The sequence below is a fragment of the Melanaphis sacchari genome, unplaced genomic scaffold (assembly GCF_002803265.2).
Source record: "Melanaphis sacchari strain LSU unplaced genomic scaffold, SCAv2.0 Contig74_pilon_pilon, whole genome shotgun sequence".
NCBI classification, from domain to species: Eukaryota; Metazoa; Arthropoda; class Insecta; order Hemiptera; family Aphididae; genus Melanaphis; species Melanaphis sacchari.
The window spans coordinates 395,287-539,465 of NW_020271531.1; the positions used below are offsets into that span (position 1 = coordinate 395,287).

Consider the following 144,179-nt stretch of genomic DNA (forward strand, 5'->3'; position numbering starts at 1 on the left):
ATCTTTGGTGGGAGCAAAATTGCACCAGACATTTTAATTCACAACAACTGATTAGTATATGATCTGATAGCTAATCGTTCAAAAACCGTTTAACATTTGTTAAATAATTACAACATGCAATTTTGTCTCCACGTCCATTATTGTAGAATGTAAAAAAAATAATTTATCAGCTAAATACAACTATACGATTTTAATCAAACATATTTTTTAAATTAATTATGTATATTTTCTTTATTATCTAATAGTTATGTTTTCATTATATTTTTATTTTATAAATAACCATACGACTCCATAAATTATAAAAAATAAAACTCATAATTTATTTTATAAGCTAAATGTACACTAACATAAAGTTTAAATATTTAATGATGTACTTACATTATCATCGAATTTACATATCTTCAATCCAATTTCGACAACCGATGTCAATTATTCATATACACTATAGATATTTAAAATATCAAATGTTAATTTATATGAATAGCCAATTTATATTTAAGTTGTAAATTTATATACTTCTTTCTTATTCAGATATTCAAGTAAATTAAATAACATTTTTAGTGTTATTTTTTCTCATCTCCAAGATCTTATCTAAAAAAATAGTCGACGGCCCGAAGTTGATTTATTGTTGCAACAAAATCCATCCATGGAGGTGAAATAATAATGACATATTTTATCTTATTTACTCATTTCGAATAAAATTTATGATAATAAAAATTTAAATCTGTCATATAGATCATAAACTGAAGCATTGTTTTTTACTAATTCAATTTTTTTTTCGGGTCAATATTAACAACAATAACTAGTAACACAAAGTTATAAAATATAATATCATCATTATATATTATACATTGTACAAAATTGAAAATTGTTCTCTATAATAATATAATGTTATATTTTAATGAAAATGATTTTTTTTTAAAGTAATTAATACTACCTTTATCAAATATTTTATATAGGTAGTTGAATTATACTTCTCGCATCACATAACGGATCAATATTTTCACATCTTTAAAATGGGTTGTTATAAATGTACTGAACATTTTAGGGCACACAGAATAAAAACTCTCTCTCTATCATTTTTGGATATAAATTACTATCCAAACATTTCAACCTTTGTATCTCTACGCACACGGTTGATTTTCTTTTTATCATTATTAAAAAATAAATATGTACTCAACGAAAATTGACATTTCTGTAAAGGTAGGTACACATTAAAATTAATTTTACATTTTAATTTCATGGAAGTAGCATGAGTGTTCTTTTTAGTGGTTTTTTTTGAACTCGCTATCCACCTAATTATTAAGCCTATAATTTTATATATTTCGGCAGCTATATTTTATTAAATTTGGTTGATGTACTGATACTGGCAAAATATATCGACATGCAATTACTGCTCTGACACAAACATTTATTTCAAAAATCTACTTATAAAGTCTTTTGTAATTATTTATAACCATTATAAAACAAATGTAACTGCGACAATAACATAATATGTGTTATGATGTCGTAGCAGTAAGTATAATGTAACAACAATAATATTCAGTCTATCAGATTTACACAATATATTATAAGCTTAGATTTAAACAATACATAAGTTCAAATTTAAAAATTGAGAATAAAACAGTTATGAACAAATATGTATTGTAATGTTTACAGTAATATTATGCTCAATACAAAGTTAAGCAATGCAATATAATAATTTTATAAAAACCAGAAATAGTTATTTTTAGAATATTCCAGAGAAAATAAATTAATCACGATAAAGTAATATCACAAATGTTTTGTGCGGCAAAAGTTTTGACTGTGCTCCATAGCATATTAAACTGAAAGGAAACAATCACTTCGTTCACAAGCTACTTTTCTCTTATATTTTAAATCAATACAATACTCATTTAATATGAAATATGACTTAATGTCACTATAGTCAAAAATATCGCGTAATTTTTGATTTTTCTAGAGAGGTTGAACTAAATAAATAATTTCAATACAAAATACAGCTGCTAAAATTTAATTAAAAAGTTGAAAAATATTAAATATTAAATCAGAAATTATGGATAAATTTAAGTGGCTGCTTTGTTTTAAAACGTTTACTGCATTAGTTAGTATTATTATATACAAACATCTAGCGTTAAAATAAAAAAAACGTAATTTTAAAAATAAAGTTGCATGGGATTATAACATTATTATTGTAGTACATGCCTGGATTCTACATATAAGGCTTTAGAAATGTATACTTATATAATCCACATCTTATTTCCTTCGACAAAAGAAAAATAAACAATATATACTTAGGTCACACTCAAAAATACACAATTTAGGTAGGTAAAATAATATGTTCCTTTATACAAAAAATACATACCACTTACACCTGCGACTTGCGAGTCAACTATTGTTATATTTTTATCTCACGGGCCATATTCATAATAAAAGCGTGTATTTATTATAATGATGAAAAATTTGTTGAAAATACATGTTATGCTTAAAATATATTTATGAGTTTCAAAAAATCCAAGGATCGAAAATTGATTAATTCCCTATGATTTATTTAATTCTATATACACATCTAGGTCTAAATATTCGAACTTAAACACTAAAATATAATAGAATTATTCCTTGAAACCTATCTACACAGCATTATATTTCTTCAAAAACATAAAAATATTTATATTTTTCTGTCAAAACAACTGATCCATTGAGTTACTTTTGATGTCAAACAGAGATAGAGCCCCTCTTGCCCCATACCTATACGTTATAAAAAAAACGTCATTACTACAGCCAAGTTATTATTACATTACGTGCAAATTGCATTCTGCTCACGGTTCAATGACACTTGTCACGTATTTAATCGGCAGCCGCTCATCTCACTTCGACCAAGGATACCGATCAATTGGCGATTCTATACATGGAATTTAGAAGATAAATCATCTCATTTTTTGTAACTATAATTAATTGGTAGATTAAAGTAACACTTAACTGGCTTATAGCTAAAATGTCTAATTTTTATGTAAATCTATACATAAAACTGTATGCATCAGGATTGTCTAGCTATTTATTACATTGCTATAAATAGGTACTTTTTTTATCCTCTATAAATGCGCACCTGAAAATGTATACAGCTTATGTGTTTTTATCGTTTGGTTTACTGTTTTTATCAGTGAAACAAACACTTACGATGATGAATTTTTGTCGAAAGGTTTCGGTCTCAAAGGTCTAACGTATGACCCCAAATGAAAAAATATATATTTTTTTGTGTTCACTATTAATTATTTTTACAAAATGGTGCAAACCCACAGGACGCAACTCAACCAGTGTGTTTAATCAAGAATTCTAAGATAAATATTTAACACAATTTCTCGATTACCCACTCGAAAATAAAGAAAAATATAAAAATCTATCATTATATAGAGCATGAGGCTTATTAGTAATAAAAAGTTTCTTTGTAATAGCTCTCATGTTTTATATTTAAATTATTAATGATGAAAGCATAATGTTAGTGTCTGTTAATTTTATTTCAAAACTTAAATTATTTATTTTGTTTAGTTTTCATTATTACTTATAATTTATTTACTTTAGGAGGATTCGATGTATTTTTTCAAAATATTTTAAATATATTTTATACATTTAAAACAATGTTATCATATATTATAATATACCTACTTAAAAATAATTGTTAAATTAATTAGTGTGAGTTATTAGTTGTTAATACTAATATAGTGTGTCATAGAATTACAGTTAAGACGATTCTTTTAATGAATATATTTGAGAAATCAAAAACTTCACTCTCAAATTCTTACAAATTTATAATTAACTCTAGATCTAAAAGAAGCCAAAGTTTTTATACGTGATATTTGATCACAGCTATATGTTATTTACATAGTTAAAAAGAGTTCAACATTTTAAGAACGTACTGCAATGAATATTCTTCAACAAATAGCTTTAATAATATAATTATATAATACAAGTATTACGTTAAAATCATCACTCCAATTTTTATAGCTATATATTATTATAATTATAAATTTAAAAGTATTAAGCAATGTGAAATTATTACAACCAAAAACCTACTTAACAAATTGAGTTCGAATTATTAAAAATTGATAAATAAATTGTTTTTAACTTTATGAACCAATAATACCAAATTATTAATTATGATTTCCGAATTTTTAAATTTTAAGGCTTTCAAATTAAAATTATATAGAAAAAAAAATCGGATAAAAATTCTGGGTCAGCTGTATAGTCTGTATTGTGCTAGAGTCAATATTTAACAAAAATAGCTTTAAATTATTAAAACTGTGTTTTCAGTGTTTTCTGACATTAATTAAGAATTTTGAAAATTTTGAATTTTATACATGTAAGCATTAAATTTCCAATCTAATATCTAAACACTATAAAGATAAAATGAGCTGTATAAAACTTATGATTCTTTAAAGAACTCCACATCTTACTACTAAGTGTTAAAGGACCAACAATAAACACATTATTGTAAAACTAATAAAATTGCATTAAATGTCTTAGAGCTAGTCGCAAGGGATGTTTTGTTGTTTTTACTATTCCAAGAAAATAATAAAAATAACAAAAACAATTTTCAAAGTGTATTAAATTTACTAACTTAAATAAATACATGTGTAGACATTAAGTGTGTTTTTTTTTTAATATAGGTACGAACTAAAAGTGTGGTTAATTTGTTTATAATTTCTAAAACTGTAATCAATAGCTTTTTTTTTTTCAAATAATAATATAAAATAGTAGTATCAACGAATTACGAAATTTTATTCATATTTTCAAAATAATATTTGTTTATCTAATTATTAGGGCTATTTTTAACGCATTATTCAGAATTTTTAGAGCATTTTTAAATTTTTTTCTAAAATATTAAAATTCCAGCTCTACTAATTATCTAGCTATTCACTCTAATAGTGAGATTCATAAATAATTATTTGGGTCTGAAAATGTATTTATAATTCATTGACTTTACGAGTATAATAAGACTTAAATACATTTATTAACTGGCTATTACGTTATGTTTACTTAGGTCTTAAATAATATCAAATATTGATATTATATGATATTATATGGACATCATAAATACAGCTTTTATACGATTTATCTATTTAATAATAATAATAATAATTCCTTTATGTGTACATATAAAACCGTATATTACTCAGAGTTTACTATTTGAAAATCGCAATAATTTCAACAACCAAATACGTAATATTTAATATTAAAATAACAAAAATAAACCATTTTTTATTTTATTTCTATTATATATGTCTAATATGTGTATAATTATTATATATATATTATGTATTATACTATAGTCTATAATACATAATATAAGTATAGTATACACTATTGACTTTTTTTAAATATTTCAATAGTTAACTTTATTATTCTAACCATTACAATTAGTTAAAATTTATCTTCGTATCTAATAACATCTGTAACAATTTTTAGATATTAAAAATCTAAAAAATAATTTTACCTATTATTTTTTCAACTTGCTTGAAAATATTACTTTTTAGTAGAAAAGAAAATTTTTTTATTTTTTAGGAAATAATTATTTCTTATATAATAATAAAATATATACCTAACTATTAAATTATCTATTAAAATTAAAATCAACGATACTCTTACTTAGGTATATGTATCCAGTATAATCACTGCAGTAATTAGTATACATATGTATGCAGTAGGTATAGCATTGAAATCAGAGTCGATTTCGATCTTGTTCACATGTCATTTGCAAAATATGAACGTGAACCCGATGAACGCCATTCTTTCCAGTCACTACAGTTTTTTTCATTATAACAAAATATTTTGTACACCGATAATAAGAGTATTATTTTTCCGGTGCTACGATATTTTCTAAATTCGAATTACCTAAAATTTTCTAACACAGATCTGTAACACATAACATTTACTACATTTTATAATTGCGATTTTCACAATTTTACCTACATATATCGTTATTAACTCTATAATTATTCATTAATTACACATGACTATAGCCCACTGGCTATATGATAGTGGATCACGTACATAACATACATAATATTTAGCTATCAGCTCTTTGGCTTTATAAACATGGACATAAGGGTGGTCTTTATTTCTAAATGTTTACATTTTTGTAACTCATCTCCTTAGTTATATGCTCTATAATGGAGCATTATGTTTGCCATTATAGCAATTTAATCTCACTATCACAATAAATGGCAATACTAATTACTATAATTAGTAATTTATTATCACTCTCTATGCTATAAGAAAATTGTAAGTAACTACTATATAATAATATGTAGATTTCACTTTAAACTGATTCTGTGAATTACCCCCTATTGTTTATTGTAACCCATCTACTTTGCATATGGTCGCAAGTTATTTATAGTTAATTATCTCATCTACATATTTCAAAACATGTATATTTTATTATATGCATACATTAAAACTGTATTTTGTCTTTGAGAGTTAATTAAAAACGTAGAACTAAATCTGTTCAAAAATGTCAATAACTTAGGAGGCTAAACATATTTTATGAATATACAACGAATATCATTAAAATTACACGTTAACGAATGATATATTGTTTCTATAATAATATTATTAGCATGAAACATTTTATATCTTATTATTTGTTTTCAATAATTTCAACAAGATATTTTTAATCTCTATTAAATATCACAAGCATATTCGAAATATATTTTTTAATTAAAAAAAAAAAAAACACTAGTAAAAGCGTATACCAACTTTTGTAGTAGAATAGACTCATTTTTTAAGCATTCATTGGAGTTAAAATTAAAAATGTTGGTATAAGAAAGTATAATATAATGTCATAATACAAACACATAAATTCAGAATTTCAAAATGTTGATATTTTACTTTAAAATTAAAATATTAAAAATCCCACAAGGTTCACTAGATAATATTTTTGCATTTAAATTTTATGACAGATAAATTCTTTTAAATATTAAACATTAAGAAATTTAATGGTTTTTCAGAACGTACAATTAGCTATTCTATGCGTATATAAGATGGAGACAACCTATACGGGTTAAGCGCCCTCTTATACATTCATATTGTTTATGAAAATGAGTCTTAATTAATATTGCACCTACGCTATTCGTTATTCGATAAATATTTATAAAAGTCTACTAAACATTCAACGCTCGTTTTGCTAAGCGATAACCAATAAATGTATTGGTTAGTGTTTTAAGAATGTTATCTCAAAAGCACAATTTGTTGTAATACAAAATATATAACATTAACAAAAAACACTGTAAAAAGCTCAATTATGTTTAGTATACCTACTACCTCTATAGAAGCCAACGATAACATAAATTGTTTTTAAAACTAAATAAAATTGTGTTAAAACTCATTTAAATTTAATATTTTCATAGCAAATTATTTAGGCCATACAATTGTTAAAAACAACTCAATTAACCTACCTGGCCAGTAGGCATACTGTGTATAGTACTATAGTACTACATGTGCTTGTCTATAATCAGATCTATTAATGTCGTTTTATTACTTATTATTATTTGATTAGACTGTTTTCAAATATTTATAGAAAAAACGTTACCTATTATATCTCCTTTAGTTATTTATTTTCTATAATACGATAGGACTATTTTTTGTTTTAAAACATTATTTAAACTTAATTAAGTTAATATCTTCTAATTTTGTATATAAAATGAATGTACTTTTGTGTGCAGATTATAGACTTGGAAACTAAAGAACAAATTGGCATCAAATTTTACAAATATTTTCTTCGAGACTCAAGGAGTACTTATAGTTTCATTTTTCAATCTCTATAGATACGATAGCTTACATATAAATTCTGTTTTGACCAACAAAAATCAATTATCGTTTTATTGGGGTTTGTTAGGGTTGCGAGTTTATGACTGTAATTAGCTATAGAAATAAAAGAATACTTTATATAAATAAATGTATGTTAGCTTATATACTAAAATACTACTCAAATCATTCTTAGAAAAGTTTAGAGATTAGTTTGGACCATGAAGAAAATATATTTAATGCTATATCTAATCTACAACAGGAGGATTGCCCATCTCAGATGAATTAGCTCACAAGACGAAATGCACCGATGCCGATTTTCTCGTGAACTAAATTACACGAAAACTTAAATACATCTATAATATAGTATTATTATATTATACGAGTATATTTTTTTATTTTTTAAATAAAGTTTACAGCAGCTATTTATGTTATAAAAAAAATTCGTAATATTAATTTATAAAATGATTTAATTATATAATTTGTAATGCTAGGGTAAATTGAGGATAATATTATTTTCGACAATAAAATAAATATAACTTTAAAGAATGAAATAAACTTAAAATCTAATGAAAATGAATAATATATCTGACCTCGGATCATGGTAAGAGATTCGTTGAGACTTACAAGAACTTACAAATGCAATATTGTCAGAGTTAAGAACAAATGAAATACAAGTGTAGGATAAGTAAAGGCAAGGTTATAATAATGGTTCAAGTATGAAATACTGATATAGAAAAATAAATTAGATATAAGTTATGCATTTTTATTTTTTTGTATCAAGTCATATTCATACACTCAATTTAATTTTAAATCGTGATGCTAAATCATCAAATAAAGCAATCAATTTTTTTTATTTAAGTAGAATACTGAAACAATACTGGTATTGAAATTATTGATTTTTTAATAAAAATATAGAGTAACAAGAGTTTTAATGCATTTTTAAAAGATGCTTAAACCATGACTACTAAATTATATATTAAAATTTCTTTCACGTAACGAGGTTCTATTTGCTCTAAAAAAAATAAAACTGTAGTTTTTTCTTATAAACAATCTGATAAACCCATAATTTATTTAAAAACTTAATTTAAAATGTAATTTTACTTTTATGTATAAGACGTAGATCAATTCTCTTGAAAAAAATCAACAAATGTATAACCACTTCGATAATTTTAAGTTTTTGTATGATATGAGTAATTTAAAAAATATGATAAAAGATAATATTATGAAAAATTGTATAGATCTTTAATTGTCAATTTAAGAGAATGAAAATGTTAGTATTGTAAATATTTATGCAATAGAAATGGCAGATGAGTTAGTAACAGTATCTGAATTATTAAAATTCAATTATACTCCATTGAAAATATTACAGCTTATTATAAATAATTACAATTTTGTACTTAATGTATCTATAGCACTTAATATTATTTTAAAAACGCCTATATCGATCACATCAGGCTAACGTAGCTTTTCCAAATTAAAAACAATTAAAAACTATTCAAGGTCTTCTATGAATCAAGAAAGGTTAAGTAATGTTGCCATAATTTCAATTGAAAAATAAGTGATGAAAAATCTTGTTCAAAAATGTATTAAATGACTTTGCACATAAAAAAAAGCTTTCAAAGTATTTTTCATTTAAAATATTTTTAGTTTTACAGTTATATTTTTTAATCAACAATTTAATAATTATTATTAATGTACGTTATTATATATAAGTACTATATAATATCAGTTACTATTTAATAACTTGTTTTATTTTCATAACATTTATTTTTATTTCTATACTTTTCATATTTAGTAAAAAAAATCCGAGGTCATATAAAACGTTTTTATTTAAACATAAAAACAAGGATTGGTGGTTAAAAACGAATATATTTATTTTATATACCCCCTATTTCCCAAAAAATTAACTATTGAATAAAGCAGCGAAAATTAGATTTACCTAGACCGGAAAAACCAAAAGCCGGTTTTGTAAAAAGCTAAATTAATCTATTTTTTCAATATTAAACAAAATATCTTGACTAAATGAACTTGAAAAAATGTTTATTTAATTATTTTTTAATATATATTTTTTTTTTTTTACTAACATTGCATACTAATGTTTTGAAATATATCTGCAAAATTTAAAACATCAATCAATATAATTTACAGTTTAAATTAAAAAATAATTATATGTATTTAAATTTAAATTTGAATAAAATGTTACTAATTGTTTACAATAATAGTGTTAAATAAAGAACAAATATTAAAACAGTGCATTGTTAATAAAAAAATAATTACAAAATTATTTGTTAGTTACTTATTTTGCATCCTTGTTATTTTAAAACAGTAAAGTAAATAACTGAAAAAAATTGAATTCATGAGAATGGTAAACTTATAATCAGTAAATGAATTATTGAGTTATAATAAAATTATTCATCGTTTGCATAGTGACTTCGAAGAGCTTGTTATTGAATTGAATGTTCAAAGAAATATAAAATAAAACTAATAGTATGGTGGAAAGTAATGTAATATATAGAGTAATCAATGATAACCTGACGTTTATTAGGATTTAACTGCATTCAGAAAGATGGACACCACCAACCCAACATAATCTTTCAGAATTCGCAAATGTCTCAAATGATGTATCTGTAATTATAAACAACTTTATGTATTTTAATTTTCAATAAAAAAATAATTGAGTACTGTTAATTTCAAAAACGTCAAATTCTCGCCGATCTCTCTATATATCTAAATATTAAATAATAAATAATAATTAATAACAAATCAGTACTATGAAAGAATGCTCTAAAGTAGGTTATAAAAATGTAATTAATATTCAATTTCTATTTGTTAATAACATTTGGTTCTCTTTTTTTTATTTTTACTATCATATGATACATATATTGTACATTTAATGTCTGTATAATTTATTTTTATCATTATCATCATTTAGTATTTGTATACTCAAAAAATCCAAGTATAGACATCAAAATATAGTAAAATATTTTAAAAAATAAATTAAACATTTTAAATTGTAAATAGATATGTATATTTACTTTCAAAAAAATTGAGACTCATTAAGCAAGACGATTCCGGTTATTTTGAAAAAAATATTAACTAAAGGGTTTTTTAATGATATTTTTGTTACTATAGCTTCTAATGATCGTCCATCTCTGAGGTGCCATTTGGAGGATACCAGTATATATTTTGGTAACTCTATTTTTTTTCTCGTCTAATTATTAATTATTAATATGTCATACAATTTACAAACGCACGATAATCAATGCATAAAAGCCAAAATATATTATGAAAACTATATTATATACAATATTATTTATATAGAGATGAAACTGTTTATTTATTATTTATAATTACGGCTATGTTGATTAAGGTATTATTGATAAGCTGTATGTACTTTAAAAGCTATTTCCGTCATTGATTATATAAATACTAATATATATATAAATGTATAATCAATGTTAGTATAGATCATAAAATATGATATATATGATAGTATATATTATATTATTTGATTTTAAACTATAACGTGTAAAAAATACATTATTTAATACCAATATCAATTTAAATAATTATATAATATATATATATATATATTATATTAGTTTTTAAAATACCATATCACAACATTATTTTAAATTTTATACTAAGTTAGTCATAACTCATCATTAAAGCTATAATAACTTCTCTATTAATGCAATAGCACATATTATATTATATATAATAAATAGTTATTAAAAAACAAGTAGCAATAAATTGGTCAAGTGTCTGTTATCACGATGTCACTAAATTACTAAAAATTAGAAATATACATAATAATACCTAACCTAAAACTGAGTTATAGTTACAATATTTTTTCTGTAATATCAGTTTATAAGAATAGGTACACTTGAAACGTAAAAAACTACATTCACAAAAAAGTAAACGAACCTAATATTTAAAGCTTATCAAAGTCATTATCCATACAATAATTTCTTTCAGTTAATTTAAATTTTTTTTTTTTTTACAAGTAATCTATATAATATATCTATAATCACTCCACGTTACACAAATTAATTACAATAGGTTCCTAGTAAATTAAACTTGCCCAATACCAGAGATTTTACTCTAGACTTGTAGAACTGAACACTATGACATTTAAAAAAATATATAAAATAAAAACCGTCGAGTTCAATTAAATTAAAACACGAGTTTAAATAAAACAATATGTATTCATTATGTTTAGTTTTATAATCATAAATTTTATTTATTACATTTAAAAATATACATTTAATATAGTATTAGATAATTCACATTTTCATTATACTTTTCAGAAAATATGAAAATACATTTATGTAGATTAAAACTCCATAATCACTTACAGAACACACACTACGGCATACAAATATGCAATTAACTGCAATAATATTGTCCTGAAAAATTAAATATTTAAAGATTATTTTACTTTTAGTTTTCGCCAACTGGTTTTAATTGGACTCTTGACTTACCCATTAGAATCACTTTAATCCAATTCATGTTGTTGACTGTCGCCAGTCTGGTGTGCATAGACGGCATCGATTCATCACAGATGAACCTGTTACTAACTACACCAATAACGTTCAATCTTCCAGTAGATGGATCAGTCCATAGAAGAGGGCTGCCCGAATCAACTTGACAAGAATTGACTTTAGTAAAATGTGTACACAACGAATTACGGTCGGTTTCGTTTTTATAAATTTCGGCACATTGTGACGTCGGTACAACCTTAAGGTACGATTTATGGAGAGTGCCAGATACAACATGTTTATTAAAGCTTACAGTTCCCCAGCCTGCAGCGATAGAAGATAATATTCATTATGAAAGTTGGTTAATAAAATAAACAAAAATCGAAAATAAATAGACAACAACAACGTAGATATAGATTCAAAAAAAATTGACGATAACTTACCGAAAACTTTGACGATATCGCCAACGAAATCAGTGTGGATGTGCTTGAATGGAAAACATGCCGGTCCTACTTTAGATGAAAATGGAATTTCTTCTTCGGTTTCAACAATGGCCAAATCATGAGCGACGGATGACGGATCAAACAACGGGTGTATATAAATTTCACTGACCACCACCAATAAATTCGAATCGATACCCCTAGCTGACAATCGATATGCGCACATTACATATGTTATTCTGTATGAATTTTTATAATAAAATTATAGTATTATGTTCTGAGTTAATCAAATATTAAACAATTTGAAAAATTTATTCCAAAATATATGTTGATTAAAAAAAGGAACGCATAGTAAATTTACTTTTTATTTTTAAATTAATCAAATGTAGAAAAATATACCAGCAATACTATAATGAATAATGATGTTAAATTTAAAAGAAATAATACTATTTTATCGTGATATTGTTTTAGTACAGTACAATATTATCGAAAAAATATTAATAATCCATAACACAATTTCATATTATATTACGGCCTAGTGATATATTATCTAATATTTTGTTCGTATTATATTACTGTGTCATACAAATATTATATAATCTCAATTCTTAAGTAATAAATAAAAAATTTAATACTAATAATTTTTATAGTTTAAAAAAAGAGCATTTACTAAACATTAAAAATTTAATTTAATTTATCTACTCATTATAACCTAATCCTAAATAACTATTGCTATAATACTATAAACCGTTAACTCTAAAATTATATTATAACTTAAACAGGATTATCTTAATACATACCATATTAACGTTGAAAAAATAAAATAATATGTTGGATATTATTAAATAATTTTAGATTCTGAACGAAGCGATGAATGTATTGATTTTATAATGAGAAATTTTCAATTTTTTATTGAGTTTTTCTTTTTAAATGTCAATTAAAAATTGTTCGCTAAGTAAAACTTTTTAAAAATGTAATACAAAGCTTCCTATTAGATTTTATTTTTCAAATAAGAAATTTACATAAAAATGTATAGTCACAATTTTTTATAGGCATTTAAAATTAGAATCTTGACAAATTGCATAAGAATTCTGAAAATTAGCAAATTATTTTGTAGTTAAAAATGTATAAGAAATTATGTTTTTATACAAAAGCATTAAAAATTTAACACAATATTTTTTTATAAGTTTATCAAGCAATGTATAAAAAAATAATGTACTAAAAAGCCAAATCAATATTTATGAACTTTTTTTTATAAGTAATATAGAATCTATACAGTTATGCACATTAAGAAGGAAAAGTGAGAAAGGAAATAAAAATAACATTATTGATATTACGTGAATAAGAAGCCACCCATTTTTAGCACTTTACTTGGAATTTAAGTTATTATAGGATTAAATTTCCTATTGTTGGATTCCATACATCCATACGAGTTTCAGAAGAGATTTTTCTATTAGTAATTTAGTTTTTAAAGTTGAGAATTTATTTTTTCAGAACAAAATGTTTAAAATCGGTAACGGGTATTGAGTTGTAGGTTTTTTTTTTTAATATGATTTTGCAATATTAGTATTTTAAAAAGGTTAAGACCTAGATATTTAACAGTGTTATGAAGGGACAAGTAGATTATTTACAGTAATGGATAAAGTCCATGTCTTAAGGTGAATGTTGTATAAATGGATTTGTTATTATTTAATAGAATTCAACATTTAGTTTATGAGCATTTTAATTTAAAATTTTTACGACATTCAATATTTAACTATAAAATAATTGTTTCTTCTCAAACAATTGTTGATACTTTGTTATATTTCAAAATGTTTACCAAATTTTTATACTATCACTTTCATTATAAGATTACATTTTCAAATATTTTAATTATTTTTTGATCTATTTATAGATATGACAAGTTTTTAAAAATGTAAAATATTTAAAATTCTTGAAAATTTAATGCAAAATCTTATATGAATAAATTATTCTCACATCTGTATAAAAATATTAAAATATTTGTACAGTATAATATTGTATGTAATACAATTTTTTATATGCATTCAAAGTTAGAATTTTGACGAAATTCGTCAAAATCGCAAAAATTGCAAACTTTAATGTAGTTGCAAATTCATTAAAACTTTTTATTTTCTATATCTAAGTTTTGAAAATTTTGAATACAAGATTCCTCATGATTAATTCATACTACAATTAAAAAATCTAATAAATAAATAAAGACAATTACTTTATATAGGTAGATATTTTAAATTCAAATTAGGACTTAATTTTTTATTTAAAGACAATTCTTACATGACCGAACCATTCGTTGAACACATGATCACAGACTATCTAAAATCTATCAATACAAAATTAATCACAGGATATCCCACACTTAAACTCAATCATGAACAAAACCTTGACTTAATCGATTTTCTCAGTTAATCTAATTTGTTTAACTTTATTTAAAATCTAATTGTAATATAATATTTGTATACATAAGCAGTATGTATGAAGTACCGAGTAACTGTCATAACCGCGAATCCAAAAAAGCCAATGTCAAAGTAGCGACAGAAAAATAGCTTAGCATAAAATAGCTAAAAGATAAAATAGCGAATGTTCAAAATAGCTTAAGTATATTATTTTAAAATTATTATTCTTATTATTAATCTGTATTAATAGTATTACTTATAACTTATAAGTTATAAAGATATAGATAATCATAATCAGATTTATAACTGGGAGTTGTGGAATTATTAGAACATGATGTATTTGCCAAAGACTAATAATTCTGTCGAAGGTAATTAATTTTTATAAATAAATATATCTAAAATATATAAGGTATGTTCAACAGATTTTTACATATTATACAGGTTGAAATTGTGGTTTTAATAATTTACTTGGATCGGATCAATACTTTGGAAACTTATAGAAAGATTTAAATAAAATCAGACTAACGCGGAAATTAAAGTAGAGCAATACATAAGCAGACAAAATCCAATAAAAAATAAATAAAAAAATATCAAGATATTACATTAAGAATTTTAGAAATTCAAAAACAATATATGGAAAGAAATATTGTAAATTATTTGAAAGGCATTACCTAAAGTTTTTAAATTTTATTTAATGTATGACTAAACACTGATGTATCACTAAAAATTATTATAAATTATAATAATAATTTTAAACATTCACTATTATGTCTTTTAGCTATTTTGACATTTGCTTTTTTGGAATCACGGTATTGACGTGATACCAAAAGTACCATGTAACTAATAGAGTTAAAAAAAAATCAATAATGAAATGAAAAACGTAAATAAAAAAAAGCATTGTAAAAATAAAAATGCAATTGTATAAAAAGCAAAAGTAAATTTATCATGGAAACTAAAAAGTATAACGGTGTAAAATTTGACCGTTCATATCGCGATTTTATATTTATATAGGTACTAATAATACTCAATTCTGAAATAAGATATCAAAATCAGTTTGATATTCAAATAAATAAAACAGACCGTCTATAACGTCTAAAAGTTACATAATGACGTCTTAGTTTGTGTGCATGTTCCAAGCAATATAGTATAATATACAATTACGGCGTGTTTTATTAATTGAAATATCTCAACAATACCTACAGAATTAATTAAATTTAAGAAAAATAGCGATAAATTGTATTATCACATGTGCATCATAACATTTTATGATATATTGAAATTCGTTGTTTGAAGATGCTTCAAAGCGTCTAATATTAAGTTTCCAAGAAAATTCTTATCAAACGCTTTTTCTTGATAAAGTACATACACAACCGTCAAACAGGGATGAAGTTAAAGTCAATAAATGTTTAGTCCGTATGATGTATAAGGCTGCAACTTTCAATAAATCCTGTTGAAATTTATTGGGAAGAACTTGAAAATTTAGATAGCCAAACTCAAGCTCAAATACCATCAATTGAAATCAAATTCAACACACCCATAATAGTGATCTACACAACACCTAATGTACAAAAAATATTTTGTAGTTTAAGCATGTTTTATAATGAAACTATTATTGGATTGAAAAGTATACACCAATTCAACTATTTTTTATATAAATTAATTAACTGAGACACAATTTACATGGGCTATCTAAAAAAAATCTAACTTAGTTTTGTACACAAGACACACTTATAAAATAAATACTTTTTTAAGGAAAACGCTTAAGAATATTCAGATATTTAATAGAATATATTATTTTAAAGTACATTTGAGAATTTTATTTTTTATGTTAATATACCACAATAGTTATTTTTCTTATCTAATTTAAATTAAAAATTATACACTTTTTTCTTTATTGATCCATTAAAAAATTAATTTGAACTATCAATTTTCTTATGACTTTCAATGTTCTAACTTATCGTTATTAACAATTTTATAATTATTAAAATGTATAAATTTAAAATTTAAATGTTAGTTAAATTACTTTTAAACATAAATGGTTTAAATCGTAAAAAAAATAAATGAAAAAATGGTAGTTAGAGGACGAAAACCCTTTTATAACGTGACATAATTTTGTTTAGTCGTAGATCTTTTTTCACATTTACTGCTAAAAGTTCTTACAATTCTTAAATAATTTATATAATATAACACTTTTTATAAAAAGGTTCCACGTTACTTATATTTTTTTAAAAGACACAAGAGGGATTAACATTTAAAATATATATTTTACAGAAAATAATAAACGACCTCATTTATTCATTAATTTGTTCACAAAAATAAAACAAATCATATTAAGATATTTTCTTAAATAATAAATTGTGTTTAATAAAAACTAAATATTTTAAGAATAATAGAAAACTTATTATCGAATAAAAAAAACCCCTGTGTGTAATGTATAATCTAAACTTTATTAAATCTCAGAAAACAACATCTTATAACTTTTACTTTACGATGTAGATTAGGTACATATTACTTTGTAAATTTCAGATTTTAAACAAGGTTAAAAATATTTAATAAAAAGGTATAACCATTTTATAACCAGCGATAATTTTAAGTTTGCTTAAATATAATATATTTAAGTTTTGCTAAAATATATTAGTTTTTTTTTACTTCAACATCATCGCTTATAAAAGCAACAAAATATCTTCAGTTTACAACTATGAGGATAGTTTTTGGATCTAGTTGGTATTTAAAAGTTAAATTTTCCCAGTACTTTTCAAGATAATAAAATTATAAAAAACTAAAATTAAATTACGCGTGGAAATTTGGAATATTTGTGTGAACCAATTATAAACTGAATCGGTATTGCTTTTTTCTTTTGTTATAATTCAAAAACGAATAACTATAAAAGATATTTTTAAAATTATAGCAAAGGTTAGGTTTAGCAACTTAAAATTTTTTACATGGTTCCTATTTAATGTAATGTAGGCAATTATTAAGAAGGGATTTTTGGAAATTGGTTTTAATGTAAATATAGAAAAAATTATTCCACATATTATATTATAATACTATCATAGGTATTTTTCACGAGTTTATTAAGATCGTTCTAAAAATAACTGAAACTACCTGAAAATAATATTAGTTTTATAATTAATAATTATATAGTTTTAAATTTTTTATGAATTGAGTATCAAATAATGTATTCGAATAAGGTTTGTGTTTTATATTTTATCGTATTGTAGTAATAAAAATACGAATATAATATGCTTTACATACTTTTATCTTTTTAGCGATAGTATAGTATTCTATGAACTACACTGGTTATACAACTAGTAACTGTTCATAGTGAAAAAATCTCATAGTATTATATTCAGTGAAAAAAGCAAACGTATAAATATGTCATTGGTGGTTTTAAATTTTCATTTCATAAATGCCTAAAAAATTATATCGAATTATGGCAATGTATAAAAAGAACATGTAAATAAAAATTTAAAATGAAATAATTATTGAAAAACATCTCACACAACCATGAATTCAAAGAAAGAAATATTTTAACCAGGCGAATAGAGACTAATTCTTTAAAATGAAAAGTACAAGAAAGTTCTCGTGAAAAGCCATTTAAGTTATTGCATAATGAATTACAGAGTGATATAGAAACACTAACATATAATGATTATATTTGATTAAAAAATATATGCACGATAGTAGAAAAAGTATTCAACCGAGTATTTCTTAAAGTTTAAACAATATTTATAAAACACTAAATGATTTTAAATAAAAACAAATGGTGAAGAAGACTTTTTATTAATTAATGATAGTGTAAATAACATAATTATTTTTTCAACTGAAAATTTAAAATTTAAATGTAAATCTAGTATAATTTATATGAGTGGCACGTTTAAAAGTTGTTAAAATATTTACACAAATGTTCATTATTCATACTATTTATAATAACCACTATATTCCTATTATATTTTATTTGCTAAATCGTAGAAGTACAGAATGTTATTCACAAACTTTTACACATACTTTCAATGAATGCAATAAACAAAATTTTAAATTGTATACCTTTAATTGTTTATGCTGATATTAAAGTAACAGTTTACATAGATCTATTCATTATTTATTCAAAAACAAATATTAAAAGTTTTAAATTTCATCTAGGCTGAAATTTATAGTGAAAGATCCAGAATCTAGGATTAAGAGGTGATTATAAAAAAAAAAAAATGTAGAGTAGGTATTTACCTAAAACGTTTTTTTGGACATTCGTTCTTACCACCAAACAAAGTTGAAAACTGTTTTACAAACTATTTGAAGTTCTAAATCAACCAAATGACTAACAATAGCAAAATTTCACGAAATATTTATTAAAAAATTGTATTAATCTAAACGTAAAATTCCCTCCAATATTATTGTCTGAATTTAAACCTAGTACAATAGAGACTACAAACCCATGAGAATTCTTTGATTTACACTTCATTTCTATGTTTTATTTTGTTAACCCAAATACATTTAAATTTATATATGTTTTAAAAAAAATAATTAAAATCAACGTTATTAATAAAATGAGAAATCCAGAGGAAAGAAAAAAAATTGTATAATATCTAAGGAAATTTCGTAAATTAAAAAATTACAGAAAAAATATTGGGAAAAATTAATTACTACGAATTTGTTGAATCTATATCTTGTAAAAAATGTAAACCCAATAATTAACTTATTAACTATTGAACAACCAGACGACAAATGTTTGTAAATCACGAAAATTATAGTAAAGATTATAAAATATAATATTTTAATCATACCTATAATAACTAGATGTTTAGATACAAGTAGTCCTATATCAGTAAAAATAAGAAAGACATTTTTTTTTTTTTTTGGGGGGGGGGGGGAAGGGACTCAACTGGTACAGTATGGTTTTTAAATTTTAACACAGGACCCAATTAGTACAGCATTGATCACAACATGGTCAACATGGAACGTGGACTAGTACAATATAATTTTTTACACGGGACCCAATTGGTATACAATATAACTCTGAGACCCAACTAGAGTGTGCCGAATTTTCTCGGGAAGAGAGGGTACAAATATATCTAAACCGATTTGCTCATGAAACTATTACAATCAAATATCGAAATATACAGAACGTCGTATTTATTAAATTAGTTCGTTTTTTACCGGGCGAAATCGTATAATATATTGTAATACGTAGCTGGCATATATAATATATATGCAATATAAATATTGATACAAATATTTTGCACATGGTGTTTATATTTACCTACGAGATATTTTATTGTTTGAACCGTACACAAAATATATGTATAACGCGTGATACAGTACATTATCGCCTTACGGGTCTATGAAGTACTTCTTGTCCCCCCCCCCCCCGGACGCGAATTCCCAAAACCAATACATGACAATCGTTTATTAGTATTTTAATGTACACCAACCTAGAGAGGTCATGTCGTGGTCGCCGACGAGAAGGGTAATTCGAAAAAGATTAATGTTTATCAGACAGTGGGCTGCAGTCAGTGCGTGATGTCTGTCGATGACCGTCGCGCTGCAAAACATTTTTGCTGTCTCCCCGTCGATCAGCGAAGCTAATAACGGATACTCGCTCACGCCGGCTGTTCCCCTATTCGTGAATTTTCCCTGTGAATATCGAGATCTATTAGTCTATGAATTTGTTATAAACCGATATAAAAAGACCATAAAATAACACAATTGAACATCAAACAAATTAATTAAGATAAAATAATTGTTCCAAGTATATAATATTATAGGTACACGATTAATGTAAAATAATGAAAAATTAAAATAAAACTTTAGAGAAATGTCAAATGTAGGTACCTATTCATAAAATGTTGAAGTGACTCTTTAGTTTTTACTAAAAACACCATCTATATTATAATTCATAAGTTATGATAGTTACAGACTTATGAGTATAAGATATAATATATGCACATAGAAAAATATTTTCATGAATGATTTATTTTCTGATTAAATATAATTATAATGTTTTATGTATATTCTGATTAAATTAACAAATACGACATTAGTTGTATCCTGACATAGTTTTGGAAATTATTGTATTTATTGGGTTTTAATAGACTTCAGTTACAAAACATTTTTAAAATATTTATAGTCAAAAATATGAACTAACTAATGAAAGAAATTGTAATAGAAAAATTATATATTCAAATAGCAGGAGTTATCCTGATTAAAAGTTGAAATACACTGATCAAATATACTATTACTACATATATTGTGTATTTAAAATTGTGTTTAATCTTCAAGGTAATAAAAGTGAGTTTTCTCTCCAAGCTTACATCGAAATTTGCAAAGCAATGCGGTTGTATTCCCCGTGAAAATATAAATTATAAATTTATATCATCTCTCATGTTAAACTTTTCGAAATGTTTCCACGAAAATATGAACTTTGCCTTATGTTGCGTCAAAATAACACAATTCTCCGGTTTACAAAATACCTGTATCTATTCATGATAATTCAAGAAACTGCTGTCCTCTACGAAATTTCAGAAAAGTTTAAAAATACTTTCAATATTTTGTAATTCGTGAATGTATTACGTAATACGAAACTATGTATTAACATTATATGGTTTGTACAAAGGTTACTGAAATGGTCTTAAAACTCTAAAATATTATAAGCTAGTTAAGCTTCGTCTACAAATAACAAATGAACAACCACCCCTCACCCCTTCCCCATCCCAAAGCAAAGTCTTAATTATAATAATTATTACAATTTTCATTATTATCGTTATAGTTTTATACCTGGTGTTGCACTCCACATTCGCAAAAATTCGAGTTCGTCACGATTTCCGAGCTCCGAAATTCTGCGAGACTCACACCCATCAAGCATGAGAACCGTCCGCCGATAGTATGACGTTTCGCTACGAATTTAACGTACATACTGTTGGTGAGGCTGATAATCGTGTACGAATTGGATCCACAGTATCTGATACCATCCGTAAAGTTAGCGTTGCCAGTTCGAGACACGATTAATGCGTCCGATTCACAAAGTTGACTCTATGGAAAAACATACACGCAGTTAACACATCAAAGCATTTATAACGATTATGTAAAATATAAACCGTTTTGTTACAAATACACAAACATCTATAAACAGAATTATGTATTTTATTTTATTTATATGCAGATTTAGTGACACTTAATTTATTATTATTTATATGCTAGTGCCCAAATTGCTAATACGACTGATACTAAATGTAACAATAATAATTTAACTAATATATACAATATAATAAAATATTTAATTTAAATGATAAATAAAATATAAGAATAGCGATCATAAAAGAGAGTTTCATTTTATTGTTAGTTGGAAATGGATAGGAATATTTGTACGTGTATAAGACAAGGGACATCAATCCAGGTTCAAGAATTCACCGTAGGTATATATTAAATTTATAAAGAGAAAGAGAGAGAGAGAGAGAGAACGAGAGAGTAGATTTCGGATGAGATAATTTATTTTCGTCGAAGAACTTTTTGAAAAATGTATTATTTGCTTTATATTTTATACCCACGGACTGCGATCAAATACATGTATATTTTTCACCTTTCGATATGTATTAGTTGTTACTATAAGAATGTATACACTAAAAATGTATCAACTGAAATGAGCTATAGAGAGTTGAGACAAAACAAGGATTTTATAAAAATAAAGCTATAATCAAGTATGGGTCTAAGTCTAACAAGCGATCAAAATGTTATTAACCGTTAAATATTCGCTGGTCAAATAAGTTATATTATAATAAAGACTTGAACTCAAGTGTGTTTGCAGATGGGGCAATCTTATTAAATATTCACCAGTACATGGCACAGAATATAGGTACCTACGCATTAACCAGGTGCGTTGCACAATAGTTTTCGGGTAAGTAAATACTGGCATACCTCGGGCAAATCAAACGCGTAACAACTCAACACCAACCGGTCGGTGGGCGAAGGCGTCTTGGCGAACCACCGGCATTCTCGGTCTTGCTCGCTGGTCGGGTACGGGTCTGGAAAACCTGGCGAGTACAAATAGTACGAACTGTTGCCGGGCTCGATGATCTGGTAAAACTCGCAGGCGCTGCCGTCGAAACGATAATAACCGTAATCGTAGTAGTCTTCCAATTCCGTGGCACAAGTCGTCGTGACGGCGCAGCACCACCACAACATCAACCACGCACCGATCGTCGACAATTGCGTCAACAGAAATGATGACGACGACGACTGACCGCCACCGAACGTCATCCCGCGGTGCATCATCAAATTTTTATTATTATACGGTTTTCGGGTTTACCGCGTTCTTGCACGAGTCTCGCGTGTGTAATGGTTATATTATGGTATATATCGCGAAAAACCACGAAAATTCAGACTTTTCAGTCGTTAGCTCTGTTGGACGGCGCACCACCGTCAGTTATTGTCGAATGAATCGGACGGCTACAATGTGACGTGCGGGGAAGGCCGCCGACGTTGCATTAACGATATAATTATATGGCGTAATACATCATTATCGGTAAATTATAATATATGGACAATGCGCACTGCAGCGCACATATACCTTACAATAACACCGCGGTAGATAATGGTTTACATATGCATATAATAGAAATCGAATAGGAAACGCACCGGCTCGCCGACGGTTTTGAGTCGTAATTCAATTAATTAAACTTGGGGTGTCGGCAGATAATTGCGCACGGTAGGTATCTAGGCATAGGTATAATAACAGTTAAAATATGCAGACGCTGAATATTTTAATTAGAACGCGCTCGGCGGCGATAAATACAATTTCTCCACGTGTCGCCGTCCGACCCGCGGTGTGTGATCGCCTTTTTCGCTCACCTAGACAATGAGTGAAACAATACACTGCATTTTGATGAAAAATAAATAAAATGATACTACAAAGCCGCCGGGCGGTTAGGTTAAATGGATGACCACAACTGAACGTAAAGAGCGGGTGGGGCTTGGGATCGTTAATCGTGAAAACAACAATAAATTACTAAAATTCGACCAAACGGTTTTAAGAGATGTGCTGGTATTAATCAAAAAAAATTATAAGCTATTTGTAAAAAAATGATATAAATATAAATATTATATTGTGTCTTAATCACAATATATATATATATATTTAATATAATCTAAATATATCGATTATACTTTCACAATTTTTTTATATTAAAAAAATAAATGAATACATTAAAACGTTGAATGTTTAACCATCCAGGATTCTGTAAGTCAGTTATACTCAATCTCTTTTTTACCTAGGCCACATATGTATTTTTGCTACGCTACGCAGGCCGCAATATATAATTAAGTCACTTTGTTGAAAAGAAAGAGAAATGAGTGATTCATAACGAATAAAAATTAATCAATTTTGATGGGTCACAGGATAAGTGTTATGAGTTGACTTATGAGTCTACATGGCTATATTATATTATAATATATTAATATAATAATGTAATGCCGAATCGACTCTGAGTAGCCGTAATAAATCTGAGCCCTCTCCGAGATTTTTTATTATTATAATATAGATTAATAAAGAAGAGGCAAAGAGGTAAGAGTATTACATGCCATAATAAATAACCCTTATCAGTCATTATCAAGGAGTATTATTAAACACCGCCCAAATTTTTTTAAATTTAAACATTCCATTTCCATTTGGGAATATAAAAATTCGAATAAAAACATTGAGTGAAAATTGGGAAAAACAGTGAAAATCATTCAATGTCTGGAAGTCTTTTTTGATAAATGATTCGAACATAAAAATATCCAACTTGCGTGCATTACTAACAGCACATTGGATTGCTAATAATAGAATTAGAACTGAACAAAACAAATGTGACTATGCTCTGATAAATAGAATATCAATATATCAGAATGATCTAATTGAGAATGTAGTGAAGAACAAACAATCTGTATTACGTTGAATTATGTTCTACATCTAAATTTTAAGAAGCCATTCAATTTCTTGAAATCGAGGTTGAAGCTGTCGAGTAGTTGAAAATTTATTTCTGCGTTTATAATCTTTATTCATGTGAACATTAAAATATCACAATTTTAATAAAATTATGCCCCGTTAAATTGCGTGTGTTATTAATGTGGTAATTTATTTACTTCGAAAGTGTATGAGTATACGTCTAAAGCTGTAATATATTATATGGAATAATAAGCCACGATAATAGTTTATGTTATAATAAAACATGCTGAGGAGGCATAAACAACATTCATAAACACAGTACTATTACTCAAAAAATTATTATAAAAGTAGCTTAATCCCTTTCGTCAACATACCCATCAACCGGGTTTTTTTTTAACTATACGAATATATTATCTGTTTATAAATTTAAATAATACATTAAACAAATTCTTATAAAATGTATACAAAGACACATACTCTATGATATAGAAATTATATAAAGAAGAACAGGAAAGTTCATAAAATAAAACTATATATTTACTAATTCAAGAAGTTTCCCCGATTACATGGTAAAAAACTATAATCAACAATTTGGATAATAATTTAAAGAGTCTAATAAAAAAATTAAGTGAAATTTAGTCAAATAAAACCAATAATATACTCGTAATTAATAAAATAGTTAATAACTTAAATAAAAATATATATAACAATCATATTATAAAAATCAATATGTGTTAATATTTAAAGAAACTTTGATGTTAATATTAGTAATATAATTTAATCAATACTGATTTATACTTAAAAATTGCACCAAATTTTCAACTATATAAGAAATTATTGTAGATATACATTATTATTATATTAATCTAGGAATTCTGTATACCAGATACGAGCTTAGCTCAATAAGTGTAGGTACGTATTAACTCTTATTATTTATTATTATTATTATTGTATAAAATTAAATTATGCTAAAATAAATAATAATAAAATATATTTTCGTGTATGATGTAAAGAAAATATTTAAATTATTTTTTTTGAAATAAATAAATTTATCAAAAAAGTATGCACTTGTCTACTAAATATACTATTTAATACGCATATTATTATGCATTTTCGTATTCTTATACTTGTATTTAATTAGAAAACAAATTAATGACAATCGTAGTAAATGTATTACCAACGTTCAATTTTAATTGTATTCATTATAATATATAGGGTCGAGGTGCTCACAGTAGTATTTTTTTTATCTTTCCGATAACAATTTATCAAACGTTTTTTTATTTAACAATTATTTATTTTAATTGAATCGCGCAGTTATCGTTTCCAACTAGTAAAAAAAAATTAAACATTTTCAAATAAAAATAATAAAATTTAACAATCTTAAGTCACTAGGGTAACATATTTTTATTGATATAAATATTTGTAATATTTACCCATAATTGATTTTATTACATAAATTATATCAAAAAAACATTAAATGGATATACTCACAACTAATTTAAAATTGAAACGTTAGAAAAATTAAATATTTGATCTTTATATTGTAGCTTCAGGTAAAATAATGAAGATATAGGTACACTTCTATCAAACAATGCTCAGTTATTCGATTAAAATAAACAAAATTATACCACAATAACCTAACTGAGACATTAGAAATTGAAATATTATAGCTGGTAGAGAATGATATTTCAAAATTGTAGACGCAAACGAACAGTTTTATAAATATATAAAAACATAACTTGTAGATTAATTTTAAATATTATGTTTTTCCATAAAATATGAACAGTCTGGCACAACAATTAAAAATAATAATATTTATAGATTTATAATACTATTCACTAAATTTAAAAACAAATATAATGATATTATAATTACTTGTTATTTAATTTATCACCTTAATAACATTCAAAAGTTAGTTTAAACTAGGTTGCATTTATAAAAGCCAAATTCAGGCTGTAAATTGATGGTTGAAGCTTGGTTAATTTGTAGGTATATTGGGCCTTCCTCACACACTAAAAACATACAACTAAATATCAGTCATGTTTTTATCTAATGATTCTAATTTATAATTACATTGTTTAAAACTTTACACCACATAATTAATATATTATTATATCTCAAAATATCGTGTTTAAATAATCATGCACTTATTCAAATGAATTTCCTTAGATTCCTGTTAGTCAAATTAATTATTAAATATTTCAATATTTATTATTTTACTATACAGATGGTACGTGGGCACGTGGCCATTTCATTTATTAAATAAAAATGGCTGAAAAAATAAACGATATACAAACGTATAATATTCTCAATGTCATATATTCGGAATACAGTACTATACAAACTTTAGTATTGTAGTAGGTAAGTATATAAAACGAAAAGTGAAGACTTATTTATTACATTATATTATTATGTGTGATAGTTAAGTTTTTAATTATTGAATTAATTCCAGTATAATGCAAAATGATAAACACTATAATATAGCTCAAATACGATTTAATCTGTAGGCCGTAGGGTGTTAAGTAGCGATCAATAGTTACGAGTTTATAAAATTAAAATATAAAATTCAGTTTCATTGAAAATTATATCTTATACTGCGATTTTTCAACGCACTAAAACAGTTGAAAGTCCTTCAATTGTGTTTTTCACAATATTTCTAACACTACTGAATTTTCCTTACTGTCAAAATAACTCTGCGTTAATTTATCAAATCTGACATTGACAAAGTAATTTAGCGTTTTGTTCGGGTATTTTATCACCATGAGCTATTGAAAATTCATTGTCAGGACCACTTAGGAAACGATAATACTGAGATTAATATTAAAAAAAAACTTAAGCTGAAAATCTCTAGAAAGCAATAGTACCTACTAAATAAATCGTTACAAATCATTAAGAAAACCATAAGAAAATGTTCAGAATAAAATGTATGTAATTATATAAAAATAAAATAATAAAAATAATTTTTCAAACCAAATGCTGCATATTTAATAGACTGAAATTACTATTTCTCAATACATGTTTAACATAGGTATTCACTCTTACTCGACTCTTTAACAAGCTTATTAATTAACATCGAAATCAGTAACAGTCAAGATAGATTTTAATAATATACAGTTAGATATTATAGAATTTTACAAGCATTTTAATACTTCTTAAGATTGTAAATACTTATTAAATTTTATTTTTTATCTTTAATTTAAAATTAAAACTTTTCATTTCTGACTATGAGAATTTTAAGATTCTAGAATTCAGAAAATTATTTATTTTTGTAAATTATCTACTGTTTTGCTACATTTAGTTAGGTATATGAAATATATTTTTATTTTTGTTTTTACAAACGACAATTTGTTATGTTGAGTCTCAAAATGAGAAGTTGTAATGAATGTATATTTATAGTTAAGCGTAGGTGAAAGTGTATAGTGAATACAAGTAAAACCACTTCAATAAGTATGGAATATTAAAATGCAAAATATTTAACATTTTAAATCCTAGTATCGGCAGCGGGTGATGCGACCATTGTATTTGATTTGATGATAATATTTTAGTATTAACTTGGAAAAATTACCTACATTATATTTATAAATCAATTTTTAATGAATTAATGGTGTACCAAAGTTCTTAGACTAGTATTTACTTTGTCAATAAAAAAGCTTTGCTTACAATTTTTTGAACTTAATCAATCTAAAACTTTAATTTTAAATACACCAAATATAAACGCATATCAAAAAATCTATGATTAATAGTTTTATATAAAAATATGTAATTTAATTTTGCGATCAGTAAAACAATACTTTTGTAAATTTAAGCAATTTATTTATATAACATAGGTAACTTTAAGTTGTATTCAACGTTGTTACTTATTACTGAGTTGTTAGCAATAAAAATAAAAATAAATATTATACACGATAAAAAATATGTATTTTTACACTAATAATAATATAAGTAAATTCATTAAAATATTTCATAAATAAATAGATGTGCTTAAATATTTTTTAATTGTCACTATTATGCCTTATTAAAAAACAATTCATTAATTTTTATGCCGAGAAAAAAATATTCAATACATTTTGTTTAAAATACAAAATATAAATACAAATAATTAAATAAACATAAAATTTAAAAAAAATAAACATAAATAAAAAAAAAATAAAATAATAAGCTTAAATAGCTTGTTACTAATTACTAATTATTATTCTGAAGACTATAGCTACAAAATTATAAATCACGTTTTAAAACACTTGTTTTAAATAAAAAAAAAACGGATAATAAGCTTACAAAATTTATAACTCGCCTACGTTGAAATCAAAGTTTAAATTAAATCACATAATTTGGCTACCAGAATATAAAATAAACCTTAAGATTTCTAGCAATACAGAACGCGATCTCAATAAACAGTATTTTAACATTAACATGACTAATGGAGTCTCTGGTTATTAGTTCCAAATGAAAACTTTAAAAAATACATAAATATAAAAGTACGTGTGTGTCGTATACGTGACGTATGTGTATTATAAATATCAATCCTCAAACAACTACTGCTTCTGATACTTACCTATTCATATTTAGGTCAAAATGCAATCCTATCAATAATTTCAAAAAAAAATTAACAATATTTCACTAGTCAATAAATTGATTTTATCATTTATTTTGATAAAGTATACGTATTATCCATGTAAATCGTAAATTATATGACGTATATAAATGTAATAACGAGTAGAGGTACCTTCACAGGCTTCACACAACAACTGCTGCAATGTATTTTTTAACGTAATAATACCTAATCAATTATTTAATTTTCGGTGAAGGTATCTACAATTAATACTATAATATAGATTTTTTAACATTCAATTAAAATACAAATAAATCATTCAACTTTAATACAGGGATTTACTGATATATATATTACGTATAGTTATTTTTTGTTATTATTATACCTTACACAATCGAGTAGGTTGACATATAATCGAATCGACTGAAGAGAATAACCGTAAATTATTAACATTTTCACCAAATAATATTTAAACAAGAATTTTCTAAATATATTATTAATTTCAAAATAGTTTTTCTTGTGCTATTATCTATATAAATTTTAAATATTCTACACTTGTATTTTTTTTTTTTTTAATTTACGAGTATTTTGATTAAATTTTTGTTTCTTAGTAAAAAAATCTTGAAAATATAATAAAAGTTGTTTTTATTAAAACAATTCAATATTATTAAAAATACAGACACCGTTTTTTTTTTTTTAAATTTTTTTCACAGTCGATTTTAGTTGTTTTGTTATATAATTCAAAAAATATTAATCATAGAAACTTAAAACTTGTTACCAGTGTTTATATTATTATTAAATATATACGATAGAATTTTCAAAATAATTGTAGTAATTTTAAGATAGGTATATTTTTTACTGTGGATTATAAACTTTATTCATTTTATATTACGGTATATTTAGGCATCGAATAATAGTTATAGCTTATATTTATTAAGTTATAGGTACTATCCTTAAAAATAAATACCGATCCACTTGTTTTCTTTGCTTGGAATAGTATTTCGTATACATAGCTTCTAAAATACACAGCTGTCAATATGCACTGTATAATATTAATAATAATATATTATTGTCTTATTATTTACGACGAAACAGTATAGAGCGTACTAAAACGTGTTCAATCATTAAAACTCAAAAAGGGCGTAGAATTAATATTGTTGCTGTTTTTTTCCACTGAATTTATTGGGGTACAAAACTAACAAATACCTAATACGAAAATGACCGTTTGTTATAATTAACGTATTAACCTGAAATAAACGACGAGCAAATATTATAATTTACAACTTTCCACCATCGAGATCCCTTTAAATAAAAAAATTTAGGTAGACTTCGCGGAAAACCTCAAAAAAAAAATGTAGACATAACATAGGTAATAAGTAGATTACTACTAATAATGTTATAAATTATATCTCATAATTTACTAACGCAAAGCAATGTTAACAAGACGTTCATTTGTTCTTGTTACCTGTTATGTTCGATAAAACTAAAGACAAGATTGTACTTATTAATAAATGTGGCTACGTCATGATTTAAGACACTTAAAAATTGTATTCATAACAAATACAAGATAATTAATAAAGCAATGTTATCAAACAATAAAATTAGAAAAGTTTAAGAGGAACAAATGAGGGTAGTCATAATTTAATTCAATACTGACTTATAAATAATAGCTTTTTCAGTATTCGCTATAATTACACAGACTTCTATAAAATATGATAATTAATAATTATATATTAGGCACCTATTTAGTATTTTATAGAATTCTGATAACTTTGTGTAGTAAGTAATAACTAATAATACTGCAATATAATAGTATAATGTTATCATAAAACATTATAGTAGGTAATAATATGATATAATTTACATTGCCTTTATTCGAATTTCTACAAAAGTAGCAAAAGTGTTAATATATAAACTAAACATCATAAATCATAATTTAACCTATTTCGTGTATCCGTATTTCAATAGGTTGTTCATTTTATTTATTATATTTTTTCGTAGTTTTTCGTTATGGTACCCAAAAACAAAATATGTTTTGGTGACAAATATTTCGGAAATTGAAGTTCAATAAAAAAAAAAAAAAGTAGAAATTAACGTAAAGCTTATAATACTTTTGAAAAATAATATATTCAAGTCGATCATGGTGGAAAATCAAATAATAAAAAAATAATAAAAACTCTCAATGTAAATACAAATAAAATCTAAAAAAAAATATTTATAGCTCCTGATAAAATTTTTAAAAAAATGATAACTGTTGCAGAGTTAATTGTCGATAAATTTTTATCGAATTTTTCTGACTGCCCTAACTTATTTGATTCTATTAGGGCAACTCTATTTATTATTAATTATAATATATAATTTAGTGATCCGTGACTGACTGCATCACTCTGTCAAAATTACAGTATTGATAACACTGTCATAAATCATCTATGTAAAAAAACATATAATATTAAGCGACGTGAACGATGTATACAATTTCCATCTAGAAAATTAAGAATTTACATTTTATCTTTCGAAGAAGACGTAAGTAAATTGTAATACTCCTTAATTATTTAATGTTTGGTTGGTATAAAACATTTTAATATAAAAGAATTTATTGCATTTTTTTAAGAATAATTAAATAACTGTTACCTATTACTAATGATATTGTTAAATCTTAATAATATAAAATAGCAAAACCCAATTGCGTATGATTCTTATCAAGCATATGAAATTACGTTCATTTTGAGGTACACGGTTTTAAACTAAGATTTTTATATAATGTGCCCAAATTTCCATAACTTTGCATATCTGAATATTTTATTTTAATTAAATTAGATTAAGGATGACAATTTCTCAATCCAATTAGTTATGCTTTCAGAAATTTCAAGATATTGAAATACATAGGAAACATTTATTTTATAAACTCAATTGAAGATCAATTATTAACAATATTAAATAAAATCGAAAACATTTAAAAATTATTTTATTAATTTATGTATTTATTGATAAATCTAATACAAAATATTATGTTAATACTAAATAGATAAAGTAAAACGTAGCAAATTTAAAAGTTTGCAAAAAGTATAACAAAAAAAGTAGTAAGAAAATGACATTCTAATAATATAATAATGATAATTTTGTAGCAACAGATCATATTATTTTCAATTTTTATAGTCAAGACTTTAAAACACAAGGCTATAATTTCATCATAACTTGTTTTTACAGTAATTTAAAAATATCAAAAATATATTTTTATAATTTTTTCTTCTGTAAACATTTTAAGTTTAAATTTTAACAAAATTAAATACTTCAATTTGTCAGTACTTATATGTAATCGTCCCACCACCAACCAATATAAAATTATTATTCTACTACCAGGTGGGTGATCTTAAGTCAGCAATCTTTGATCTAAAATCCAAAATTTTAATATTTAAAATCTATATGTCAGCAAAAATAAACTAGTTAACAAGGGCATCAGAACATTGATATATAGTTTTGTGTTATTTATTTATTCAAAATAAATAAAAATTGATACTTGACATGAGTTGTAAAAATATTTTCGAATACGTCACATAAACGCTAAACGTCTGCAATTATTAAACTAAACAAAATTAAAATGAAATTATATTTTAATGCCCATTATTTTTGTGATCAAAATATCAAAAAAAAATTTCATATATTTTTATGTAAATTTTATGTGTAATGTCAGTAAGATCTAAGGAAGAACTAAGAAAGTCCTTACTTTATTTTTAAAACCAAATTTTAATGACGACCGAGTAATTATTTACATTTAAGCCTCTTCGCAACATGGAATAATCCTACATATTGTGCTTTTGGATTATTTATTTTTCTATATACATGTAATTTATGTAATGTATTTATTATGTATAATGATTTTGCGTTTGTTAGAAATCGGTAATCTCGTAAATCACAAAAGCTTTCGAAACCAAATATATGTACTAGGTTTAATTAGTACTTCTATTTGCTTATGCTTTAATTAAATGTCGCAAAAAAAATCTTTATGCCTAATACAGCGTTTTCCAAACCATATTAATATCATAATAATTATTATTAGGTATACCTATGCAATGTTTTAGGAAAAAATGTTAACCTACTGTGTTAATAATAAGAAATTTAAATTCTTTTACTTATAAACCTAGATAATAAAATTATTACTAAATATTTTTTTTAAATAGATGCTGAGATCCGTCTCAGGCTTAAATCGTTTTAAATTAAGTTTCCAACTTTTAATCCGTACAACATTACTACTTATTGACCTCATTACAAATCTTTTATAAAATATCTGCCTTTTTATCTTAATCGCATCCTCTTATCACCTGGATCCTGGCGCTTCTTTTCACTTTATCCGTGCAAAAATAATCCTATTTCTGATTTTATATCTTCTTTAAAATTTCTATTATTTTATACTATCTATATCTATTTAAATACTTGAACCTATTAATTTCACTATACATGTATATATCCTCCTCTATCTTAGCACACATAATTTTGCCCAATTAACTTCTTGATCACTTCCTCCAAAATCATACACAATTACTTATGTCTTACTTATTAATAATTTATCTTCCTTAATAGTAATACATCTATAACAATATTAAAATTATATGTTATGGATAAATACATTAAGAAACATAAAATATATTTATGTATTAAATTTTTTGATTCAAACAACTATTATTAATAGCGTATTATCAATAAATCATCAGAAATTCCAACTGGCATAATATAACTATATAAAGTAATACCATTGATTATAGAATTCTATAATCAATGGTAATACTAAATCATATTATTTTAATAACTTTGTGTGAATCCTTTTTTTTAACATATCTAATAACAAATTAAACATAGTATATGAAACTTTTATGATATAAAAATAAGTAATCTCTTCTTGCCCTGACACTCTCATATGTATAAATAATATCCCTCTTTAAGGAAATTATCCCCACTCACCTTGATATTTTACTCAACGTTTTTTCACTAGTACTTTTCCGTTTTTCGTGATAAACTTGTAGAATAGTAAATCATGATTGACTTGGTTCAGTAAAATTTTAAAAAAAATGTTATGCAACATATTTTACTATATGAAACATCGAGTTTACTGTTTTATAACTGATAAAATTTAAAATAAATATTATACTTATTTTAAAAAATATTTAAAATAAAATAGACAAATTCGTTCAATTCTACAGTACTAATTAATAATTCCGAACAATTTATCCATTTTTGTACGTAAATCGAGTATAATTTTATAGTTATAGCTTACGTGACGAGAACGTGTTGAAGTGTATTTTGTTTCGTTCTAAGTTAACAGTTCCATTGTATTAATTAGAAGCGTATTTAAAGGAGACCGTTCCTCTCAACCCCACCATTGACCATATTTATGTATTTTATCAAGAGAAACGCACAAGTGTTGCCACTGTTTATTATTTAGGATAAATAAATTTATAGCATGATAAATTTGCGTAGATCAAAATATTCAAAACTAACTTTTGTTGTTAGCTTTAACATTATAGTAAATTGACTTCAAATTAAATCCAAAAGTAAGAAAATTATCCATGTTTACTATTTATACATATGTACATTTCTTACAATATTTTTACCAAACAACTCTTAAGTATTTTTAAATTTTAATACTTCACAAATTCATAACTGACTTGGCTAAAAATAAAAATATCATTAAACATTAAAGTAGAAATAGAGATAATGTTCTTACTTTTAAGTTTTATAATAAATCAAATTGACTCTGCTTTGCAAACGATTCATGTAGGTGTGGCATCCTCTTAAATTAAAAAAAAAAAAACTAAAAATGTCCATATTTTTTAGATTTAAACACATTTATTGAATAAAAAACATAAAATTATGAAAAAGACGTCTTTTGGAAGGCGTTCGTCAGCAGCTAGCGGGTCCACGCGTGGAAAACAAAAATTATCGTTTGATAGTCATAATATGAGGTATTCTTCGATCATTAACACAATTATTTTATGATACATTTTTGTGGAATAGTGTAATTACTACAATGATAAATATGTTTAAAAATTAGATTAAATAGTCAAGAAAATCACAATAAGGTAAAAAAATCAATTCTTTTGAAACCTGGATTTTTAGCGAAAAAAAAGTCTTTAAATCCTGGGTTATTTGAAAGAAAAAAATCTATTTCATCAGAAAATTTGTCCAAACATCATTCAAAACAGTGGCTATCAAAATCGAAGAACCCAGAAACTACACCCGTGATTATTAACACCAGTGTTAATAAAAATGCGTCTACGCCTAATCTTAATCCAAATTTTCCAGGAATGAATTCTAGTGACAAGTAACCATATTATTTACTTAGTTTTATATTTCAATTTATAAACATAAAATTAATTATAGGAGTCGAAATTCAAACTCAGAACCACATTATAGTAACTACGGCGTAGTTAAAAATAGAAAAGAAGTGCGACCTTTAGCTGAAAAAGACTTTCAACAAACAGCTATTCATAAAGTATTATATAATATAAATATAATTAAATATTTCTCAGTATTCTGTTTCATAAGATTATAATTCTGATAACTACACTTATTGTTATCGGTTACTTACACATTATGGAGAATAAGTATTTGTCAGGGACATTTTGAGTAAAAACAAAGCTTAAGAAGACTTCTCAATCATCCCACCCACATTTATTGCTTCTACCGATAAATATGACGTAACATAGCAAATGTATGCTTAAGCAAGACATTTTTCGACTGAAATTGTACCCTCCCCTTTTCAGCTAATTCACTTGTCAACTAATTGGCCGCACTAAGAAGTTTAATATTTAATATATGTTTTAATTACGAAAGTATTAAATTATCTATATGTATAACATATAGTAAATATTGAACTTTTTAATTTGATCGAAAAGGGAGAGTACGATTTTGGTCAAAAAAGGAAAGGTATAATTTTTGGTTGAAAACAGCCATGCCCGTATCCTCTATAAATCTATAGACTGCAGTTATTCACGTTTAACCTTTTTTTAATATTAAAGTAAATTAATTTATAAAATTGACCTCTCAAATACTATTTAATTGTTTAATTTTATAAAGTACTATATGTAATAGAATTAAAACAAGGTTAATTTAACTAATTTTTCTATTCAAGTATTAATTTTATAGATTCAAAATTATTTTTTAACTGCTCCAAATGCAAGTAAAATTCTGAATAATGGTAGTATAAGGCCAATGACAACTACTAGGTTTACTGATATGTGCAAGTATTTATTACAAAAGCTAGAAAGAAATCAAATATTAAATGAAAATAAATACGTGGAAGATTTACCCAAAATAATGAAAAAGTATTATTATAAAGGAAAAGTGGATAAATCATGGCTTATTACTGGTAACGTTCACTACGATTATAAACTTAATTTTTTTTTTCGTCTAATTTTAAATTTGATTAAGCGAAACGCATTACTGAATACAGCCATTAATAAAATAATCAGTCATAATCTTTAAAATACACCATTTATTCAGATCCATGGCGTACATTATGTTACTGTTGGTCTGATAAATAAAAAGTGGGGTTCTAAATAATATTTAAGTTTATTATTTATATACATCATTGTCATCATATGATTTTCGAAAAAAAAATATTTATATAGATACATATATACGCATATTTTTATTTAAGTAACATTATCATTTTATTGTATTCAGTATATGTTAAATTTACGATACTGAGATATGTAAGTAGAATAAAATAAATAGTAAAAATAAATACTTAGCTTATGGTTATGATTTTTCAATATTAAGTTTAAACCATAGTTTAATCAAAATTGATAGACCACTAATTTATGTTTTTTAAACTTTTAAATTTTATACCTGCTAATGATTTGTTCTTGTATAGTAAATGCCAGTCATTCGTTTCCACAAGTGGTTGGTTTATTTCTTTGGTTAGTAGAATTATGTGAATCTCAAAAAGGATTTAACGTTTTGGACGAAATGTATCCATTAATCCTTGATTCGGACAAATCTGAAGATTATGAACAAAAAGTGCAATTTAAGGTACCTAACCTACAATTTTATTTTAAGTTAAATTTTAAAATTATATTTTTATAAAATTACATAAAAATGGAATAAATATAAATTAAATGTATTATTCTAAATAATTTATTTTCATCAATACCTATAGACAGATAATACTAGTTTTGTGATAAACTTTTATTATTTATTTACTGTAACTATTGTAAACATCTTTTATTTTTTTTTTTTTTTTATAAATAAGCGTAAATAATTATGTTTATAGTTGTACTTGCCATTTTTATTAAATGTATATCAAATTGAGAGTAAAGGAACTGTTAAACTTGAAATTCAAGAATCACTGCATAAACAAGAAGAGTTGTTGCTGGAAAATTATAGTTTGTTTAAGTTATTTTATCTTTTATTTTACTATTATTATTATTATAATTCTGAAATATTTCTTATTTTATTTAGTCAAAACACTTGGCATTGATAAAAAATTATTGATTAAATTAGAGACAGAAGTTAATAACCATAAGAAGGATCTTAATACTCTAAGTGACATTACTGAAGAAAAAAAATTGGAGGTATAATTAGAATAAAAACTAGGAAAGTCTTACTGCTACATTGTTGGTGTCGAGTATACCTGGTCACTAAATAGATAGTAGATTACTGTAATAAGTGTGTTAAATTTAAATTCAATAATAAATCATTGCATACAAAAAAACAGATGACTGACTATAGTCAATCAATATTAATTCTAAATATATTTATATTGCTATTAATAATTTATTTTTTTTGTTATGAAATAATAATAATATGGTAGGGTGAATTAATTTTTACCTGAAATAAATTAAATATTATATTATAATTTAACTAGGTAACTGATATGACTTATGAGTAAATACTGATGTTTCATAAACATATAGGTTCGCGATATAAACAGTTAAAAACTATTGTTAATTGCTAATATATTAAAAATATCATTATGTCAAGTATATAATAATCTACCTTTATGCTAACCAAAAATTTCTACGAATAATATTTTTGGAATTATTACGTAGGCTCTTCAACATATTAATTGAAATCATCATTTTTATTTAAAATATTAAACTAGTAAAATTTAAAAAAAAAAAAATTTTTTATAATCACAAAAGAGTTATTTATATATTTCAGTATTTTTATGAATTTTGTAAAAACTTAAACTTTCAACAGTCACTATGAAAAATTAATACTTTACATTTTCAACATTTTTAATCGAAAACAAATTACGAGAAATCTTGTACTAAACATTCAAGCTCTTTTGTTCAGAAATAATAATTTCACAATACATGCATTGCTAAAATAAATCGATAATAATAATAATTGTTATAAATAATAACACAACAAAGATCAAGAACTTTTGAAATTTAAAGTTTTACTATAGTAAAATGCTAATTAAAGTATTTGTTGAATAATTTAAATTCTTTATCATTTAGTTATTCTCAACTAAATGTACGTAAATCTTCACTTTTTCCTTAATTAATTTTGTTTTTCCTAATAAATTAGATACCAATTTCAAAAATAATTTTTAAAAAAAATTTTTTAATAAAAACTTATAAAATTACCAACTAGATCTGATTTACTAACTATCTAGGTTAAAGATTCAATTTTTTTTTTCCACTATAAAGTGTGTCTAAACATAAAATACTTAGATCATTATCCGTTGTAAAACCAATATATTTATCTTTCCACTCAGAATTTAAAATTCTAAAACAACATTAACACTATTAAAATAGTTATTTTTTAATTTACATTGTTATTGTGCATACATAATATAAATATTTATTATTTTATGTAGTTTCGAGATGTTTAATAAATTGCCTTCTATATTATGGTATGTTAGTCTTCATAATATTCATAACTTATAAATACATTATATATATATTTAAGCTTATAGTTATGAAGAGCTTGTCTATGTAATTATTTTAATTTTATAAACTGTTTAATATACATATTATGAATACAAAACAATATTAAAATTATGTAAAAGATAGGTTAAAATCATAAATAAATTTTAGAGTTTGACAAATATTTGGTAAGTAAGAAAATAGAATTTGAAAATTAAAATTAGAAAAAATAGTATGCTTTTTTGGTATTAAAATTATGAAGATTTCGCCTTAACATATTTATTAATTAATTAATAAGCATTAGATATAAATTATATAATAATTTAAGGTAGATATAGATAGTTAAACATGAATTAATAAAATATAAAATTATAAACTATAGGTAATTTGTAAAATTTTTATTATTTATTTTAAATAGCTATGAAATATACAATCATTTATATAACTACATATGTTTTTTAGGAAATGAAAGCTATGAAAATAGCATTACATAAAGATATTGTTAATTCAAAAAACTATATTAAAGATTTACAAACTTGTTACAATGAAATACAGGAGTATATATTAAAAAAAAAGGATGAATGTGTTTTTCAAGGTAGGTATTTAATTTAACCTATTTATTTTTGATACTCAAAATTAATATATTTAATTTTTATTTGTAATTTTATAAATATGTAAATATTGTAAAAATTACTTTTGTAAAATATAATTATGTTGCATTTATATTTATTTGTATTTAAATTTTATGTTTAGTTTGATTTTTACTACTAAAATTGACCATATTAATCTGTACAATAAAACAAGAATGCATTATTTACACTTAAGTAAATGTATAGCGTTCTTTTTTTATGTTTACCGATGACAAATATGTATTAAATATTTATTGTGTTACGTATATCATAATACCTGACAGTTGTAGTCGAATAAATTTAAAAAATTTAATTGAGTTTTATGTTTTCTATTTTTTTTTTTTTTTTATACATATATATTAATATTATTATTTTAAATATTATTCAGAAAACAATATTGAAAACTTACAAAAAGAATTAAATATGGTAAATAGTTGTATTAATAGTCAAGAAATTACTCAAGCTGATAAGAAAATTATTGAAGAAGATATTTTTTGTCTAAAACAAGACTTAAAATTTGAGGAAAATTGCTTAGAAGAATACAAAAACATAGTGTGCTCTGAAAATTTAAAAGTTATTGATGTTAAATTAAAAGTTAGTATTGATTATTACGATTTACAAATGAAATATTTTCGGAAAAATTAAATAAACTTACAGTTGATTATAATAGTAATATACATAGTGAAATAAATTATAATTTTTAGAAATATCAAAATAAAATAGACAGTCTTCAATATTCAAATTCTAACCAAATGAATAAAGTATAATTTGTGTTCAATTTCCAATAAGTAGATGGTAGATCCTATTTCCTTCTATCTTTCTTAAAAAATATTACCTACCTTCTTGATAGCTGTATTAATTTTTAATTTTATTAAAGAAGCTATGGATTAGTATAATACCTATTGTACATAAATAAATAATAATAACATTAGTTATGATAAACAATAAAGAGTTGTTAATTCATTAAATAGTGATACTTAGAATCTAAATTAAATACAAGATATTTTATTTAAATTTTAAATAATACATATACTATTTAATATTGACTTTTCGTGACTTTACATTTTTATATATTTTATTTATTTTTTAAATCATATTTATGTTTGTTTTTTTTTATAGTTTATGTTTCTAAGTACAGTCTGATAAGTGATACTTAACCTCTATGAGTAGCCTTCTTTATAAGCTTATAATATATTATTGTTTAGCTGGACACATTATTTGTACAATACCATAAACTGTGTGCAGAAAATATTGTTGTATTACCTGAACTTGAAAACGCTATAACAGATAAGAATATTCTTGCTATATACACAAGAGAATCTCTGAAAAAAGTTGATGAATTATTAAAATCTTTAAAAAATAAAAATGTTCAAAGACTTAAAGAAGTTGAACAAAAAAATGCTTCTATACAAATTAATGTTGATTTAGTAAGTACCTAATAAATTGAAAGAATAAATATATATGTATGCTGTATACTAGGTACGAACAAATTATTATGACTTAGGCACAGCTAGAATACAACAAACTGAAGTTAATAGTTGAAAAATCAGATTTTGAACGCAACGCTGATAAAAAACATTGGTTAGAAATCGCTGATCGTCAATTTAAGGTAAATTTTATTTTAATATTTTTGTGCTATTCTCAATGATAGATAGTTTCTACTTAATTTTTTTTTTTAAAAGACTATAGATTTTTAGTATTTACTTTACATTTAGTATCCAACTATTTTTTTTAATCTTACTAAATTCATTAACAATAATAGCATTTTTTAAGTACCATTATAAAATGTATTTATATTTTTATATGTATATTATATTTAATACATTTTTTTTCATTTTTTTGTATTTTTTTTGTATTTTTTACTCTATTATAATCGGATAAAAAAAATATTTTTAATTGGCAATTGTATTCATTTGACAAGTTTTTTTTAATCTATAAATGGTAATTGTGTATTTATTATTACCTCGTTATAATATAAACAATACTATTTATCAGATGTATTTTATAATAACTAAATAATTATATCAATAGTGTCCCATCACTAGTACCCATCATATAAGTTTTAAAGGTACTGCACTAAAAAAAAAAATTTTATTTTTATAGTTTAATTTTTATTTAAGTATTATTTTTAATGGTTATTTTAGGAAAAAGAAGAGCTTGAAAATAAGTTGAATAAGATTAAAGCAGAAATAGAAAATAATAATTTTAATGACACGGAAAATTTAAAACTGGTTGAAATCAAAACAGAAGAAAAAAATAATTTACATAAACAGTAAAATTTTTTACTTTTTTAAACCTATTTAAAATATTAAACTCATTTTATACTTATAATATTATCTTTTAAAATATAATACATATTTTTAGAATAAATGAGATGGAAAATGAAAAGGAGTACATCTCAAGAAGGATATATAATTCTTTGAAAAAGCACGCGGAACTTATTAAGGAAACAAAAAAGTTTATTAAGGTATATTATAATATATTTATTATTTAAATTGTTTACTAAACTAATTATAAATGAACTCACAATTTGAAAGCTGTTTGCAAGACCAATACTTTCTTTTTTAAAGTTTGTCAATATTTAGGTAGGTACCTACTTTAACTTGTGTTTTTTCATATTTTTTCAAACAATATCTAAGAATAATTATTAACCTCTTTAAACTATTATAAAAATATGTGTTCGATATTTAATCTGAAGAAAGTCCACATTAAACTTTTAATTTTTTACTGTCAAAATAGGTACTTGTATTTTATAAAATATATATATATATATATATATATAAAAAATCTATAACGTGCTCAAAATCTTGTGGAAAACACAATTTTTAGATTTTAATTATTTCAATATTATTTCTATAAAATTAATTTATCATTTAAAATACTTATTTCTTTACATAGGTACATTAATTAAAGAGTTTTTTTAAAATTGAAAAAATAACCAATCGATATAATAGCATTTAAATTTAAAGATTTAAAAATTTAATTTAAAATCAAGTTGAAAATAAATTTTAAAAATCTATTAACTTGTAATAATAACTTACTAACGATCAAATTTTAACAAATTAATCAAACTTTCAGATAGGTAACCATAATATACCATACACATTCTTTTAATAACTGGAGCCACCTTTTATAAATAGTTATAATAAATATATTAACATTGTGCTATTTTGTTTCCATAAATTTACAGAAGCTTAATGACGAAGAATTACAGAAACTGCAATCAATTAAAAGTAAATACATCCAACTATAGAATACCTAAATGATTTATATGTATGCTATAAAATACTTATATAAATGTATAGTATACCATGTATGTTAATAGTACCTATATACTTTTATGAATTACCTACCTAGTTTTAGAGTTTATTTTTATATTATTATCATGCCATTAAATTAAAAAAATATTTTATTTATGTTATAATAATAATAATAATAATAATAATAAATTAATTCATTTTTATCTAATTTAAAACACATAATTTTTATTTGTTATGAAACAAGTTTGATATTATTTATAATTTTGAGTACTTGTCTCATTTTTTTCATTTTTTGTACCTAGTATAATAATGGACACTGGACGAAAGTATATGGTTTTATTTACTATATATTTTATGCTTTCAAAGCAAAATATATATCACATTTGACATTACAGAAAAAAACATTTGTTCATTAAAGACTTTGAACTCAAATGGATTTTTCTTTGAGTGTATAACTCTTAAATGGGCAGTGGTCAGTTAAACATGTTACAATTGAAATGCATATAAATTAACACCTTACTACTTAAAATGAGTAGGGTTGAATGCATTTGCATATTTTTGGTGGTTTTAATACTTTCATTATATGTTACACACAAATAAACAATTAGGTACCACTAATTTTTAATATTTATTTGTACAGCTTCAAAGTTCCTCCTCTCTGCTGATACACACATTATCTACTTAGATATAGATATATATGTATATAGTTAAGAATAGATTTTGAGATATTAAAAGATATATTTTTTATCATAATATGAAAATTATACATTTTGTAATCATTTTTCAATTAAAAATAATAAAATAATGATAGGTATATAAATACATTATATTGAATCCAAATTGTTGTGTTTAATGATTAACTGTATAAGTACACCAACTAGTTACTGTCTGTAGTAATTACAGATAAATCTGTACATTGTATCTATACATTAGACAGGGGCACTTAATGGTGTTGTCACTTACTTATAAATTTAGAATAGGTAGCTAACTATCATTTTCTCAGTTAAAATATTGTTCTATGTACTTTTATGTACAAGTTAAAATTAAAAATCATTATATGATATCATAAAATATTAATTTAGAACCAGGTATAATTTTAAATAATTTAGCATATACATTATTATAATGAGTTTAATATATTATATTGTTTTTATTGACAACAGTTTCTTGTCATTCACCTCTATAACTGATACTTACAATTTAATATGCTTCACACAGTGACAGCGTAATGGTGCAATGAGTATATTATGCCACACAGATTTGCTAAAAATATATTTACAAATCCCAAAAACTAAAATTGGAATAAATGATTAATTTAGGTATGAAAATGTACTGAGTATGCTTAAAAATTATTATTTAATTTATATTGAGCTAAAGCTCAATTTAGATAAATAGAAACTAAAGCTATGTACAAAAAGAATAATAAAATGACAAATTAAAAGTACTGTCTTTACTCCTTAGAGAATTGAACATGTTTTTCCTATTTAATAACTCATGGATTGTACTTATTTAGTATTTACCAATACAAATAATTTTTAATTTTCATTGTAAAAATTAACATTCACAGCAAACTAAAAATCTCTGGGTCCTGATTCCTAAGAGCAATGACTATACTTTTTTTTTATTATTATTATATTATAAATTTTATGTGTATAAAAAAAAATTTGTACTGAGAAAAAAATAATTATTGCCTGATAGTAACTTGGAGTCCATATTAAAGAAGAGTAGACCTAAAAAAATTTAAAACAACAAAATTGTTTTCAAGGCATTAATAGTATTTTAAATTGTTTTACTTAAAAACAATCTATTACACAGAAAAAATAAACAACTAAACTGCAAAACAGAATTTCATAAAATTACAAATTAGTAAATTTATCCAATTCATAATCTTTAATGAGAATGATTCATTAATTACTAATCATTAATGACCAGTAATGGATATTTTAAAACAATGTTATTAATGTAAATTTAAATTCTATAAATTAACACAATATTTATAATCTAGATGTTATATTATAAAAATAATCTGTATTAACAAAACATGTCATATTTATAATATATACAAAATTAAACTATTTAGAACATTTGATATCCGTTTCACATTCCACTTCTGTAGCACTTAAGACAACTTTTTGTCTGAAAAAATACAAAATTATATTATACAAATGTCAATATAATACAACATTCTTTTGCACGTTATGTTATAAAAATGAGAGCCTCGGATTTATATCGCAATACATATTTTTTAAGGTTAAAATAACCTAGCTTTAACAAAAGTTAAATTAATTTCTTGTTTGTTCTTTGAATCAAAAGATTCTTAATAAAATTAATTTACTTTAATTTTACACGTATTTAATTATTTTGTCATAAATACATGTTTTTATACATAATTCATTATTTTCAGCAATAATTATAAAATAAGTTAATTCATTTTCATGAAGATTTATCTTAAAAACTTAAACACTATATTTTGTTAAAATATGCAATGGCTATTAATTTTTTCTCGTATAGATACACTTTATCACATTGGTGAAACTGTAAGAAGTAAAGAACTACATTTTCTAAAATGAACAAATTGACCACTTTAGTACAATTTTTGAAACCTTTCAGTTGCAAAAAGTTAATTGTATTCAAATTTAAGTCTTCTGTCAGAACCAATTATTAAAAAATTGGAATCATGATCAAGGAGAGTGAAATTCTATAGAAAAACCTTATAAAATGTTAAAGATCATATAAATACAGTGACAAATCCTAATTAAAAATCAAATAAAATATATCATAAATATGATTTAATATATACATTTACCAATTATGGATTTCTAGATGATCTAATACTTTAGATAGTTCTAAGTCTCAATGTCTCACAGAAGAAGTTATACAAATACAAAACATAGCAACAAAGATGAAGAATAAAATAGCTTATTGTAATTAAGAAGAAGATCCAAGTATAATTAAACTATACAACATGTATTTATTTATCTACATATTTTGATTTTTTTTAAACATGAACCCAAGTCCTAATAATAATAAATAATTTAAAGGATAAATATTTAAATTTTTACTTTGAATTTCCTTTAGTTCCTGGTCCCCAATATGGTGCAGGATTCTGTTGATAACGTACTAATCCCTGCAATGATTTTGGTACTGTATTATATTTTTTATCAAAAATGATCTCAGTCGTAGATTGTTTAGACAAAATTGTTCTTGCTGCAACTGAATCTAGTAATCGTTTTTCAGATACTGGATGTGTTTGAACCCAAGTTCTGATGACATCCCAAACAACTGATTGAGGTGCATCAGTTTTAACACTATTTTGTGCACAGTGTGATGAAGATACACGGTATCCAGCACCCACTAATGCAGAACTAAAAATATTTAAAAATGCTTCAATTGTATTATTATAAATTTTAATTTTTTTTGTCACTCATAAAATGTTTCTTGATTTTTTTTACATAGTACTTTATTTAGAATACAATAAAACAAACATGACTTATACTAAACAGAATGAAATTTAATGTATGGATTATATATTAGTTTTGATTACAATGTAAACTTAAATGTGAGATTTATATTTTACATTAAACTTAAAGAATGTTTGAGAAAACACAGACATAGAATCAAAGATTAATTTATCTCCTTTTAATTTTGTAATAAATTATATCATTTTCAACATTAAAACCATAAAAAAAATAAGAAACAGGGTGTTTTTCTATTTTTCTACAGACAAAAAAATAGATTTTAACAAAGCATCAATATAAGAGGATTTAAAAATATTTTGTTTTATTATTTATAAATAAGTAAATATCAGAAAAAAAAGAAACTGATTTATACTTACAAAAAGTATCTCAATGGCATTGCTTCACAATGAACAGTATTGGTAAGTGAAGGTACTGTATAATACAATGGAATATCCTGTAATTCTTCTTGCATCATACCCAACATTCCCCTCATTCGCTTAATAGTATTAAATTTTTTTTCGGCTTCTTCAGTTTTTATGTAATTGCATAATTTAGTGAGAAATTCAGTGTTATACAAAGGACCATTCCATATAGGTCCTCCCACCTAAAAAAAAAAAAAATAATTGAATAAAATATATTTTTTGTAAATTTTAAATTATAACCACTTACTAAATGAGGAAATCCACAATGTTCACATTTTTTGTCAACTGGTGGACCAGACAAAAGAGTAAATTTCATATTTTTTGAATCTGATTTAGCAGAGCCTAATGGTAACAAAGTTGTCATATTACATCCTCTACACTTATATACTGTTGAAATTTTGCTATAAATTAAAAAATATTATTTAAATTGATTTATTAATATATCAATACTTCTATATTTTTTCTAGAAATTAAAGTAAAAAATTGTTGATTAAGTTATACTTATATAATATACTAGTATTTAATTTATTTAATACAAATAAATGAACTATATTTACCTGGACATTGTTTTACACATAAAAGGACTAGTACGTATAACTACAAATACCCTTATATAAAAATCAGCACTTATTGATAATAATGGCTCCATATAACGACCATATCGAGTACACACATTAGTAATTGTATGCAAAACAATTCTTAATGCCTAAAATTAATATAAATAAAACTTGATAAATAAATTTAAATAGCTATAGATATGAAATATACCATTTCATGACAAGCTGGAGATCTCAACGATATTGAACCATATTTTGCATAACACGATTCTGGTGTATTACCAGCTAAGACAGCCATGTCAGTGCAGGTGACTAACAATAACCCATTGTCAGCAAGACTACACACAGCTGGATCTAATAAATTTGTTGGACATCCATAGGGATCTAAATCGACAACATCAAATTTAGTTTCAGATTCAAATTGTCTTTTTCTCATAACATGCCTGTACAAAATATATTTAAATATAAATTACAGATGATACATATTTTATACACTAAACTTATGATACTATGTAAAATATTTAATTTTGATTTAGGTTTGACAAATATTTTAGGATCTTTAACATATTTTCAGATAAGTGACAATTAAATTTACTAATAGACACATAAAAAAGTAGTATTTTTTTAAAATATTAATATAAAACATGATCTTGCAATATCTAACCTCTTAAAAAACATAATTTAAAAATAAAAAGTTAAATAGCTTATTAATTCCAAAAGTTTTTTTTTAATTAATAATATTTTTATATTCACATAAAATGTTAAGTATATAATGTTATTCCCTAATTTCCTGTAAAGTAACTTATTTGTTTATCTTAATATAAATATAATTTATTATTAATATTTGATAAATAAAACTTACGCAGCATCATAAAGAGTAGATGTAACTAAATTTTTAACATTGTTTTCTTCAATATTTTGATTCATTATTTGTACAGCCGTTTTTGATATGTCATTAGCATATATTTGTTTAACTCCTGGAACTTCAAGAGCATATCTAATAGCTCGTAAACCAGTTGCTGCTAATGCTTCTAAAATTTCTAAACCTGACTATAAATGGAAAAAAAAATGCAGTTACTAAAATATTTTGATTTAATCAATTGAATATAATTTATGTAAAAAAAAATAAATTAATAAAGTACATCCAACCAACTTCAATTTGTGTTCCAACTTCTAGTTTCACAGGCTCAACATGTGTTGTATTATTCTCATCAGGGGATCTTTGTCTTTTTCTAGTTTTTAGTTTTTCATTGTGATGGATTTCAGAAAATACTGAAATAACAGCAATACTGAAATGAATCAATTATTTATTATTAGTGTAAGCTGTAAATAATAATGTCCAAGCGAAATGTACATTTTTAGTTAAATAAATTTGATTGTTAATAATTTATTAAATCCAAAGAATAAGAAAAATTTTAAATAAATTAAAAATTTTACAACAGTTAAATTTTATTTTATTAAATAATGAAAAAAAAATAACTATTTTTATTCTGAACATTAATTCTACTTATAAGTTGTACAAACATTTTCAAATATTTAAATTTCAAATACTTGACTATAAATAAATTTATTTTAAGGTAAATTAATGAATAATTTGAGAAAAAAATTATCAGTTAATTTTTCAAAATATTTTGACCTTCTTAATAGATAACATAATTGAATAATTTAACAATATATTGCACATAAATCCAATTATAATCATAATATGTTCATCTTTAATGTTTAATACTATAATAATATAGGTTTAATCTCACCTTAAATCTCTATTGAACTCTTGCACAGGATTATAAAATACTTTACTAGAGCTAGGCACCCGAATTTTTGCTCTGCCCTCACTTATTTCTGTATACTTGGATGAAGACTCCATACTGAAAAAACAGCAACCTAAATAATAAATATTACAATTAGTATCTTTAACTGAAAATAAAATGAAAAAACTTTAATAGAAAGTATTAACATACAATTTATGAATTTATGTTAAATAATACCTCAGTTAAATGTAATATAATTAAAGGATTAATAAAATATTAGTTAGAAAAGTTTCAATTTAATCATAACTTATAAAAAAAAATTACAATTTATTAAAATTTGGTTACCTAATTATTACTAATTTGAATTTTGAAAAAAAAAATGGTTTATGATTATAAAATATGTCAATATTAGTATTAAGTAAGGTACATACAAAGCTACAAAAAAAAAAAGTTATTAATTAAAAATTTAAAATTAAAGATTTTAAACTATACTATATAGGTACATTGGTAGTTTTGAATATTTTGATAGGAATTAGGAAATTGTGTATCAATATTCGATGTCAATTGAGGTTATGTCCACCGGTATGTTTTTATTTTTCTTATCTAACATTATTTTTCAGCCTACCAATCTGTAAATTGTTATATAAATTATAAATATATAATAAAGTAATTTATTAGTATTTGCCATTTAGTTATTTCATTCATATTGCATAGTGTTATAATTTATAATACGTCAACTTTGTAGTTGTTTTTTTACTATTATTACTTATTTGCATTATATGTTAGTTACATCATGGTTATTTAGTGACTTTAAAGTTCAGTGTACAGTTTCAGATTTGGTGATATGAGTTTAATATTATTTAGTATTCTTATATGATAATATGCCTAAAAATTGACATTTAATAGAACAACATAAATATGGCACAAATTTTATTCCGAGGACTCCGATTGTGCAATACTACTATTTTGAGCAAAACAACAGCATGTTGCAAATGCGAGAAGAATACATTCAAACTAATATCAAACATGCAACCCTCATTTATGTCATTGTTAAACAAGAAATTGTACAGTTCTCAATCTGAAAAAAAACCTGCTGAAACATTAGGACCAACACGTGCACTTGATCCATTAGATATATTTGGCGAGAATAAAGATGAAAGACGTAAGGAAAAAGAAAAAGCGATAAAAAACTTAAAGATAGGATTTTTTTTCATTGGTGCATCTTTAATGATGGTTCTTGGGACTGGTCTTTATGTTCTAATGGATGACAATAATTATAAAAAAGATGAAGATGAAAAAGATATATATCCCGTACGCCTATTTAATCGTGGACGTTTGGCAGTAAGAGAGTTTTTTGAATCGATGAGAGCGCCTTCTTATGAAAAGCTATTGCCTGATCCTTTGCCATACCCGTATATTCAACCACCTTACACATTGATTATAGAAATGACAGACCTGCTTGTTCATCCAGAATGGACGTATACAACCGGATGGAGATTTAAAAAGAGGCCAAATGTTGATCATTTCCTAGAGCAAGTATCTCAAAATTATGAAATAGTTGTATTCACTGCTTCAAATGGATTTAATGTTTACCCAATTTTAGACAGTTTGGATAAAAATAATGTAATTATGTATAGACTCGTTAAGAATGCGACTGATTATATTGATGGTCATCATGTAAAAAACATTGACCGTATTAACCGTGATTTATCCAAAGTTATCATGGTTGATTGGAATGTAGATTCTGTTAAATTACAAAGGGAAAATGCTTTGGTAATACCAAGATGGACAGGCGAAGATGGTGATCAACAGTTGATTCAATTGGCAGAGTTTCTAAATGTAGTTTCAGCAAGTGAAGTGAGTGATGTACGAGAAGTACTCTCATATTATAAACAGTTTGATCACCCACTTGAAGTTTTTAAAGAAAATCAAAGAAAATTATTGGAAATGCAAGAAGAACAAAAACAAATATCAGGCACACTTCCGATAAATAAAGCAAGAGGCTCTTGGAAAGATAAATATCTATATGGAAAATAAATTTTAACTGTTATTACATATTACATATTTGTATTTTTGTTTTTTATACCAAAAATAAAGTAGGTAGTAGATATTGATACTGCTTGATTTATTATTTACTCTATTTTTTTTTTTTTTTTTTTTAATTAAAAAGTCAACTGTTCATGATTTGTAGTAAAACTATTGACAACACTTAAATTGTCAATTAGAAAATAAAATCATAAGTTGTTATAATATAAATAGTTTTGTACTTCCTTAGAACATAGGTATTTAAGTATATAACTTTTGTTTAATGTAGATCTAAATATTTATTTCATTTAAATAATAAATTTGAACTACATACTAATAGATGTTGAATCAATTATACTCAATACTTTAGTGATATATACCTAGTTGAGTTTACTTTACAATTAAAAATACAATATGATTATCACATTAATAGGTGTTCAAAAAGTTAATTCAACTATTTCTTAGGAAAAATTATTTTGTTACATTTTTAATACCAAAATAATTTTCAATAATAATTCAAAAGACATATAATATTACTTAAAATATTTAACCTACACAACAAATGAAATATCTACTAATCTTTAAAAAATGAATTTAACTATTTCATGTTTAAAGAGCACTCATAAAACAATGGCAATATAATTCATAATCAAAATTGTTACCGAGTCGATTGTATATAGGTACCTTTATTTCTTATTTATTACTTATGTGTAAACAAACTAAAATAAGGCTATACTGCAATTAAGAGTTAAGTACCGTGCAAGTTTTTTTGAACTTGGATTAAAAATAACAAAAAAATGGGGGAAAAACAAGCAATTAAAAAATTTTAAGTATAATGCAGTGGTTTTCAACCAGTATGTTGTGGCACATCAGTGTGCCATGAACGCCTTTGAAATGTGCCACAATAAATCTATTAATTGAGTTAATTTTGTGTGTATATATATATATATACAGTGCTTAATTTGGAGGGACAGAGTCCCCCTTCTTTTTTAATTTTTTTTTAGTGTACCCCTTCTATTTGCCCCTACGGTAATGTGACGGTTAATTTTGTGTGGAACGCTCGTTTATCAAACATCCGATGAGTCCCCCTTCTATTTTTTTTCCAAATCAAGCACTGTATATATATATATTATATATAAAAATATATGCTTCACGTATTATATGAATTGATGTGCCACAAAAATTTCGTAGAAGAAATGTGCTATACTGTTAAAAAGATTGAAAACTACTGGTATAATGTAACTAATCATCAACAATATTCACATAGCACTATGTACATATATAAACTCAAAAAACTTTCATTTGTTAAGGTTAAAATTAAAAACATTGACACAAATAAAGTAAAATATGTTTTGAAAAATATTAAAGAAATACTTAAAGACTTTTACTTATTTATTATTAGTTAAATATTAATACTTTTTTTTTTTAATAATAGATATGACTTTATTATTAACTTACGTGTATTATAACATATTGGATATTGTTTTATTAAACATTTTATTTGATTAAATTTCATGGCTTATATAAAATGATTGGTCTTCATCCACATAAAATAAATATTTTAAATTCTAAAAACATAAAATATTATTTTGGACATAGATAAATGCATAAAATAAATCTGTATAATTTATGAGCTTTATCCTTATTTGAAAAAAAAATAAAAAATAATAATCATAATCTTAAGATTTACAATTATTAGTTAGGTTTGATATTATAGCAGTTTTTACATTAAAAATTATTGTTATTAACTCAGTTGTAAGTTTTATTATACATCAATTTATGAAAAATATTAATATACAATATACATTCTAAATAATCAATTGTTACTTATTAATTAAAATATATAAATTCTTGAAATTGTTTTTTGTAAGTAGAAACATGAAAAAGAAACGTTTATCTCTAAGGTAGTGGGTTTTAACATAAAGCATTCAAACCAATGAAAATAAAAAATGTAATTTTCAAAAATCTCCAAAAAAAAGAAATATTTACTAGGTAGTAGTCAGTAGATAGAGGACTTCAAAAATGATAAATTGATAATTGATAACGATAATTGTAGACTACCATTATTAAGAATAAAATTTGAAATTTCTTTATAAATATTGAATACTGAGTAGTGTTACAAAATCATTTAGTTTTCTAATATATTAAATGGATATTTTAATCCTGAAAATTCACGAACTATTTTTATTTAAAATGGCATTCCATTTTTAACTTAAAGGTTTAAAACTTTGAAAATGTAATACAGTTTCCCTCCAAAATAATGAAGTTAATTTTGCTTAATAGATATACTTAAAGCAATATTTTAAAAACCAATATCAAAAGAGGTGCATAATTTTATTTCATGAACGTTACATATTACCGGTTTTCTTGTTATTTTTTTTTTTTCTAATAAATACCTAACTACAGTGATTTATTCAATGTTAGCAATTTTCTACAAAATCAAACTAGGTATCCAGTTTTTATAATATATTTTTAAAATAATAATACTATGATAGTTGATTGCTGTTTAGTGTTTACAAAAATATACTTCAAGGAAATAATGTAATACTTTCATATAAATATTTTAGACAGTATAGTTTATGAAAGAAAATAATCAATTATTTTTGTTTGATCTTAGAAAAAATGTTTACCATTAAAATCAAGTAAAAATTGAAAAAAATACAAATAGTCATAATAGTACAGTTTCGAGAAAACAAAGAACTAATTAAGCTCGATGAAAGTTTTAATTTCCTTTTTTGCATTTAAAAAATGTTAACGGTTTAATAATTTTGTGATATGTACTCATATTTTTAGTTTTAACTTAACGGTTGATGATTAATGGTTTTATAATCACACATGTTATGTTATTTATTATAAGTAGTCGTTAAAATCTTCAAATTTTGTTATTTTTTTTTTTTTTTAATTAGATAGGTGCCTATTTATAACTATAAGCTACAACCTCTACCAAAAACAGACTTTATCTAAAAAATTATAAATAACCTTTGCATGAAAGGGTTAATGAGTAAGGTATCTTTTTGCTGTATGTTGTTAATCCTTTGCAAATTAAATAAAATCTAACAACTTCATCCACTTCCGTATAAAACTAAATTTTAATTTAAGTGGTTTTTAACTACCTATATATTTAGAAAAATGAATACAATAAACACTTTAAGGTTCATGAACAACACAATAATCAATGAACATTACAATGCTTAACTAGTAACTAATTATTAAATATATTAGAACATAACTTTACAACCATTCGCAGACTCGCAAGTCGCAGTATGGAATCATGATTCATGGTGTGTCCGGTGTCGGTGTGTGACGTATAATAAAATCACATCATACATGAATACACGATTCAGAATTGAAATATTCGTTGGAAAAATAAACTAAATTTTTGTTTGTTCCATGAAATCCTTGTGTTTTGTTTATCTTGGTTTAACGATGATTACATCATATTTCTCTCTCCAAGCGCAAACTTCTCTTTTTATTATGTCTATCTATATTCTAAGACTGTGGTGTAACGAAATTTTATCTTTTACTTTTACTGAAGTCTTAATTATGTACATTTAATATTATTTTATATATACTGTTTTGACTTTTGATAAGATATTGTTTACATGATTTGATACATTAACATAGGTGTTAAAGTTAAACTGTTTAATGTTGTTAGTTTTGTTTTTAACTATCTAGACTAGAATTATAACAACTGTAGAACACCATCAGGTAGTTGAAAGAGTGTTTTAAAGGTTGTTTTATTCTCTCTAGACTAGATAGTACTACATTCAAAATGGATTGCGATGTAGATTCCGAACTAAAATCAGATTTCACGTCGTACCTAGAGCATATATCCCAAAGAAAAGTATGTTCTTATTCCGTTTAAATAATACTTATTTATTTATGAATGTATAATATAATATTGTTGTATGTTCACCTGTAGAAATATCAACATAATACAACATTGACTGAGCACAGTTACTCATCATCCGAATATCAACAAGATAATTTGTGTTCTACAATTCAAACGTTATTCATTCACAGATTTGTTCAAAAGTAAGCCTAATCTACTATTTTGAATTTTTTAATTGACACAATTCTCCTTTTTTAGTGAAAATTCTACTGATGAAATTGATATTGAAACTATTGACAAAGATGTGAAGTTATTAACATACAGACCTGAACTTGAACCTAAATCAATAGAATCATATAAAAATCCAAAATTACCTAGAGACCCTGAAACGTGGGAAGATAATATTAACAAGTATGTTTACAACCTTCAATATCATTATAATTATAAGTTTTAAATAATTTTTTTTGAACTGCATAACTGAAATGCAATTTAAAATTATTTTCTACAACTAAATATGATGTTTCAATGAAATTATTTTCCAGAAAATGTTAGCTATTATCAAAAAAATTAATATTGCTTGGTTATTGATATTATAAATCAATTTATGTCTTTATTAATATATCAATAATATGTCTATTAATATTATTATTTGTTTTAGACAACGGTGGAATAAACTAGAACGAACCTTGTTTGAAAGAGCTTTATCTATTTTATATACAAATCGCTTAACGAGATTAACGTATGAAGGTACAGTTCAAGAGTATGTTCAAAAGATCATCAGTACCGAAAAATCAGTTGCTGAAATGCACCATTTATTAACCAATTACACTCACTGGGACATATCATTGTCACAATGGTTACATGGATTATTCATTTCAAATTTACCAGATGATTATCTTGCATCCTATATTGATATATTAGAGGTACTTATTTAAATAACTATATTATTTCTATTTTACTTGTTATGTATGAAATTTTTTTTAATAGAAATTGAAACAAATTGCTCCATCATTTGTAAATGATATGATATCAGCAAATTCAATAGGGCGTTCTAAAGAAGAAATTAAATCAAAATCAATTAACCTAGATGAACCCGTTGATCCTTTTAACTATATGTTGGTAACTTATCCACCTGTAAGTACAATAAATGCTTTAAATGTTATATAATAATTTATATTCAATTAAGTAAAATTACAAAAAATATTTTAGCTAAAACTACCAAAAAATCCTGTTATCATATTAGTACCTGATTTTCCTGGGTATTGTACACAACCAAATACAAGGACTTATGATTGGATGAATGATTTATCATATTTAGCAGAATTAGATGTTGCTTTGGCAGCGAAAGGTAAATCATTTGTATGATATATTAATTATTTAAGACCCGTACACTAATTTTTTCAATCAATTTTTATGTTATTTTTTAAAATAATAATTCAAAATAAACAATAAAACCTCGGTAACTTGAACCACTATAAGTCGAGTTATTGATAACTTGAAGAATGTTTAGGATTCTGCATTTCAATGTATGATATTATATGGGATAATTTTTTTCAATAACTAATTAATTTTGCTAATTTGAATTTCTTGTTAAGTTAAATCATTCAAGTTAAATTTTAGCTTGTAACTTAAATTATATGATATACAAAAATTACTAAAATAATTTATATGTATATATAAACAGTTCTCTATAATGATAATGTAGATAAGTTTGTATTATAAAGTATATATTCATAAATAATGTTAATCGTCATCACTCATCATTAACTGAAATTCGAGGAGTTGAATCCCAAAGTTTTTTTAAAGTAGACTTTGTTGTTAAACAACATACTATCCTACTGATGATGAAATCCTTAATGATTTGACATTCTAAGTTTCTAAATAAAGGCTAATAAGTCAAGGAGAAGAGTTGGATATTGATGATGATGTGGAATTGCCTTTAACTACTCTTGTACAGGCATTAGATGATTTACAAATGGTTAAATAAATATAACTGAGAACAACCAGAAATTTTAGATGGTTCTTTTTCTATGCTCGACATAATTAAAAACTACAAATAGATCCTTATTAAACAATCAAAAATATGTGATTTTTTCCAAAAATAGTGCTACTTTATTTATTATTACCTTTATTATATACTTATTTATTTTGCTAGAGAATATTTTTTTGAAAATGGTATAAGTAAATAAATAAAATTATAAAATAAAGTGTTGTATAATAAAATATTTTCTATAACTCTAATTTTTTTTTTATCTCTAATTAATTTAAGTTATTAAGGTTCCACTGTATTATAATTAAGTAATTAATGCACAATTTATCTACTATGTTGTGTATATTTTAAGGTTATATCTAGATAGAATTGTTTTACAGCTCTTTTTTAATATCATATTGTTCTACAAATTACTTCCTGAACGCGCTTTCCAATGGCGAGACTAATATCTATTGCAAAAAATAATCCAATCTTAAATCTCTCCACCCAACTAATTAGTATTCGTCAATGTTTATTCAAACTCTATATTTAAAGTTTTTGAATAAAATAGAATATATAGGTATTTATGGCTATAAAATAAATTAATTTTTTTAAATCATTAAAACTAAATTATTAAATAAGTATCATATATTAACTTTATTGCCTTATAAAAATACATAAATTACTTTTAATCAAGTTAATAATATAAGACTATTGCATTTTAGTACCATGGGATTATGAAGAGTACTCTCGCGAAGAAGAATTAAACATAGAAACTAGTTTAGAAGCCATGGTAGATGCTACAAGAAGTAAAGTTGTATCAGTACGATCTGAAGATTCCAGCCGACCTATTATCCTGGCTGGCGTTGGAGTCAGTGCTGCCATAGCTTGTCAAGTAAATATATTTTATTGATACATATTCTTATCAACACGACATTAAAAAAATTATAATAGTAAATAATAAATAATATTAATGGAAATATAATTTTAATATTGATATATTATTATGACTTATGAGTATACTCTAATTTTTTATAACTCAAACAGGATGATTCATTTAATATGAAACTCATTATTTTAGAAAACTTGTTAACGTTTTTGAAAATATATAGTTTAAATAATTTTATCTCATTACTAAATAATATTTTTGGATAAATATAATATTTTTACTATTTTTTTAGTAGTGGACTAACATTTTATGAGGTACTGCTCATCAAAACTTTAAAAACTTATAACTCATAAATTACTCGTGCAAAATTTGATTTTTATAAATCTAAGTATTCTAAAACATATTTTGCTTAAGATTAAGGAATTAAAAAGGTATATTATCAAAAAAATTAAAAAATGACCATGAAAAATAGCAATATATATATATATATAGTTATATTTTAAATAATGTTTTTAATGACTTATAATTTTTTGATATAAATGTGTTCAAAAACTTAAATAGCTTTTGAAATAATGAGTGTTTTATGTTAAATGAATCAATCAAGCTAGAAACAATGAAAAATAATGCAAGAACAAAAGAAATATAGTTATTTCATTTATAATATGTATTAGTAATGGGTTAGGATAAAATTCAAAATTTATCAATATTAAAATCCTTTTGTCGTTTTCCAATTACAAAATGTATATCTTGGTAAGGAATTTAATTCATTTACTCCAATATCGTACATATTTTATTATAATAAAATTTAATTTATTATAGCTTAGATGCCTTAAAACCTGCAAATAAAATATAACTCTTGGAAAATAATATAATTATAAAAAAAAATTTGGTATTTCAGTAAATTATTTATCAATACCGATATCAAATATTTGCTACAATATCGATATTGTTACCCATCACTAATATATATCTATATATATATATAGTTTATAAACTATATTAAAATAAAAAATTGTGTTATAAATGTTATAGATACATAACTATAAAAATATTTATAAGTTATAATTTTTTATAACACATTTATACATTTATAAATATAAACAAATATTTTTTTATTTTTTTAGGTAGCTGTTCTAGAAAAAGTTGAAGGATTAGTATGCATTGGATTCATTGTTAATTCATCCGAGGTAAAAAGAGGTTATGAAGGTGATTGTATTTTAGGCCTCGAATGTCCTACAGTTTTTGTAACTGGCCAGCTAAGCATATTTTCACCGTATGTTGTTATTTTTTTTTTTTATTAATACATTGAAAATAAATTATTCTTAACAGAAATTTCTAAAAATATTTAGGGTTTTGGATATGGAAGAATTAAGAGTAAAGCTTAAATGTAAAACCAATCATATACTAGTTGGTGGAGCCAATGATGAATTGGTCATGAACCATTCTACTAAGATGAGAGAAGCAGTCACTCAAAAACTAGTAGACAGATGTGTTTTGGTATAGTTTAAGCTTGACGCTATTAATGAAACGTCACACTCGCATGTGGTGTTATTTCAGCCTTACAAATATAAAACATATGCAATTCAGCAGGACAAATTTTATGTTGTTAAATTAAATATTAGAATGAATTGATGTATTATCAAACTTATTTGTGTTCTTTTATTGGTTATCTACATTATTTTAACTTTTTTGTTAGTTATAAGTATATAATAATAATTAATAAAGTATAAAAGTGCTCATAATGTACTTAAAAATTAATTTTTTATGTAATACCAATGAACAAACATAGAAAATATTTTGATCATAAGTCAATTTACTCTAATATTAAAACAAATAACTCAAAATTGGTTCAACTGAACATAAATTTGATATGTTGTAAAACAATAACAACACATGCAGGTATGGTGTTTTAATAATAAACTTTAACAAATATTTATAGTTAAATTTATTTATAGGAAGAAATAGGGAATTTCTTAAAAGACATTTTGGAACCTTCACCAAAAATAACTCGTAAGCCTGATGTTGAAAATACAGATTTTAAAAAACCAGTATTCTCTAAAAAGAAACCTACTAGTAAGATATAACTTTTATTAATAATTTTTTTTTCGTGTGGGTTGTATAATATTATGTTGGAATAATTTATAAAAAAGTTCTTTTGGTTAAAATCTATACTCTGTTCAAAAAGAAAAACTTTAATTCTGTGTATTCCTACGCAACGCCCTGCTCCATCCAACCGGTTTTACTATGGCTGGATGCTGTATGGGAATATGCAGAAGAACCAATTTTCATTGGGACATGGTATGTTCTTACACCTGACAGAGTATAGATATTGTATTAAGCCCACTATATATTATATAATTCTATAGTTACAAACTTATACTGTGTCTTTATATTTAACTTAGAATTATTTGTTTTAAATTAGATAAACCTTTAGCACGCCTCAACAAAGGAAACCAAAAACTTTTTGTTTCTGCTAATAAACTAACTCCAAAGAGACAAACTGCAAATCGCAAAACTATCAAAACACCAGGTTCTAATGTAATGATTAAAGATGAAGAACTTATGCCTCCACCTTCATCTGGTGTAAATCAGGAATATTATCTTCAGTGTGAAAATCCTGACTCTACCATAAATAGTATTAGTAGTAAGTTAATTTAGATAATATTACATTGACCCCAGATTTTACTTTTTATAATTTTCTATTCACACATATAAACAAATATTTTTAATTGTAACATATATTAAGTATACTATAGATAGGCAATACTAATTTAATCACTTATTGCTCATTATTTTAATTTGTATTTTACTCACTTATACTATACGCTATTTCCTACCATTATGCACCACAAATAAGTCAAACCCTAATTTAAATAATGAACAATAAATTATTGAATTGGCATTACATATTCATAGTGTTATAATATAGTTATAAGAATTCTGTTATGCCATATGCTACTATTGCAATGAGGAAGAATTATTTAACAAATACTAATATTAAGAATTTAATGTAAATTGTTATCAAAAATTAAGTGTATAATGTTCTTAAATTATTTAAATTTATTTTTTAGAACAAGAAGAAGTGTTCATACCAAAATTAGGAAATCAAAAATTTTCCACTCTAGCAGATTTATTACAAGAACAAGACAATTTCAATTTCAATGTTTCTCAAACATGTATGTTTCACTTATTAGTGTTGACTGTATGCCTATATTATGTATATTGTATTCTCATTCACTAATTATTTATTTTTCTTTAAAATATTTTAGCTTCATCTTTAACATCTATGAATGGCTCACCTGTAATGATTACACCTGACCAAAAGAATATTGTGGTATGCAGTTCAAATTTTCAGTCACTACATAATCAAACACCTGCTCCTGTCATGGAAGAAATCACTCCTGATCAGATATTGGATATGCCAATAGTCTTTGCAGATGAACCACAAGAGGAAGAAGTAAAACAAAATGTTGATAACAGTTCCTATTTCATTACAAATTTAAATGATTTTAATGAGCGGAAAATGGTTGTCAAAGAAGAGCCTGTTGATGAAGACGAAGATTTTGATGTTTTATGTCCTACTGTATCTAGAACTACAATTCCCGAACGTCTAAAAATTAAACAGGTGTGCATGATAATTAGTAATCAAGACTTGAGTTGATATGTTCTGTATGACCATGTAATATTCTCTTAAAAATATATATATAATATATATAATATAAAATACCACAATTATATCAGAGCTCTATAATCCAAGCAATTAATAGACACCTCATTTTTAATTTTCATATTTTATATTCTTAAATTTTTAAATTTTATAGGTTGCATATGACTCACCTTCCAAAGTCAAGCTAGTAGTGAACAAAGCACCAAAAAGCTTAGTATCCAGTGGTGGTTACCAAACATTCTCTGTTCCCAGTCAAAATACAGGAAATATTCAATTTGTGAACAGATTACCCATGACAGGTAATAAAATGAGAAGAATTGAAGGAGGAATAAATTCTAGGGTTATGCCAAAAACTGTCTCTATTCGTCAAATACAAGACAGTAACCTCAAAATACTTAAAAGTGCAACTGGACAACAAATACATTTGAATAAAATTAAAACAATGGCAACCACACAAAAATTTAAGAAAATAATATAATACCAAATTTTAAGACTATAGTGATGAAGGAGAAGCGCACACACAACCATTACAAGTTGTTGTTAACAAAAGCAAGTTAGTTAATAAAATATTTATATTTATGTTTTTAATATATGATATTACATATTATTATTGATGTATTAAATTAATTATACTATACGTCACAAGCATATATATGAATAAATCCGTTTTGTTTTTTGCGGTTTAAAAGATGTAGTTACTTTTTTCAATTTCAGTGGTATTCTATTTGTACGTTTTCCAAATCTAACCATTTTCACTTTAGTCCATACAAAAAAAGGCTTCCTCAATGCTTTGATTACATGGTGTATGCTTATCCTCCACCAGCGGGTCGCTATGGAAGTCTTGTCATACGGTTTACCAAAACGAGGACATAGTAATGTTTTGTTGGCACAACGTTGTAGAAATGAGTGCGTTGGCACCAAAACGTGCATTTGCTCAAATTTCAACATTACTCTAAAATAAATACGTTTAAGTATATACAGCACATGAAATCTGATAAAATTACGAGTGTCCATTCTTTTTTATTATTCGTCAATCATCAGTGTGTTACCTGGGTTCGTCGCTATTGGTCAGAGACAACAATATAATGGGACTGGGAATCTTCTGTTTACGTCCCTTCACGGGCTTGCCGAACAGTCCTCTTTGCTCAGCCATTCTTATCAAATGGTTCGCGTCGAAAGTCATCAATTCCTTGAAAACAAGCAAATAGAAATACACTTCCGTCAGCTTCCTTCCTTATTTTACAAACTCTCGGAACAATATTAATAATTTGTAAAATGCGTGTAAATTAATAATGATTAAATGTTTCTTATTTCGAGTATGAATAAAAACTATAAAATACTTAAAATGATAATAGTTAACGTGTCCCTTTTATATATTAATAATTAATAGTTATTTAAAAAGTTCTTGCTGTATTATGTTTCAGAAAAATTATTTAAATTATATTTATTAAAATACACACGGTAAGACTATAGTTATACATGTATATTAAGTTTATTTTATTTTGAATAAATTATATTGGTTGCATACCTCAATGAATGTTAATTGGTATCTTGTACACTACTCACCACTCTTTTGACGGCGGCTAAATAAAGACTTCCAGTAACATGGTTCTTTTCCATATTCTCAATTGTCTTATCCGGATACAGTATCTTCGTCTCAAACCTATCCTTGTCGGGAATCTTAATATAAATTATGAACACACGCGCATGTGATTTTTAGCAAAGACGTCTTTAATATTCTTAATTCTTAGTCATATTAAGAAGTTTTTCTTTCCTAAAATACACTCGATTACAGATAAATAACATTTCCAGTATTCAAACCTTAAAAGAGAACCAACTTCATAGCGTATTTTGGATGAACATCTAGAAATTTTAAATTTTTTTATTATTATTGAAAATTATCTGAGGTATTTAAATTCGTAGATACTTTAAAAAAAAAATTTATACAACGCTTTACCTTTTGATAACAGGTAAGTATCTTATAAATACCTAGTAAGTAGTAATATGTATGTAGATAGATACTTATAAATAAACTCCTTAGTCTTTTGTTTGGAAAAATTATTTATTTTTGTATTTAAAAAAAATTATTTTGACCTAGATTTGAACTAAGTAGTCGAATTTTCTGTGGTTCTTGGAAGTGCAGACAATTTTTACACTTTTAACAAGGGTAAAACAAAATTATGTTAAATTTGAACTATCAAATTGTTTTGCTTATTGTAAACGGTTTCATTTGTATTTGAACGTTTTTATATACGTTATACCTAACAACCTAACATAAATGTATTTATACCTAGTTATATGTTTTTAACAGCATTTTAAGTTATAAATGCATAAATTAAAATGTATTACATTAATTTAAATATTAGCTTATAATTTATTATAAATTAACGGTAATGTAAATATACTTGGTTTTTATTGTTGTGCCATTATAATCCATTTAAAATTATTATCCCACTACTAAGTGTTCTTACTTCAGCATTCAAATAAAAATTTTGATATTCATAATCAATATCTCTGCATTTCTACGATATCTTACATGTTCCTAAGTTTATTATGTTATTTATTTAAGGAAAAAAGGTAAATACTTCATATATCTACTATTTGAAACTGTATTTTATTATTTTAATAGTATTATTACGTTTTCGACTTTTCACTATATTGCTTGCAGTTGTAATTTAAAGTTCATAGATAAGAACTTCAAGATAGATTAGGGCTAGGTTATAAACCGTTTTAGCTTATTTTAAAATATTATTAACAATTAATTTTAATAAGTTATTTTCTACAATATTTGATACTGGTATTTAATGTTAACAAAAATAAAAATAAAATAATAATAATGTTGGAATAAATAAAATGTGCAATATTTTAAGTTCTTTAGAAAATCGTTTTATTTTTTTATATGTTGCTACAACATTTTGAATGTTAACTATGCTACTATGGATAGTAAATAATTTATACTAATTATTATTAACCATTATTTGAAAATGTTGTAGCGTTATATAAAAAATATCATAGCACAGCGGACGATCACCTGATAGCAGTGTAATAACAAACAAGTACCTATTTTAATTTTGTAAATATTTAGCAAACATTGGATTGTTTTGGACAAATATTAACTCGGCTCAGCTATACCAATAAATAAATAATTTACTAGGTGATAAAAATATCAAGTAGCAATTTGACAATATAAAACATAATATTGTATCTTATCGTGTACAACGGTATGAAGTAAAAAAATTGTAGGACAATACCTACGCTTAAAAAATAACCTCAGAATTTGGTGCAATTAGATGCTAACGGTTTTATAAATTATGAAGTAATGATATGAAAAACAGCTCATTTTTGGAAGGTTATGAGAATTTTCTATGCGTCATCTTTGCGTCCTTTGAATAACGTTAAAATAATTCTTAAAATTAAAAAAAAAAAAAAGTATATTGAACTCGGTATGCAGCATGTATTATAAATGGGTTGTTATATGTTTAAGTCATCTAATTATTTTTTACAAACGGCTTCTGATTTGCACGTTTAAATTTTACTATCTGACAAAAGAACTGTTCGTCAATACTCAATAAAGGTGCCTACGCGTAATTTTGACACCACCTGCATTAAATTTTTTAAATTTGCGACCAATGAATATACTATAAATATGTATTACGTTATTATACTTTAACGTACAACACACACATACCTCAACCGGATGGAAAACTGCCGGTCTCCAGGGTGTCTCAACCGAAGTGTTGAATTTGTTGGTATCGTCGGCGCTCACCGATAAATAACTGTCCATGTTGTGCTTCTCGTACGCCCATCCGTTCATCTCTTCCACCACCGCCTTGACCATGCCGCCGTTTTCCAGCTCCAACCGGGAATGCGTTTCGTACACTACGATTTGCACCTATACGCACAGCGCATAAATTTTAATACATATATATATATATATATATCTACGGTCCTGTACAACTGAGATAAGAAGGCGACATTACAATTATAATATTCATATTTTATAAAATGATAAATGTTTTATTATTAACAAAAGTAAATTTCGCATGCAGCAATTAATTTTTAAATAAGCAAAAGCCTTGGCGACTGGACAAACAGTCGACGAGGCTTGTATGAAGAATCAATTTAGGTACCTATCTTTATTAACATATGCAGGCCGTATTCATTCATCCAGAAACTTGATTGTATTACTACCATTTACATTTCAGTCAACTTTCAGAGACATCTTGAAATACTAGAATTATAGTACCTACGAACGAACAGTTCGTAACTTGTGAAGATGATAAGACTAAAATGGTTACGGAAGTGTGAACATTGATTGAATACGTTTGTCGAAAAATGTTGTTACACTTTGTATTGTTGGAAGCGTGTGGTCTTTGTGGATAGTGTACACATTATTTAGACGTAAAACTGTAAAAGGATGCTTTTGTTTTCATTGGAAGGTTCGGATTTTGTTTTTGTGTAAGTTTTCAAGGGTTTTGCAAAGTTAGAATTGGTTTTTATAATTATATGTACATGTACCTCCGGGTAGTTTGCCCAAAATAAGGAAAATTAAAAATTTAATGGTCTAAAATTAAAATTGCAATATATTATAATCGAATTACGCACCTGAGGTTTAGACATGGCCATCCGCAGAGTGTCTCTCTGGTCCAACATGCAAGGTATGTCCGACGACTCTTCGGTGTAGTCCAACGACGCCACAGCTCTGAGCAACGTTAGATCTCCACCTTTTGAACATACCAATTGAACGGGGTCCGTGACCTGTACAAGTTAATAATTTTCCACTAAGTCGCTGTACGGAATATCTGATATCATATATATTTAACATGGCAAGTGTTGAAGTGTTACACAGTTTTTTTTGTAGTTCATATCCTCCTGATGTCCGCCCATTTACTGTACATATTTATTTATATGAATATTTAGTATTATTTACTATTGAGTACCTACTTTTTTACGTTTAAAAATAAATACAATAAAAAACAATATTTATATATATACAATATTAAAAAAAGTATAAAACGTCATACCAAATTCTTGTTACATAATTAAGCCGTGAACATTGATCGTACGTGTTTTATTTTGTTTTTACTGTACCTACCTACCTAATAAATATGATTATTGATTAGACATCAACTACTGTGTGCCTGTGGCAAGTCTTAAGGAAAACATTATCGGCGTTTATATAATATTAATATATTTTTTACTGTTATTAAATAAAGCAACAATTTCGGTTTCGAAAACAAAATAGTTTGGTTCAGTAAATTAATAAATTATCTATTTCCTTACCAAATGATTTGCTGTACGGGACAATACTGTATTAAATGGATCAAAATATAAAAAGCACAGACCGTTTTACATGTTGTATCAATTTAAGGCTTAAGCTTTGCTTTTAGCACTCCGCACACTATCTGGTATAATATATTATGACAATCTTACCCCAGTATTTGTGTTTGGCGGTGTAGCCAAAATGGACACGATATCCAATGATAACTGATTGTTGGAGCTTGACTGAAGGAAATCTTCGGTGAGCAATTTGCAGTTCTGCACACCCAAGCTAACGAAATAGTTGTAATAGTCGTTTTTCCTTAAATGAATATAAAATATATATTCAATTTAATAGACCGTAGCAATAGCTATACATTTATGATATAACAGTCGGTCGATATAATATTTCGATGAAATTTATTAGGAGAAAATTAAAAACAACATCAATACATCAATGCCTTACAGACGAATAGAAAATGAAATATTATCGTATATTGTGTTCATATATTGGTATATTATTAAAATATATTTATTTTTACTTTTAGTTATAAAGTCATGTACAAAATATTATTCCAAATTGAATATTTCGTAATTTATATTTTATCGTTAAAAAGCTACAGATTTTGTTACGAGACTCGGAATAATATTTTAGACGGATAGATTTAAATTTAAAAACGGGATGGATAAACCTCTACGTATTGCATGTCTGCATGAAGTTATGATCAGTTTACGTATTTTTTGCAGTATATGACCTCTAGTGTATGAGGTGTTCGACACTAACAGTAACACAAAATATTTCAAACTCATGACTTTAAATTTAATTTGGATTGCTTTGCTGTATTAAAGACTCATTATTACATTAGTATATGAAAAATTCAAATTGTTAATCTTATTTGTCTCATAAGGCTAGCAAAACAGTTATTTCTTTTAATCGTTCTTCTTTTTTAAGCGAATTTGAATTATATTATTTTATTTTAATAGTCTGCTTATAAAATTTTTTATTTTATAAAAATTAATTAACACTGAACTGTAAAAGTATATTCATTTTACATATTATTTTCATGCAATTTTATATATGACAATTGTTAAAAATCACTCTCATTTAGTCAATTTTTAAGATTAAAAAAAAAAACAATATAATTTGAATTTTTTGGTTACGATTAAAACAAAATTGTTTTGCAACGCATACACGGAATAAAGGTTATTAGTTATTACTTATTAATTATAATTTTTCAAAAAATAATGTGATAAGTTCTTACAATAATACATCAAAAAAAAAAAAAGAAAAGACCTGAATCAAACTCAAGATCATGGTTGAAATGTTTTCGTATGGCCTTTATTGTATTGTAACACTGTGCTCAGTAGGATGTATAATATACTCTTTCAAACCTTTCGGCTGCTCCGTAAACGATCAGCGATTGTTTTCGTTTGAACAACAGAGACGCCAGGTAGGCGACTGCCGTTTGGATTGTAAAATGCGTCTGAGCCACGTTACCGCACAGCTTGTTGGCGCTCATCGTCCGATCCAGCATAGCGGGGCCCAAACAATATCTGCGTTCCTGTTATAAAACATCGACATTTATACAAATTATTAATAGTTATATGCAGCAGGTACCGTGAACATATTATAAAAATCCTTCTCCCCGGGACTAAAATTTAATATTTGTTTATGTAGTGATATTATGACTTATGATTTTGGAGTCCCGAAAAATTGAAATTTTTGTTTGCAATAATAGAATTAAATATGTTTGATATCGACACAAAAATCGTTTCGAATGTTGTGAGTGTATTAATACACACATGTTATACACAGTGCACGTCTGTGCACTTGCAGTTCTATTATTGCAAAACGTATTTTTTATTTCGATTATATGGGAAACATTTATTTTCATTAACAATTCAACTCCGTCAATGTGATATTAAGGAATTTTCAAAGGCCAAATTGATTCGAATAATTTTCAATCAGATTAATCGTCCAATTTTTGACTATCTACTAAATACTAGCTCGTACCAATGTACCATATGTATGCTTAGAATATTATTATAATATACGTATTGTTAAAATTATAAAATCATTTTAAAATGTCATTTTTAAACATTGTCGTGTGTTTTTATTATTGGTTTATGCAAAAATGAAGCTCAACTGACACATACGGTAGTTGCGACAATATTATTTTACATTTTATAATATGCCTGTGAAACAATAGTGAACCTATACACTATACACAGACACACTGCAATGTATACAAGTCCTATATATATATTTGATGCGTGTCGGACTTCAATTTACACAAATAGCAAACTGAAACGCACGTTTCAAATAAACCGAAGTCTTGAGATATGGATTCTAAGTCCAATTAATTAGGACAGACTGAAATAAATCATAATATATGAACAAATATAGATTCTGACAGTCTGACAAGAGACATCACACATCTATCACCCGCAGTAATTTGTGTACATGTATGCTCATTGCTCATAATAATAAATGAAACAAAACGCCCTTGATATTAATTAATTAATTAATTACACTTTGTTTGATGTTTGGTTGAAAAAACTCATACTGTCATTGTTAATTAGTTAAGACATAGTCCGTTTCATTTCAATATTTGTTAAATGATATGAAAATTCTAGGTATCGTAGTATAATAGCTTCCTAATATTTGTTTTATTCATTTTGATTTTACCGATTTCAGAGTATAAAAAAATAACCACTCCGATCTACTATAATATGTCAAATGGCAATGATATATTTTAATAACTATTAAAATATTGATATTCATTTCGAATTCATTACACATATTTATTAATTCTTTGTCATTTTTTCATTTTTATATTGCTATGTCTTTGATATTTTTAATACTATCCGGCTATTGAAACGTTTTACACAGAATGTGAATAGTTTTACCAACAAATAATAAATACATTTTTAAATATTTATATACATTGGTATCTATATGAAGAATTTCCTGGGAGGGGATTAATGAAAACGTGTTATTAAAAACTTATCCTACCATTTCAAGCGCCAAGTAGTGTAGAATCAAATGCCGTTACTTAGGAAGATAAGAGTTGTCTAGTAGTCCAGACTTTCCTAAAAATATTTAAAAGGTAAAAAAACGTCTGTTTGAACGAAAAAAAATATGATTGAAGATTATGCGTAGTATATACGTATTAAAAAAATGTTTGATAGCCATCCATAAAACATGGAGTCCAAGGTAATTACAATTGTAGATAATTAAAAAAAAGTAGAAAAATAGTTAAATGTTGTGCCAGACTAAAAATTACCTAACTTCTGGTAAATATTTGTGTAAATATAACTAATTAATAAATATATAATAACATAATAATGATAATTTAACCACTTATTGACACGAGAAAAAGTTAATTTAATCACTTATAAATAAATGGTTATAAATTATAATAAAATAATAATCATTGCATTTTGCCATTCCACTGGTTAAATTAAACTATTATAAAATTTAAAAGAAAAAATATTTTCTTGATTATAATTAACTTAAGTTTTAATTTTTTGGTAAATTATGAATATTATTTATTATTTATTTAATAAATAATAAATAATAATAATATTATATATTACCTATATAATATATAATTATATGTATTATATATATATATAATAATTTTTTTATTTATATATTATTTATTATTTATTATTATTATTATTATTATTATTTTGTAAATATCGAATAATTATAATACGTTTAAAATGTGTCTAAATAAAAAAAACAAAGTTAAAAATTAGATTGTGTAAATTGCATATTAAACATAATATTTCAAATAGCGTGTGTCTTGATCAAGCCTGTGGCCCAGGACTAAGGTCCCGTCTACCCTGCCACGTAACACATCTAAGCAATACATGTTCATTATGGGCAGTGAGCTTAATAGGTAATACATACAACATATCGTTGTCGTTACTTTATATATAGTTGAAGCAACTATTGTTTGATTGAAATTAAATAACATAATAAATATTGTGTATAAATTAATATACAACACAATACACTATAAAAAATAATAAAACATCATAAATCATAATTATCCAAATTTTTTTTGCAAAGTTGTAGTGTAATTTAATGCATACGTAAATTATGTATTAACGTATTATGTACTTATTGCACATAGATATAATTACTACTTAGGGCACGCCATGAATACATTTGATTTACACTCGACTCGATAGATAGTTTACTGAAACAATTAGGTCATTTACCACTTTGATGTAAATGAAACCAAATAAAATATGTATCGCGTTCGCTAACTCTATAACTTGATATTTATTATTTAAAAGATAAAATAATTTTTTTATATACTCAATGTTTCTTCGATGATGTTAGCAACACGCAATACAAACGCGAATAACCTATATGTAATTCAAAAACATGAAGTATAAATATTATAATAACATATTTAAGTACAAGCACAATATATGTATATATATGCAGGATACATGTATGTTGGAAATTATGTTCACATAGGTACTTGCATGGTTCATGTATCGCTTAAATTAAACTAGAAAGTAGAAATCGAGTTTAGATTTGAACTTTGACAATGGCAGTCTAATAAATAATTTTGACATCAAATGGCAAGCAATATATATATTATAATAGATACATAATAATATAATGTATTTAACTGCGAATATTTCTATATGTATGTAAATAGATAAAGTTCGAATGCAAGGAATTCCGAAATCAACATTTTGAACAAACTTTTTTAGATAAAAAGTAATAAATATTGTAACAGTTTGTATCAGGGGTCTCCAACTTACAGCCCGCGGGCCGGTTCCGGCCCGTCAAGTTAACTGATGTTTTGAAAATATTATTCCTAGTAAAAGAAAAATAATAAAACCTTTAAATAAAATAAATGGATTTTCGTTAATCGTTGTCGATTACCCCGTCAAGTGTATTATCTATGTTATCATGTTTAAGGGGGCGATCGTTAATCGAAAAAATATTCATTTTTCTAAAATCAAAAAATATTTTTTTTATTTTCAATTTCGTTATCTTTCAATTCCTTTAAAAAATTTGGCCTGCAATGCCAAAGTGTATCTCAGATTTTGCCCTCCGTAAAAAAAGGTTGGAGACCTCTGGTTTGTGACATAGTCAGAAATTAATATTTTAATCATCTAGCTGCAACTGTCGTTATCCTGGCTCGCCGAAATAGTAAGTACCTACACAATAATGAAAAAAATCGGGTAAATAGTTCATGTATATCAAACATCCAGATAGGAAGTAATCTCAAAGATGATGTTCTTCGGAGACGAAATTTATTCGCGCAAGTGACTACACACGATTGTGTTATGTTCATACAGTTCATAATGTGATTATTCAATTGTTATAGCTACACACACCATAAATAAGCGACGATTCGACAATTGAAAAAATAAATATCAAATCATTTATCGTGCGACGGCTTAGCGGGGATTTTTTTTTATTTACTACATATCAAATTTTTTGTATACAATATTTTGTATCGGTTACGTTATTTTACTTCGGTGACCTATGAACTTTGAAATGAGTGAGTCATCTACTTAAGGAAATAGCTAAAAATATAAAATAATCAATTCAACTGTCATTTTGGAACGGACCGTGTGGAACAGTCGCGCGGGTCGAATGCGGCCCGCGGGTTACCGACCACTGTGGTCCGGACGATGCGCGTGGCCGACCGGGTGGGCCGCCGGCCGCTCGTGATCGTGTCGTGCGCGTCGTGCTTCGTATTCGACGCGGCCATTATTCGCATAATCTTACGTGGAACTGTGTACCGAGTACGACTAGACACGTCACCGAGTACGGACGGTGGCTGTCGGTGGGCTGTCCGTCGCGCGCACACGCTCGGCCTCGACTCGTCGCTGTCCACCATTAACTGCAATGGGCTGTTCCCGTTCGATATCCGGCCGCCACAACCAACGCAGTCAACGCCGTCGCGTCGTTTCCGGCCTTTGAAAAGTTCGCCGTAATTATCTGATGCCGTCAATTTTGCCCTCTTACCGGAACTTCAGCTGAGTCCAACCGCTAATGGTGGACGGAGATGCTGATGAGCAACAAGTGGTGTGCACACCTAAGTCGATTCATATAATTTAAGACCTATTCGAGTACTTGTATTACATTTTTACGACTTGAGTAGAGTGTGCATGAGATACGTTAAGACGTTACGTTACATGTTATTTTAAATCATATATTATAACATATGACTATATTAACTAACGAAATTAAATGGTTCTTGTGTAGTTACTGTCCTTAAAACTGCACATTTTATGTCTATATAAATGAATTGTATTTGATTTAATGTGTACCTATCGGTGTCTCATGTTACGTCAAGAGATATAAGACTTTTTGGAAGAAAAAAGAGAAAACGGTTCCGCGCTTAAAAATAAAGTTTGGATTTCTGAACTGACATTTTTATTGATATATTGAAGTACGCGAACGAACTTGACACAAAACTACAAGGTAAAAATTAACTAATTCGTGATGCGTGATTTCATAAAAGTCTTTTACGGTCTGATCTTAGAAAAAATGAATTTCCCTACTTGTAAAAATTGTTTTGAATTCTAATTAAAACGGAATATATTATTGTATGTTTGGGTTTACATATGTGTACGTGCGAGCAAGCCTTTTCTCATACAACAAAAAATTAAAAATTCACACCGATCTCGCTGAACAAGTGACCATCTCCAACATGTGCTTATAATGCTGTGTACAAGTAATTGATATAAAAATCGAAAAAATAGTGAAAAATAACTATCACAAAAAAATCTCATTAAATGTAATTATCAAATATTCAAACAGTTTTAATTTCATTACTCTTTAATTTTTAACTACCTATTGAATTGTAACACTTTTACATGATAATTTAATACTTTTTATTTGTGTCTGACACGGCTGGCGAAACTTTTTTAATTTTTGAATGTGGCCCTAGAGTCCAAAAAGGTAGCTGACCACTGATCCAGGCAAACTCGATAAACGCATATACGATATGATTCGACCGTTATCTTCAAGACACGAACAGGCCGTGCACGATGGCTGCCTCGGAACGCATTCAGTAATCGGCGAACGAACAGCTCGGTTGAGGACGCGTGTCGGGGATAGTGAAGCCATTTGAATCATTCGAGTTTTTTTCTTGTGGAGTCAACATTTAAGCTAGTCAATTTTTTTTAATCGTCAGTCCACTTTTTTTTTAATCATAGTAAATACACGTATTTTATGTATGTTCGATGCATGCGTACCTACGTGTAATATTATATAATATTATACGCATTACGATGGTTTTAACTTTAGTGTATTGGCTATCTGTGCTTTGAACATTTTATGGCAGACTAATAAACGTAGACAAATAGAGGTAACAAAGTACACCCTGCTACCCACTCCACGTTTCTGCGTTGTCCTTATACATTCCCTTGTATACGTGCACTCGGCTACGATTACGTGCCTCTTGTCGACCATCGTGTTGCCAGTATCGTGGCAACATGTTTTTATTATGTAAAAGCGTAGCCATTCGGATATGACTACAAACAGAGCTCTCGTTCACCGTCTCCGTGGTCTGGTTGTCTAGTTTTCGACAATGCCTCCGTCAACAGTAGTAACCGTGACCATTGACGATTGACGACATCCAGTCAAGTATTGTGTTTACGGTCGTTATGTGGACAGCTACCTAACGCAAAATATAACGTATTACAAGTATATTGACATTAATCCTGATATTATATAATATGTACAAAAGTCGTTACCCCGACGACATAAAATTACTGTTTGTGAGTATATATATATTATTTTGTTCATAAATACGGGACAAGCCCTAAAAACAATGGCATTAAAAAAAAAATGAACAGGTTGAATTATACAATATATTATAAAAATTTACAGTTATTAATTAAAAATTATAACGAAAAGTTAATATCAAACTATATCAATACTTATATGATTTTGCCGGAGAAATTGGGATATGGAGCGGTGGACGAGAATGATAAATGTAAAAAGATACGTTGATAAAATAAAGGTTAAAAGTGTTGAAGAATCGATTTTTTTTCAACTAGGAAATGGGACAAAAATCTAAAATAAGTCATATGTCAACGATCAGCAATACTTGATAGACTGAAAAAGTCTTCTATGTACGCGTATACCTACCCGTCCTATCCATATAATCGTAATATGTGATTATAAATGTATTACATAATTTCGTGTTTAGATGCATATTTATCCTAATATCCAATATCCTATTAAACTATAATAAAGTTAACCATACTATGAGCTAAGAAAAGTTAAACAAATGAAAATAATATTATATGGCTTATATTTTAATAAATTTCCAATTATTTCGCTTTATAATCAGTGGAACCTACAGTTATAAAATAGGAACGTTATCTCTTTCTATTAAATTTAACGTATTTTATCGTTTATTTAAATGACTTCTCGTTTATAATCTCGTATTCTTAGGAAATATGAAGGCAATGAAAATTATATACAGGCATAGAGTAAATATTATACAATTTATAAAATTGTTAAATATTTCTAAATTAATAATGTTTTCTATTTTTATACCTTTTATGTTTATGTAGATATTACTTTTTCATACAAGTAAAACTTTCAAATGATAGAATAACTTTCTACGGGTAATATTTACTATATGGATAATAAAAATTATATAAATATAAAAAAATGAATATTAATTCTTTTAGTAGTGGGAGGTTATTTATATTATTATTGACTATAATATTAATGCTATATGACACTTCTCAGTCTATTAATTAACATAATATTAATATCAGTATTGACATTTTTAAGCACAGAATACATGTATGTACGGTTGGATTGTGAATCATTAAAGTGTGCTAAATAGTTGAATTTGAATAAATTTTAATAAAAAGATGACTTATTGGAAAATAAGATTTGATATAACAAGATTGACATAATATATAAATAAATTAGCATCGAATTAATTGAATTAAAACCTCTACAATTACTTTATTGTACAGTATAGATATAAGTGATTCATAAATCAGATAAAATCTTAAAAGGAAGATTAAAATTAACCAAACTTAACGAAAATATTAAATTTTGAATATTTATATATAACGTATAAATGTATGTACATAATATATCATACTACATTAAATACATTTAATACTATAATAAATATAATTTTCATAGTATATAACTCAACACGTGATACTTATTGATAAAGGGATTATTTTGTATTGTTCAGATTTATGTTTCATATTGTACAGTCGTCAGTACTCGTTGATTTTCGCAAGTTCAAAGATAACTGATAAGAAGCTGTCTCGATAAGTGTCTGAGCCTGATCTACGATTGCCACTCGGTATTCTGCATTCATCCAAACCACCGATCTGACTAACATTTTTTTTAAATACAGTCACATATGAATGCGGAAATAATATTTATAATAAATAATAAATAACTTAAAATTGAATAACGTTATTACCAGAGGACTATAACAGTAGCAATAATTTTGTTCAACGGTCTTGGGCGATTATTTATCTATAAATAATATTAGTTATTGTTCACGAGTTACTTTTAATTTGTAATCAGTTTTGATCTCAAAACAAGAACAAAAACAAAATGATAAACAAAGGAATCTTGAGACAATTTTTGGCTGCAACTGCAGGTAAGAAAAAATTTAATTTTAATGGAAATAATTAAACTGTCTAAATGTCCGTCAGAATGATTAGGCTACTCCTTATTAGATAGACGATAAAATTTTACTCGATTAGCTTCAAAAATATATTTTAGAATTTCAAACTACCATAATCATAACAAAGACATTTATAAAAAAATTAATAGTACATTAAAGTATTTTTTAAATGTCTACATTTTAGATTAATATGAATGATATAGTTCTGTATCATTTATTAAATATTATATTAGGACTAAAACTTTAATCAAGGGTTAATAATATCATTTCCAAACTTTTTACAAGTTTAAGTCACTTATCACAAGAACTAATAGAATATTTTATTAAATAAAATGATTTTTAAATTTTATATATAGCCAAAAAAAAAAAAAATAGTAATAATTTTTTAGATTATGTAACGTTTAAATAGATTGTTGCTGGAAATTTCAAATCTCTAAGTTTATTAATTTATTATGTTTTAAATTTCAAACAAATAATTAATAAATGAGTAAGGTTTATTGAACAATCGCCTCTCAAATGTTTAAAAATATTTAACACTACTAATTTTTTCTTGTATATAATGTAATGGCAATACTTGATAAACATAAGTATCCATTTTTTTTTTTTATTTTATCCTTTATAAAAATTGACTAAATTAAAAAATAATGATATAATTGTATTATTTATTATTCAATAAGGGTGATGTATGACAAATTTAATAAGGACAAGTTAATTATATGATATACCTATTATAGATAACTGATAATAAATTGAAAAAGAAACAGTTTTAAATTTAGAAACTTTCTTAAGTACGATATCGAAGTTGTTTCAAACTAATATGATGTTAGCCAATTAATTAAGTGTAGTCATTGTTAGGTTAAGAATTTAATCAAGAAAAAAAATTAAATACTTAATCAAAAGATATTACATTTCTCTAAGTAGTTAAACTATATTCGATTTAAATTTAATCGATTACAAAATATATATCTTTCCTAAAACTCGTATTGAATAAAGAATAATTGTTTTTAAGGTAGTTTTGAAGTAGGTATCATACAAAATTGAGTGTTTTTCTATCACAGATAAGTGTTTTTATGTTGTTAGACTATATACTCTTAAATATTTTAAAACATAAAAAAAATCTATTTAATCAGCTTAATTCTTGATAGTTAACAAAAAAATAATAACATAGGTTATTTCAAGTGCATACATCATATTATAATTAAAACTTATAAGTACCTATGTCGGCTATATCCTAAAACGTCACTTTAAAAGCAAAGCAGTTTTTAAAATAAACAATGCATATTTATCTATTTAATTTAATTCATTACTGTCGGATTTATTGATAAATTTATTGTAAATAAATCTCTTACAAAATGAATTATTACAAATTATGTGGTGTAACTTTTATTTTAGTTTCTATATACAATTATTATAATAATTGAACTCAACTGAAGAGATCGCGACTCTCACATTTTTTATCAATTTATCTATGTATTTCATATTTTTATACAACATTGAATTATATATATTATTTAAATATTAGGTTTTTATTGTGTATGAAAAATGATAATACTTTAAAAGTAGACAAATTTTTACTTATATTTATAACTTATTGTTAATCTTAAGAGGTCCTAGACATAAATATAAAAGTTATAAATGTTTAATTCATTGTAATAACTTTAAGATAAGAAAATGATGATATTTACTTTTTATTAAAGTCTAAACTCAGTCTAAAGTCTAGTAGAATACCTATCTACTAAATAAATAATATTGGCAATTTTTATAGTTAACCGATGTTTATAAATAAATATGAAGTACCTAAATTGTTTGATATTTAATACAAATATAAGATTCGATTAAACATTTTTAAATGACAAGTTACAATTAGTAAATTTAATATTTTATGTCTGATCAATTAATTATTAGTTTTACTTAGAGAAGTACCTACTTTATGTTTAAAATATATTTAAATCTTATCATAATAGGTACTTACATACTACGCCACAATAAACATATATTTTTTTTTTTATTTCTATTTAAATTAAATATATTAATTTTATTTTATATTATACTTAGTACCTATATAATGTTTTCATTATCTTTATTATTAAAAGTAAATATTTAAGAAGTACCTATTATATATACACACTACTCAGATAACTATTAATCAATAATCATAAACAAATATCAAGAAATAAATTTAAAACTATTCGCATTATAAACATAAATTAATATTCTAACTATTCATTACATAAGTTATCTCAGTATTTTGATCTATAAATAATTTACCCAGAAAAATTATTTTAACATAAAGCTTTTGCGAGACTAATCCAAAAAATATTCTGTTTCAGAATATAAATTTAAAAATGCATGTTGTTATTTAAAAAAGTAAAAAACATACAAAATTATAACAATAAATAATGTTATTTTATTTCGATTGTAAATTATGTAAAATAAATATTTTCAAAAACATTAATAGATTTTGAAATAATTAGTGTTTGACGATAAAAGGATCAGCTGGTTTAATAAATACTTATCAAATGTAAATTAGGTATGGTTTTTTTTGTAAATAATACATAATTTATTCATACACAGTACTTGACTAATATTGAGACTGTTTGGGGCTACCTCAAAAATTTAGGCTAATTGCATTTACAATATTTAAAGGATTTCGTCCTATATCGACTGTCAAAATACGTAGGTAGGTACTTCTATCAGATGGCACTGATAACTTTCACGCCAAAGTTAACGATTGCGTACAAACATTGTAGGTGCGTATCACATATTATTAAACCTAATATTTATTTACACCTATGATTTATGAGTTATGTTCAATAAGTTCAATTACCTACTATATAGCACTTATAATTTATAAATATATAACATGTAGTTATTACAATAAAATATTTTAAGAAATTTAATAAAAATTATTCACTAGGTATAGTACGGACATATTAGAATAAATTTAAGCCCAAACACTCAACTATATTATAATATTATAAATAGCTAATACTCATCACTGTAGTACATTATGTCGTCACGACAAGACGTCAAGTGTACGAATAATGTAAGAATATTGTAATACGTAAGCGTTAAACTGTGCGCAGGATCGCTGTCCATAATGAACGTGGGCATAATACTCGGCTGGACGTCTCCGATCATGGAGGAACTGCTAGGACCGGACAGCCCGATACCGATGACGGTGGACGAGACCTCGTGGTTCGTATCGGTCATCGACTGGGGCCTGATCTTGGGGTCGTTGCCGTTCGGTGTGCTGGCCGACCGGTGGGGTCGCAAGCCCAGCCTGCAGATCATCGGGCCGATGGCGCTGGCCACTTGGGTGGCCCTGCTGTACGTGGACACGTTTCAGGGGCTGTTGGCCGTGCGGTTCGCGCAGGGCCTGCTGGCGGCCGGCGCGTACACGGTGCTGCCGGTGTACGCGGGCGAGATCGCCGGGCCGAAAATCCGGGGCGCCCTGGGCACCATGTTCCAGATAATGATGTACGTGGGCATACTGTACGTGTACGCGGCCGGCATGTACCTGGACTACACGCACCTGACGTACGCCGTGATGGTGGGCCCGGTGGTGTTCTGCGCCTTGTTCGCCACAATACCCGAGTCGCCGCACTTTTACGTGATGAAGAACCGGCTGGCCGACGCCAAACAGGCGCTGGTCTGGCTGCGCGGCGACGACACTGGCAGTTCGGTGGACGACGAGATGGACTCCGTGGTCGAGTGCATATGCAAGGAGATGCGCAACGCGTCCTTCACTGAGCTGTTCACCGACTGGGTGAGCCTCAAGGCGCTCATCATCGTGCAGGGCCTGTCCGTGTTCCGGGTGATGGCCGGCGTCACGGCGCTCATATCGTACGCGTCCATCACGTTCGCCGAAATGCACGTGGCCGTGGACGCCAACAAGCTGTCGCTGGTGTTCGCGTGCTCGGTGCTCTTCTCCGCGCTACCGTCCACCATACTGGCCGACCGGGTGGGCCGCCGGCCGCTCATGATCGTGTCGTGCGCGTCGTGCTTCGCGTTCGACACGGCCATATTCGCGTACTTCTACGTGGACCGGTGCACCGCGTACGACGTAACCGAGTACGGGTGGCTGTGCGTGTTGGCCGTCGGCGGCCTGTCCGTGGCGCACACGCTCGGCCTCGGCTCGCTACTGTCCACCATCAACTGCGAACTGTTCCCGTCCAACACCCGGTCCATAGCCAACGCGGTCAACACCATCACGCTGACCGTCGCTTCGTTCCTGGCCCTCAAGATATACCCCGTGCTGGCCGACAACGGCGGCATGTACCGCAACTACCTGATATCGTCGCTGTTCAGCCTCACGTCCATAGTCAGCTGCATCCTCTGGCTGCCCGAGACCAAGGGCAAGACGTTCGCCGCCATCCAGGCTCAGCTCAGGAAGACGGACGATTTGGTCTGAACGCCTGCGCGTGATCGAGTTCAACCGCTGCCGATGGAGGAGGTGGAGGTTGGTGAATGGTGACAGGTCGGCTTGTATTAGCCGGAGTCGAACACCTGCACAATGCGTTTAAGACTTGCCGTCGAATGTGTAGGACGTTAAATAGGTACATAATATTATATAACGATCGTGGTGGGACGTTCTTCCTGCTGCTGCTGCAGCGGGAGAAGGACTCGTGCCGAGTTTAGACGGCGATGGGAGTGCATTTGCCCGAAAATACTAGTCATCGTTTATTAGAAATAACGTTTATTTGTCACTAAACTCAATGGATAAGGGAATCATTTTTTTTTTTTTTTTTTTGAAGCATTATTTATGTGTATACATCGACTTATGCGCAAACAGAATATTTCAGTTTTCAAAATGCCGATATATATATATATATATATAATAATTTCCGAATGTTTGTATAAAAAATTATTTTTCTTTTAGACTACCTATATTATATTATTTATAATTATAATTGTTATTTTACGCGTGTATATTTTTTAAGTGACGATAGACAAATTTTGTAAATATATTTTATGAATAAATTAATAACAATTGTAAATAATACATTGTATTTTTACCTATGTACACCAATCAATTTTATTTATCTTAAATATCGAAGTTGAATGACATTTTATACATAAATAATAACCTATTTGTACTATATAATTTATAATAAAACTTTTTACCAATACATCGTTATTTTCTTCACTAATTGAGATCCTCAAAATAGTTTGAGTACTCGACTAGGGACAAGTGTCAATTTATGTAATCCATTTAATCGTATTTTTTAAGTAATTGTTTTTATCAAAGTGTGATATAATAACTTCAAATTTTCTATCTATACATTTTTACTGAGAGCTATTATTCTTTTTTCCTCGAACAAAAATACGTTGTAATTATGTCCTACTCGAATAGAAATTACTATTCTGATAATAGTAAGATTATAAGACTAATATTTTTTTCAAAAACAAAGTACACTGCTGATTAGTGATTACTGATAAAAAAAGGTTAATGACCAAATCATTAAGTATTATTAAGGTTATTTGCATACAGTAACAAAATATACAAATTATACACTGGGCGATTTCGAACTTAATACTCTCATTTTTACAAAAAATTTTGGTATTTATTATACTGCTATTTTAAAAATAATTTAAAAGCTCTTTATCTCAAGAACATTTTTTTGCGGATTTCCCTTATTTTAAATAGCAATCCTCTAATTTTTAAATGCATTTTTGAAGTAAAATATTTGTTATTAAAATGTTCGCAGAACGTGTAATTAATACTCTATTGTTTAAAAATTATAAACAATTAAAACGTAGACAAGATAAGTTGATCGGTAAATTAATCGATTACCTTGTATATATATCCCATGAATTTATCTAATTTATTTCTCGTACTACTCGGCTTATCTAAATAATAAATTCTTAAACATAGTAATAATTTAATATTTTATATTTATTAATTATACATTTAAAGATTAACATATTTTGTAGAATACATAAGAAGTATAGCGGGACATTTAAAAAAACTAGAATCGATATTTAATTTGTTTTGAATAATGAATATTTTATGGTCTACCATATCAATACATAAAAATGTATTATATTTTAACTTATTAATCAAGATTACAGTTGATTGAAAAATAAATAATTATCTTCGTATAAATAAAATCTCGTTATCGCAGTTTAAATTACATAATAACCATCAATATCTTAAAATATTTTATTTGAAGATTATTCTTTTTTAAGAATATACGTGTAAAATATATTAGTAGAGTGTCCTATTTGTTACAACATTAATTAACCTTTTGTCCTTTTATCGTTTTAAAAATACTAGTAATAATTAATATTAAATTTTGATTGAATCTAAATAAAAATATAACATTACACTTTACACCTAATAAATAAAATAGTTATTCGAATTATAGCTCAACTTTTTTCATATTAGTATATTACTTAATATAGTTAATTATTTAAATTATTATTAAAACCCAGAACTCGACGCATTTGCATCTTTTTTTTTTCTAATGCTTATATTCAAGACTCATCTGTATAAAAATTTGACTGATGTCAAATAGTATGAATTAAATTGTTTTGAATTTATAGTATTTTTCAGATAATTCTTGATTTACAAGTCAGTTTTTAGCTATTTTAGTTCATTTTATTCATTTTTCTACTTTTTTAAGGTATATTTGTATTATTTCTGAAAATATATGGAATATACATCTATATTAACATGGACCGCCACATGGGCCAGCGCTAATTGGTTCATATTATAGCAAACCCGTAATATTTTATTTGGAATTATTTCAGCTTATGTTTGACAGTAAAAGTGACTGTGAAATTTTAAGTATTCCTAATTTAAAAATTTGTTTTATAAAAATACTTAATTACAAGAAAAGTAACAACTCACGCTTAAATTATTTGCAAAACAGTACGACAATGGTTTTTTTGGCCTGCATTTAAAATTGAAAAAATATATTTCTGAAAGTCCCTACCGGAGTTCAAATACTAAAAAAAATAACACCTAACATTCTATTACCCCCAAAACTTGTGGTAATTAAATGGGAAACATGGTTATCGACAGTCTTTTATTATTAGGAATACTTTAATACAATTAAAAATAAAATTATAAAACTGAACAAACAAGATGCAATCTCCATTGAAAAAGTAGTTAATTTAATAGCTGATCCAGAATTGAAATTAAATTAAATTAATATCAAATAAAACTTTGTATCACTACCGGATTCAATAACACAGTTGGAATTTTCAAAATTATATCTTGCAAATGCTATAAAAGTTGTAGAGGAAGAGAAAAATAAAATTCAACTAACTAGCAATATTGTTAGAAATAAAATTAAAAATAAATTTTCAGTTGTTTTACAAAAAAAAATAATGGATATAAAACAATGAAAATTGTTACTATAATAACATAACTTATTTTAAATATGCACCTAACACATCTTTGTAAGTCACCTATCTTTTTTATTTTAAAATATTAAGCATACTTTATTTATTTAATATAACACATTTAATGATCAAAACACCTTATTCCTATATTTTTAAAATTTTTATGTAATTTTATGTATCTTTTTTCATACATTTGTTCATATTTTTATTAAGCTCCGAGCTCTCTAGTTATTATAAGTATGAACTAATAATAAATATATAAATTGTACACAAATTGAAAAACATTTTTTTTTTTTTTTGTTTTGTAAAATGATTTTATTTATATTATTTATTATTTTAGCAAAATGCATTTCACATAAAAGTCATGTAAATAATACTTATATTATACCCTTGTAGTAAATAATCAACCCTTATGTATCTTTAATAATTTATTTATAAATATGGAAGTGTAGACTATAGAAGTAGATATTTAAATATCGATTTGTATCTATATTATTATTATATTATTATCGTGTTATTTCATAAATAAATAACCCAAATAAATAAAAATATATTTAAACTATCTATACAGCAAACGATTCTTTTACTCAACGTTTCTTGAAATTAATTATTAATTTTTACCTTATAATATAATATTAATAAATACCTGTAAAATCAATAAATGTTTCTGGAACAATGGTATTTTTTTTAAAAACTCCGATTTTTCTTTCGGATAAATATGTATAAAATAAGGCAATAAATGATCCATTTTAAATGTTTCGGGAATTAAATCTTCAAAGTTCTTCATTTGAGTTAGTCCTGATTTACTTAATACAGATAAAACGTTCTCTGTGCTTTAAGTAAAAATAAATAAGTATAAATATAAAAATTTCTAACCTTATAATTTAATAAATATAGGATATAGGTGTATTATTAATAAACTTTAGTCACCTGGTCAAAAATGTGTTTATCCAACAACTAATTACAGTTTCCGAAGATTTTTTGAATCGCTCATTACGTAAATGTCTTGGCAACATATCAGACAATGATAAGGCGCAATGTTTTATTCTAAATTTCGAAAAAGATGCGGCTAATTGGATTTTTATCTCTTTTAGAATGTCAGCTATTTCAATCAACTTTAATGTCTTGAAACTCAATATCTCCTTTTCATCTAATTGTCTTGGTTTAAATTTATTCCGGTAGTAATCAAAAGACATCAACCATACAAGAAGTGTCATCTTAGAATACTTTTAAAAATTAAAATATATTAAATTAAATATAAAAAAATTAAACAAGTGTGTTAAAGTTAGAAATAAAAAAAAATGAATCTTACATTTGGATAGATTTTTTCAAAATCTATATTATTTAGAATTTCGTTGATAATCGATCTATCTAAAAAATCAGAATAAGACCTAAAATTAGAATTATTTTAAATTATCTATAATTTTAAAAATTTTACTCATAATTTTAATTATTTTTTTGTATGCTTATTTTTAAAATAGATATATTTTATTAATTATTTTTTATGATAATTGCATTAATTTATATATTTTTATTTATATAAAAGAAATCATAGTACAAAATACGTATAGTTTTAATCTTACATCTAAACACTTCAAATATTATGTCATACACTCTTCTCATCTGGTTATCAGAAGCAAATTTTATACCATGTTTCTTAGGATTTTCTGCACTTAAAACTTTAGCCGCAAGCACCACCTCGCGATTTGTCCAAAGCTCAGTATTTCGGTCGAATTCCTCAACAACTATTTCCTTTTCAAATTCCAATAGGTAATCCTCATCCAATAATTGGTCAGTTTCTTTTGGCGATGTATGAAATGCAGTTTCAAATAAATACCCAACTTTTAAGGACGACACCATTGAAACTGGATCATCAACCCTAATAATTATATGTACATATAATAAATAGTAACAATAGTAAATTACAGCCGTTTAAACACTAAAATATAAAATTATAATAATAGCTTTTCTTGACCTTTTTTTCTAAAAAATTCTACATGAAAATGGAAGTACTAGCATCATCAAGTATGCTTCAGTATTTAAATTATTGGTAAAATGTATAGAAAAAAACAAGCTTTTTAAAAATATCAGCTATTAAAAATTATCAACATTGGCTAATTTGTTAGCAAGAATAACTTCTACAAAGAATTCTAAGACGATAATCTATGTATGAATATAATTAACAACTCTTTATAAAGTATACATTAAAATATATTTTTTTTGCTTCATAAATACTTTTTAAATTCTATTTAATTATTACATCTAAATTTATTTTCTGTGTATTTATAATTATTGCTAATCATAAGATATTTAGTTAACATTAAAAACAATTATCTATACTTGTATTTTTCTTCTAATTAATAATGTATGATTTTAACAGAGAACATTAATCGACAATTGCATATTATACTACCTATAATTTATCATTAGAATAAGGTTCTATTTAATAACTATAAAGAAGTAAGATTTACCATAAGTATAGGTATAGAAGATTAAATAATCAATTAAAATAAAACATAATTGAATACACTAGCACCAATATATTTCAATATGAATACTCTGTCACATGAATAAAATAAACATACTTTTCCAATAATAAGCAATATTTAATAAATTAATTAAAAAATATCACCAATTATATATCAATTATCGTACATCAACATTAAACTAACTACTAAACTATATCCAGAATAAATAATACTTACACATTTTCTTGCTTGCTCATGTCTCTTTGTTTTTCTACCAATTTTTTATAAGTACTCAACTGCCAATCTGGATCACTGGGTAACGTTATTTTCAAATAATCCAAATTCGTGTACACTCTATCAAGTTTCAGTATTTTATTTACATCAGCCATGTTTGGTTTTAAAATTAAAACAATTTATAAAATGTATTTATATTATAATTATCTAAACGTTTAGATAAAATTAACCGAATATAAATTTAAAAAAAATATATTTACAACACTATTATACTTTATAAAATACCATAATAAAAAATAACTGCAATTTTCTACTTTATATGTATATTTTTAAAAATCCAACATTTAAATAGTCCAAAATAAAAGGCAACACATTTAAACTGGGTCAACTGTTGATATTATTCCGACACTGGCAATTTGGAATTGACTGAGAACCACAGAATGTTCGCATGTCTAACTTCATTTTTGATACGCACGTATGGTAATAGATTGCCAAAAACACACTCGTGTTCCATTTATAGAATATAATTTGATTTGTTATATGGTACGAGCAATAGGTTCGTGTTGAATTTAAAGTTAAAGTACTACAAAGTAGGTAATAGATTATCGTAATGATATCGCGTTTAAGAAGGATGTAACCAAAGGTTAGGTCTATAAAATAAAAATCATATTACATACTGCACGATTAAATCAGACACGAAAAATTCCAAAATAAAAAATAAAATAAGAACTGATATAATATTTTAGTCTACATATGCAGTGAACAGCAAAAAATAATTGCTGATTTATATTAAAATAATATATCGTTGTACTTCGGTATTTCTTACCTAACTTGAGTACCTACAAATTACGAAGTATGTACATTCTAATCATTTTGTCGATTGGATAAAAGACTTAATATAAGCTATATTGTATCTACTTAAAGAATTTATCCATCATATAAAAGTTTTCAAAATTACTAAATTTTAATTCTTTTGGGGCATTTTATATATTATAAATAACAGACAAAAATTGTATTTAAATTAATACTTATCTTATAAAATATATGAATACATAATATTATACAGGTATACCTAATAACTTTAAATATTTATTTATTATTTAATAATTTAAGTGTTCTTATTAATTTTCAAAATAATAAAAACATGTTTAAAAACTAGATAGTTACACAAATCACCTACAACTATATCTATTATATAAATAAAAAATAATTTACATTTTAGAAAATGTGAGACTTTTTGATAGGTACCTAATATAAATATATTGATGCATAGTATAAATGCAACGTGGTTATACAATCTATATAAGGCCTAAAATATGCGTATTACATAATATAGATGATGCTTATAATAATTATAATGCCTACCTTCTTAGATTAACATTATAACTGCACTATATTTTTTATGTTAATCTATTATGCTAACACTGATAGCCTATTATTTATAATGACAGATTATATATACAGATGACGTTAAAATATACTACATCAGTGTCATTTAGAGACATTTAACAATTTGTGGTATTACGAAGGTAGTTTTTATTTTTCTAGACCCGGAATTCGTAAGTTATTAAGACTTATAGATTTTGGAGAGGTTAGTAAGGTTTGTCATGCAAAATTAGGACGAGAATATTTTGTCATTTAAATAAAATATTTGATATCTATATTTTATAAATTTTTTTATGATAAAATATATGTACCTAATATGTATATATTATGTATAATTTATATATATCAAAAAATAATCATAATCTTACATAATAAAACACTTATTAATTTTATGACCACGGTTTAAATTACAGGTTAGCTATCGCCTATTGAAAGACCTCTCCTCCCTCCTTGAGTGGTCATAAATCTTCATTTGCTGAGGTTAACTAGTTCATATTTCCACCTCATAGACAGTGCGTTATTATAATAATAAACTGTATTTCCTCAGGTGTATAGCAAAATAATATATTAACATAATAACAACTTATAATTAACAATTATTATTAGAAGCGAGAAACATTTTTTAAGTACCTAGGTATCGGTTCTCTTACTTCTTTTGATATACATCGTATCATTTTATACATTTCTTATTTGATCAAATGTATAATACAATAGATTAACAGTATATTCTATTAATTAATAGAATTAAAGTGTTAACAGGAAAATGCATTAACCACGTTCACCCCTATTTGTTCTTTAATAAAAATTGTATTCAAATTTGATGTAGAAATTTTTTAATAATATACCTATTAAATGGCCATTTTTTTAAAATTCTTAAGATTTTTTGTTAATTAAAGATATTAGAGCAGAACCCCTTCGAAATAATACTGAGGACTTAACGACCCAAGATCACTCTATGCCTATGATTATATGAACTAAATAAAACAAGATGAGAAAAAATTTGAACTTTTTTCAAAACTCACATCATATAATTAGATTGAATATTGATCAATATCTATACATACCTGTTACCTATAACGGAATATAAACTGGACTTTTAATCATGAAAAACGGTCTGTTTCGTTTTCGTATAGGTACCGGTACCTCCCAGACTCAGTGTTATTTTAAATGTTCTACCACGTGATACAAACACGAAACATCCTATTCTTCGCGACTCATATCTTCTGTAGTTATACTCTACTAGTCTTAAACTAGTAACTACCTAGCAAGGTAACATTACATTCATTAGGTTACCTCACATCTAACCGAATATTATAAGCTGTTCTAGATGTCACAAAGATTGAATAAATAGGTACAATAATATTAATAATAATAATAATAAGATAATTATAAAATAACAATATTACTATAAATATAAAACGAAAACGAATTAATCAAAATATACGAGTATACGTGGATGCAAAAATGAATTTTTTCAAGTATAATGTATATACATATCACTCTTTTTACACAGTAAAGTAAACTACGATAGTTAATTGGTATAGTAGTATGAAACCACGGTATCACTAGGTATGATTAGATTTCTTTGAACTAAATACCAAATATCAAAGTGGATACTACGGTTCATTGAAAAAATTAAAGACGGCATTATCTTCTGGTTGCGACAGGTGATCTTAAAATAACACAAAAATAAGAAAATGTAACACTATCTAACATTATAATTTATAAATGTGATTGGTCATCGTGACTCGTGACCATTTTTAAGAAATTAAAATTTTCAAATTGCTCAGAAATGATGGAGATGAAACCTTAATTTAAATAATATTTAATATTGTCATGTATCTAAGCGAGGCACATTGAGTATCTAAAATGACGGTAATAGACAACACAGTCAGTTTTTGTCTGAACCAAAGTTTATATAATAACTGTAAATTCTATAACCGCGGTCTAGACACAAAACATTATAATAACATCTTAATTTTAATTTAATTTACATTATTTAAACAATTTATGAATAAAAGCTCGAAAAACATTGAACTAGTTGAAATTAAATGTTCATGTTTATATAAGATCAGCAACTATACTCTAAGTATGAAATAGGAACTAAAAAAAATTAAATACTCAAAAAGCTTATTTTAATTAATAAACCATTATAGTAGCTATCTAAAGTTTTAAGTGTAAAAAACGCACAAACATTGACTATAGAACTAAATGTGCAGTACATTTTACTGTTTTTTTAATAGCTTTTCGAGATGTAAAAAAAATACAGTATGGGTATAAAACCTTTATAAAATTCATTAAATTATAAGGATAAAAGTTTATCTAAAAATATAATTTTTATAAGTAAAGAACATTGATATCTAGGCAACTAAAAGAAATATAATGAATACATACAACCTTCCTAATTTTTTCTAACATAATTTGTACACCTTTTCTTAACATATTTACCTAACATAAAAATTTAAAATTTAAAATCATATTTTGACTAAAATGTGGTATTTTGCTTTAAGTGTGTAAAAAGCACAGACAAGTAGAAAACAATTATTACACTGACAAATAAGTAGAATATTCTTAGTTCTGCAGTTGTATAATATTTTTTATATATATTATATCTATAAACATACAAATTTTAAAGCACCGAGAGCAAACGAGCTTAAACCAACAAGAAACAAAAATTCTTAAATTGTTTTAAATGTTAACATTATTTTTAAAAACAATTTAAATTTCTTGTTTTTAAAAATTTATTATAATGATTACCAATACATTTTCATTTGTTTATACATATTATACAAAAATATACAAATGTTAATTAATATAAAAAATTATTTATTAATTTATTGTTTATACTTTTTTATTTAGAAACATTAGTGTTTGGTATCGTAACTTCAATAAATAAAGAACAATCGTCACAAGGAAATAATAAAGATTCTGTCTGATCAACATTAACAACCATTGACTTGGGTACTAAAAATTTGCCTCCACAGCGGCATCTGTAGAATAATGTGTCATCCATTTCGTTATTTTCTAAATCACTAATACTTAGAAAATCATAGATTGTTACTTCTGTATTAATATCATTTTGTTCAATTTGCTCATCATATTGTTTTTTTAAATCAGAATCTTTAAGAACGCTCCATGCTTTATTCAATTCAGCACAAGCAGCTGATGATGATGATGATGATGAAATATTTTTATCTGGATGAATTTTTAAAAGTAATTTTTTATAATTATCCTTTAATGTCTCAAAAGGTGTAGACTTATCACAACCTAATATTTCATACAAATCTTTTTTAACCTGGAAACAATAAAATTAAAATTAATTAAAAATTAAATTGTACATTTTTATAAGGTAAAACATAAATTATTACCCAGGTTAGTTAAGAAAGGATATTTATATACCTAATATATTTATTCTTATAAATTATCATGTGTCAAAAAATTAATGATTTTATAAAAATAATGATCATAAAATGTCAGCTATCAGGATTATAGAAACTATTAAGTATCAATACATATTTACTATTTTATTTACCTCAATATTTTCACTAGTTTGTATTACTCGTCTAAATGTTACAGAAAATCTAGTTCCACGATAAACGACATCAAGACCATCTACAGTATTAATCATATCAATTTTTCTGGGTGTTATACCATGAGTCCATTCATACCTTGATTCACCAGACATAATTAAAAGAGATTTTGCCTTGAGAAAAATACCACTACGCTTTAACCCGTTTCTGAATTCCATAGTAACATCAGAATTCAATGATAGAGACAAAATATATTCATCAAACACTGAACAATTATCAAAGTGATTTGGAATTCCTAAAACATAATGAAACACATTAAAGTTATATGAAAGATAGTCTATTCTATTCTTTTCCAAAGCCCAAAAAAAATAAGAGAACCTAGTACAATAAAGTACACATAAAGCCAAATAGGTAGTTCTTTACTGAAACTATAATACTCTTAAGTGTTAAAATCTAAAATCTCAACTTGTTATTATGAAATATAAAAATTGAAGGGTGTGAGTACCTATATGAGAAAAACCACACTCACTTAATACTTTTATTAATAGTTCTTAATATTTATTCAAAAATATACCTACTAAATAATATGCAATTTATTTAATATTATTAGTCATTTAATGTTGTAACTAAGAGAATTTTAAAAATTTGACAATAAAATACACGCACAAAAATCTAGAAAACACCAAGTTTCAAATGTTTTATTTTTTATGAATGAACCAAAAAACCAATAAATAATTTTAAGTATTAAAACTTAAAAATTATTAATACCTATTTTAAACTTTAATACAAGATATTATGCAGAATTTTTAGTACATAATCTAAGTTTTTAAATATTTTACCTTGTCCAGGTAAATATTTGTTAACAGTTATTTGATTAGGACGCCATTTTAAACGCAAATAAATAGCATTTAAAATAAATTCAAATTCTTTAGGAATCGGATCACATGTATCATATCGAACGTTATTAAAATCATAATCAAATTCATATCCATAATGTTTCACTTGACGATGCTTCATTGAACCTAGAAATTTAACTCAATTATATAATTATTCATAAAATTTAAATTATTAAAATTTTACTTGATCCAGGCCAATGTTCATTCAAATATTCTAATATAAAATTTTCTTCTTCTTCTGTGACGAAATTTTCAATAATTTCTAATCCAGGGGGTGATACAGTTGGCAATTCTATTGGTTCTGGAACTATAATAGAAAATTTAAATTACATAAAATCATTTTGTCTTCAATATACAAATAAATATTACTTGAAACGGTAAAAATTAAAAAAAACATTTTATGTTCATTAGAAAGACCATTGAATTTTCCATTTATTTTCTCCAATGCATTTGTTGCTTCTTCTATTTTAGTGAAAGAAATAAAACAATATGATTTGTAAGGTATCATTATTATGCGTTCTATTTGACCACATTGATAAAAAACTTGTAATAAATCCTTTCTTCTTAAACCATTTACCAATCCACAATTGCACACCATTAAATTCTAAAATAAAATAATTATTAATAAATCATTCATTTTTTTATTTTAAAAATCATTTAATTGAATTATTTAAATTTATCAATAAACCCAAAGACAGAACAACATATCAGTAAAAGCACAATATTCCACAGATTTCGAGATCCAAAAAGTCTTTTAATAAAACTTTAAATTGTTTTAAAAAATGTTAATTAATTATTTTATTTAATGGTATTAAATATACAGAGTATTATTATAAAAGATATAGTAGGTATCAAAAATATGGAATACTGAAATAGTATTATATAGAATAAATTTAGTTTTATATCAATATTTTAACATTATTGTCACACAATCAAAAACAAGATTAATAGGTTTTAGTAAAATTAGTGGTTTAATAAATCATATTTTACAACCAACTGTAATCAGATGATAAAATGAGTAAGAGTGCAAAACAATTGGTAGATGACATTAAAGACTTCAATTTATCAAAGCTACCACAAAAGTAGAATCATTATTTTTGTGAACTTAGATTAATCTTGCAATAAAGTTTTTGAAATGAGTTTATTCTTTATTCATAAATGTGCATTAAAGGTATTGCCTCCCTTGCCAAGAAGACCCCTGTGCATGCTTATGGGTGTATTAATATTAAACAATGATAATTTATTTTCAATATTAATAGAACAGTTGAAATGGATAATTATTGCCTTATTTTAGAGATGTTTTAAACGTGTAAAAGATGGGAGCTTTGTCTCAATCTAAATTAAAGGTAGGGAGTTTTTAATTATATTAAACATTTTTTAAATAGTTACAACTTATAATATTTGTCTTGAAATATTTTAATATTTTATAACAACTAACAAAATGTAAAAAGATGTGTGCTCAATGCCGTTACTATTATTAGATTTTCCATTTAATAATTTTATTATTATAAATCAACCTAAATGCTGGAATATGTTTAGTTAAATAGTTTGTTGTATAAATTCAATAAATTAGCAGAATCTGGATCATTGTTCAAGAATAAAAACAAAACGATCCAATTAAACATTAAATTTTTCTTCTCAGCGCCAAAAAAATTAAACTCTTTAAGGATATTATACCTAGTGAACTTGGTTCAACTTCAAGTAGTAAGTGAGTGTTATAAGTAGGTATTAAAATAATAATACTAAGTACTTGCCTGTTTGCCAACCTAATATATTTATTTTTTACTCTTAAAACTATTAGATTTTTAAAAAAAATTACAATAATTATACTTTTATTCTGCCATTAATATATTATAATGTCTAATGAGGTGTTTTAATTAATTATATTGCTGTTATCACAATTTACAGATGTTCAAACACAGCACTAAAAAACTTCAGCGTCAATTGAACAAAATGAACATTAATTTATGGTTTTGATGATATCATAAAAGTAAATGTAAATTTATTAAACTAACCCTGTATGGATGTATGATGCTATTTTTAGTATTGCTTATATTGAATAATCATACTTGCATTATATCATATGCCATAACCTATAAGACTAGTTAATGCAACAAAAATATGAATTAAAGTTGCTTAAGAAGTATAAAAAAAGAAAAATTATCAAAATGTTTTTTTAATGAATGAAATTTGTTTTGTAGAAAGTATGATTTAGATGAACAGACTTAGAAATCAAAACAAACCAGCTCAAAAAAAAAAAATGGATGTAGAACTTTCAGAGGATGAAAGATCAAATATGGCATATATTTATAAATTATATTTGTAATATAACATTAGATTAAAACTATTGCTATGGTTAATAAAAGGAATAATTATACTGAAGATACTTTAAGATTATTAGCATATTTTTCTCTCAATTGTTTTTATGACGAATAGCCTTCAGGTACTATATATTTGGTTTAATATTTGAAGCATGAATTGCTTGAAACCATGTATAGCTAAGATTGAGAAGTATTAATTGAAACTTTCAGTTAATTAAAGTTATATTTGTTTAAATCTTAATTAATTTCAACCAAGGATCCTTATCACTATCAGTTTCTAAAGAATTCCAACACTGAAAATGATGTGTACTTCGATAAAAATGATGAAAATAATTGAAGATTCTCCATAGCAAGGAGTAGCAAAAATTATAACTCGTGAAACAAACTCAACAGATAGTTTAAATAAATTGCATTTGTATTTAGTACATTTAAAATAATAAACTATGTATAAAAGCTTGTAAATGATTAAAATAATATTTAATCAGAATAAATTATCTATAACGATAATAATGGTATTTTATAAATGTATATTACCGTAGTTGGATTTAAGCTAGCTTCAATATTCATTTCCTTCTTCAACATAGATGCATACATTCGCATTTGTTTACTATTTACTAGTGCCATTATGAGATATGATTATGAATTATTAGCTTACATAAATAATTCAATAAGTAAAGAACAAAAATGGAAAATCATCTAGCATTAACAAAAAGATACAACAGTTCTACAACATAGTGAGAATATCTACCGGAGTACCGGCTACCGGCCACCGGCTACTATCCCACTGATTACTGAATAGTGAATACTGAATAATATAAATATTAAATAATAGATATTAAGTAGTATTTAGTATTTAATTCTTTAACTTTCTAACGTAGCATTTGTATCACAATTCACAATATATCACAAGACACAAATTAAATAAATAAGCAGAATGATTATTCTGTGATAATAATGTTATCCATGATTATAGCATGATATGGAAGATAAGTTATCACAAACTATGATAATATAATGGATTATTGACCACGGTTTAAGTATAACGGTTTGAGTTATACTTAAAACATGGTACGGACTGGAAACGAACTAATGGGCGGGTGATGGGAAGCTGCGAGCCGGACCAATTAAGATTTTAGGTAAGTTTATGTGGGAGGAAATTAGCAATTATGTATCGAGCATTCGAGCACTACCTACATTCATGTCATTCATTATAATATTATAAATTTATAATGATGGAATCATTATAATATTATAAATTTATAATGATGGAATATAAATGCGCTCTGTTATGCATTACTGATATCCCCTCTCACACAAGCCTACTCAAAATATTAAGCGGCCTGATGATTTAGCTCTCGTTATCATAGATGAGAATATTATAAATATAATTTTACTTGTTGATTGTTATTCTAAATAGTACCTAAATATTCTACAATCTACATTCACTACGGCAGCGGTTGAATTTGTTCAGCGGTAAATACTAAATAGTAATTAGTAATGCGTGCAGTGCAGTGCTTACGTTAACGTCGTCAACCACGTGACTTACATGTTTTCTTGAAAATGTTAACTCTATTTAAAGTTAAAACGTTTGTAAAAAAAAATTCTAACCGCGATTTAAGTAGTTTATAATCAATGTCTAAACTAATAATACAAAATTAAAGAGTTGGTAGATAGATATATTGTAATGACTCCTAGAAGTCGTTGAAATGAAGGAGTTAAAATTATTTCAACGTAAAATTGTTAGTGTTATTTTTTAAGTTATAACATATTCTAAGTGTTTTAAAATTAAAATTAACCAAGTCCATATGACTGTATTCATTTATGGTAGCGAGTGATGTGTTGTTGACTTGTTGCAAGCTTTGTGATTTTACATCTGAGTAGGTCCTAACGGCCTGAAGATCAGCTATTCTGGTAGTCGGCAAAGAAGTCCGTGCCCCTCCCCCTACCATATTTGGATTGATATGACTATATGTATATGGTCTGCAGATTCGTCCTACGCTATTTCTAATACATATTATGTAGAAAAAACTACACGTGCCGGATATCCAAAGGAATAATATTCTTCTGTCATCGCGTTGTAACTCTATTCCCATGCACACAATTCACACGGTTTGGTTTTACGTATTACTTACCTATATTATTTGACATAATACTCTGTAACTAATTATATTTTATCATACACTCCCTTCTGTGTGTATACTTAATAAATATATAGATACAAATGCTGGCATATGGTCCCTGTCGGCTACCATTATGATGTATAATAAATACACATAAAATCTCAAGTCATAATATAATATATATATATATATATATATATGTATGTGTGTATAATAAGTAGAGTACAAATTTTTATGCACTAAAAAGTATCGAAATATGCCATATAATATGCAGTAAAAATCATAGAAACATACAACAGATATACAAACATTTTTTTTTATTTATATAAAATTCACAAATTAAACAACTTATAACTAATTACTTAAGTACTTGATGAAAAATTTCAGTATTAATAAACAATACATTTCAAATTTTAATATTATACAAAAATATGCAAAAAAAACTTCACTATAAGATTTAAATTAATAATTATTATAATTCGTGAAGATAACTAACAAATATCCAAACAAGAGAAAAGGAAAAAAATATACAATTACATAGAAATCCGTGCTCTAGTAAAAAGGTTTATAGAAGTGGTATCATTCATCACAAGAGATAAAATATATTACATATCTACACACCTAATGTCGGAAACTACTGGAGACTTCTATAAAAATTAAATTAAAAGATTCTTTGAAACTCCAATGACGTTCTAATAATATAGCTTATTCGTTCAATCTTTTTCGTTTTGGCTCACGTATATTGAATGTTTATTTTGATTAAATAGGTATAACTTATACCTTATACCGTACAAGGTTGTCATCAGGGCCACGTTAACCCAGATTAGGTTAAAAAAAAAGTAAACGCGACAAATTTTGAAAGACAATAAAAGAATTAAACTAAAAATAAAAAAATAAAAAAATGTAACGATAGTTTTTTATAAATAAGTTTTTTAGTTCAATATAAAAGAAAATTTTAAGAATGGTTTAAATTATTACAATATCGCAACAATCTTTCATTAAAGCTCAACATATAAATAATGTAAATTTTCTAACTTCTATATACATAAATACATGAATCACACATTTATAAATACCTTACATTCTAAAAAGGGACAATACTGGGTTTTAAACAAAAAAAAAAAATTCAACAGGTAGATGTGGACCATATAAGGAAAAAAAGGCATATTTTTACTTTTTTTTTATAATATTGCATAATTTTCCATTTTTTTTTCTCATAGTTTTCTAGCATCATAACTTATGGTGTATTTGAAGTTTCAAAATGTAAAATTTATTCCTTCACCTATATTGTATAGCATGAAACGTGGTTTTCTTAAAAAAAAAAAGTTTTTTGAGGGCCTTTTGTCGTAAAAATATCGAAAATCATATAAATTATTAAATAAAAACATAAAAAGGAAGAGCAACACTGCATCAAACATTTTAGCTTGTTTCAAATTTATTTACAAACATTTTACAGTTTAAAAAAGAGGTAATACTAGGTTTTTAATAAAAAAAATCAACAAGTGGCTGTGATCCTTATAATGAAAAATAAGCAATAGTAGGCCATTTTCGAAAAAAAAATTTTTTTTTTCTTTTCTATTTTGTGCTGTAACATCCAAAACAAAAAATAAAAAATCAACATTACATAATAACGATTCGAACCCAGATAAATTAATTTCACTGTGATTGGAATAATGAACATTGAATTTTATTTTTGTGATTATTGGCACTATTGATTTTCTATTAAATACAAGAATGGAAATGTATATTGAAATCAATTATAAATTTGGCTTTATATTAAACTTAGGAAATGAGACCTTAAAAATATTTGAATAAAAGATAAAATCTTGTTAAATTATATAATTTAGGTTTAGATACAGATTTTGAAGAAGAATGTTAATACAATTTAAATGTATTGTAAACGATTATCCAGTAGAAGGAAAATTATCATTTGCTTTATTACATAATTTAATTATTACATCGTCTTTAGAAACATCGTTTCCAAACATAAAAATAATGTTAAGAATTATTTTTACTCTACCTTCTTCAATTGCAGGTGATAAAAGATCGTTTTCTATCTTGAAATTTGTAAAAAAATTTTTACGATCATCTTTAATCCACGAAAAAATGTCTAATTTGTCGATAACATGTATTGAATCTGATTTGGTTAAATAAATTAAGTGGAAAGAACTAATACATAAATTTGCAACTACGAAATTCAGAAAAAAATATATTTAAATAGGTACCTACAGAATAATTTAATTTTTTCAGCTATAAATCATAATTCATAAGACAATTATTTATTATTTATTAATTTTTACCTTTTTCATAGCCTGAGCGTGTCCGCAATCTTATTGACAAATCATATTGATTAGCCCGAGTGCGTCCTCAGTCCACATGCAAAAAAATGTCATACATCGAAAACAATATAAATCATTTTCAAAACAATATAATATCAAGGCTAGATTTTTTCAAAAAAATGGCATTTAAACACCAACCAATATATATATATATTTATATTATATACCTACTAAAATAAATGAATAAAATTTTTCTTGAATAAAAAAAAACCATTTAAAATAAATAGTACGCTCACCCAAATTCAAGGGTGTAAGCAAAAGTAAAAGATATTATCATAAATAAGAAACAAAAAATATTTATGAGGTGTAAGCCAGTTCATCCCCTAATACTCTAAATGAACTGAGACGCACTTGGGCTATATCAAAATATGACTTTTTTTCTTGGGATGCATTCTGGTGACCACCTTTTTTTGGACGTACTTTATACTAACCTTTTCTAAATAATAATAATTTTTCACTTTACAAAATTGGAAAATTTAAAACATCAACACGAGGTCCCAATGCATTGCATTCTCTGCACCTTCGCTAAAATATTAAAATATAAAATAAGCATTGCATACCCGGTAGGTACTAATTACGTAAGTATTGATCAAAATTTAACTAAATATTGTTATAAAAGTAATAAAATAGTATTATTTTTTTTTGATATATTATTGTAATACCTATTAAATATAAATTACAAAAATAAAAAACTTGTGAAATATAAAAATCAGGCAAAAAGTTAATATTTCTATTATAAAATTCAAGGTCCGAGATTTTTCAATATAGGTTTATAAAGAAATACATTAGTACCTAATAAATTATAACAAATGTACACCAAATGAATAATTAGTCTGTATTCCATTATCAATATTAACTGTATTCAAATCTAATCAGACATTGATTAAATTCTTGTAATTTTTAAAAACCTACTTACATTAATTGTCAATATTACATTCCTAGAATTAAGATTCAAAAAAAAAAAATGTTTTGCAATATGTTTTTAAGATTTTTATATGATTAAAAATGTATTTTTAAGTTTGAGGTGAAATATTTTATTTGTAAAGAGAAATTATTCATCATTTACAATTTAAATGAATTGTTTAAAGGTACCTGTACATATTATATCTATGTATTATTTTACTAATAAAGAAAGTGACTAATTGCAAACCATATTACCACTTAATCTACATTTTAAAAATAGGAAATAGTCTATATATATTATATAGGATGTATGTATAATATGTAATAATGTAATATGTATTTATACAATACATAACACAATTAACACATGTATAACTATTGAACTATAAAATAATTGATTATATGAAACACACACCATGCTCTATGTAGAAATTATTTTTTTTAATCAGATGAATAACTGATATTATAAAGTATATAACTATAAAGATTTACTACTAACCTAACTTACTACAACATATTAGTTATTGTTACAAAGGATAAATCCTGTACGTATGTTTATAAGATTTAAAGAGTAGAAAACACATGTATATCAATTATGTTAGACAAACTTAGAACAATATTCAGTCTTATAATAAAAAAAATAAATAAATAATTAATACATGATAATAATTTGTATATGATGTAACAAAACAATGTAAGAAAAAATAAGCACGTCTAATAAATGAGATAAAATAGTAATATTATTAATATATAATATAATTTATAAATTTTATTATTATACCTAATAAACAATTTTCCTAAAAAAAAATTAGTCAAAAAAAGATTAAAAAATTATAACTGAGTTTTAAGTTAAAATAATAATAGTATTATAAATTATAATTATCATCATAGTAAGTCTAACTATTTAAACTATTTAAACATATTATTAAAAAATTATAACTTATTATAAAACACTTATTTAAAACATTTAAATTTGCAATTGTATTTTTAGTACAAATGAAAAACATAATATTCTTAAATAATTTATTTTTAAACCTTATATTCCACAAATATAAATGTATTAATCTCAAGCACATATCAGTTTAACTTCCATTTACAATAGATAAAAAAAATCATTTTTTTAATATTAAATACAAAAATTTTAATTAACATTATACATTTTTAATCTAAATAGTAAAAATCTTATAATATAAACAAAAACGCAAAACATAAATTTTCAATTTACCAAAATAATTGAACAATTCTTGCAAAAATAAAAAGGAATAAATAGTAAATATAATTTTAACAACATGTCATATAAATCTAAACTTTTAATTAGCATTACAATAAATACCCTTAATGAAGCCCAAAGTTAAAATAACTCGAACAAAAACAAAACAATTATTAAATAAAAATAAATAAATACATAAGTCTTCAATACCAATATAGTAATATATAATAAAATGTACAATGAAAGGTCGCAAACATGTGATACATTTTTAATTATATTTTTCAAATTACATTTTAAATACTTTGTAATAATATGAAGGCATGTAGTTCTATAAAAATACATTTAAAATTAGTAATTTATTATTTAGTGTTTTACTTTAGATTATATTTTAAGGATTTATACTAATTTGTGTAGAACAAGTAAATAAAATCGACAAAGTCCAAATTTGTCTAAATTGCATCCTACCCAGACAAGTAAATTCAAACACGAATTTTTTACTTTTTTTTTTTATTCAATTAACTATATTACAATAACAGATGACCAAAAATTTAAATTATATAATTATTCAAGTTAAATGTTTTTTTTTTTTCTAACAAAAAACCAACTCAGTCTTGAATTCACACCTTTGTTCCTGTAGACATCATAAATAATAAACTATTGCAATTTGTAGTTAAATTGATAAACCTCAGTAGGAACAAAGCTGAGAATGTTTAAATCAAACCAGTCAAAATGTGTATCAGTTCTTTTAAAATTAAGGCTACTCAGTCTTATTATTTAACTATGTGAAATGTAACTGGATTATACAAATATAATATTGGCCCCCAAAATAGTGTTTGCTAAAACTAATGAACACATGATTTTCATTTCTGATACACTGAGCATTGAGTATAATAAAGCTTCTAACAATGTTTGTGTAACATAATGACATAGAACTGCATGAACACATTAGTTAGTACATTATTTAGAAGTATCAGTGTAGATTATTTAACATTAAAAACAGTCTCCTTGGTTTAAATTAACTAAACAAATTATAATATATATGTATATTATTACTACTTAACTACATAATATTTTAACAAGTAGCAGTCTTATGCGGTTTGAGATATCTGTTTCATGAATATTAATAAAAATAATAATAAATGGAGGGAATCATTTAAGTGAAAATAGAGTGAATAAGCATTTGTAATTGTAGTCAGTTATTTACAATCGGTACCTACAACTTTTGGTAGATATTTTGATACAAGGAACTCTTAAATAACGATAATTGAGCAGTTGTCGGGATTAAATGGCATTTATAAAAATGTTACCTGATATTAGATGTAAAAAACAACCATTTAATTAGCTACCTGAAACAATGTTTTTGATTTAAATTTTTTCAGACTTGGAATTCACATTAAAATTAAAATTGTAAATAAAATGTATGTAATTAAATCAAGGTTATACCCAAAATTTGTAAGTTTGATTGACCCAAAAACAAAAACTAATATTTTTTATGATATAGTGTCAACATTTTAAAATAATTTAAATCCAAGAGAATATTGAAGTACAAATTCTCAATTTAACTGTACAACCTTTTCTGCACCAACTAACCCTGGTACGTCTTTTATTATTAACCCAAATTTTAAAATGACATTACTAAAGCTAAGAGGGTGACTTTAATTAGCCTAGAACTAAGTTTAGGTTTCAGTTAAATTCAATTATTGAATTCGGATTGCACATACTGCCCATCCAATGTAAACCACCATTTCAGTCCCTATCGTCGGTGCCAGCGGCTAACATGGGTACAGAGGGCGTTTGACTAATAGGCGCCATAATAACTCTAGATGTAGGTGTCGATTGCATTGATGACTCAGATTTACGAGACACTGATAAGTCTTGCGCTTGGTCATCATTGTCAGTCGGAGTTGGTGATCGCGTGTCTTCTCTATGTCCAGCATATTTAATCAGTTCTGGGCTACACGGTGAGCCTCCATCATCCATTCTGTCTGAACGAGGTGAATGCCCATTGTTAGAAGTTTCATGATCTGATTTTATTGGCACTCCAGATAATCCAAGAGCATGATGTAAGAAACCAGCAGTTGCATGTTCCATGGCTGTAGAATGACCCGATTCATCTTCAGCTCCAGACATTTGTCCTGAGAACATTACACTGCTAGTACCTGGACCTAATCCATATGCAAAGCCAAGATTGCCATTATTGACTCCTGATCTACGAAATGGACGGCTTGTAGTTATACCAAGTTTCTTCACTTTGTCATAGAGAGTACGAGACGGAACTCCAAATTTTCGAGAAGCTTGTAATGCACTCATGCCAGTTCGAACAGCATCTATTGCAGACATAATATCTTGCCGTGTGTACTGTTTGTATCTTTTCCACTCAGGTTTATGAGATGGGACATAAGTTGCAATTCCCGGAGTTACAATACCACCTGTGTAAAAGAGTAATATAATTTATGATAATATGTTCATAATTTTGGTAAAATAATACATTATAATGATGTAAAACTAAAAAATGGAAATAAATTAACAAAATAATTACTTTTTGAATCGCCGTACATTGATTGAGGTGAGGATGAATTATTCATTTTTCCCATCTAAAAAAATCGTTGAAATATTTTTAATAATGATTTAAGTATACTGTTGATTGTTGACTCTTGGTAATTAAAAAAGGAATAAAAATAATTTTAATGATTAAGAACTAAGAAATAATATTAAGTCAACAAAAAAAATCTGATAGTTATAACAGTTTAAAATATAGCTATATAGTATAAATATATATATATATATATTTATTTTTATATTTACCCTTATAATTTCTTCATCGTCATTCATTGACATATCAGGAGGATATGGAGAATGAGGTTCTGATCCTTCTATTTTAATCTGCAATCAATGTATCATATTAATTTTCTGTTTTTCTATTTTTTTAAATAAAATATTAAATTAGATACTGACCTTTGAAAATTGACTACTGTGCTCAGATCCATTAGACTGTGGTCTATGATGTTCCATTGCTTCAGAACCATATAATATTGGAGCTAATTGTTGCGAAGAATCAGCTTGTCCTTGTCCAAGTACAGTTCTTAGTATGGGTGTATCTCGGCCCATTAACATGCTAGATAATTTTTTTCGACGCAACGGTGACATTCCCGGATGTCCAGCAATCATAGCATCATAACTACCTCCAAACATTGCATTTGTCACGGGTGTCGAAGACATTTGCATGGCAGGCATTGGCCACATCGGAACGTTACTTCTTCCAGGTCTATGGTCAGTTAATGGTGGTGATTTCCCATAATAGTTTTTATTGTAGAATGGCGATTGGTGAGTAATACCAGTACTATGCGGGGGTGAATCATTATGCTCGTTATTATTGTTAATATTGATGGCGAGATCTTTGGATGCACTCGTATTTCCATCTGGTGATACATGATTTGGAGATGAAGTGCTTATTATATTACGGTCTTCGTCAACAGTTGGAGTTGCACTCTGTGGTTGATATGTATTGTCTTGAACGAGCCCTTTAACTTTAAGCATTTCAGCAACCTTTAGCAAAGCAGCTAATTGGTCATGAGCAATATTAACTTCGCCTTTGTACATATAGTCAAGTATGGCTTTCATTTCAGAATGGCCAACATCTTTCAGCACAACTGCAGAATGTTTACCAGGTACCTCAGCAAAAACTGACTGAAAGTATGATGAACATGCAGCCAATACCATTTTATGACATTTTACAGGCGGACCACCCTCACAAAATAGCGTAGTATCAGTAAATTCTTCAGATTGAAATAATTGAACAAATACATTTGTTAGATTTGTCTGATGATTATTCCATCTCAAACAGTACTGTTGATCTTGTCCAGAAATCGTGTTTAAATGGTTGTTAGTCATTTTGATCAAATTTAATGTAATGTTTGTTCTTCAATTTAAATTTTTAAAAATCTAAAAATAAAATAAAATTTTAAATTAAATTAAGTATAACTTTTAATGATATTTATTAATTTGAGTTACTAATTCTAATATTGAACATTGTTCATTCATTCAATGAAATTTAACAAATTACGGAACCCCAGTACACATGTATTGCTGTAATGGAATATGCATAGATATAAGTATCTATCCTCTAAAGACGACTATTATAGTTATTTACACTTTTTATTTGTATTAAGAAAGAGAATATTTTCAATGTGTATGCAATAAAGTACAATAGGTAATAAGTGTAAAAAAAGATACACAGGCAAGTACTAGGGGGTATCCATTGACACAACTTCAGCGTTACAGTTTGTAAACATACGAACAAAAATACGAAATATAATTATAAATATGTAAAAATGTACCTATATATAATATTTGATCAATGTGTACAATACTATGTAATATCTGTTATATTGACGTCAAATGTTAGACAATTCAGGTAAAAATGTTGTTCGTTTAATTTTTGATAGAATAAAAATGACCTTCCCCCCCGTCCTTCAAAAATAGAAAAACGTCACAAATATAATTTTACGAAAATGCAATTCAATGTTGCAAATACATTTACATTTAAACTATCTAGACAAAATACGTCAACAACTATGATTGCTATGAGTGTTATGACACAAAGTCGGTTCATCGACAAAACTTCAATCCACTAAAGTGAAAACTGGGGATTTGTTTTAAAAAAAGAATTTTAAAATCAAACATAAATAAGTGTCTCCCGTTCTGGATAAAACAGAATACACAATTCATTATAATAGTTGTATAAAAGAAAAGACACCTGTGTTGGTTAACATCATTTGACATTTGAAAAAAAAAAAATGAATAAGCGACAGACCATAACATCATTCGTCTACCCTATCTACGAACCATACATAACGACAACCCCAATTGTCTACAGTATGTTCTCACAATATAATATAATTTCAAAAAAACAAACCATCATTTTTGATAATTCTATACTAGGTATATATGAATAATATTTCTAAGTCCAACTGTCAAATCCCACTCAACAATTTAACATTAATTACTCGCGATTAGATATACATAGTGTAGATGAATCTTTAAATATAAAGACAACAATATATTAAAATTTATTAAAATTATTAAAATGAAGTAATTTTAATTTATTGACAAAAAATATTGTGTAACGTAACATTTATTTCATAAATCTATTAATAAATATATACTTATGTTATATGAATATGACCAATATACTATAAAGTTATATACTTATTAAATTACACATTTAGATTTAGTACGTTAGCAGAAAGAGGGATACACAAGTGAAGAAATAATAATATTCTACACTATAATATTTATAATATATAATAATTTTATTTCAATATTATACTTTTTGTATGGTGGTATAATTATTTAACTATGTTTTTTTGTTTATACCCAAGAAATATATTCGATAAACAATTGAAACACTCTGTATACACATACGCCCGCATAATAACAAAACGTTTTTTTTATACAATAACGGCATCGCGAATACGGAATCGGTCCCAGACATAACAACCCTCCAACGGGACACGGTATTTTAGGTATAGTCTGCCAGACCAGACGGACCCCTCCCACCCATCACAACCAGTGGCAACTATTTTTCACGTTTTAAGTAGGTAGACATCGATGTGTGTAAAAAAAAATTGCGAAACACGACAATCGCGTCTGGAACGTGGGTCTGACGAAACAGAGGGTGTCTTTCACATTTTTACCTGCTCACTCGTTGTCTAGAACACCATAAACCCTTGCCAAAAAATAATAATAATAATCAAATAAATCATTTGTGTAAACTTGATGTGTATTCAAATATTAAACGGTACTTTAAATTACATTATATTTATTTGTTATTTGTTGACTTGTTATATAATATATGCTTTTGTCTCCGTAGTGGGCGGCTTACCACCTAATTCAAAAAATTATCTCATTTGTCATCTACAAAAGATTTCATATTTTTACATGCGGAGGTGGACACGCCGACCGAGTATCCCGCTGGTTTCATTTTAGTTAATTTTGTCAATCGACGAGTTTTCATGGTCACCCCTATATACTCAAAACATTTAGAAATATCGATCCGCAGTTTAATTGATGACAAATGTAAACAGAAAACTTTCAACCGCCATAATAATTCTTTAGTAGGGACAATTTAATTTTAAGTTAAGCCCATTTCTAAGTGTTCTCAAGAAAATGAACCAAAAACTTTCATTGGTACATTTATATTATATACCTAATACGAATTTATTTATACAAATAAGGTTTTTAAAAATATTGAAATAATAATTATTTATTTAATATCAATATTTTAGATCCTTGTTTTAAAATTTACTGAACGTTTAAAACAATATCCATTTATAACCATAACATACAGTATAACACATTTGTACCGTATTTAAATACACAACTGCTAATAATATTACGAAATATTATCATTATTTACTATCTATAAAATAAAAGTTAAATAAATGGTTCCTGACTGTAGTTTTTTCTAATTTAATGAATCAATTGTGTATTATTGTTCCTTAAGAATTATTAAGTATCTAGTCCACGAGTGATCCATTAAATTTTAGTGAATCATTAAATCAATCAATGTTTTATATGCAACCCGGGTTGCATATAAGATTATTATTGATTAAATCTTAAAACAAGTTGAAGTATACTTAATTTTAGTAAATAGAAAATATCCTTACATATTTAACAGTGTTGATCAATCACAATTTAGTAAATAAAATGCTAAAATTATCTTACGATATAAAATACAGTTAACTAAATATTGAATTCAATAATAATAAGACAATATTAAAATATCACTTTTATGAAGCAAAATAAATTTTTATGTAGAATTAAATTGTTCATCATACAGTGCTATTACTTTGTTTTTTTGTTTTTAGTAATAAATGAAATTAAAAAATCAGTAATGAAAAATAATGCAATATTATTCCTAATATTTTCCACCAACAAAAACTTTAATTAACATTACATTCTGAATACGAAGACATACGATAATGTAAAATTAGAACTTAATGAGTAATGATACCCTCAATTACCCTCAAGATGGTGAGGACATTTCAAATAAACAGGAAGCATTCTACGGTCGAACGCTAAGAATGTATAAAATAAATGAAAATATCAATGAATTATTATGATTTATGATTAATAATAGGAGATAACAAATTTGAAGTATAGATACACAAATAATTTTACATTTAGTTTATTTATGATGAAAAACAATTGAGCTGTTGCAAAAAATAACAATACGTAAAGTTGTAGTATAAGCAATGAAGCGTTGCGTTTATGGTTTTTGCTTGTTTATAGCCATAGCCCATAGGCATACATATTACGTACCTAAACATAACACATTAAAAACAAATAGCAATGGACTATAGAACGCATACAAATATAATAAGTATCTGCGATATTTTTTTCATTAAAATAAACGTCATTGAAAAAATATTATTTTGTTCTAAAAACTAAAGTACACCCACACCCACCATGTTCATAATCGCCATTTCGTTATCTTAGGCTGTCAAAAATCAATTATTCGTAAAAGCAGATAATTATAATATTCTACAGTTTGAATTTCGCCAATTTATAGTTTATCATCAAACAAACAATCATTCACAAATAATGATAGGCGAGAAATTACTCGAATTGTAATTATTTTAAATATAAAACTATTATTATTATTCGCCCTATTATGATAAATATATTTTTATTTTATATTAATGGTTTTGTATTAAAAGCAGCTAACAAGTATAATATAATTGTATACTCGTCATCGCGATCGGTGGGAAATAGGAAGTGCGCACGGTTAACCGAGGATAGCGTAGAGGAGACAGTCGAAAATTAGGTGCGGAGGGGTTGGAAACACACCTTTTCCAGTGAATATCGCTAATAACGCAAAAAATAATTTACTTTCTGACTATTCCGTATAAAAATTACATCACCGGAACCTAATCATGTATACGTTTCTTGGTAATATTTTATTATTTTACACTATGAGTGGTATTTTATTTTTTATATTTCCGACACTACTCATCACACGAGTAATATTGTAACATAAAAAATTAATTAGGTACAAAAAATCAAATAAAGTTTTCAAATTTTAAACAAAAAACCGTTTTTTGAATACAAGCGAAACTTTCTTTAAGTGTGGTAAAAGCTAACAGGTGTCGTGCAGATGACAGGTGTAAGGGTCGTAAACATAGAATACAGTTTGACAGACAAGCGATTGTTGATTGCATTAATAATTTATAATTAATAAAACGATAAAAAAAATAATGGAAAACAGAGATTTTTCGAAAATATCCAAATTATTAGTTGTTTAAAAGTTCACGAAACACTCAAAAACAAGTCTAGTATGAAATTACGGGCACTATAAGAATATAATATATACGAATATCAAATCACTGTTAACCGTTGATTTGATTTATAACTACTATATTATATTTTTAATACCTGAGATCGGTAGTCTTTAAGACCGTTGGTCTAAAAAGACAATGTAAAATATAACAAACCATCTGCAAGTAAAAAACGGTTCTCATACGGGACATGGGAACGCGAGAATTTTTCAGCGACCCGTATAGGGTACATTATTAGGGTTAACCGGTTTATTTGCATAAGCGAAAATTTGAATAAAGTATACGCAACCAGCGGTATCCTGTGATTTCCATAATTAATATTTGGCGGGGAACACTTTCGCCAACCCCGTCAAGTGGCTATACGACCCGCATGCTCAATATAAACTATAAATTAATCGTAACTATACTATACGATTTATTAATATACAAAGTGTGTAATAAAATCCAATTAGAACTTGTAAATACGTACCAGGATGCATTTCCTGGGTCAGCCAAAAGATCACTGTGTATTTCCCATCCAGCACACTTCCGAGCAGACGTTTCGGCGCGAATTCGGTACGAAAACGTAATTATTATTATATTTAATTATTGACGATAAACTTTTAAAGAAAAAAAAACAAACAAACGAATAAACAACTCTTATGATATAATGTAGAACAACTCTTTTTTCTTCTTCGTTTTGTAGTGTTCAAAAATTTAATAGAATAAATGATCTAGTTAAATAATAATAATAATAATAATAATAATAATAATTGTCTATGATATTATAATAAATAAATAAAACATAATAAATACGAACATATAAAATACATTTAACAACAGCGACGAAAGTGGTGAAAGATAGAAAGAGAGAGTCGTAAGACGTTCGCGGCGGGGGCCGTACGCGTATCGGTCGTGTCTTCGACTCCGGGCCGACTGTCGGTGTGCGTGACGTGTGTTGGTGTGTGCGAGCGACGTGCGTGTGCAGTGCGGTGGTTGTAACGCCGGCGACAGGGTGCGCCCGAATAAATGCAACTCTCTTTCGGCGAGCAGCGCGCGCGCGTATAATAATGTGCCGCCGCCGCCGCACTCGTATACGCACGCATTCACGTGCACTCTCTCCCGCTCGCACAAACTCTCCGGCGCGCGACGTCACAGTCGCGCACTCTCTCGCACTCTCACTCCCACCCCGCGCCCTGTACGGTATACGCACGTTGCGACTACGTATCGTTCGCACACACGCACTCTCTCTCCCGAAAAAAAAAAAACGGGTTGGTCGGCGGCGCGCACACACGCACGCGACTCACGCACTTTTTTCTCCCCCCACCAACTGCACCACTGCAGCCGTCGAATAGCGTAGTAGAATCGTAGTAATAGTTCTGTGTGTATGTGTGTGTGTGTGTGTGTATAATAATATTATTAAACGTACGTACAATTCACCATACATTATCTCTCTCCAGACGAGAGTGTGTGTGTTGTGTGCACTGCTCCTACTCCGAAAAAGTCCTACGCGGATGCGTTTATGTGTGTGTGCGCGCGTTTTACGCATATCGCATGTGCATGTGCATGTGTGTGTTTTGAGTATCCTGTTTTTTATGACTTTCCGTGTGCGTGTACGTGTTTTCGTCTCTCTCGCGGCGAGCTATCTGCTCTCTTTCTCTCGTCACACGTATGTCGTATACGTACACACACACACACACACACACACACACACACACACACACACACACTCGCACACGACGATATTTGAATATTCAAACTGGAGTGGTGCCTAAAATGAAGTGAAAAAGAAAAGGAAAAATGACACGCATAACATGTTTTCTGTTTACACGCGTAGCGAAGAACTTCGTTATCTTTTTCCGGCAGATTTTTCAATAGATTTTCTACCTGTTTTACTCATTTTCAATAATAATTATATAATGATAATAATAGCTGCTGTGATAATATTGTTTCTGTTGTGACGTGCGTGCGCGTGTATGTGTGTACGCTCGTGTGATGTTTGGACAGCGATTTCGTCGCTGTTGAACGTTTAAACACGCAAAAATATTACGACATTACGATTATTATTGAATCACGTTTAAAAACGAATGAACGTAAATTTCGAATGGAACCGATTATTAAATAGATCACTTATGATTTTCACTTTTAATTTTTCTATGTTAATCAAATTTTATGGTTTTATTCTACAAGTATTCACATACATTTAATAAATAACAATAAACTATATTACTTTCGAGGTTATTTTTGGATTTTAGAAATTTTATTGAATCTATGAGAATCGTCACAATTATTAGCGTTTCTTTTGTTTAAAAATATGATGTTTATACGTTGAAGTTCAAGGTCATTACAAAAAATAAATATTATGTTAGATGTTCAAATTTTTAGATTAATTATATAATGTAAACAATAATGTGTAGTAGTGTTATAAAAATGTTTTAAATTCAATTTGCTTTTTTCAAAAAAAAAAATAATACTTTACCTTAAATTATTATTTAGTGTCTCTACTCGTGTTTAGACTGCAACAGTACAGAACAAAATATGCAAAATGAATAATTAATAACAATTAACAGTAATTAATTATTCAATAATAAGATATACTAATGATAAAAAATATGATTTTTGTATAATTTTGACGAATTGTAAATGAGCGAGTTTATAAATTAAATAATAATTACAATAACATTAAAAATTAGAGCAAATACATTTATTGGATATTTACGTGCCTATAGAATTCAAGAATTTTACGAAATTCAAGTATTAAATTGCAATAAGCTCAAACAAGAATAAATTGTTTATCTGATTTCACAGTTATTACAGTTATCAGTTATTACCTTGCTTGGATAGCCAATTTCACATATTTCAATAACGGTGTTTTGAACCATATTGCGATTTGCGGTCGAGAAATAAAAAAAAAACTGCTGAATACGTACGCCTATCGGCTATCTATAGCCCGGAGATGCCCGGAGATACCTGGATATAACGAGCAATGTCAATCGATTTAGTGGTGATAAATTCAAAACTTATTTTTTACATAAACCTTCTATATAGCCCTAAGTAGAGAATAATTGTCTACATTACGTTGTTCAGCGATTACGTATAATTGCGTGTGCTTTTTGAGTATTACATCAAATATTAAAATCGATGATCTAATAACATAATTTTAAAATTCAAGATTACTAGAAATTAAGACTTAAAGATTTGAAATCTAAATTGTATTCATTTATATCAAATAAAATAGAAACTCGTTTAAAATAATAATGAATTTTTAATTTTTAATTTTATTAAGAATGTCTATTTCCGAATTACATTTACTAATTTGTGTAGCAATAAATAATAATGCGAATTTAAGTTCTATCTAGAAAAATATATATGATATTTGATTATGACTATTGCTGTTTTTAATGACATCTTTTAGTAAAATATTGAGTTTAATTGCCTTTTTCTCAGATATAATAATTGTATTGAATATTAAACGCCTGTACTCATATAGCCAAATACTTTTCTGTTTCCATTTTCCAGTGATATGAAGTTATTTATATTTTAAGATAACGGCAATGTTTTATGAAACTTGTCTGTAATCTTTTATCTACCTTTTTTTCCGAGTCGTTGATCCACATTTTTCATGATGGAATCAAATTTTATCTCATGATAATTTATTTAATACTAAATTTAAATTAATTGTACACCTAAATTAATTGTAACACTGTTTACATACACAGGTACTGGTTACAATTATCAATCTATTTATAATTTGTGTCATTGACTGTATTGTGAAAATAATAGGAATTGAAAGTTATAATATTTATTATAATATGCATAATATAATAAATCATCGTTGATGATATTGTATACATTTTTATAAACTAGTATTTTAGTTATATAGTTATATTTTTTATAATTTAGATATCAAATATTATAAATAATGCTAATTTTTCAGAAACGTTTAACAATATTGTTAACATAATTTTATGAACTAATTTAATATACTATATTATTATGATTGTAATATTCTAAAACATATTTTTAATGCACCATAATATTAAAAATCGTATAGTTCTCATTTATATCTTACTTCTATATAATCTATAATTATTATGTTTTTGTAATAACCAACAATATACAATCATTCCCAGAAATATTGAATGAATGCAAAATTGTATTCTGTTATAATTGCACATTTGATTATTCTGCAAAAGTAAATTGGGATTAAAGTAAATATTTTTATTTTTAAGTAGATATGTAATTCTAATAAAATTTAAATAGCATTATAACTTACGAAATTAAAAGACGTTTATTTTAATAAATTATTTATAAAAATAAAAACCTATACGTTTCTTCAAATAATGAATAGACTCACATTTGTATTTTACTTTATGGTTATACAATTTTGAATCTTGTTAACCATTTATTTTACTTCTGTATAATATTTATAGACATTATTCGTAGAAGGCATAGGTCATGCAATTGTTCCATGTTTGTAAACAAGATTATAATAAAAATAAATTCGGCAAATTATGAAAGAATCAAAAGACTGAAATTTCAAGGTAATGTAAATATTTAATTACATAGTTTTATTATATGAATATGATCTAGACCCCATTAAATTAATTATTGTGTTTCATTTTTAGCTATTACGTCTAATATTACTAATATTTGAGTATATATGTCGTATTCGTTTAAAATAATTTATTGCTATAAAAAAGTGGATATTGGTCATATTCGTTTTTCATGTTTGTAGGTGACAATAATAAGAAAAAAAATTATATCACTTTACTTGAAATCATTATTCATTTAAAGCCTTTATTATGCAAATTATAAAGAAATAATTTGTAGATGATCATAAACATATGGATATTTATTGTTACACAAATTAAATTATCTGATACTAAAAAATGTACTTTGAAATTTTCACACATTATTTATAAGTAGAGCATGGATTTTTATGCATTAAAATTATCGAAATATGGTTTATAATATGCAGTAAAATCATGAAAATATACAACAAATATGCTAGAAATTTTTTTTTATCATACGAAATTCCAAATTAAACAAATTATAATAATTAATTACTTAAATTTTCGCTGTAATATGCAATACATTGAATATGAATTTTGTAAAAATATGCAAAAATATGCAAAAAAAAAAAAATTCACCATTAGATTCAAATTATTATGATTTTTAATGATAACAAAAATCTAAAAAAGTGAAAAGGATAAAAATATGCAAAAACATGCAATTACCATTAAATATGCAGAAATATGCAAAAAAATTTCTCCATTAAATTCAAATTATTATGATTTGTGAAAATAACTGACAAAAATCCAAAAAAGTGAAAAGGAAAAAATATACGGTTACATAGAAATCCCCACTTTATTTATAAGTGTATAAGCATAATATAATTATGTGTAGATACTCATTACGCATATGATTATACCCACACACATGTACAAACGGCATATGCATATTATTTATTATGATTACATACTATAAGAATAACAAATTAAAAGTACTTATATAATATGGCATAATGTAGCCATAAAATATAAGGCATTTTTGTTGGTAATTAAGTCTTTAGTTTTCAACATTTTTTTTTGATAATCATCCGATTTTTACTAAGTATTAGCTAAGTGTTAAAAATCATCTGAAAAATGAAAATTTCAAACAATTACAAAATATTTTATTTTCGTCATTGAAAATGTCACCCGCAATTCGATTCTTAAATTTAGAGGCTGCAAATTATTTTAAGCAGACCTTAGGAGCACTATATGTCACTATCTCATTGTTTTAATTGTATTAAAAAAAAAAAAAAACTAATTTATAATCTGCAATAATTATAACAATACTAACTAATATTATAAATAATTATTGTATATACCGTCTTTGTCCAGTTGCCGGTTTGATATGTCTATAGATATTTCTGTTCTTGTTATTGCTATTATTTATATTTTCAGAATCTTAGCGATAATATTAATACTTTGTAAACAACCAACATCGTACACACTTGTACGAACATCGAACATTATTTATACAAATGGTTGTTAATAATTAAAACTGTATATTTAATTATTCAATTCGATAAAAATCCTTTAAATCCTGGAAAATGTACTAAAAAATTTTTAAATGCATTAAAATCTCATAAATGTAGTATAGAAAAATAAGTATACGTCGTAAGTATACACCAGTCACCAATACACCACCTCCACTAGTTGTATTGCTGTATATAAACGGCTCAATCATATAAAAATTGGCCAAAACATTTGAGCTAAATATTGTATTAACACACATAAACATGGACATATGGTTTAATGTTTAAACTCTTAAACATACGTAAGTATGTACTTATATATTTAATATTATTATACGTTTACAATTTCTACATTTTTTTTTCTTTCTAGCAAGGGGTTGGGTATCTGTGGACTGTGGTATTTCTATTAAATTATTATAGCCGAGTAAATTATAAGGTGTTTGCGTCCGCCCACTGATATAGCGAAAAATGCAAGCGCAACTGTGCAAGACGCGTTGGCGTCTCATGAAGTCGGTCGCCATCGCCACGACACCGCTGCTGGCAATCCATCGAGGTACTATACCTACCGTGGCCGTCGGTCGTACCATATATAAAAAAATAATACGCGTATAAATGTTGGCATAATATTATAATGTATATAATTATTGTTATTTATTATTTACGCTACGTCACTGACACGTTGTGCCTTGTGCGGTTGCTGCGGGGAGGTACGCGCTACACGCAAAACTCGCGGACAGATACACGACGTTCCCGATCAGTCACCGCGCCGATTCGGGCGCGCGAGGCTTTTTAACGGCGTTAGGTATAAATATACACTATCTAGGGAGGAAAAACTTATTTCTGGTGGAGAACCCCTTCTCGCCGCCGCAGATATAATGAATCGAATATTCGGGCACAACATAACAGCCGGTGGACTTGGCGGGCGGGCGGCGACGACGGCCTAGCTGGTGAATAATGAATATTATACGCATGCATACATATGTATGCACACACACACACACACACACACACACATATATATATATATATATATACATTGAGCTAGAGAGACAGAGAGAGAGGGACAGTGAAATGATGCAATAGAGACGTAGAGCTGAGGAGTTGGAGATGCGGAAATTGTGCGGACGGGCCGACGCCGCAGCCGCTGCTTTAAAAATAACAATAAACACAAAATACGCGCACATACGTCGTATTCGGTAGGGGTCACCGGCGGCGCGAAGAGGCCCACGCTCTTTGCACGGGCGCGCCGGAGAACGCACACCACGTGTACGCGCGGTATATTATTATTATTATTATTATTATGATCCGTCGCCGAGTCGTCGCCGCCGCCGCCGCCGCCGCCGAGTCGTACGAGAACGAGAGCTCTCGTCGTGCGCACACCGCGAAACGACCGCCCCGGCCGCGCTATTTTTAGAGGCCGAAGCGAAAAACAAACGCACGCGCGCGTCGAGTTCTTTGACTTTTCGCGCCTCGTGCTCACGCCCACGCCCGCCGCTGCTGCAACCGCCGAAAAGTATTTCACGGGCGACGCCGCCGCGGCGGGCTCTGACGACAATAATAATTATAAATGCAAAGCGCGCAATGTGCACCGTCGGGTATACGATTTCCCTGCCGATGCCGTCGTGACACTTGCGAACGACACTTGCACACAATGCGAACATTCGTTCGTCGTCGTAGTTCGTTACGAGCGTTGGTTTGTTTTTTCGATTTCCGTGTGAACGTAAAACGACTGCGAGTTGAAGTGGGAAGGAGGATGATGATGACGACGAGGAGGAAGAGGAGGAAAGGACAGGAACTTACACCGGGTCGTTGGCTGTATCCTACCGTATATACCGCATGTACCTTATACGGCAATTCAGTTTGTTTAAATAATAGTGCGATTGGACGTACATAGCAATATATACATATTATAAACATTTTAAAGTTCTTATATATATATATGGAGAGAGAGAGATTGTTTTTAAGTGGTGAGGGGTAAACACCCGAGTAGGATTACGGCGAATATGCTTCAGCCCTTAACCAATTAAAACTTTCTTTTGGTTTACTAGATGACTTTGTTTGGCTTTGCAATTAATAAATCGCTCTATGTTTACCTACAATAATATACCGATATTTTTTTAATTTGTACATTACTATCAATCATAAATTTATGTTTAACGTATAATTTTACGATTTAGGGATAGATCTTCCCAAATACTTTGTTTATATTATTTTTCTATGTATTGTAGAAATTCCTAAATAAATACAAGCATCTAAAGTATACGGAAAAACGATAAAAAATATTTTATTCCCCCCTCCCACCACACATCAATAAAAAATTTACAATTCGCCTCTGGCCTATAGTTGGTCATACACAGAAGACATAACACCAACATGTTAGAAACAATAGAAACGAAAGAAGTAAGTAGGTATTTTTTAAATTTAATTTTAATAAAAATAAATACTCAAACCTGAACAACTTATAAATTATAATTGTAATACTGATATAATGTATTATAACATGATATAAATATATAATAATAAAAATACTTTATATCTATATAATAATAATGAATTTATCAAAATCTGTTTATCTTTACAGTTTATACTGACGCGTTTAATCAAATTAAATAAATTCAATATTGTTATGCATAGTTATGGAAATATTTTATTAATTATTTTTCTATAATTACATTCTTTTATTAATCATTTATTATGTTATAACAATTAACATGCTTAAAGCGAACAAAGTTAACTGATTATTATAATCTAATTATTCGAGTATAATATTATAATTTATGTCGTTGCTTGTTTTTACATACTTGGACAATAATATTGTACGTTTAGAAAAACTGGTATCTCGAGAAGTTCGGCGATGTTTTTTTTGGATCACATATTCACATATGTATATGTTTTAGACTTGTAGAGGAGCCACTATTTTGAGACAACATTTAAAAATAATCTACATTCAGATTTTAGTTTGCACGGGGAACAGACCATCTATAGAATTCATCTGGATCAAAATAAAATTCCTCGTTAAAAATATATATACACACAACACACAAGTACCTACATAGCACGTACTTTAAAAATGACACCTCAAATGATCTTTGTATTCTAATGGTTTACGGCAAAACACCACAAATTAAAAAAAAATGTACAACTGCAATTTGCAAAAGCACTTTAAAGTTTATCTTTGATCATTTAGCATTATAAGTACATAACATAAAGTTTTATTGATACTATTGATAGTCATATAATCATTAGATTCTATAATAAAATTAAAATAGATATTAGTACATTATAAAAGAGCACAGAAACAAAATAAATATAAAAAATTACGTTAATCATTCAAAGTTAAATTTATATAGTGATTAGACTTTCATATATATATTATATTTTATATTCATTAACATTTTATTTACATAAACAAAACTGTCTAGGAAAACCAGTGTTAGACATTGCGAAGTTAAGGTATTATGGTTATTTATGATGGTAATTAAAATTTTTAACATTATTTTCCAAGGCTATATCAGGTTGCTATTTTAGCTATTAGATATTAAAGTAATAGCTTCTAAAATTGCGCAAGCTTTAAAGCTGTAGTAAATAGTTTATTTTATTTAGTAGCTTAATATCTTTTAGCTAAGGATACATTTTGTTTGTTGCTTGCATGAATTTCTTTGTTAAAATTTGAATTTTGAAATGGGTACTTCGTGTTTTGATTATATCATGTATCTATTACCTACTTAAGTTCTCAATTAATTATATTTAAAAATCTGTGATAAAATTAATAACCCACACTTAAACATATTTTCTTACGAGTTATGACAGATTTCAGATTTGTATACTAAATACAATATAATGTATAGATTGAGTAATGAATAACTTTTATACTTCGTCAAAATAGTGTTAATGGCATGTAAACCTTGAACATATTAGCAATACACAATTTATCTTAAATTAGTTAATTTGTAACTAATGTCGTAGAGTCGTTTATTTTTATGACTTATGTTTACATTATTGTATTTTATATTTGCTAAAATTGAATAACGATAATAATTAATGTGTTTTTCTATGTATAATACCTATTGTGTATAACATTGGTCATTGTTATTAAAATTATATTTTGTACTAAAATATACTCACAATAGTATGCCATTATGTTAATATGTACTTTATAGTATTATAGTATATTCTTATATTTTTTTAATTAATACAATTTGGTCTAAGAAGGTTCTGGATCTGAAGATTAAAACTGGTTTTAATTTTCATGGGCTTAGGTTAAATTTTAATGGAAGGGATGAGAATTAAATTAAGCCATTATTATAATCGGGATAATAAAAAATGGTTTTTAATCGGGCATTTAAATGTGTTCATTTATTAAACTTTTATTACCCTAAACGATTTAAACATAAGTGAAATTTTTATTTTCCTCGAATCGTTTAATTTGTACATATCGGCATAACCACAGATTCAACAACAAAGTATGTTTTTAACATATCTGTACCATTATGTTTGCAACTAATGAATAACTATTTTCGAAGAATTCGTTATCAGGTCAATTTTGGTTTATTGAAGACGATTAATATTATATTATATTACAATATCTTATATAATAAGGGCACCAGCCACATGGACCTCCTACGAACTGCCGGACACACGTGTTGTTCGATGATATAATACTCGTAATAATATTAGGGCCTAGTAAAACTGTCGCGATTTTCGATAGTAAGGGTGTGTTGTCGATAACACGATTATTATTTACGGCGTGTGCCAGATAGTCGACACTTATCTCCGTTGACCGCTGTTTATATCGTATTTTCGTTTAACACTTGCAGAAATAATTATTTTGTGTTAGGTATAGCGATTTTTTCGTGTCGCTCGTGCCCCGCGGAAACGCGCGTCGTCGAACGTGTAGAAAGTTGACTTTGACCAGATGCAGACATGAAGTATGTTGGCAATTGTCGAGCAATATACGACAATAATATTGTTGGTTTGTTACACGCCCCGAGTGCGTTTATTATTGCCAAATAAACAGATTAGCTGTGTTTACCAAAATAACAACTCCGAGGTCGAAGCGATATGTAATTAGATATCGTTGTCCTCCATGATCGGTTTTCAAAAACGTTCAATGCGTTTTTGAAAACAGTGACAATTAAATGTAGTCATGGAAATATTAAAAAAATCAGTTATTACCTTGTAATTATTATGGTCATAAAATAAATGTTAATAACAATAACATAAAAATTCATGAATAACATTAGAATTATTTAAATCCACTTGAAACAATACTGATGTTGAACAATTTTTAAAATAATTTTCGTATAGATTTATAGACTTAAATTTTTATTGCACAAAGAATTGTTTAAGTAATATGTTTAATTATGTCTATTTATGTGCTAAAAAACATTCGTTTTTTTTTTTTAATAAATTACATTATACGTAATAATTAATAATTAATAAAATTACGATCCATGTTTCTTGCTATGATTTTCAATAACATTTTTTCAAAGTACTATATCGTTAATAGTACCATGATTGCATTTTAAAATATTCTTCTAAAAATAGAGATGAGCATTGATTTATCATTTAATTCAATTTTAAAATACATATTACCAGTGACTTGCTTAAAGTCGAATTATACTTAAAAACTTCCAAACAGCATAACAAATTTTCTGGTATTTTATTTTTATTATCAAGATTAAAAATATTACATATTTAATTATAATTTATAATAGGCATATACTCGTAATTTTAAAAAATTCGCTATTTTATCATTATATCCCATTTTTAATAAATTATTGTATCAAATTAATGAATACGACTTAAGAAAACTTAAAGTAAAATATTTGAATGAAATACGATACAATATGTATCGTACATTTGTACATATTGTATTTAAATTTTGTTAATTAAAATGTCATTGATCATAACATGAATTACTTAACTATTTATGCTTAACATATTGCAGCCGAATGACGATTAAATATTTTCAATATTTTTTAATGCTAAATAATTACTGATATATGATCTAGTTAGTCACTGTTTAAAAAAATCTTACAAATGACTTAATTATAAAGGTTTTTGTGTTTGTCTTGTTTAAAAATAATGACCATTGTAAATTGCATGTATGGCGTACGTGCCGGTCATGGCCTAATTATCGTCTTTTGTCCGGTCTCGCTTATTTATGATGACCTTTAAAGCGGGTTGGAACATTTTTTTGTATTGCTTAAAAGAGTCACGCATGTGCATGAGAAAAATTATTTTCTTAGTTTGAAAGATATTGGTTATAAATTATAACTTGTAACAAAACTTAAACAAAAAATAAAATTCTATATTTCTAAACTCCCCCTATATAGGTTATACTACCTATAATATAGACAAACTATGTACAAAATAGTTCATAATTTTTGTATTATTATATATTTATTTATTACCAATATATACTACCATTGATTTCTGCACGTTTTCAACTTATTCCTTATAATTCATATATATAACGGACGTACATGAACCTTCACCCTTTTAATGTTTGCATAAATGTTGTCTTAGCGACCATAAGTTATTTTTTTATCTTAGGTCATGTATTTCCTCAGTCATACAATATTCACAATACAACCTGTTAAAAATGCATTTTGCTAAATTTATCATATCGAAAATGCGAGACGGGTATTATTATATACAACAAGTCGTTGTGATCCTTTTTATATCAATATTATACATAAATAATTTTATATCATCGATATCCATTGCATGTTATACTTTATAAATAATTTATACGTTTAAATAAATTATAAAAAAAAATTGAGAAAATGAATAGGCAGTTTTATCGAGTTCAGTTTATAATGTAATATTAAAGTAGAAAATAGATGGTATTAAGATAAAAAAAAATAAGTTTATGTATCTACTATAATGTTTTGTCGGCTATCGCAAATATTTTATACATAGAAATGAAATCGCAAGAGCTCTGAATCGAATAGGTACTAACAATTTAAAATATCCTATACATGTTTTTGTTTATCACTATTTAGTTAGATTTTTAATCACGCGTTAACAAATAAAACAATTATTATTTTTAATATACATCGACTTTAATAAAATTTATACAAAACAGAAACAAAGGGTGGTATTGTGGTGGACTAAAATGCTGTAACGGGATGTGTTGGTCATCGCAGATAAAGAAACAAAACCGTCAGAGTACAAAATATATGTTCACTTAGTTTTAACACGCAATTTAATACTTGTTTGTGTTACGATCCGTTTAACCATGCGGTACAAATTATAGCGTTTGATTGTATGTTTCACCCAAGTAAAATCTACTGCAATATTTCGTGAACAAATATTATGTCGGCCGAGACTACGGCGTGACGACGGTGCAACATAATGATATGTCGCTTGTATTTTATTGTGTGCAGTGTACAGATAAATGATAATACCAATGGGGGCGATTTGGACCTGTGTTGGCTGTAAGCGAACAGAAAATAATAAAATAATCCTATTTCTACCCTTTGCCCTCATCGATATTGTTTTCAATTAGTAATAATTCACAAGACCAAGGGACCATATAATGAAACGCGATTTGTGTGATATACGACCCATAAGATATCACGTCGGTCGTTTCACGACAAATTTTGAGTTTTTCATAGCAACTCATCCGTGTAGGATAGTTTTTAGATAAATTACGTTTACACTACAGTATTATGAAATAGTAAGTACATGTGGAATTTTGCGATTATAAAAATTCGATTCTATTACATAAATAGTTACAAAAAATCACATTGATGTACATCATATTATCATAATATGTTGAAATTGTACTATATATTTTGTTCTCATTAATATACTCTATTCGTCATCTCTACATGATATAATATTTAACAACTAACCACTTTAGCCATATACTTGTATACTGTCCTGACTATTTATTGGCGCATTCATACTGAATTTATAATCGATTGAGAACAACATATTATTGTGAATAATCTTTATACAATTTCTTTGATGATCAAGCCGAAAAATATAGTTTGTCGGAATTTATATATAATATATATATTATTATATGATATTATACTTATATACCAACTGTTAAGCCTACGGTTTATAACAATTATGTATTGTTATACACTTATATTCCTTGTCGTCAATTAATCTCTACTCGATATTTAACTGAATTTAAATGCCAATATTATTTTATTTATTTGTATGTGTATATTGTTCGGGTGAAAGTTTTAACCTCTAAACCTCTGTCGGAACACATCAAAGGTCTACCTTCCTTTGGCGGAAGTATTTTAAAATCTGAAATACCGAATAAAAGGGCAGTTTTTTTTTTTTGCTTAGATCTTAGAATTAGTCATAAAATTCAGACTTAAAAGGGTCTTGCGTTAGGTAGTAATAATGTTATAATACTGAGCTGTTTATGATACATATATAATATATATTATGGTGCCTACACGGTTTTACTTCTTATTTTGAAATATAAAATAAAACTTGTATTACATTGAATAACAATTCGAATTGATAACTTAAGATAATTTTAGGAAAATATTACATTCTGAGTATTTGAAAGTATATTATTAATAATATAATTTAAACATTTTGAGCAATGAAATAAATATGTTCGGTACTCGTCAATGAGTAGAATAATAATATGTAAAAAATTAAAGTTAACATAATCATAACATTTTACATAATAATTATTAATAAATAAATAAGCATGAGTAAGTTATAATAATTTCCAAATGGTTTATTTCTTATTGATAATAAATTAATAAATATTAATAGAATTACATTAATATATCAGTTATAAAATGTAATGAGTAATAATAATAAATATTATTACATAAAAAATAAACAAATCCAATGTAAAATTATTCTGAATACATTATATTTGTACGAGTAATATTTTCACTGGTCCAATACCCATAATACATTATAGCTTTTTTATTTTAAACTTTTTATCGTATTAAATATTTATTCAGCTAAAATGGAATAACGAAGTGTGATTGTAGTTTGTAAGTAAAACCTTAATAGGATTTAAATAAGTTTTAATATGTAACATACTATACTCATAGAACATTTTTAAAATAAAGGCATATACCTACTTAATATGCAATGGATTTTTACGTTCTTTTCTTCCTAATATTATTTAGTAATAATGTAATATACAATAAATAAAAAAACGTTAATATGTTAATAATGTTTAAAAATTAAAAATACTAGAAAAAAAATATTTTAAAATGATCCATAAGTGTAAAAAGTTAGTTATGTATTGTAAATTTTTTTTTTTTATAAACATTATGTAGCTTTGGCATAATTACGTTTTAACTGATTTAAATTTTATTATATTTCATGATTTTAGGATATTTATTTTTACATAATTTTACTGTCTACTAAAATATTATCTTTATTTTTTCCCATTTAAGAAATATTTAATGATATTATTTTAACTATTCTTAATTACTGTTTATTTATTTTGAATTGTGTAAAATAAAGAAATATATAAATTTTAATTATCGCGGTAATTATTCGATAACGACGACTCTTAAAAAGTTTTTAAATAAAAAACAACAAACTAATTTTACAAATTATATAAAAACAAGCTATTTCAATATAAACTTATGTATCAATTCAATATGAAATATTTAATTTTTTTTAACTTATATAAACACTATATAGCAAAATGTGCGTGCAATGTTATTAAACCTACTTATTTATTTATCAGGTACACGGCAGCAAGTTTTATTAGTTCTGGAATATAACAAAAATAGAAACCTAACCTAGTCTTCAGTAATCTAAACTGCAGTCTATAAACTAAAAATAATAACTATTTTTTTCAAGTTTAAGTATGTATTTATTATACTAAGATTTTTCGATATAATTTATAGTTGCTTGTAGGCAATGGTAAAAATATACTGATAAGTTATCTAAAATTATCTAAACTTGAAACAAGCAGTTAGACATAATACAGTTCATTACATCAAATTTCATTAATTATAGTTAGTATTTAATTTTATATTGTGTAATATTGTAATACAAAAAGTGAATATAGCAAAACTAAAGTCATATGATTCCTCTTATAAAATTATTGAAACTAAAAATTGTCCCTAGTTCGTATAAGTACTTTAAGTATTGTTTGTCCACTAAACGACGTGTAGTTTATTTGGGAATATCGCCGACATTTGCTCGTTCCGTATGCGTTGAAAGCACGTGGCGTCTAAATAAACCGGGGTGCCCGGAAACGGGTGGGCGTGCAAACTGCTAACTGACCACTGACAATCTGTGTTGAGTTGGGCCACTCCGCCATGTTTTGCACGCATATTTGACCTTGCATAATTCTCTTGTAAACATTCCTACGTATTCCCCCCACTAGTCTGTACACAATTGAGTTTTCGCACTATCCGGAGTGGGAGGACATTGGCTGCAAAAAAATAAAGGGTTAACTAGCAGAAATTATTCACAACAGCATTCAGTCCGCCCGTGGCAACCGTTTTGCACACTGCTCTTGGATTAAATAGTTTTCGTTATTGTTTTAGTTGTTTTAGTTCGGTTTGGTGAGTGTTTTATTGTTTGTCCGTTTTCGGTGTTCATTTTGTCGATTACAAAAAATTTTGTGTCATAAAAAAATATATTCGAATAGAAAATAATGCAAATTTATATACCTAAATGTGTTTTTATTTGGAAAAATATTTAATTTTTACAACAATTTGGAGTAAAACATATATCCTTTTTGTTAGTAATTAATCTTATTTTATTAAATAAGATTTTTTATTAATATTAAAATTTGAAAATAAAAAAATATTACATAATGTAGTAAAGATCCATTTTTATCAATTGAATCAATATATTTGAATTAAAAAAAAAAAAAAGGGATCCTGACGCAATTTCCAATAGTTTTACTTTTATTATTATTTACAGTATACGCCAAAATATAATCTGTCTTTAATAAAATTTAAAAAGAAATAAATAAAAATATTTATTTTAAAATTTAATAGTTATTATCAAGTGTATTTAATTTTACTTAGTATTAGTTCAATTCTAACTTACTTTAAACATGAATTTATAACTAAATACGCGATTTAAACATTTTGTAATCACATTATGGAGGATATACCAAAAACATCATATATAGTGATTTATAAAGTATTTTTTTAATTTTGCTACCATAATACTGTTATAAAATAAATTTGTATTTTATTAAAGAAATATAATTTTTTTTCTTATAATATAATGGTGATCTTTTTTTATATTATTTATATAGTGTTTATTTTTTCATAAACATAATTTTTTTTAAATTAAATAAACAAAATTAATTATTTTTTCTTTCTCGTATATTAAATTAATAATATTATATCGATAAAGTTAACTTTAAAACAACTAATTAAGTAAAATGACTGTTTAACTGTTATTTTTTCATAATTTGTAATGACTATTTATATTTTAAATAATGTTTACTAAATACCTATTCTCTTCAAGTCATTTTTTATATTTCGCATATAATAAAACATTGCAAGAACCTTAAAACTCTCAAGATTATATTTAAGTCTATTGAAGCTGAACTATAATTTTTAAAAAGTTCAGTTTTTTTTTATTTCTATAAACTTTGTTTCTTTGAATTTTTCGAAATGATAATTTTATTTCATAAGATTTATAAATTTAACTTTGTTAACCCGATAATTTATTGTTACAAGATAAATAACTAATTGTTTTGACTCATAGCGATTTTTATCTTTATTTAGTTAGTAAAATGTACATTTTTTTTATTATCGTTTAATCTTAATTTTAATCATAAATTAACATTATGATATCTAAATTACCCTCAGAACCGTTTATATAATCATACTATATTTATTATACAACATTGACTTATGGTGAAGTAAGCCAAAAAAGGCTAATGATAATCATATTTTCACGATCTCTGTATCTATATGACAGTACTTAAGTAAAAATTTAACTATTTACACTACATTTAACTATTTATATTAATAAATAAGAATATTTCTCATGTTTAAAATACATACCTAATTCGAACTATTTTGTCCGTCATAATGAGGTATGATTTGTTGACATAATTTTCAACATTTCTCCATCTAATAATTTTATATGATAATAAATTTATTAAAATAACTAAACTTAAAAAAAAAAAATGCATAATCGGTGAGTTTTGTGGAAAACATCAAAATCAGGATAATCCAATCTTTTGTAGTTAACGGGTCAATATACACTTTATACACTTTTATAAAAAACACTGGGGGCTGGATTGCCAAAAGAAACAAAAAGATATTATTATTTATATTTTATTTGATTACAAATATATTATATGATTTACAAATTATTACATCACAGATTAAAATTAAAATATAAGTATGATGATTTGGTTATACTTATATTTAAAATTTAGTTTTTAGATAATTATTGTGATGATAGGCATTGTTTTTCAAAAAACAATTTTTCAATATTAATTGAACTCCGTGTGATGGTTAATCTGATGTATGATTCTAAAGATGAATTTTCAATACAGTTTCTTGATTTAAATTTTATTAAATTCATAGTAAAAATTGCCGATTCACAAATATATGTACTTACAAATAATGAAAAGGAAGAAAACTTCTAGAGCTAAGGGTTGGACCGGCTTGATCTAAATAACTCTATATAAATTTGTTTTAAATTGACTCAATATGCTTGACTTGAAGAATTAAAAATTTAAGACACCATGTTATTGTATATAATAAATTCAGGATATTTTAAGTGATTCTATATTTACATACACATACCAATGATTTTGAACTAATACATTATATCGCTACATTGGTATAGGTATTAATAAGTATTTATATAATTTAATATCAGAATCATTGATCAATTGTAAAATTAAAAGCAAAATAATTATGAAAAAAATAAATACTTCTAATAATTAATGGTAACACATATTTAAGTATAAATGTATAATTTTAGAGTATACAATGCTTGCAATTTTCGTTTCCTTTAATTTCTGTGTACATATTGTAATCGTATAAGGCATATATCAAAAGCGTCGGGTAAAAAAAATCATAACTGATTAAAACTTAAACACTTAGCTAAAAACACTAACTTAAAACACATTATAAACATGAAAGAAAATCACATGTGTGTGAACGAATTTTTAGTTTCTTACAATATTGCCAGCGTGTGACATACCAAAATAACATATCTTAGTGTGGTGCCTTCATCTTCGTATTTGTGTCAACATGATATTTATTGTTGTATTTTTTTTTCAACCAAATTTTGAATTATTTTTATTTAAATTAATTTACGACAATTTTTTAACAATAATCAATAACTATAATAGTAATAACAATATTATTATAATATTAATATAATAATATAATATGAAATATTGTAAGATGCGATTACATTTAATCATTATTGAATACTTAGTAGTGTAGTATCCATGTATCTATAATGTTTTTAAAGAAAACAATATGCATCTCTTTGAGTTTTAATTCCGATTTATTTTATTATACAAGGCAGGTGCGTACTTTTTATACTAATATGATTTGTATGTATTTTCGACACACCCTGAAACCGCTTGTGTACGTTCCAACACGTTTTTGTTTACCAATTACGATTATATTTTATGGATAATGGCTTAACACATAAGTCTATTCATCAAAAAAGATAAAAACCAATATGCGATACTCATGTATTGACATTACAGACATGGATAGGATAGTTATTATAACTCAACACTTAAGAATTGGGATAATTTTTTTTCTCTATATATTCTCAAACAATATTTTCGATAAAAAAGATTGTTGCGAATTAAAACACATAAAAGGAATTATTTCAAATTTTATTTATACTTTGTGTAAACTGTAATTGTTAATCACCGGATCAATAGAATTTTCTAAACCAACCAAAATTATAAAATATTAGCATACTGCGTGGGAACACGGGAACATTGGGAACCAGTAACTACTATAGCAAACAGCAATGCGCATAATATGCGTTAGTGGCTAAAGAGATTATAATATAATAATGGTACACCTATTGCAGCAATGTATTGTCGATGGCAAAACATTTTCAGTGCGGGAGATTATTATCCCCGTTGCAGACACCTGATTGTGAACCGCTTTATATACGTATATAAACGTTAAGTTATTTGTTCATGTATTATTCTAACTTGCAGGGTTTATACAATATTTATTTTTAAACTAGAAAAAAAAATAACACAACTATATCGATTTAAGTTCAGCAATAATACGCATATAACGCATGTATGATATATTCTCACTGGTCGTGTAATTCACCCTCTTTTAATAAAATACGCATAAAACCTATTTATGCAGGTAATGTATAATATATAATATGTATACTCGTGCCATTTGTTTGGCTTCAGCAACCATTGGAAAATCACCCTAATTTTTTATTTTATTTTTTTTTTTGCTTCCTTATCGATTTATACTTTCCCCTATGTCATAGAGTGAATTGTTTATTATATATAGTTGTTTTGCCATATTTTCGTGGTTATTTTTCGATATATACCTAGACGCGCACCTTTCACGAAACCATTAGTTATTACGAAGCTCACGAACCCATTGCACTGCAGGGGTCGTAATGTCCCCCTCGAACACCCTATTAATGATAGATATAAAACAGTGGTAATATATATATATATACGTATATTGTTCTATGTTTCGTGCATTGACTTTAGACGAGGGTGCGCAAAAAAAAAATAACACAAACATAGAATTTTATAACGCGCACATAATACAGTTCGTACTTAGTGGTTTCGTACCCTACAAAGTCCCAAAACTACGCGGAACTGGAATTTTAAATTTTAATTACTTATCTAATGATCTTGCATTTTTGTGCATATGTTATTAATAACACTATACCAATACGAAGTTTGGGAGATGGAAAAATTGTTCATTAAATTTTTTTCAATTCAAATTTATCGAGAGAGAATCAAAAGGTTTTATGTTAATTTATTTATGTGCAGGTATATGTTTGTATTTATACTTTAAAAGTAATTTTTGTTTCAAAGAATTTACAAAATCAAAATCTATTTATTGTTAAACTAGATTTTAATAATTATTGATGAAAGCTAATTATTGTGTATGCAATAGGTTTGCTAAGTTTATACCTGTCCTCGGTGGGCTCGGTGTTAACGTTGGAACGTTTTTCGATTTCAAATCTAAAATTTTACGGAGTTGTTTTGGTTTTTATAATTGTATAACAATAGTGACGTCTAGATTTTTCAATATATAGATTTTTTACACAAAAATTAATCTAAATCAAGTCGAATTTCGGATTATATACCACATATTATATGTTGTAGCTAAACAGTAATAATTTCTTTCTCTCAATAAATGAATAAAGTAAAATATTTAAATTTTTTTATTAACTATTAATATAAACTACGATAGTTCAAAGTAAAATCATGAATATAGTTTATTATTATTTGTTTTTTTTTTATTTTTAATGTTTCAACGTCAAAGGTTTTTTAGCTTACATTGAATTCAGTCTTTACTCTTTAATCTATTTAGAGCGACTTCGACTTAGTTGATCACAACAACAGTACAATTTACACGTGCTTGATCGTTAGGCTTTCTTTGCATGTATAATATTGTACATGCTGGTGCCGGCTTATATATTAATAATAGTATGTAATCTTCATAATATTTCAGTTGTGTATTTAAAAAAAAATGATAGGTACTATAAACTATATACACATTAAATTGGCATCGAAAAATAAAATAAATATTCAAACCCTTATCGCAAGAGCTATCTCCCTTTAATTTTTTTATCCGTTTCCCCACGTCTAACATACGTGCAATTCCTACAACACACCATCATTAATAAGCCATGGGTTATCAACGACCACGCCACATGTTCACATAAATTAGAAAAGGAAACGAATGAAATACTAATTTTGTCCGAAACTAGTTAGCAAATTAAACTATAGATATACCTACGTACAATACATTTACACGGGCCAGGTACCGGTCAATAATATTCCGTATTAATGTAGGTTAATAATGTTGAATAAAACAACAAAGAATAGCATATGAAATACATCTTATAGTTAATTGAAACAAATGTTTTATAATACGAATTACGAATAATTTGTACTTTTATACGAACAAATAATTCGTAGATCTCTGAAACGACTTATTATGTATATTGTATATATATAATCTAAACGATTATATAATTATGAATTATCTGCAAGAAAACACACTTTAAAAACTAATGTTTCGTTTAAACGTTTCACGAAATATAATTAATTGAAATGTGAATAATAAAATACGTGAGTTATAGCCGTTATACGATTGACGATTGTGTATTCGTGAGTGCACGTGATGGTGTATGAATAATAATAATTGTTAAAATATTTATCGTCGTTAAGTTTATAACGTTGTTATATTTTAACGCTGTAAACAACATTGATTTAAACGGCCAAGCTTTTGTGGACAACGCCAGTGTATTCAGTATTGGATGTTCAAATTATATACAGATTCTTATATATTTTAAAGGCTAACTATCAGCTAATCTCATTTGTATCAAATTCAACCTAATGTTTCGCATCAATGTACGGTGGTGTTCTGCAAATTATATATTCTATGACAGCAGTATAAAATATTATTACTATTATTACATTTATGATTATTGAAATGAACTTAAATGTACGTCTAATATGTATATTGAACTGTATAATATTGAAATTGAGATTGAGATTTTTACCTTAAAATTATAATCGCGATTATAACCCATCTGCTACGTTAAAATATATTAGATTGAAATATATATTTTAATACGTATTACATATTATACAATACAATACACATATCACATATTGTACATACAATATACTGTGTAGATAATAAAAAATAAATTATTTATGCAAATTTCCTGAGATTATTCCTATACATATATCTAAAACCATTGATTAAGTTATATAAACTATAAATATAATAAATGTTTAATTATTCAATGTCAATATGGTAGGTTTCGGTATACATATATGTTATTTATCATAATTCATAGAATACGCCCATTTTCTGAGATAAGTTATATCGAACTGCGTATATTATTGCAATACAACTATTAAATATATACGCGTATAGAGTTAAAAAGTTATCATTTATTAAGTAGGTATTCGGTATTTTGTTATCACACAAAAATACGGACAAAAAAAGACAAAAAAAAAAAAAAAAAATGGTTCACTGTACTGTGAGAGCTCATTTTGCTCGTCCGCTTATTTAATGATTTCAAATATCATTAAAAAGATAAAAAGTCCATCATATAACTCGTAGTTATATTATTTTACAAATATATAGACAGTCCCATTAAAACATGTAGCCAATACAGCTTAAAAACATTATTTTTAGTCAATTATATACCTGTGCCTGCACATCATAATATATTTTATATTTCCCATGTTGGTAATTTTATTCAAATAAAAAAAAAGAAATGGGCAATCACAAATCATTTATTTTGTACACTTTTATAGATTTTTAATTGTTGTAAATTTTCTTTATTACTAGACATAATTATTATTATACCTACAAGGCTACAACTACTTTATTATTCAATGCAAGCAGTAATAATTTATTCTTGTATTTTTAATACTCAATATTTATTTTAAAATAAACTTTCAAAAAGTTCATAAATTTATTGATGTTTATTTAAACACATATAAATGATGAAAAAAAACCTGTTTCGCGGTTGATTCTAAAAATTTATAATTTCAATAAATAATTAATTACTTTTTAATTTGCATGCACTAAATAGTTTCAATAATTTGAAAAAACGACAAACCATTGAAACGCATACACTGTTACACTGTTTTAATATTATACTGGTTTAGACAATATGATATGTTTACCTACACCTAGTAAAAGTTTTCAATAGATATGCAATTTATGTTTATAATGGCGCTCGAAGTGCAATTGTAAATAACAAACATTGTAAATATATAATGGGTGCATAGATTACAAGACAACTGACGTCTGACAATTATAATAGTGTTTTTAAATAATCACTGCATTATACATAGTATATTACTAAATTACTTTCATACGTTTTTACTGTAACCGTGTAAATAACATTTTTAGTTTTTAGTTTAAGATTTAAACTTTACATTTTATTCACTTATATATTATATCAGTCTTTAAATTATTAGTACTACGTATAATATATATGTATAAAGATTGAAGTTTAATTTATTAATTTTAAAATTTTAATAGGTATATAGGTAGTATATAAAGTTAGCTAAAGAACTAAGGAAATAAAGTTTTATAGATGTGTAATAAACTTAAATAATTTTTGATGCTTATCAAAAAAAAAAAATAAATAAATATTGAATCTATTAAGTTGCTAGTTACTACCTACCTATATATATATAATTTGTTTATATAGTATTCGTATTGTAAGTAAATTACCTATATAAAATAATAACTTTTTTAAAATTTTCTAACTTTCTTTGGTATTATATTTTTTTTTTTACTTGCATATTATATAACTAATACATTAAATTATACTAATATGTATTAATTGTTGAACAAACAGTTTTAATTTATAGTTATAAATTTAATGAATTCGTTTAACTACCTGCTATAATTATGAAAAATGTCCATCGATTTCATTTTGTAATTGTAATATTATACTTCTTTATGTCCTTGTACAAAAATGTAAATGTAATTAGCAATTTATTAATGTAAGTACCTTTCAATAGATTTTTCTAATTTAAACATTAATAAACTATAATAATAATAATTATTATTATAATTTTTTTTTATAGGCGGTTTAATGGTATTTTATTTGATCATTTTAGTGTTTAGGAAAAAATTCAGATTATTTGTGAATGTTATTGTGTACCACTTGGAACAATATTCAATATTCATACAAAATAATACGAGTATTATAATTTTATAAAATATAAATATGGTCCAAAGACTATATACAATTCAAACTTATCTATAATTTCGCATTTTACATTTTTTTAATTAATACACCATCATACGTTATACTATACGGTGAATAAACATTGTTTGAAACGAGCCGAATAGATCAATTATTTCTTAGATTTAATTATTAATTCTTTTATGCAAACATTTAATTGATGGGATTATTTTTTTAACAGTAAACAATGACTAAACACTCATTATAGCATACAAAAGTATAAAATATAAAAGTTTTTGATTTTTTGCCAGCATGCATTTTTAATTACATATTTCGTATATTTTACTGAGAATTTCAATAAATAAAAATCGTATTTTAAACGAATAGTTCATTAGTTGTAAATATTTATTTTTTAAACATGTTTAATTGGATGTATAGGCAATAAGCACAGCCATGGCGGGTGATAATAAGCATCAAAATATTTTCATAGTTATTTCAAGTATAATATATATCAATATAAGATATAAAGTCACGAACAATGTTCTCTTCAATGAGGCAATATATTGGATGAGCACGAATATTTTTGCTGTGTACTGTGTAGACTTGTTTCTAAAATTTAGCTATTTTCATTTTTAATTTGTATTGTCTAATTCTTATAAATAATTATACAATGCAATAAAGTTTGTAATTTATCTAAACTTTAAACACTTATAAGTTATAACTGTAATTGTTAATTAATTAACTACTCGTTTGAAATTAAATTTTTAACACCAGAATAATATTCTTTTGAAAAAAATGTTGTTTATGAATATGAAATCAAAAATTGTACACCATCGGCAAAAAACTAAAACCATATAAAAAGATGTTAACAACAATTATGCAAAACTGGCATTAACTTTAAAATATAGTTAAAATTATGCAAAACAAATATTTTCAAAAAACGAAATAGTGATATGTGTTTAATATTGTTAAAAGAATCACTCTTGAAAGTTTAATATTATTAAGTTATAGTCTTTAGACTAGGGTCTGGCTGACGGTTGGATGACACTCGATGATCGTGTATACGAGGCAATCTGTTTTTCACATAACCGTGGAAAATCTCGGCGTGCATCGATTACGGTCGTCGGACCTTCTCAACAGTGATTTAATTGAACTGGAACAATAATAGTAATAATAGTAATAATATAATAATAACACCGACTCTATACATTGTGTGATACAAACATTGAAACACACTCACACACAAGCATTTTTATACATTGTATACGGAGCAGACACTGAAATCATCCTCGGCGTGGCCTCGACGCAACGGATTCGACCGTGACACTGCTCGGGTGTGTATAGCGGAGCGCGTTTTCAAGGACTTCCTGTCTGCGATTTGTTACGCCGCCACCGAATAACCGTGTATATTATATTATCCTCAACATTTTTGTTTAAAGTTTTTTAACCCATTCTCGTACATTGTACACATATAGTATATAGCAATGTATATGGTGAGTATATATATAAAATATATCAGGAGTAGCCAGTTAGCCGCACAATAAAATGAAAAGTATTTAAGGCCCAAGAGCGAGGAAACAAATGTTGTCAGTTATTGTAAAATGCAAAAATACATTGCTTATAAAAGCCCCAACTGTTATGATTATAGATGAGATAGACATCAAATGTACATAAAAAATAAATTAATTATTATTAAATATTTAAATACATATTTTATATTGATATTTAAAAATGTAATTTTTATATAGGTAAGTAAAAGTTGTTTACGTCTTACGGTAAGACATGAACCGCGTATAAGTTATAGTTTAGTTACTCTTGGTTACCATGACTAAATAGTTAAGTGTAAAAATTATACTTCGCAATAAAGGGATGTGTTGCTTATATTATTTCATTTTTATATTTTTAAATATTATTTGTCCGTGTATGTGTTGTTTACGAAACATACGACACGTGCCCTAGAATCAGAATTTTTGTTAAAACAACGTGGACGATATACACGTGTATTATATTAATAATTAATATTGTGTACAAGTAGATACGGTTAGAGGATAGAGGATATGACGTTGTTTATTATTGTGCTTGTGAATGTGGATGTGTGGATGTGTCATGTAATATATTACAGTTTATTCATACTGCGGATAACAAACGGCAACAGTCGATAGCGCTCGATACCCTGTCGGTCGTGTGTCTGCATGTTTTGTTGTTATGCACAGATATAGAATATCCGTTATATAAGTGTACAAATGTACAATGCGTATATTATAAAGTAATTAGTACCAGTTGTTATTTCGTTTATTGAGAGACTCTCTCTCTCTTTCTTTCTCTCTATCTCTCTCTCTCGCATACACACTCTTTCTCTTCCTCTCTCCGCGTTTTTACCGTAAAAAATTACTATCCACCAACCACCATTGTGTATTATGACCAGAAATTTTCAGTGACTGCGACGCGTCAGGTCAGGATAGTTTTGTGCATCTATAAACAAAATAAAACAATTCGCTTCGTCAAAACACTCCTCATTCTTATAAATTACGTTATTCAATCGGTTAGTTTTTTTTCCAAGTATATACTTCATTAAACTGATTATTGTTCTTTTATAATATTATGTACACATTCTTTATAATTTGAAAACAATTAAGAGGACTGCATTTTTTTGTCCATTTATTTTTACTTTCAATGAGAAAATATATAATATTCCAAAGAGGGTAAACGTGTTTAATCTTGCTAGTTTTCGTTGTATATTTAGAACACTATAAAATATGTAAAAAAAAAAAACCAAAAACAAAAAAAATAAGGCAATTATACAAATAATAATATTGTAATTAAAATAATAAATTAAATAAGTCTTTTTCGTTCGAAGTTTTAAAAACGTTAGAAAAATGTTAACGCAGGACATAGGTATGTATGACAAATCTAAATGCATATAGGTAACAGGAATATATTTCAAGCTAGCAAACCGGTCGTGCGGTTCTAATTAGGTTTGACAACCCGTAGTCAGTTGAGAGGGTTGAGTGGAATATACATACATAGTTGCACATTGAATGTGTATAATAATATAACATAATATTATATAAATGAGAATCTAATATTCATACGACTATTATTATACATACGACCTAAAGGCTAAAAGTACACGATATTTTCATTATTTTTGTCTCATTTTTATCTGATGTGAATTAAGTAGATTAACTGGTATTTTCTCCAAAAAATACCAAAATATTCAACATAAAACATTCCTAGAACAATAATTGTGGTTATTTTAGCATTTTTACACGTTAATCAAAATAGTGCATTGGATTATTGCCAAACATATTTCGATGGAAATTATTTTATTTCACCGAAAATTTATCAAGTTTTTATATTTCTGAAGAATTATCTTTAAGTCTATGGATACAAAATAAAGCAGTTAACATTTTTTTTGAAAATGTGCAATTGTATAGTTAATTAGATAAGTTAGATATCTAACTGTTACCTAAAAATTATGTTTAATAGTTAATCATAAATTTAAAATAATTTTAAAAGTGATAATTACTAAAAATTAAAAAAAAAAAAACGCACATCAATGCGAATCAATGGCAAACGACTTTCTTTAAAATGTATTTAATTGTTTTTCATACTGTAAATACGTGCCATAAACAAATTCAATTCTATATGATATGTAGAATAAAAATAATTTACATCATTAAATGTAATATTTAAATTCAATGTCGGTTTATACAATATAATTATTATACAGTATAAATATTAAATACGATATACGTTAAACATACTGATGATGTAGAGTTGTTGAGTAGATAGTTGAAAACTAATAGTCTACCGTTATTTAGTACTTTATATTTTTAGGTATAAATTATAAACAATAGATACTTAATTTTAAATGATCATTAAAATTGAATTCTAAATAAGGTGTCAATTTTACGTCAACAAGTAATGTAATTGTGATACATTTAGTTTTGAAAAATTAAAAATTTGGTAAAATATTTATAATATGCTAAAATGGATAATTTTGAACAATATTAATGTATAAAATATGATAATATACTTCCTTTAAAAAAATGTGCATGGTTTTTTTTTTTTTTTTACTCGTGATATGCCATTATATAACGTGTAATAAACGAGGATTATTTAAAATAAATAATAAAAAGTATTAAACTAAAAATTATTGATTTTTATAGTATTGATAAGTATGAAATTATAATAACGTATTATTTTTTTTAAACTTTAATATTCAAAACTGAGTAAGATTTTTTGTTTTTCATAATTACTACTATTCAATAAACTGAAAATCTAACAATCATATTGCAAAACTAAAACAAAAAAATATTACAATTCAAACATCTTGATCGTTCTATTAAGGTTAAAACAAAAATAAGTAGTACTTATACACAAAATTGTTTAATTTATCGAAATAAATATAGTAGATAATTACATGAAATACAGTACGTATTACTGTATTAGTATTGGTAATTTAAACTTCCATATAATAATATATAATATATACAATATACATTATATTATATAAGTTGATAAACACATTGCGTATATTATATATTACCTACGTATAGTTTTAGACATTATGTAAAAATGTAATTATTTTTAACAAGTGATTTCGTTGAACCTAAATTTTGCGATAACAACGCGTGTTGGGTTCAACGACTGCAAAAACAACGGCCAATTTTTTGCTCGAATCGCTTATGCTGATTTTATCTGCATACGTTACGTTCTATACGTATTATACATTATGTAAATGATAATATAACCTATTACTACGAACTGATTGAAAAGCAAAACACCACACATAAAAACTGAGAAGTAGAGCATTATAGGTATTATATTATTTTTAAACGAGAATTGTTGAAAACTTTCGACGAATTTATTTTTATTTCTAAGCTATAAATTATCTAACATGAATGGATGAAATATTAAAACAATATATTATTATTATTATTATTGTGCTACTGCAATGTATTTTACGCTAGAACGGAGAACCTGCCGAGGGAAATAGATAAACGCGTCAAAATAATATAATGCTGTTCACCGCGTACGTAGGCGAACATTTTGTGTGATAGGCGTTTTTTTTTCTTTAGATAGAAATTGCACAATCAGATGGAAAAAGTAGGTTTATAAAAATAAAAGTAGGCTCGATCATGATGTTAATGATTAAGTACATAGATGACTTTCGAATAATTGAAGGCTTGGCTCGAAAAAAAGGACGTGACGCCACGTTTATGCTAATAATTGAGAAACTCGTTAACAACTTTTAAATTAAATGTGCAAACCTAAATGAATTTTGTTTGCTGATATGAAATATTGAGTTAAACGTCATACAATAAGAATTCACTTATATATAAATTCAGTTTACATTGAAAAACTAATATATTATATATAAACTGTGATATTACCAATTCTATGATGTACAACGTGCATAATATATTATACTATGTTTATTTGATTGGATATATATATATATATATATATATATATATATAGTGCACTCAAAACTTGACTACATATTTATATTGATCACTAAAAAACTCAACTCCCCTCCTAAAAATTCTTCCACGTGTTCATCAGTGCTATTATTTAGTGTAAGGTTTTATTAGCTTTTAGTAAACATGTTCGCTTCTATAGTAAAAAATAACCAAGAAATAATTATCTAAATATTTGTCGAACGTTGCAGAAACAGAACGTGCTGCGTTGCAACAGCGCGTACAATTAAACTTGTTTATTTAAGTTTAAAGTGAATGTTTTAATTTTATAGTCATAATATTGAGCGATCCAAACAAATTAACTTTAGTTGATTATTATATTACAAAAAAATTAACGTTTCTATCGGTGCAACTCTGATAGGTGAGTCTTGAGGGGCTTAGTCTTAAATAGACGCTTTTAGCTCTTTCCCCCAGGCATTTTAACAATATCTTTGCAAAAAAAACTTTATCATGCGTTCAACGTATATATACTAATTAATAATTATTAGTCATATATTTTTTATATTTTTTTGTATAGTTTAAATTCGATTTTTAAGAATTATTTTTGTACATCGAAGGAGGACTTGTTTTAAACTTTGGTTTTCTAGAAATCGCCCTTATAATTATTAAATTGTAATTATGTTACAAAAGATTCGCAAATGTCAATTTCACTCTCGTTCTGTTTCTTTGTACAATAGGTAAATAATTATAATAGTTTAGTAATTGTTGTTACTTGTTATCCATAAATAGAATTACTATTCAAAACAATTCAAAAAACACTCCTCTCTCTCCCCTCCCTCAATATGAAATAGTAATAATAATTGTGCATAATATTATGTATATATTTAGGAGCAGCTTGTGTGTGTATATAATACACCATGCACAATAATATACATGATACAAAATACAATAATATAATAATATAATATACATCATATTATCACCTAACAGTAGGTATCGCATAGTGGCGGACGCGATCTATTCAGACCCGTTTCCGGAGAGACAGCGCCGTACACCGTCCAAAACGTGGGTCGTTTCGTACCGACAATCGTTTCTTCGTTTTCGCATTTCCGTGCAAGCATTAGTAATTGAAAAATAATTGAAATAAACAAATGAATATAATATCCTATGTATGATAATAATAATCAAAGCTCATGTATTTATATACATATATGTATTCGTCATTTACAAATCTGCATCACCAGAGGCGTTTCTGATGCTCGGTCAAAGAAATATTTATACAATTCGAGTCGATTAAAATTATTTATAGAATTATTGTAAAGTTTATAAATACTAAACAAATGACTCCCATTTACGTCACACATTAATAAACTTTTTTTTTTATATTAATTGATTAATAATTTCAATTATAACAATAATTCAAATGATTGATTAAAGCCAACCGTCCAGTAACATTAAAAAGCCAATACAATTATTACTATATAAACGTAGTCTTCAATTTAATATAGGATGTGAAAAAATTAAGGGCTATGGCTACCATAAGGCTTGCTAGCGAAATAATATTATTAATTCTGTTTCATGAAATCAAATTAAAGAAAATATTCGTATTTCAATTATTTACTTAGGTACCTCATTTTTAAAGCAGTTTAAGCGTATTGTTTATGTTAAAGCAGAAGAGTTAATAAATTAACAACTACAGTAGACTATGGTATGCTTAAGTTTTGCATTAACAAGATTTTAAAAACATTTATTATATGAATACAATTAATTGGTAACAAAATTCAGTATAAAAATGTATTTGATAATTAATAATTAATATTTAACACTATTATCTATAGCTTAGACTACAACAATTAATGTATAATAATAAATGAAAAAAATATTCTATTTTTAGTAATGGTCATAATTTTACGATATTTTTTAAATTTTGGATTATTAGTTTTTCAAATCTAGACTCGCGAAACTGTAAAATTTTTACTATGATAATCCACATATCACAAGATACAAATCTTTGACCAAAAAAGGTGTGATTAATTTAGCATCATAATAATGTGTCCTAGTCTCTCTCTGAATTTTTCAGATTCATCATCTACATTTCACCATTTTTCATGATCTATATCACTCACAAAATAGTATAATTTTTATAAACTAGTATTATTAACAAATCCTTAAAATGTGTTTATAGTTTTGTGACGTAAATCTTTTCAAACCATGTTTGTAAGACATGTTCTATTTTACTACGTCGGAGTTGTAGAGGCTTAATAGTGTATTATTATTGTTATATGATTATAGTATACCTAACCTATACGAGCGCATAACGCCACAATTATCAGCACGTATTATTATATATTATCCGTAAGAAACTACGGCCGCGTACAATAATAATAATATAACAGTCATTTATTTTAAACGACTGTCGTCGTCGTCCTCGTCGTCGTCGTCATCGTCGTCGTCGCCGTCGGACTCGCGATTACGAGAGAGCGAACGAATAAAAAAAAAAAAAAAAAACACAAAAACATATTCACAACCAGATTCAGGTAGGCAGGCGGCACCTAACCGATAATTTGGCGATCGCCCGAAGCCGCCGGGCGCGCAGTATATACCTATACGGTGGAAATGGCGGCGGCGGTGTCAACGGCCTCGCAGATAATGGCGGCGGCCCCTAGGCTTCGCGCATGTTCGCTAAAATAAAAAAAAAAAAAGCAGTAATAATAATAATAATAATAATAAATAAATAAAATATACACGTATACATAATACGCATAATATAATAAGTCGGTGTGCACTGTGTATAATAATTTAACGTTGGCGGCGGGCGCGTTTGGTTTTTTTTTTTCCACTTCTCTCTCGGAACTAGTTTTCGCCGCGCAAACGGGTCAAACCGCAGCCACCGCCGTCGCGCGAAACATCTGTATGCAAAACGAAATCGGCGGGGCGGCCGCACGCAACCGCACGCCGAATTCTGCCGATCTCCACGGGTCGGACGAGGCAATAATAACAGTGCGTTTACACCGCATGCGATAGATCATGTGTTATATATCATAGTATTATGTATGTGTACCTACGTATATTAAAATTTGACGAAGACGACGGCGGCGATGACCGCGACCGGGGCCGGGTGAAATTGAATAATATATATATATATATATTGGGTGTCCGGGATAAATCGGCGCATAGAAGAGAACGCAATAACTAAACTCGTACACTAAATCGAGATTTTTATTGTGACCGTATTCGGTGACGTCTCCGATTAAAGTGTATGAAAAAACCAAAAATCCTTGACAAATATTTGTCGTGGAAATAGATAATAGAGATACCGACAATTTAAAATTTGGCGCCGTGTCCTATGTATCCCGGCCATCCAAGGACGATCCGAAGCGAATCGTGGGGAAATGTACCACTAACGAGCTCAACACCAGCATTAGACTTTCAGTCGGCAGACGATAATATTCGACATTTTAAAAACTAGACGACTGATATAAAAGACTGTAGATGGACCACTGAGGTGCACTATTCATTCCTTCCTATGGTTTTTTCCTCGGCGGTCATTACGGCTGGCTGTTATGGTTTTTTGGTCTTTTTTATACTTTAATTGAATATGTCACCGAATGAGATTACAATAAAGAAAAAAAAATTGTAAAGCATGTAAATTTCGTTTTCTAATTCTGCACCAACACCCTGTACTATGAGGTGATTCGGGATGATAAATATATTGTGCAGCGTAACTAGTTGTCCATGTTGTATTATTATTATTATTATTATTGTTTCGTGGAAACGCCTCTCTCGCCGCGATGTAAACGCGTTATTATTTCCCTGTAGCGGATATTAGGTACGAATTTAAAATAAATGCAAGCGGTTAGGAGCTACCTATCTATATAATATTTTAATGTTAATAATACCTATATGTAGTATGTGTGCACAGAAAACCATTGCC

General features: G+C 26.2%; 10 protein-coding genes across 13 annotated transcripts; 4 read left to right on the forward strand and 6 right to left on the reverse strand.

Moving 5' to 3' along the window:
• Positions 1-12,085: 12,085 nt before the first annotated feature.
• On the reverse strand, positions 12,086-23,584 carry LOC112601062 (venom serine protease 34-like). The gene is made up of 6 exons (XM_025348477.1): positions 23,041-23,584; positions 21,904-22,158; positions 20,562-20,763; positions 12,725-12,925; positions 12,285-12,605; positions 12,086-12,209 (listed from the first exon to the last, which is right to left on the reverse strand). Exons 1-6 carry the CDS (start codon positions 23,395-23,397, stop codon positions 12,190-12,192), a joined length of 1,356 nt encoding a protein of 451 aa, XP_025204262.1. The 5' UTR covers positions 23,398-23,584; the 3' UTR covers positions 12,086-12,189.
• Positions 23,585-35,549: 11,965 nt separating this feature from the next.
• LOC112601021 (kinetochore protein NDC80 homolog) lies at positions 35,550-43,351 on the forward strand. The gene is made up of 14 exons (XM_025348417.1): positions 35,550-35,554; positions 35,644-35,913; positions 35,973-36,084; positions 36,738-36,960; positions 37,468-37,625; positions 37,867-37,978; positions 38,055-38,167; positions 39,932-40,064; positions 40,487-40,692; positions 41,304-41,525; positions 41,603-41,707; positions 42,243-42,370; positions 42,463-42,565; positions 43,289-43,351. The coding sequence occupies exons 1-14, from the start codon at positions 35,550-35,552 to the stop codon at positions 43,349-43,351; spliced, it is 1,953 nt and encodes a 650-aa protein (XP_025204202.1).
• Positions 43,352-45,364: 2,013 nt separating this feature from the next.
• Positions 45,365-53,054, reverse strand: LOC112601071 (probable tRNA (guanine(26)-N(2))-dimethyltransferase). 4 transcript variants are annotated; one of them, XM_025348491.1, is made up of 10 exons: positions 53,030-53,054; positions 49,550-49,679; positions 48,949-49,084; positions 48,658-48,845; positions 48,007-48,238; positions 47,796-47,944; positions 47,486-47,639; positions 47,194-47,420; positions 46,421-46,723; positions 45,365-45,494 (listed from the first exon to the last, which is right to left on the reverse strand). In XM_025348491.1, the coding sequence occupies exons 2-10, from the start codon at positions 49,660-49,662 to the stop codon at positions 45,431-45,433; spliced, it is 1,566 nt and encodes a 521-aa protein (XP_025204276.1). In that variant the 5' UTR covers positions 49,663-49,679; positions 53,030-53,054; the 3' UTR covers positions 45,365-45,430. The 4 variants fall into 4 exon arrangements, with proteins under 4 accessions (XP_025204276.1, XP_025204275.1, XP_025204274.1 ...); XM_025348490.1 differs by lacking the exon at positions 53,030-53,054 and adding an exon at positions 49,892-49,934; XM_025348489.1 differs by lacking the exon at positions 53,030-53,054 and adding an exon at positions 49,784-49,824.
• LOC112601072 (mitochondrial import inner membrane translocase subunit TIM50-C-like) lies at positions 50,252-51,681 on the forward strand. Its single transcript, XM_025348492.1, has one exon. It carries the CDS (start codon positions 50,465-50,467, stop codon positions 51,581-51,583), a length of 1,119 nt encoding a protein of 372 aa, XP_025204277.1. The 5' UTR covers positions 50,252-50,464; the 3' UTR covers positions 51,584-51,681.
• A 2,054-nt stretch (positions 53,055-55,108) lies between the features above and the next one.
• On the forward strand, positions 55,109-62,538 carry LOC112601127 (KAT8 regulatory NSL complex subunit 3). The gene is made up of 14 exons (XM_025348568.1): positions 55,109-55,415; positions 55,494-55,606; positions 55,662-55,814; positions 56,062-56,326; positions 56,391-56,537; positions 56,613-56,751; positions 58,098-58,267; positions 59,386-59,534; positions 59,611-59,758; positions 60,217-60,334; positions 60,684-60,905; positions 61,333-61,437; positions 61,531-61,886; positions 62,083-62,538. Exons 1-14 carry the CDS (start codon positions 55,344-55,346, stop codon positions 62,404-62,406), a joined length of 2,481 nt encoding a protein of 826 aa, XP_025204353.1. The 5' UTR covers positions 55,109-55,343; the 3' UTR covers positions 62,407-62,538.
• A 9-nt stretch (positions 62,539-62,547) lies between these two features.
• LOC112601129 lies at positions 62,548-68,722 on the reverse strand. Its single transcript, XM_025348570.1, has 7 exons — positions 68,580-68,722; positions 67,362-67,509; positions 66,534-66,686; positions 65,617-65,820; positions 63,495-63,608; positions 62,978-63,117; positions 62,548-62,880 (listed from the first exon to the last, which is right to left on the reverse strand). Exons 1-7 carry the CDS (start codon positions 68,720-68,722, stop codon positions 62,568-62,570), a joined length of 1,215 nt encoding a protein of 404 aa, XP_025204355.1. The 3' UTR covers positions 62,548-62,567.
• Positions 68,723-76,466: 7,744 nt separating this feature from the next.
• LOC112601128 (facilitated trehalose transporter Tret1-like) lies at positions 76,467-81,737 on the forward strand. Its single transcript, XM_025348569.1, has 2 exons — positions 76,467-76,828; positions 79,942-81,737. The coding sequence occupies exons 1-2, from the start codon at positions 76,783-76,785 to the stop codon at positions 81,267-81,269; spliced, it is 1,374 nt and encodes a 457-aa protein (XP_025204354.1). The 5' UTR covers positions 76,467-76,782; the 3' UTR covers positions 81,270-81,737.
• Positions 81,738-83,189: 1,452 nt separating this feature from the next.
• Positions 83,190-87,065, reverse strand: LOC112601022 (putative methyltransferase NSUN7). Its single transcript, XM_025348418.1, has 6 exons — positions 86,914-87,065; positions 85,792-86,087; positions 85,521-85,579; positions 85,139-85,434; positions 84,855-85,041; positions 83,190-83,195 (listed from the first exon to the last, which is right to left on the reverse strand). Exons 1-6 carry the CDS (start codon positions 87,063-87,065, stop codon positions 83,190-83,192), a joined length of 996 nt encoding a protein of 331 aa, XP_025204203.1.
• Positions 87,066-91,147: 4,082 nt separating this feature from the next.
• LOC112601068 (alkylated DNA repair protein alkB homolog 8-like) lies at positions 91,148-95,951 on the reverse strand. Its single transcript, XM_025348483.1, has 6 exons — positions 95,578-95,951; positions 93,092-93,326; positions 92,907-93,029; positions 92,666-92,848; positions 91,829-92,121; positions 91,148-91,591 (listed from the first exon to the last, which is right to left on the reverse strand). The coding sequence occupies exons 1-6, from the start codon at positions 95,665-95,667 to the stop codon at positions 91,148-91,150; spliced, it is 1,368 nt and encodes a 455-aa protein (XP_025204268.1). The 5' UTR covers positions 95,668-95,951.
• A 6,028-nt stretch (positions 95,952-101,979) lies between these two features.
• LOC112601069 (broad-complex core protein isoforms 1/2/3/4/5-like) lies at positions 101,980-110,985 on the reverse strand. The gene is made up of 5 exons (XM_025348484.1): positions 110,424-110,985; positions 104,571-105,557; positions 104,421-104,498; positions 104,155-104,209; positions 101,980-104,044 (listed from the first exon to the last, which is right to left on the reverse strand). Exons 2-5 carry the CDS (start codon positions 105,504-105,506, stop codon positions 103,362-103,364), a joined length of 1,752 nt encoding a protein of 583 aa, XP_025204269.1. The 5' UTR covers positions 105,507-105,557; positions 110,424-110,985; the 3' UTR covers positions 101,980-103,361.
• Between the last annotated feature and the right edge of the window lie 33,194 nt (positions 110,986-144,179).

Bases quoted from the DNA above. Each gene is read 5' to 3' on its own strand.
- LOC112601062 (XM_025348477.1), bottom strand. From the start codon at position 23,397: ATGATGCACCGCGGGATGACGTTCGGTGGCGGTCAGTCGTCGTCGTCA. The intron at 20,764-21,903 runs GTATAAAACTAT...CGATATTCACAG, and splicing joins AATGTGGAGTGCAACACCAG to GGAAAATTCACGAATAGGGG. The intron at 12,926-20,561 runs GTTGGTGTACAT...ATCGATTGTCAG, and splicing joins CCACGACATGACCTCTCTAG to CTAGGGGTATCGATTCGAAT.
- LOC112601021 (XM_025348417.1), top strand. The intron at 38,168-39,931 runs GTATAATTAGAA...TATGTTTTTTAG, and splicing joins CTGAAGAAAAAAAATTGGAG to GAAATGAAAGCTATGAAAAT. The intron at 42,566-43,288 runs GTATATTATAAT...ATAAATTTACAG, and splicing joins AAACAAAAAAGTTTATTAAG to AAGCTTAATGACGAAGAATT.
- LOC112601071 (XM_025348491.1), bottom strand. From the start codon at position 49,662: ATGGAGTCTTCATCCAAGTATACAGAAATAAGTGAGGGCAGAGCAAAA. The intron at 47,640-47,795 runs GTAAATATAGTT...TTTAATTTATAG, and splicing joins ATGTGTAAAACAATGTCCAG to CAAAATTTCAACAGTATATA. The intron at 46,724-47,193 runs GTAAGTATAAAT...AAATATTTTTAG, and splicing joins ATGCCATTGAGATACTTTTT to TTCTGCATTAGTGGGTGCTG.
- LOC112601072 (XM_025348492.1), top strand. From the start codon at position 50,465: ATGGCACAAATTTTATTCCGAGGACTCCGATTGTGCAATACTACTATT.
- LOC112601127 (XM_025348568.1), top strand. From the start codon at position 55,344: ATGGATTGCGATGTAGATTCCGAACTAAAATCAGATTTCACGTCGTAC. The intron at 59,759-60,216 runs GTATAGTTTAAG...ATTTATTTATAG, and splicing joins TAGTAGACAGATGTGTTTTG to GAAGAAATAGGGAATTTCTT. The intron at 61,438-61,530 runs GTATGTTTCACT...AAAATATTTTAG, and splicing joins TTTCAATGTTTCTCAAACAT to CTTCATCTTTAACATCTATG.
- LOC112601129 (XM_025348570.1), bottom strand. From the start codon at position 68,722: ATGCTGGATCGGACGATGAGCGCCAACAAGCTGTGCGGTAACGTGGCT. The intron at 63,118-63,494 runs GTGAGTAGTGTA...CTTGTTTTCAAG, and splicing joins TAGCCGCCGTCAAAAGAGTG to GAATTGATGACTTTCGACGC. The intron at 62,881-62,977 runs GTAACACACTGA...TATTTATTTTAG, and splicing joins ACCAATAGCGACGAACCCAG to AGTAATGTTGAAATTTGAGC.
- LOC112601128 (XM_025348569.1), top strand. From the start codon at position 76,783: ATGATAAACAAAGGAATCTTGAGACAATTTTTGGCTGCAACTGCAG. The intron at 76,829-79,941 runs GTAAGAAAAAAT...AACTGTGCGCAG, and splicing joins ATTTTTGGCTGCAACTGCAG to GATCGCTGTCCATAATGAAC.
- LOC112601022 (XM_025348418.1), bottom strand. From the start codon at position 87,065: ATGGCTGATGTAAATAAAATACTGAAACTTGATAGAGTGTACACGAAT. The intron at 85,435-85,520 runs GTAAGATTCATT...AATTTTTAAAAG, and splicing joins TTGAAAAAATCTATCCAAAT to TATTCTAAGATGACACTTCT. The intron at 85,042-85,138 runs GTGACTAAAGTT...TTTTACTTAAAG, and splicing joins ATAAACACATTTTTGACCAG to CACAGAGAACGTTTTATCTG.
- LOC112601068 (XM_025348483.1), bottom strand. From the start codon at position 95,667: ATGGCACTAGTAAATAGTAAACAAATGCGAATGTATGCATCTATGTTG. The intron at 93,327-95,577 runs GTAATATACATT...ATTTTATTTTAG, and splicing joins CTAGCTTAAATCCAACTACG to AATTTAATGGTGTGCAATTG. The intron at 93,030-93,091 runs GTAATATTTATT...TTTCTATTATAG, and splicing joins TTTAATTTTTACCGTTTCAA to TTCCAGAACCAATAGAATTG.
- LOC112601069 (XM_025348484.1), bottom strand. From the start codon at position 105,506: ATGACTAACAACCATTTAAACACGATTTCTGGACAAGATCAACAGTAC. The intron at 104,210-104,420 runs GTAAATATAAAA...CGATTTTTTTAG, and splicing joins ACGATGAAGAAATTATAAGG to ATGGGAAAAATGAATAATTC. The intron at 104,045-104,154 runs GTAATTATTTTG...TCTTTTACACAG, and splicing joins AATGTACGGCGATTCAAAAA to GTGGTATTGTAACTCCGGGA.